General features: G+C 40.2%; 2 protein-coding genes across 3 annotated transcripts; both read left to right on the top strand.

The window, feature by feature from the left end:
- Positions 1–26,606: 26,606 nt before the first annotated feature.
- LOC311171815 (zinc finger MYM-type protein 5-like) lies at positions 26,607–37,520 on the top strand (the record flags this gene model as incomplete). Its single annotated transcript, XM_084234864.1, has 7 exons — positions 26,607–27,068; positions 27,295–27,388; positions 31,212–31,497; positions 32,360–32,537; positions 33,397–33,609; positions 36,180–36,315; positions 37,198–37,520. 7 exons carry the CDS (start codon positions 26,607–26,609, stop codon positions 37,518–37,520), a joined length of 1,692 nt encoding a protein of 563 aa, XP_084090990.1.
- Positions 37,521–80,618: 43,098 nt separating this feature from the next.
- Positions 80,619–143,677, top strand: PSPC1 (paraspeckle component 1; the record flags this gene model as incomplete). 2 transcript variants are annotated; one of them, XM_084235420.1, is made up of 9 exons in its annotated part: positions 80,619–80,984; positions 89,374–89,675; positions 100,974–101,069; positions 104,782–104,978; positions 112,573–112,657; positions 121,606–121,711; positions 138,181–138,238; positions 141,403–141,572; positions 143,492–143,677. In XM_084235420.1, 9 exons carry the CDS (start codon positions 80,619–80,621, stop codon positions 143,675–143,677), a joined length of 1,566 nt encoding a protein of 521 aa, XP_084091546.1. The 2 variants fall into 2 exon arrangements, with proteins under 2 accessions (XP_084091546.1, XP_084091547.1); XM_084235421.1 differs by lacking the exons at positions 138,181–138,238; positions 141,403–141,572; positions 143,492–143,677 and adding an exon at positions 130,022–130,054.
- Positions 143,678–144,179: the final 502 nt, after the last annotated feature.

The raw sequence follows: 144,179 nt of genomic DNA, 5'->3' as shown, positions 1-144,179 counted from the left end.
ACCGAGGGACTATAATGAAACTTTACTGTGTTTACTTGCCCTGGCTCTGACGGTGCTAGAGCTGACTCTGGGGACACAGATCTTGGTCCCCATTGAATCAGCTTCTACTCTCCTTATGTGCAAATTCTCCTGCGGAGTTGGCAAAACCCATAGTGCACATCCCATCAAGAATCAAGTAGATCCCTCTACATGTGTCCCAGAATCGATATCCTGTAAGGAAAGAAGAACTTCAAGGTGTAGAACCCATGGAGAAGAAGGGAAGACTCAGAGCCTTGGTATATCTTGCACTAGATCCTGTGGCACTCTTCTTAATTAAATGCATATTCTTACATTGTTGTTCATTTTGGGACAGTATCTGATTTCTCCCCTCAGGTGTAGTCACCGTGGTTCTCCCACCACCACCGCACCCGTGATCTGTCACCAGCGTCCCTTGTGCTCTTCCCTGCCCTGCATGACACCTCTCCCTCCCCACCCCTGCTGGATGCCTCAGGTCTGTGCAACTTTGGTCTTTTCCCAGACCCTTTGTCCGGCTGCAACACTTTTTTTACCTGCGAGGAAACCCAATGGCTGAGAGTAGAGGTTGTTCAGGACCGCCAAGCAACAAACAACATTGTCGTTTCTTGGCATCCGGTTGTCCCTAACACTCATCACTACTAACACCCATCCCACCTGAAAGCAAGGTCTTCCATGACGCAGTGCATGGCTTAGCATTCCACTGGAAGGGGTTAGTCAATATCTATTTGCCTTCACCTGGGAAGAAAAACAGATCACCTGGGTAGTCGTGCTCAGGGTTTTACTGAGATCCCTTCTGTCACACAAATCCTGAAGGCTGATCAGAACGACAGGTGGTTCCCCAGGGGCTCTCCCTTGCTGCAATATGTGGATGGTTGCTTCTTCCCTCTCCTTTCGAAGCCTCCTAGTAGGAAAACCATATCCACTTGCTAGTGTTTTCAGCCTTAAGGGGACGTCAGGTGGCCCGAGAATTTGCAGTTTGCGCAAGCCCAGGTTGGATACTTAGGGCATCCAATTTCAGAGAAAGGGCTACACCTAGATCCACATAGGCTTCATGGTGCCCGAACGTTCCCCAGACCCAAACCTAAACCTAACTTGAGGGTTTTTTTTTCAGACTAGCTGCTTATTGCTGAAACTGGGTTCGAATTTTCTCTCTTGTGATAAAACCTCTGTATGCTCTATTTAAAAACAACAACAGCCCTGACTCAAAGCTAGGGGAAGAACAGGATGACGTGGTCTATAAGTTGTAGAAAGAAAGTTTGATAAACCCACGTGCCCTTGGGTTTATCGGCCAATGATCAGATTCCTTCTTCCTTTTGTTAGAGGGCAGCCCCGCTCTCAAACGGGTTGCCTGACTGTGGGTCCTCACCCGCGCACTTAAAAGGGACTTACACTGCAGGCACACACAAAAGCTTAACACAAGGTTTATTTACAAGGGAAGGGGAATGAGGAAATGCACAACTCAGGGAGAAAAGAGGGAGATAAATTCTTAAGTGTGTCCTCCCCGTTCCGCTCACCTGGAATCCCAAATGACCTGCCCAGACCAAACCTGCCTCGCCAAGAGCTCGGAGCCAAGTGCCCCAGACACCAGTAACATGGCTGGTTTTTATTTACAAACAGAGAAAATGGCTACTTAACTCCGCCCTTAGGTCCTCGCAACTGCCCTTTGGGCATCATGGGATTTGTAATTCCCAGTGTCTTGATGGAGTGGGGGTGGCATCCACAAAGCCTGTATGGAGTTCGCTCAGGAAATCCTTTTCCCCTGCCACTTTGTGTATATAAAAAGAAGGGGAAAAGAAAGAAGAAGAAGGGCCTCCCTGGTGGTGCAAGGGGTTAAGCACAGCACTGTGAAGCTGTCCACAGCCTCTGCAGCATGAGTTCGATAGCCCGGGTCAGCCAGGGACCTACCCACATGGCGCAGCAGACCTCTCCTGTCTCGCCTGCTGCTACGCTCTGCAGTGTATTTCAGTCAATCTGCCTGTTCTGCTCCCCACTCTGTCTCTGGTGAATCTTCTCACCCTCCACACCTCTGGCCTGTACCCCAGTTCTTGTATGCATAGATAAATAAATAAATAAATCTTTGGGGGAAAAAAAAGAAAGAAGAAGAAGGTTATATGCCCTTCAGCTACTCACCCACAAACACGGAGGCCACTACTGAAACACAGGGCTGTATAGCTGGCAACTGGGCCTATGAGCCTCGCTGTCTTTGCCCTTTTAGGTAAGGCAACTGAGGAAATTGTTATGGCTCCTCTTTAACCACATTACATTTCATGCTAAGGTCTCATCACATTCAGCCTTTTTTTTTTTGTTTTGTTTTTTGTTAGCCTCCTCACCTCCTGTGAAATCCTTGTATTAACTGCTCCCCATATAAAACCCTTTCACACTGTAATAGCCTTAACCTTGTCATCCTCCTCCCCGCTATTTCCACCCAAGTCCCTCACGACTGCTTGACAGTGGCAAATCACCTCCTGACCACTGGTGAGTGCGCCTGTAAGAAACGCCTTTGGGTGGTGCTGACTTCTCATGGTTCACTCTTGGTTTGTGAACCACCATAGTGAAAAAATGGCAAATATTGCAGTGGATATGCCGTGTCACCACCATCCTTTGCTCTAACTGAAGCGGCACCTTTGCCTTTAGTACAGCCAATTAGCACATGCTCCTGCGGCCCTGCACCCAAAGCCTAGGACAAACTGCCAAAAATGTGTAGTGATCCTAGATATTCTTTTGGACTAGAGCATGATTTTGGAATGCTGCAGGAACAACATTGCTTACTTCCAGTGGAGACAAAATTTAAAACAGTCCTTATGTTCTTAGCTATTACTGAGATTCCAGGGCACTCTAAACTTGACTCTCTGGAAGTTAACTGGAAGGAAATCACCTTGCTGACATTTTCCACAAGGAGTGTTGCTCTTAAAGGAGCCAATAGCAGCTAAATCCCTACCATGGTTCAAAGGGCATTCGCCAGGGATGATACCGTAGAAAAACTGGCTAGAGAAGTCTTAAAATTGGCCTCAGAAAAAATTCTGGTTTGGGCCCAATCACAACCCAGTTCTGCTGGAAGCTTTAAAATCTTCTCTCCCGGGCCTCCCTGGTGGCGCAAGGGGTTAAGACGCAGCCTATGAAGCCATCCGCAACCACTGAAGCATGAGTTTGGTCCCCGGCCAGGGAGGAGACCCACATGGCGCAGCAGACCTCTCCTGACTCGCCCGCTGCTCCCCTCGGCAGTGTATTTCAGTCAATCTGCCTGTTCTGTTCCCCACTCTGTCTCTGGTGATCCTCTCACCCCAACACCTCTGGCCTGTACCCCAGTTCTTGTATGCATAAATAAATAAATCTTTAAAACAAAAAATCTTCACTCCCAACCACTGCACTTGCAGCAAACCGTTTGTTCATTCCACCAATAAAGTGAGAGCATTCATGGACCAGCATTGGTGGGGAGATATTAAAAAGGCTGAAAACACACATCCTACCTGTCCAAAATACAATCCAGAGAGGCCTGTTTGCACTGTTCCTGGACATTGCAATTGCCTAATGGGTCAGTCAAGTCTTGCCAAATGGATTTCATACAGTTGCTCCTGTCTCATGGGCGTTTAAGGATGTTTTAGTCATGGTCTGTGAGTTTTCTCACTGGACTGAAGCCTTCCCTTTGAAGCCAGCAAGTGCTTTTGGAAACATTTATTCCTGTCTGGGATGAATTTCGCAGTGACCAAGGAAGCCATTTTGCTGATTAAATGTTTCAACAAGTTTGGGCCATGTGGCTGGTTTTGCAACATTTTCACTTGCCTACAACCCTTGATCCTGTGATTTAGTTGAATGCACCAATGGTACTATTAACACTCAAATGGCCAAATATTTAGACAGCTTCCAAACACCTTGGCCAAAGGTGTTGCCGTTGGTCCTTCGAAATCTCAGATCCACGGCTTTTGGAACTCAGAAACTCTCAACCATCAAGATAATCACGGGATGCCCAATGCAGCTCGTCCCTGCCTCTTTGAGCTAAGTTAACTGAGGGAGATTTACCTCGGTGTTGGAAAGGCCTAATTACTTCTATCCAAAATAACCATGTTCCGTTGGAGCAATTTTTTCACAGAGCACTCCAGGGAGACAGAGACCTTAAACGACACACCCAGGAACCTGGTGATTGTGTCTCTTGGAAAAGACGCCTCCAGGATATGTCTCTTCAACCTCACTGGAAAGGCCCCTGATGATGACGTTCTGCTGACGGACCTTGTGCGACCAAACTTGAAGGCACAGACTCTTGCATTCACAGGACAACATCTGAAGAAAACACTAAATCCTGACTGGACCGAGTGACCTGGAAGGAAGATGTTCCAGGAATTTGAAGCAGGCCACCCCCGAGGAGATGACCTCCCTACAAACCAGGCCGGTGTGCCTTTCTTTGTTGCTTCTTGCCTCATTTGCTCACTCTCTTCCATGGAAGAGGTCTTGTATGCATCTCCCCGTCAGCTCCAAAACGGGGGAACATTTCTGGCAGTGGAATTCAGCATTAAAAAAAAAAAAAAAAAAGGAGAGAAACCTCTCTCAACTTCAGAAGAGCTGGCCAATTCTGTAGTCAAACTGTTTCAGATCAGCAGTAGTCACTTGACTCATAGGCTGAAGTAGTCTTCAAAAATCATAGAGCCCTTGAGCCCCTACTTGCTGAACAAGGAGATATCTGTGTGAAAGCAAACACCACCTGTTACACATAGATAAAAGCCTCTGGAAATGTAGAAATCAAATTACATAAAATTAAGGAACAAGTATGTTCATTACAGCAAGTTGCAACAAACGTCCCTCGGTCTTTTGATCTGCTTGGCTTCTGGTTTAGCACCATCTTACAAACGGGCCTAGTAATAGTATGTTAATTCTGCTTTGTGTCTTTATTGTTAAACTCTGTAGTCATTGTCTACCAAACGTTGGTAAAAATGACATGCCTGATGAGATAAAGCTGAATCAGCACTTCGACATATATCCAAAGCTTTCCATTTCAAGAAGACAAAATTGCCTGTAGTTAAGAAATGTCTGTGGCAGAGGGAGGGAGGGAAGGGGGGCAGGGAGAGGGGGCCTAGGGAGAGAGAGAGAGAGAGAGAGAGAGAGGGCTTCTCTCTCTTATGCCCTCTTTGTTACTCTAATGTGACCTGAATGGGTTTCCCATCTAAGCACTTTCTTCCCTCCAAGATGGGACATGACACCCAGACAAGCTCCTTCCTGGCAGTAAAAGACAAGAGGGCATTAAATCTCGGACTCCCCATCAGTGATGCTTTCAGAGAAAGATCTTGATCAAAAGGGGAAATGTGAAAATTAATATACAGGGGCCTCCTTGGTGGTGTAGGCTTTAAAGTCTCAGTGCCTTTCAGCTATCACCAGCCACTGGGGCATGAATTCGATCCCCGGCCAAGGAGCTAACCCACATGTCTCACCTGCTGCTCCCCTCAGCAGGGTATTTCAGTTGATCCGCCTGTTCTGCTCCCCACTCTGTCTCTGGTGAATCCACTCACCCACCCCCTGCACCTCTGGCCTACACCCCAGTTCTTGTAAGCATAAATAAATAAAAATAAATCTTTAACAAAAGAAAATTAATATGCGATCATGCATTGCTTGATGATGGGAATACTCTCTGAGAAAAGTGTGGCTCTCTAGATGTGGCAATTTTGTCATTGTTTGAATGCCACAGGGTGTCATTTCACAAACCGGTAGGTGGTAGAGCCTATTGGGACCTCCGTTGTATATGTCGCTCATTGTTGGCCCAAATGACGTCAAGCCACGCATGAATGTACAGACACTTTATTTAAGCGAGGTTAGGAGTCTCAAAGAGAGTACCCAAACACACACAATCAGCAAACCACAGGACCCAGCAGGCCTTGCATCTCTGGTGAGAAGTGATAGCCACAGCAGTGAAAGTAAGGGGGCATCTCCACCACGCAGCCCTCCAAAAGCTATAGAAGGGGCTGCTGGCCCTGGATTAAGGGGAAGCATGTGTGCATCTTGGCACAAGACAGCACTTACCACACTGCCATTTGTTTGTTTGTTTTTTTTAATAAACTCAGATTTGGGGGCCTCCCTGGTGGCGCAAGGGGTTAAGATGCAACCTATGAAGCTCTCCACAGCCACTGCAGCAAGAGTTCGATCCCCGGCCAGGGAGCTACCCATATGGCGCGGAAGACCTCTCCTGTTTCGCCCGCTGCAGTGTGTTTCGGTCAGTCTGCCTGTTCTGTTTCCCCACTCTGTCTCAGGTGAATCCTCTCACCCCCCACACCTCTAGCCTGTACCCCAGTTCTTGTATACATAAATAAATAAGTCTTTTAAAAAATAATAAAAAATAAAAATCAACTCAGATTTTGGCGGAAAAGCCACTATTGATTGCTTTTTGTTAATCGTGAACACTACTCTCCAGCCATTCCACACATTGGCATCATGTCCTATCACCTTTTCACTTAGAACCCCTCTATTTATGGCTTTCCTGTGCACTAGAGTAAAATTCAAACTCTTTGGCACTGTCCGCACGGCCCCCCATGAACCTGCTCCTACCCAGCTCTTTATCCTCGTCTGGCCATTGGTCTTTCCCTTGACTTTGTGTTCTCCACGTCATTAACCTTTCCATCTGAGGATAAATTTAATTCTTGCTTTTCTTGCTGCCTATAGCAATACCCTCCCAGTCCTCCCCACCCCCACCCTCATTGGCCTAATGGCTGTTCTGTTGGCAGATCTCAGTTTAAATGTTACTTCCTCAGCAAGATCTTCCATGATGGTTAGTAAAGGTCCTCATTGTTATTCTCTGTAAGGGAGTTCTGTTTATTCAGTTCTTTGAGCACTAATATACAGAAATTTCATTTTAACGCAGTCAAGGGCCTCCCTGGCGGTGCAGGGACGCCCCTGTGAGTTCCATCCCTGGCCAGGGTGCTAACCAACATGGCGCAGCAGACCTCTCCTCACTGGTCCCCTGTTCCCCTCAGCAGTGTATTTCAGTGGATCCACCTGTTCTGCTCCCCACTCTGTCTCTGGTGAATCCTCTCACTCCGTGCACCTCTGGCCTACACCCCCGTTCTTGTATGCATAGATGAAAAAAAATCTTTAAAAAATAAAAACAAAGAAACAAATGCGCTCATAAGCTAGAATAGAGCACCCACACACGTGCCCTCAGCACACACTGCAGAATCCAAGCAGAAGAGGCACGCCTTGCATGTGTAACGGGGACTGATGCTATGTCACTTCTCCAGTGGGAGTGAGGAGGAGGATCCCACTTGTCCAGTAATAGCTTGGCCAATGACAGAAAAGTCATTTACAACAGCCCCTCTATAATCTTGATGTTGGTAAGCGTGGCAAGTGCAGTCTTGGGCAAACTGTAATTGGGGGTGGTTACACTTTTGCTCTTCCATATGTGCACACGTTCCACTCGCCGTCTGCCAAACCACCTGTACCCGTGCCCCATCGGCCTCCCTCTCTCACCCCTCCTCCCTCCCCACTATTCCCTCTGATAACCATTATGTTCTTTCACTGAGTTCAAAAATTGTTTGCACTATACTTTGCCTGCGTATGTATTTTGGTTATTTATATTCCACAGATGAGTGAAACCACCCAATAGCTGCCTTTCACTTTTTGACTGATTCCACTTAACATAACTATCTTGAGGTCCACCTATTTTGCCCCAAATGCCACAATTTCATCTTTCCCACGGCTGTGTAGGACTCCATCAAGTGTCTATTCCTCAGTAGCTTTATCCAGTCATCTGTTGAAGGACACTTGGGTTGGCTCCATGACTTGGCAACTGTGGACAGGGGCTGCTATGCACATAGTCATAGATAAGTCTTGTATTGAATTTTCATATTATTTGTATAAATACCTAATAGAGGTATTGCCAGATCATACAGAATTTCCATTTTAATTTTCTTGAGCAATCTCCGTACTGTCTTCACAGGGGCTGTAGTAGCTTGCATTCCCAGCATCAGTACATTGAGTTTGTTTTTTTCGCCACAACGTCACCAACAGTTGTTGAGTCCATTTGTTTGTTTGTTTTTAATATGGGCCATTTTCTCGGGGTTGAGGGAGGCATCTCAATGCGGTTTTGATTTGCATTTCCATGATAATAAGTGATGTTGAATGATTTTTCATGTATCTGTGGGCCATCTGAATGTCTTCCTTAGAAAAGTGTCCATTTAAGTCCTTTGCACCATTTTTGATTGTTTCTTTGTTGCTGGATTGAATCAGTACTTTGTAAATTTGGAGATTAGCCCCTTGTCAGATGGTGGTGTGCAAATAATTTTTTGCCATTCTGTAGATTGCCATTTTGTTTGGGAGAGGGTTTCTTTTGAGCTACTGAAGCTTTTAATTTTGAGGTAGTCCCACTTGTTTCTTTGCACTTTCGTTTCCCTTGCTGCTGGGGTTGATTCCCCAGATATAAGCTTGTGGTAGATTTTCTGTAATGTGCCCTCTGTGTAGTCTTTCACAGATTTCAGAGCCAATCTTTATGGTTTTGGATCTTATATCCAGATCTTTAATCCACTTTGAATTAATTTTTGTTAATTATTATTATTATTATTATTTTTGTATGGAGTTAATGTGGGTCTTGTTTCAGTTTTTTTGCAAGTGGCTTCCATGTTTTCCAAAACCATTTATTAAAGAGGGTACTTTTCTGGGCCTCCCCTGGTGGCACAGCGGTTGAGCGCTGGGCTGCGAAGCCGCCCACAGCCTCTGCAGCGCCGGTTCACTCCCCCACCCAGGCCACTGGGGAGGGTCCCACGTGGTGCACAGACCTCTCCTGCCACACCCGCTGCCCCCCTCAGCAGTGTGCTTCATCAGTCTGCCTGTTCGGCTGCCCACTCTGGCTCTGGTGAATTCTCTCACCCTCCGGTGCTTCTGACTGTACCCAGTGCTTGTATAAATAAATAAATCTTAAAAAAAAAAAAAAGAGGGTACTTTTCTCCATTGTATGGCTATAGCTCCTTTGTCAAGGTTAAATGGCCACATCTCTGGGCTTTCAATTCCACTCCATCATCTGCGTTTCTGGTTTTGTTCCAGTACCACACTGTTGTGATTACTGTTGCTGTGTGATGCAGTTTGAAGTCAAGATATGTGATAACCTGTCCACACCACGGGATGGCTTGCACTGTGGCACCATTGGCAGAGAGGATCTTTAAAGGAGGTTTAGTAGCAGAACTTGCAGGTGTTCTTGCAGTGTACCTTTTGTTAAATAAGATGAACACAAGCCAAGATTTCAGGCAAACAATGGACAAAAAATTTCCCTTATCTTGGAAGTTTATTACAAGTCCATTGAGCAGTTGGGAATGTATGGAATTCTAGCGAGATCAAGAAAAATGGCTGAACGGTAAAATTAAGAATTTGGCCACTAATAAAAGTTTACCCTATTTCACAGAATCAGGCAAGATTAAAATCCCAAAGTTGACATGGATGGATTTTGGAATAATTTAGGGTAAAGTGTAAATTTCAGCGAAGTCAGAAGTTTTATCTTTTGGACTGTGAACAAATTGGTTGAATGTATGCTTGTTTTGTTACTAATGAGTTTATGTTTATGCTACTCGAAATAAAGTGTTTCTCCTTAAAAACTTATTTGTAATTCTGAATAAACATTTCAAATTAGGGGGAAAAAAAGAAATGGTTTAGCTATTCAGAGCCTTTAAATAGGCTCTGTAAATTTTATAATTGTCTGTTCTATTTCCTTGAAAAAAGTCTCTGGTACATATTGTATTGAATCTGTAAAAAGCCTTGGGTAATATCGCCATGTTAATGATTTTACCCCTACTAACCCAAGAACATGGATGTCTTTCCATTTCTTTATGGCTTCTTTTATTTCCTTCAACAGGTTTAATAGTTTTCAATATACAGGTGCTTCCCCTACTTTGTTCAGTTTACTCCCGGGTATTTCATTTTTTTGGAGTGACTGTAAACAGGACTGTATTCCATTGTTTGAATCGAAAAATGTCACTGATTTTTGTGTGCTGATTTCGTATCCTGCCACTTTAATATTTCCAGAAGAGCCTTTAGGTTTCTCAAAGTATATGAACATGTCTTCTGCAAACAGTGACAGTTTGACTTCTTCTTTCCCAATGTGTATTCCTTTTATGCCTTTTTCTTACCTGCTTGCTTCAGCTTGGACTTCCAGTGCTATGTTGAATAACAGCGGGTGACGATGGACTTCCCTGTCTTGTACCTGATCTTAGTGGGAATACATTCAACTTCTCACCATTGAGTATGATGTTGGCCGTGGGTCTGTCATGATGTGGTTTTTAGAATGTTAGGTAAGTTTGACTTATTCCCATTTTTTGAGTGTTTTTATCCTAAATGGATGATGGATCTTGTCAAATGTTTTTCTGGCGTCTACTGAAATGATCATGTGCTTTTTTTGGTCCCTTTTTGTTGATCTGGTGAATGACACTGACTTTTTGCATATGTTGAACCAGCTGTGCACCTCTGGGATGAAGCCTACTTGGTGGATGAGTCTCTTGATATGTTGCTGTGTTCAATTTGCTGGGACTATGTTGAGGATTTTTGCACCAAAGCTGATCAGGGATATGGGTCTGTAGTTTTCCTCTCTTCTACTGTCTTTCTTTGGGTTGGCAGAATCGTAGAATGTCTTGGAGATGTTTCCTCCCTCTTTGATTTCTTGGAAGAGTTTCAGTAGGATAGGTGTTGGACCGTCTTTGAAAGCTTGGTAGAATTCACTGGTGAAACCCTCTGGTGTAGGCTTTTGTTGTTTGGGAGACTTTTTACTACTCTTTCAATTAGCACTTGTGATTGGACTGTTTAATGCTCTCTATTTCATCCTGGTGAAATCTTGGGCGGTTGCATGGGTCTACAAATTTTTCCACTTCTTCTGGGTTGCCCATTTTGTTTGCATAGAGACTTTTGTAATAGGTTTTTATCGTTCCATGTACTTCTGCGATATATTTTGTATTTCAACTCTTTCATTTCTGTTTCCGTTACTTTGGATTTTCTTTCTTCTTTTCCTCGTAAGCCTAGCTAATGTCTTGCCGATCTTGTTTACTTTTTCAAAGAACCAGCTCTTTCTTGGTTTCACTGATCTTTTGGACTGCCTTTTTGTTTTCTATTTCATTTATTTCTGCTTGATGTTCTCTTGTCTCCTTCTACTGTTTTTTTTTTTGGGGGGGTGGTTTTGCTCAAGTTAGTTCCTTCAGCTACAGGGTTCGACTTTTGAGTTTTTTCTGTCTTTTTTTAATGTGTGCTCGTGTTACTATAAACTTCCCACGTAGTACCGCTTTTAGAGCATCCCATAGAGTCTGGTTGCTTGTCTCTCCACTTTCATCGGTCTCTAGATGCTCTTTGTTGTCTCCTTTGATTTCTTTTTTGGCATGGGAGAAACTCAGAAGTGTTTGGGTGTTCGCTTTTTTTCCCCATTCTCCACATGTTTTGGTTAATTCCAGGATTCCTTTTGGTTAATTTCTAGATTTATAAAGATGCTACATATCATTTGTCTTTTTGTGTATTTTCTGAGAAAATGTCCTAGTATTCTTGAGAATGTTCCATGTTCACCAGAAGAGTAGTGTGTTCATTTCTTTTAGGATGGAAAGCTCCTATAATAAATAAATAAATAAATAAATAAATAAATAAATAAATAAATAAAAACTGTGATTATGAAAATAATAAATAAATCCAACTGTTCTGAAAACTTCATTTAAGGTCTTTATTTCTTTGCTAATTTTCTGTCTGGATGATCCATCCCTTCGTGTCAGTGGCGCATTGAGTTCTCCAGCAATGATTGTATTTTTGTTGCTATGCTGTTTTAGTCTGTTAATTGTTGCTTTGTGTAACTAGGTGCTCTTTCATTAGGTGTGTAAATATTAATAACAGGTATGTCTTCTTGGTGAATCATTCCCTTGATCGTTCTACAGTGTCCATCTTTGTCCCTGACTACCTGTTTTAGTCAAAAGTCTGGTTTAGGGGCCTCTCTGGTGGCTCAGGGGTTAAGACGCAACCTATGAAGCTCACCACAGCCTCTGCAGCATGAGTTCGATCCCCAGCCTGCCAGGGGGCAACCCACATGGTACAGCAGACCTCTCCTGGCTTGCCTGCTGCTTCCCTCAGCAGTGGACTTCAGTCTATCTGCCTTTTCTGTTCCCCACTCTGTCTCTGGTGAATCCTCTCACCACCACCCCCCCCCCCACCTCTGGCCTTTACCCCAGCTCTTGTATGCATGGTTAAATAAATCTTTAAAAAAAATAAAAGTCTGGTTTACCTGATAGGAGAATAGCAGTTCCTCCTCTACTCTTTGAGTTATTAGCACATATGAGCTTATTCCAACTTGCTGTTTTTAGTTGGTTTTTGACTTTCCTTTTAAATGGGCCTTTTGTAAGCAAAGTATGGAAGGCTGAAAGTTTTCACCCACTTTGTGTCTTTTTATCGGTGAATTTAGATTAGTGAAGGGGATTGTTGATATGAACTGTTTACTATCAGTCATTATGGTTTTGATTTTTGATTGTTTTATTTCTCTGTGGGAGAAATAAAATATTTTCTTTTTCCATTTGTTTCTCCGCTCCTTCTGGATGACTTTCTTTAGTATTTCTATCAATTTCTTTGCTTTTTTTGGTCTGTGGATCTCCATTCTAGTTTTTGGTTAGTGGTTCTCTGTGGGGAGTGTGTTATTTAAATTTGTGCATCTTAAGTCCTTTATGAGCTGGTGTCTGCCCTCTGCGATTTGACTATGTACATTCTATCCATTTCTTTCTGCCCCTCAGAGTTTTATTGTTACTGCACAGTATTCTTTTTATTTCTTTTTTTTCCATATTCCTTTTTTATTATTTATTTACTTTTTAGCATTTATCTTTTTTTAATTTTTTTAAACAATATTTGCTTCCCCCCACCTCCTCAGATTGAGTCCCCATAGAATTTCCTTCCCCAAGGCACCCGTGCACCATCACTACAGTCCCCTGTGCTCCTCCCTCCCTTGCTCTCATCCCTCTCCCTCCTCCTCCCCTGCAGTATGTCTCTGATTTATAATTGCCTGTTTTTGCTTTGTTGTGCTTTGTCCTGTTTTTTTTTTTTTTTTTTTTCACACTGATGTCTTATTTGGTTCCCCTATATTCCTGTTATAAGTGAAATCATCCGATATTTTTCTTTCTCCTTCTGGCTTATTTCACTGAGCATAATTCCTTCTAGCTCCATCCACATTGCTTCTAATGGCATGAGTTTATCTTTTTTTTTTTTTTTAATAGAGGCATGTTTTACTTATTTATTTGTTTGTTTGTTTTGTTTATACATGCACTGGGAACAGTCAGAAGTGCGGGAGGGTGAGAAAATTCACCAGAGCCAGAGCAGGGAATAGAGCAGGCAGAAGGACCAAAGTACACTGCTGAGGGGAGTAGCGGGTGGCAGGAGAGGTCTGCGCACCATGTGGGATCCTCCTCTGGTGGCCGGGGAGCAGTCGGGGATCGAACCGGCGCCACAGAGGCTGCGGGCAGCTTCGCAACCCAGCGCTCAACCGCTGCGCCACCGGGGAGGCCCGAGTTTATCTTTTTTTGATTGCTGAATAATATTCCATTGTGCACATGTGCCACATCTTCTTGATCCAGTCATCTATTTTGGGGCATTTGGGTTGTTTCCAGGTTTTACCTATTGTAATTAGTGCTGCAATAAACATAGGTGTGCAGGTGCTCTTTGGAATCACTGTTTTTGTGTCCTTTGGGTAGATCCCTTGTAGTGGAATTGCCGGATCGTATGATATCTCCATTTGTAGTAGACCGAGGAACATCCAGACAGCTTTCCACAGTGGTTGGACCAGTTTGCATTCCCATCAGCTATGTAGGAGGGTTCCTTTTTCACTGCATCCTCGCCAATATTTGTTGTTGCTTGTTTTATTGATATGTGCCATTCTCACTGGTGTAAGGTGGTATCTCCGTGTGGTTTTGATTTGTATTCCCCTGATTATAAGAGATGTTGAACATTTTTTCATACGCCTGTTGGCCATTTGCATTTCCTCTTTGGAGACCGCATAGCATTCTAGCTCATAGTCCTGGTGCTACATTGCTATTGACATTTGCCTCAGGAATTTGCGTTTAACTTTTTCTTTTCTTGAGGAAGAATTTCCTTCCACATTTCATGATGAGCAGGTCTCTCTTAGCCTCTGATTCCCTGGGAAAACCTTTATTTCATCTTTACCCTTGAATGATAATTTTGCGGGATAGAGAAGCCTTGGCCAGCAGTTCTTGTCTTTTAGGATTGTGAACACTTCCCTCCACTCCCTTCTTGCCTGGAGAGTGTCTGGTCGAAAGTCCAGGCAATTCCTAATTAGGGAGCTTTGTAAGCTATTCCCTCCCTCCTCTTAATTCCTGCCATATTTTTGTTTATCTTTGATTTTTTTGATAGTTTGGCACGATGTGTTAGGTGTAGGTCTCTTTGCCTTTGAGAATTTGGGTGTTCTCCCTGCTTCCTGGACATCCATATTCAATTCATTCTTGAGGTTTGGGAAATCCTCAGAAATTATTCTTTTGAATAGGATGTCTGCTCCCATTTATTTCTCTTTGCCTCCTCAAATCTTCATTATTCTTTGGCTTCTCTTCTAATTGAGTCTGACAGTTCTCCCTGAGTTCCTTCATTTGTCTTTTATCTTGATTTTCTCTCCTTCTAAACAGGTGGTTTGTTCATTTGAGTCTTCCACATCTGAAATTGTTTCTTCGGCCAGTCTAATTCTATTTAAAGTGCTTTCTAAATTTGTCTGAATTTCACTCAGCGTCTTTTAGTGATGTTTTTATATATTCAATCTCTTGGGTGAAGACCTCTCTTTATTCCTAGATCTCTTTTCTAAGATCTTCCACCTGCTTATCTCCCTTTAACTGACCTTCCAAAAGTTCTTTCAGAATTTTGGATATTGTTGTTTTGAAGTCTTTGTCTGATAAGTCCTCTATTTCTGTATCCTTTATATTTGTCCCAGGACTTCTGGCCTTCTCACTTTTTGCTTTTCCATCTTGTGCTCCTTCAGATTTTCCTTCTTCATAGGCATGTATGCTGCCTTAGCGCCTCTGTCCCTCCCTCCCTCCCTCCCTCCCTCTCTCTCTCTCTCTCTCTCTCTCTCTCTCTCTTTGTGTTTGTGGGGCAGGGGTTGTAAGGTAAGGACAGGAGGGGAGTCTGGGCTTTAATACTCTATCACAGTTTGAGGAGTGAAGTTGGTTATCTTTAGCTCCTCTTCTTTCATGCCACAGCAAAGTGTAGTCTGTACCGAGGTTGTGTTAACTTCCCACCTGCCCCCCCCCCCCCCCCCCCCCCGCTGCTCTTTTCAGCTGAGGGTTGTGCTCTATGAAACGTGAGTCTCCCGGTGGGCGGGGCTCGGTGTGGCCGGGCCGGCTCCCGCTCTGGGACTGATTTGCACTTGGCCAGAAGGCGGCGTTGCACGTGCGGCTGGCTGGCGGGCGTGTGCCCACTTGTCGCTATGGCCGCCGCGATGGCCTTCGGCCCTGCCCCTGCCTCTGCTGCTGCTTTTGCAGATCTGCAATACCTGCTCACCATTTGTTTCCTTTCCCAGAGGATTTGTGAGTTATCTCCAAGTCTTTTTCTCTACCACAGGGCTTTTTATGGCGCCCAGCCTGGCTCTGCCTGGCTTCTCTTTGCTCTCCTCCCAGATTTGAGAGAGGAGGGAGCTGGCGTGTCCGCACTGACCTTGGAGTTCCCAACTTCCCGGATCTGAGCCCACCGAGTTCCCACTGCCCCACATAGGACCTTCGTCCATTCACGTCACGTATCAGCATAGCTCCTCCAGGGTATTTCACAACATTGCCTCCATCGTGGCTTGGGTGGTGACACCCCCTCCCCCCCCAAGCCCAGACATGCTCCCCTTCACTCCCTCCTGCTCCTTCTTCTTAGTGGCCACCAACATTAGTTCAGGAGCTCTGTGGGAAAGCCTTGGGACACTATAGAAGAGTCCCAGCATCTGGAGTCCCGATGAGCCATTGTTATTATTATTTTTTTTTTTTACTAGTTTTTTCCACCAGTGAGGGTGATCCCACCCTCTCTATAGCACCATGTTGCCAGTGGAGTCACTCCCTGTAAAATCCAAATAGGAAATCTTCTTTCTTTGTTTTGGGCCAGTGTGAGTGTGTTTTGGTGAAGCTAAGTAATCAAAAAAAGTTTTTTCCAAATTGCTTTTTGTTGCTGTTTCTGAATAACCCAACGTGCTGGTCAAATAACCGGTTACTTGTTTGTTGGAGGTCAACGCTTCCTAGCATTCAACCGCAATTATTTTATTCGCTTTGTCGATTCCCCACTTGCTGGCCCTGTCTAGTCTAATCCCTTATTCGCTGTTATATTCCTAGCAATTATCGTAATATCTGTCATAACAGAGACATTCAATATTTATGGGATGAATGAACAGAATCTTAATAAAACGTCTACACTATGCCAGTAACAATGGCTAATTTTTGTTACCACCTCTAAGCATTAGTTAATAAGATTTTTTGGTGTTATAAAGCTTGATAACTGAGCTAACTTGGATTACAAACCTTTGTTCTTTGTTACATTTAAGGGATGATGATTAGATGTAACAGCAGTTCCATCCCACTATAGACATTGCATCTCAAAAATATTTTCCACTTTTGGTGGTGTTGAATATAACTGCCTAGTATTTTTACCTCCGTATCTGTTATGAGTGTGATGCCACTTTTCCATGGGTGAATTCTTGGATTTGACTTCTCCCCATGTTCTAGGGGTAGAGGGAAGCCAAAGGTAATTCTTATTGGTAGCTACCTATTATCCTACAGTGCATGAGTCTCTTCTTAAATCCTTTATTTATTTATTTATTTGTTTGTTTATTTATACATCCAAAAAGGCAGGCTTATTGTAAAAGACAGAGAGAAGACTAATGGACGCTTGCATAGACAGAGGTTGGCAGAAAGAGCTGCCCCAAAAGAGACAAGTTGCTAAGAGTGATCTGCCTAGTCACAGGCGAGCCGCTTTGGCAGGTGAGCTGCCTCTGCCCCTTTGCAGAGGGGGAAGTTTGGTGAAGAGAAACGCCCGCATAGTCACAGGTAGGCAGGAGAGCTGCTGAAGGGAGAAGGATGGTGAAGAGGAACACCTGTATAGATACATTTGTACTTTCTGCTCAACGTGGCTGTGAGCGTAAAGTTGCTCTAAAATATAAAGTCTGTTAGAAAAGGCCAAGAACACTGATTATTGGCAATGTTCTAGCCTTTGCACTTTGCTGTCACACAGAAGGGCTGCTGTCTATTTATTTATCTTTCATTTCACTTATCCGACAAGAGCCAAACAAAGATGCAACCCTGTTCTCAATGACCATACTTCTAGATATCACCAGTCCTGTGCACAATCTCTTATTCACTTCTAGTCCACATAAATAAAACATTTTCAAGACATAGTCCTTGCAGGAGATAGAAGTGTTTGAAAAACATTGTGTGCAAACATAAGTGAGAAAACATTGATATTTTCTAAATGTTAATAACGAGATATTACTACCCACCATTAGAATGGTGAAAACCACAAATGACAAGTGCTGGTGAGGCTGTCGGAAAATCTCATTCTTTACCGGTGGAAACGCAAAATTTGACTCTGGAAGGCAATCTTGCAGTTTCTTACAAAACGAAATTCCGGCAATCGTGCTCCTTGGTGTCCAGCCAAATAAGTTGAAAATGTATGTCTGTACAGAAACCTGAACGTGGATACTTAGAGCAGTTTTATTCATAGTTGCCCAAATGTGGAAACAACCAAGATGTCCCTCACCAGATGAGTGGATAAGGCTGTGGTGCATCTAGACGATGAAAATTACCCAGCGCTCAGAAGCAACGATCTAGCAAATCAGTAAAGACATGGAGGAATGTTAAATGCACATGACTAAGTGAAAGAGGCCAATCTGAAAAGCCTATGCACTGTATGATGCCAACTATATGCCATTCTGGAAAAAGCAAAACCACAGACGGTTGCTAGGAGTGGGGGCGGGGAGGGCGGGGAAGGTGAGAGGAAGGGTAAAAAGGTGGAGCACAGAGGATTTTTAGGGCTTGAAAATGTTCTATATAACACTATACATTTGCCAAAAACTCAAGGCCTGTACACCAAGAATGACCTTGTTACCTATGGACTTGGGAAGGGTGTGAGGTGTCAGCGCAGGTTGGTGTATTGTAACAAATGTATCGCTCTGTGGGTGATGTTGCTGGTAGGGGAGGCTACGCTTGTATGGTAGTGGGGAGTATATAGGGGAAATCTTTGCACTTTTTGCTCAACATGGCTGTGAAGCTAAAATCGCTCTACAATACAAGGCCTGTTAGAAAAGGCCAAAACAGTCATCCTTGGGTACAATGATCACTGGTAAGATTTTAGCCTTTGTGCTTTTCCAGTGTGGTTTTTTGTTTGCTCGTTTTCTGTCACTGCATATGTATAATACCCATGGAAGTAGGAAAAAGTATTTTAAAATATAAATTCAAAACTGTTAAATCTGCTTAATTTTATGTTTTAATCTCTTAAAGAATAACTACCTTGCACAGAAACACCAACATCAATAGTTGAAAATATAAGGAACCCTTAACTTGGGAACCTTCAAATAATGCCTGGAATCATTGTTTCCGCTGTTGCCTTGCATAATATCCAGGCATTTAATTGTGGAAAAGACCTCCCTAATCATTTAGGATAATTTTCTTTTCGCAATTTTACTTCTATTTTCCAGTGAATACCTCTAACATCTAGAAGGTAGGTGCGCGGGCAATGCTGCTGGGAGAGAAAATGAGGAACATGATGAATCCCCTTTCTCCAGTGTGAACCAGGTCATGGGGAGTGAAGAGCAATCTGTGTTAGAGCGTAATGGCAGACATATTTTACTATTTAATAATAAAGCCTAGGAACTGAGCGGAAGTGAGTGTTCGCCATTAGCTGGAAACGTGAGAAAGGGTTGCTTGGAGGCTTCCGCATGAGATGACTGTAAGGTGAGAGAAGGGGGATTTTCCTTCCAGGGCACAGTACATAGTATTCCCTTGTTTTATGGAGGAAGAACCCGGGCTTAAAAAGGTGTAGAGTCACATAACTAACAAATGGTGGAATTAGTGTCAACTTCAACTCTACATTCTCTTCCAAATCATCAAAGGTTTTTCCAGAGACGTTATTAATCAGCTGCATTAGTTTCATAAAGTACAAAACATGCTGTTAGGAATGAGTAAGTGTTTCATATACTTTGGAAGAGGGGCAACTTAAATCTCCATTTTTAAATTGGGGTTTTCAACCTGTGATTCATTCTATACGACCCTCAGTTTCGATATCATCCCGTCTTTTTACTTACCCTTTAGATACTTATCCTTTTTTACTTATCCTTTAGATCATGTGAATTTATTCACATGACTTGTGGAGGAGATATCAATGTTTCTGTTCCTCTCAAACTTATAAAGAGTGTTTCTAATACTCTTTCCACTCGGTCAAGTATTAACAATAAAAACAACTAACAAGTTTTTGAGGTCTTGCCAAGTGTGGGGATTATCTTTTTCATTCCTATGAGCATTGACTCTCTGTCCAGCCCCCATCCCCCCCTCAAAAAAACCAAAAACCAAAAACCAAAAAACCTCTAGAGCCTGGAATTGTTATCTACAGAAGTTATTTGGTCCTTATAATAACGCCGATTACTTTTGTTTATAAATGATGAAACCGCAGCTCAGAGAGAAGGTAACCTGCTCAAGGTTTTGAGTGGCCAAACAAGTATTTGAAATGCAAGTCTTCTCTGTTCAAGTCTCCTTGCTACTTGCCGACAAACCTTAGTATGTATGCCTTTGCGACGAGTGCAGTGTAACTCCACACTCACATTTTTAGTAACAGCTTTATTGAGTTATAATTCCATGCCCTAAGGCTCACCCACACAGACTCAATGGTTACTAGTATATTCACAGTTGTCCACTACAATAGCACAATCCATTTCAACACAATACAAACTTCCTACACTTTTGGCTAGCACTCTCCACCTTGCTCAGACCTAAGCAACCACTAATTTCCATTCTGAGTCCACAGATTTGCCTGGCCTGGGCAACTCACAGAAATGGAATCTTACAATGTGTGTGTGGTTTCGCCTCGGCATGAGATGACTGCAAGGTGAGAGAAAGGGGGATTTTCCTTCCAGGGCATGGTATATAGAATTCTTTCACTTAATGTAATGTCTTCAAGGTCCATCCATGTTGTGGCATGTATCAGAACTTTATTCCTTGTGACAGCTGAGTAATATTCCATTGCATGGATATATCATGTTTTGTTTATGCAGTCATCAGTTGATGGCCATTTGGGTTGTTCCTACCTTCTGGGAATAATGAATGCCGTCACGAACATTCAGACATTTATTTTAAAGCTATTTCGTACAAAATTAAGTGTAAGTTTTGGGTGTCCCCGGTGGTGCAGCGGGTTGAGCGCAGCGCTGTGAAGCTGTCCGCAGCCTCCGCGGCGCTGGTTTGAATCCCGGCCAGCCAGGGAGATTCCCACAGGGCCGGCAGACCTCTCCTGTCTTGCCGGCTGCTCCTCTCAGCAGTGTACTTCTGTCCTTCTGCCTGTTCTGCTCCCCGCTCTGTCTCCGGTGAAGTGAATTCTCTCACCACCCCAACCTGCCCCCACGCCTCTGGCCTGTACCCCAGTGCTTGCATAAAGAAAGAAATCTTTTTAAAAAATAAAGTGCAATTTTTACTTAAATTATGACACGACCTCCCCTCCCCCTTCTAAACTCTCAATTCACATGATCCCTAATTATGAAGGGGCAATATACCAGGGAATGAGTAAACTATAGAACTTGCTCAAGTTGAAGAGCATGTGGCAATCCAAGCTATCATTTAAGTCTATGGAACAGTTCATTTGGAAGCATCTTACTCAAGCCTTCTAAGTATAAATGAACTACACAAGCTCAACGAATAGAAGCGATTGCTGTGGCACGAGGATACCTCGGTGCGTTGAAAGCTGAAAAATTGTACAATGATGAAATCAAAAGTTTGCTGAAAAGTAAAAGCGGTACTATTTTTAGGAAGCTGGATTAACTCCATGTTGGCCATGCCTCAATTTAAATAAATAGCCTATTTATTGCCTTAAGTGCTAGGTGGAAGAATGACGTGATTCTTTAATTTATAATGAATGAATGCCGATTTCTACTAGCTTATGCTCCGTAAGTGCCGTCTCTAATTAGTTTAACGTTGTTTTCAAGATGCGCTTCCTTAAGAACCTCACGTTCCTCATCGTCTCGTCTCGAACATTAAGGGGTAGCATCACTCGTGCACTCTTTAATAGGCAGTCGTGTTGGGCATCATGACCTTGAGCTCTAATTTATCCAAGCGATGGTCTCCCCACGCCATCCGTTGCCATCCCACTGACGGCCGCTGGGTGAGACGCGAGAGGCCTTTCTTTCATGTGGACGTGGAACCGGGGAAATCGCACAGTGCCCTGACGTCCGCCCCAGACGTAGGTGTGTGTAGACGAGGAACAAAAGAGAAGCCCCGGCGTCGATGCGGCTTCTGCGGCACGGCCCCCGGGCAGCGCGCCGCGGCAGTCTGAGCCGGGTCGCGCCCCCCGCGGCGGGACGGGCCCGGGTCGGGCGAAGCCATGGGGCCGACTGTGGAGTGGGAGCCGCAGCCACCGTTGAGGACCAGGAGATGGTGGAAGGCGGTGGGAGGCTGGGTAGAAGCCAGGGGAGCGCGGCGACGAGGCTGCGGAGGAGGATGACGGCAGCGCCGGGGGCACACCCCGGGGAGCCCCCAGCCCTTCCACAAGCGGGAGCCCAGCTCCAGGGGAGCCCGCAGCTTCCTCCATCTTGGCTGATGGAGGCGGGGGACGGCGTCCGGATCTGTCCACCGTCGCGCCTGTCCCCCGCGGCCCCTGGGACGCAGACGATGGGAGCAGGGAATGTCCCCTCGGCCGAATGGTGGAGCCCAGTGGGGGTGTCCCGTGGGCAAGGTCCCCAGCCCCCCAGCCCCCGCGGGGGTTTGGCTTTGAATTGGTCCCAAGTCCCCACAGCAGCCCCGACAAAATGGAGGACGTCGTCTCCTCCTGAGGCCATGACGGGAGGTGGGGGGAACGGGTCCCCACGGGGGCGAGGCGCGGGTGGCAAGGCCGCCGCCGCCCTCAGAACATTCGGGAACCCACTGCGCCGCGGCCCCGGCCTCCCGCTTCGCTCCGCGGCTGCCCCTGCCCGGCCCGGGCCCTCGCGGGGCCTTCAAGGCACAGGACAGCGAAGGCGTTGGGGGCATCGAGGTCGCGTCTCTCCTCGGGCGGGTCGTTTGGAGGCGCGGCGGCGGCGGCGGCCTAGACGCCCAGGCCCGAGCACGGCGGGCGGCCCCGGCCCCAGTCGCTCGGGCCATCGCGGGCCCCGGAGAGGCCCCGGCCCCCCGGGGACCCAGCCCCTGGCGGGCGCAGCCGGCAACGAAACTCGGGCCGCCTGACCCTGACGGGCCCCGGGGTGGCGGCGGGGGCGGGGCGGGAGGCGGGAGCGAGGTGGGGAGGGGCGGGGACTCGCCCGCCGGCCGAGCGGGGAGGGGAGTGGAGGCGCCGGGGGTGGGGCCGCGTCTGATGGACGGCCTGTCGGGCCGCCCCCCTCGGGGAGCGGAGGGTCTGACGGAAGGCGAGTGTGGCCAATGGCCGCGCCCGAGGCGCCCCGGCCCGCCCTCCCGCCGGCCAATGGGGGCTCGGAGGGCGGGGCCTCCCGGGGCTCGGCCGCGCCGCCGCCTCCGCCTCCCCCTGCTCACCAGCGCTAAAGCCGGGACTGGACCGAGCGGAGTTGTGCGCGCTGCAGAAGGGGGGTGGGTCGGGGGAGGGGAGGTTCGTTCCGCGGAGCCGCAGCCAGCACCGGGTGAGGCTTCTCCCCGCCGTCTTCCCCGTCCAGTCCGCCGAGAGTGGGGGTGGCTGGGAGCGGCGCAGCCTCCGGAGGAGGAGGCGGAGGCGGAGGCGACCGGGAGGCGGAGATGGGTGAGGGCAGCCTCCGGAGCCTCCCACCGGCCCGGGATTAGGGCTCCGCGCCGCGGCCGCCGTCGCCGCTGCGCGCCGGGGCCTCGGGGGCCGCTCTGGGCGCCGCGCATGTCGCGGGCGCCTTCGGGGGCGGCCCGCGGGGCCGCGAGAGCGAGGGCGCGTCCGGGCGGGCCGGGTGAGGCGGCGCGGCGGCGGCGGGGGTCGCGCGGGGCCGGGCGGCCGGGCCGGGCCGGCGGGAGGTCGCGGGGTCCCTTTCCTTTCTTCCCGCGGGGGGGTGCGCGGGGGGAGGGGCCCCTGGGGGTCTCCCGCTCCCGGGCTGCGCCTCCACCCCGGGCTGTGGCCCCCGCGCCCCCGCTCCTCGAGTCCGGGGTCTGTCCCTTGCGCTCCCGGCTCCTCCCCGCTCTCCCCCGCGGGCCTTGGTGGCTGCGGCTCTTCAGTACTGCGCGAGCGTCTAATGGCGGCCGAGGACCTGCTGGTCCCCCGCGCTGCGGGCGGGCGGGGGAGGCGCCGCTCCCGGGGCCCGGGGGGCGCTGCAGGCCGCGCGGCCCGACTCCCCTCGCCGCGGGCTGGCGCCCAGAGCTGTGGAGGACGCCGGGTGGAGATGTGGGAGGAATTTTTTTCTTTGGTGATTCTGAAGCAACGTTTCTCTCCCCACCCACCGTCCGGCGCGGTAGTAGACGCGGTCTGGACGCCCCAGCGCCCTTTACGTCGTTTGAGAAACATAGTTTTTCCCAGTGAATCCGTCGGGAGTTGTTTTCTAACTCGGTTTCCCTACTAAATTTGGGTGGGGAGGTTGGAAGTGTGTTGACTCCAGGACTTCTCCCTCGACTTCCTCCCTCTGGTGGTCACTACTCGGAGCTGTATCCACTTTGAGGATGACTATTTTCATCTCATTCTAGAACCAGGAGTCACTTTCAGGCCAGTGTGGTGGAGCTTTGGCAGCAACTAAGAGAAAAACGTTCCCTTTGTGAGTCATCTTACCCCACTTTTCTGTTTAATACAGTTAGTACAATGTAGAATGCCCTGGGATTTATCTGAGTGTCATGAAGGCCAGGAGCCAGTTGCTGGGAGCACCCAGAGCCAAACCAGTCATCCCTGGGAAAGTATTAGGAGTGGATGCTATTATTTAAAGCAGTGGTATTCTCTAGAGAGTTCAAAAATAGGACTTAAAGTTAATTCTGTTTTAAATTCTTTGTATTTAATATTCTTCCTTACAATAGATAGAATGTTTTTCTTTGCTGTTGATTATGAAAAGTTCACTGAATTTTCTATTGTTTTAAGGTTGATAGAGTAGTTTTTGTATATGTTTGCTCTATGTTTGAGGAAGTTTTATACTTACATGCCCTGAGAGGCCTCCATCTGGCATACAATAGTTGTTAAACTATTGATTGACCACAGAATTGTTAGTGACAGCATGATCCCTCCCTCTATTATGAGGTTATTGTGCTTTTTCCTTGTTAGCAGAAAATAATTTCAGAGATACTCATTTGGTACAATGAAATGCCCGTTTCTCTGTGAGCGCTTCGTTAATGATATAACACCAGTCCTTGCCTGAGTCAATAATTATATTGGAAGTCTCAAAATGAGTTTGTTTTTCTTTCGAATCTGATTCTACATTTATTGTTAGTCTTACACCATCCCTATTTTGTCCTATGGTCTAATTAAACAGTTTCCCACTAGTCATCAAAAAAATCTTGTGACTAGTTTATCTCTCATGGTATTCCTGCCATCGCATTGCCCTTCTTCCTCTTTCTTAAACTTAATTTTGCGCTTAAGCTGTTAAGCTTTACAGTATATGTCTTCAGTTGGACCTAGGACAATGTGTGAGGATTAGAGTACTATAACTAGCCATTAGGAATGGATATTATTTCAATTGGTTCATTTTCTTTTTTTAATTTAAAAACATTTTTTACATCATTGTTCATTTTTAAACAATATTTGCTTCCCCCACCCCCTCAGTGTAGCCCCCATGGAATTTTGTTCCCCATAGCATCTATATTATCTATTACATGACTATAACAATTATTTAAAATTGAAATTTTTACAATAGAAATGTTATATAACATTTCAACATGAGATTTTTTAGAGCAATATTATTTATTTTATTTTAACATCATTTAAAAAAATTTAGACTATTTAACATGAGGTTTTTTTTAAAGATTTATTTATTTATGCATACAAGAGCTGAGGTGCAGGTCAGAGGTGGGGGGGGTAAGAGGATTCACCAGAGATAGAGTGGGAAGCAGAACAGTTGGGTTGACTGAAATACACTGTTGAGGGGAACAGCGGGTGAGACAGAAGAGGTCTGCTACACCATGTGGGTCAGCTCACTGGCTGGGATGAACGCATGCTGCAGTGGCTGTAGATAGCTTCATAGTGTTGAGACTTAACTCTTTGCACCACTAGAGAGGCCCTCAACACGAGATGTTTAAAACACAAGTGAGTTTTCTTAATCATTCAAAACGCATATAATTCCCACATCCTTCACTCTCTTGAGTTTCCAAACAAAAAAGTGGAGTCCAACATGTATAAACTTACCTCAGCTTTTTATCTTGTCATTCTATATACTTATAAACATTCCAGTTGTACCCCTTTTACCTTTGAGATAGAGGTGATTTCTTATTCATGATTAGTTTTACTGCCACCTGTGCACATATCTTCTCTCAGCTTTTAAAGAGCCTTGCTCTAGTGACTATTCACTTCAGATTTTTCAATTATGTCTCTCTGCAGGATCCTTTTCTTTTGTCATACCCTACTGATAGTAGGTATACAAAAATGTTATGAGTTTGAGGGCTTAGTCTTAGAGCACTGAGTTTTAGTCCTGTTTGGGCTTATCTCGAGTATTTTACTTAGCTTCTTTTTCCTGATCTATAAAATGAGTTAAATTGTTACACCTCCCCAATTAGATTGTTTTCATGATTTTGCAGGCAAACCTATATGTCTGGCAAGTCCTGGACAGGGACATGAAACATTCAGAAAGATTTAGTAACATAGTTATGTTGAAATTAGAGAATTTGAAAAACAATGACAAAAGACACTGGGGGCATAGTAATTGTTATTATATATACTTCAGTAGATAAAAATATAGGGGTCTCCTTGGTGGTGCAAGGGGTTAAGTCTCAGCGGTATGAAGCTATCCCCAACCACTGCAGCAAGAGTTCTATCCTGGGCCAGGGAGCCAATGCACATATGCCTTACCTACTGCTCTCCTCAGCCGTGTATCTCAGTCATTTTGCCTGTTCTGCTCCCCACTCTGTCTCTGGAGAATCCTCTCACATTCATCCCCACCTTTGCCCTACACCCCCTACCAGCTCTTGTATGCATAAATACATAAATCTTTTAAAATATATATATATAGGGCATAATTACTGTATTTGCCTACTTGGTTACTAATACCAATAGAATTACTTTGTTTTTCTATTTCAAAGAATGACGTATTTTTTCATTATAAAGGGTGAATAGAATAGAGTGACACTATAAGTTGAGTAAATTTTTTAATATAACCACCCAAAATTGGGTAATCAATTTCCATCAAACTCTGAAGAAGTAGGCATTAGATGGTTAATGGAAAAGTAATGACAGAATGTTTGGCAATTCTTTTCCCCTAAAATTAAATAAAATTGCAAAGAATTTTAAATTTCAGTTGTATTAATTTCGTTATAGTAAAATGCAATAATAATAGAACTTTCTTCTTTTCTGTTTCTTACAGGTTCTTTGGCATGGATACATGTTCAGTGGGAGCATTAGAATTGACTGAACACACTCCTTTTTCATTAGGGAGTAGTCTCATGGATGTAGGAAATTCACTTGGTGACCCAACAAGTTCTTTAGTCAGTACATCTAGAAACTCATCTTTAGAAGAGGATGAGGATGATGATGTTGTATTTATTGAATCTATACAACCTCCTTCAACTTCTGCTCCAGCAGTAGCTGATCAAAGAAACTTTACATCATCAAAAAATGAAAAACTACAAGGAAGTTATTCCATAATATTTCCATCTTCAAGAGATTTGGCTTCTAAGAAAGGAAATATAAGTGAGACAATAGTTATTGATGATGAAGACATAGAAACAAATGGTGTGAATAAATATTGTTCTGGTTTTATTGAATGGGGACTTCCTGGAACTAAAAATAAAACCAAAGATTGGGATTTCTCCACTACCAGTCTTTCAAGAAGTAAGGTAAATGCAGAAATGGGTAATAGTGTTATCACTACAGAATTGACTCTGAAATTCATTTTACTAATTTTCCAACTTTAGAAACAGTTATAAGCTCTGAATGCTGAGTGAGATGTGAACTTAATGATTATCACTATAGAATACCAACTTGGGAGATATCACTAAAGGACTTCAGTCAAGTAATTTTGGTGTTAATATACAAACATACACCCCATCTTTAACTTCACAGACCAAGACTGGAGTAGAACCTTTTAATCCTGGTAGAATGAGTATGTCAGAAGATGTAATTCAGAATGGAGGATTTTCAGCTCATCATAGTCCTGGTAAGCAGTAAATAATATTAGATATTTTCCCTCTCGAGTAAGTAAACTTTTGACTGTTATTTCTAGTATCTATGTCTGCTTTGTTTACATCCTATGTATGGAATTCTCACACTGTTACAGTATTTTACTTAATAAAACTATGTAGTTCACTAGTCTCTGAAATTTCAAAAACTTAGTGTCTTATGTGATTTACATATGAAGTGTTTTTAATTAAAAACCTCCATAATTAATATCACTGTTGACTAGTGTGTTTATTTGAATGTAAAAAGATGGATTATAAACTGAAGGAACAAAGTACATACTAATTCATTTTTATTTAATTTTTTTTAACCTTTAATTTTTTTTTCTTTTTTTTTTTTATAGAGGCATTTTTTTTTTTTTTTATTTGTTTGTTCGTTTGTTTCGTTTATACATGCACTGGGTACAGTCAGAAGCGCGGGAGGGTGAGAGAATTCACCAGAGCCAGAGCAGGGAGCAGAGCAGGCAGAAGGACCGAAGTACACTGCTGAGGGGAGCAGCGGGCGGCAGGAGAGGTCTGCGCGCGATGTGGGACCCTCCTCTGGTGGCCGGGGAGCAGCCGGGAATCGAACCGGCGCTGCAGAGGCTGCGGGCAGCTTCGCAACCCAGCGCTCAACCGCTGCGCCACCAGGGAGGCCCTTAACCTTTAATTTTTAATTATGTAACTTGAATTGAAAATTTTTGCTGTTCAGCTGTTTACTTTTTTAAGTTTTTTTTTTTTTTTTTAAAGATTATTTATGCAAGCACTGGGTACAGTCAGAAGCATGGGAGGGTGAGAGAATTCATCAGAGCCAGAGTGGGGAGCGGAACAGGCAGAAGGACCGAAGTACACTGCTGAGGGGAGCAGTGGGCGCGGCAGGAGAGGTCTGCTTGCCATGTGGGCTGGGGATTGAGCCAGCACTGCAGAGGCTGCGGGCAGCTTCGCAGCCCAGCGCTCACCCACTGCGCCACCGGGGAGGCCCTTAAGTTACATTTTAAAAGGACAGATTTATTAGGAAAAAGAGAAAAAGAGGCACCTGCATAGTCACAGGCAGGCAGAGTAAACACACGCGCTCAGGTGTTTACTTTTGGGGTCATGGTGGGGGGGTTTGAACATTTTAAACCAACTTAGAATGTTGAGAAAGCAAAGTTATTGGAACTAAGAGTGTGATCACTATTAACTGCTTTAAGGGAACCAGCTAGTATTTTTTTTTTTAATTAACCTTTTTTCTTTTTATGAGAACACTATATGACTATTGCAGAATATTTGGAAAAAATCAGTTAGAAATAAGAAGAAATGTCCATCACTTTACCTCACTACCTAGGAGTGACCACTGATAAATTTTGTTTGAGTCATTTTAAAAATGGAAACTTTGGAGGCTATAACATACTCCTTTGTCTAAGTACATATTTATTTACTTTTTTAAAGTATATGGTTTTCCCTCTTATTAGTTTTGAGACTCTATACTAAAATCTTTATATTGTATATTATTTTCATCATACAGTTCTCAAACATTTTGGTCTCAGTTTCCCTATTAAAACTGAGGACCCCAAAGATATTACATTTTGCAAATCTCTTTACAATATGTATTAATAAAAGACAGCAAAGTATATATATTTTCATTAAAAGTTTTGGCAATGTGCTATTTCAGTTGAAGTATAAGAAAATCTGACCGCATGCATAAATGTGGGTGTAGAAGAGAGTGCTATTTCAATAGATTTTTAGATAATTATGGATAGTTTTTTGGCTAGCACCAGAATTTAATAAGTGGTATTTACTGTGTGGAATCTGAAACTATGTAATGAACATTTCATACTCTATTGCATTAAAAACTCATTGGTCTTTCAATGAGTCTTACTTTGTATAATTTGTTAACATTTTGCTTCGATTATTTCAAAAATATTAATCTCTCACTTATACAGATATTCTAAATATTGATACTTTAGGAAGCTGTCAATAACCAGAGGCAGATATGACAATTCAGCTTTTGATTTTTATGTTTATAATTCATTTTATAACCATATTGAGTTTGTGTCTAGTCTTGACAACTGTAAATAAGTTTTAATGAGTATTTTTCACCTTCTTTGTGTATTTAATGGTGAATGTGGATAAAGTGTTTTTCAATTGAAAAGCATTGCTTATACTGATACCTAACTATAAAAAAGGCATACTGTAATTAGGTGCTATACAATCATTCTACTAAAATTGTGGGCATAATTGAGACTTGCAGACATTGAAAGCAGATGTGATAATGCTTGAATTTATTTTTATTCTCATCCTGTTATCATTAATTCAAAACTAATTTGTATTTCTATGATATTTTCCCATATGAGATATCAATAATTTTAAAATAATAGAAAGACAAAAAGTACTATATTAACTAATTTGACACCCATATGAAACAGAGGTTCTTAACTACATTTAAGCTATTTTGTTAATGATACATGGTAGTAATTTCAATTAAGTTTGGCTACATTTAAAGTGTTCCTGAGCTTTCTAAAGTTCTGTTTTGGGAGACAAATATTACAGAAGTATGTCTTTTAAATTATAACACTTAATCTAGAATTCTTAAAAGAATGTTCGCCAACTTGTCAGGTTAAAATGTTTGAAGCTTTTTTAAAGGTTAAGTCTCTTGCCCAAAAGAAATTCTTTTTGTTGTTGCTATTTTTCACTCTTTATGTAACATAGTGGAAGCTGTCTAATTTTATTAACCCTAGAGTCATGGGCCTCTTACCAATGATAAAACCTGTTGATAAAGAGAGAGTATAGAATAATTCACTACTCCATGTCCTTATTTCTCAGTTTCACCATCACACAGGAGTTATTTAGAAATGCAGAATTTCAGCTCCCTCCCTAGACCTAATGATTTAGAATCTCTATCTTAAACAAAATTCTCAAGTGATACCATGCATGTTAAATTTGAGAACACTATTATCTATCCATAATGTGCCATTTTAAAACTAACAATATATGATAGAGGGGTTCATGAATTAAGGCAGATTGAGTCTTTACTGAGTAATCACCATGTACATTGATTATTGTGAAATAATACATTAGAAGAGTGGGAAATAACTGTAGAGTTAAAATGATTTAAAATAGGATATCTAGATTATGTATATTTCAAAATGTATGTCTACAATTTACTTAAAATACGTAAAAAAGAATTGTTTAAAGGGGTGAGTAAATAAAAGAGAAGACAAAGCAAAAATAGTAAAATAGTGAAACACTTGTTGTATACATAGGTGGTATTAGCTGTAAAATTAAACTTCTCTACATGCTTGACGTTTTTCATAATAAAATGTCAAGGGAAAACAGATTATGAAATTGGATTGTTATGAAAATGGATGTATAGTCCAGATTCTATAATTATCTTTGTATTTGCATCTGTATTCTTAGAGAAGGAAAAAAAATGGCTGATGTTCTTTCCAGATGCCCTGTATACCAGACAGTATCTCATGTAGTCTTCATTACACTCTGATAGGTTTGGTGTCATTGCCAGTTTATCGATGAGAAAACCAAGACATACTATTCTCGTACAATCTAGTAAGTTCAGGAAACGCATTTTGAACATGAGGAGTCTGACTTAAGAACTAATGACAATAGCACTGCACAACAGGGCAGGGCCTCCATTTATTTACATTTTGGCATGATAGTGTACTAGTCACTTAGAATACAGATAGTTCCCCTGGGTCTTCCTGGCCTTAACCACGTGCTTATATAGCTGCCTTACATGTCTCTTAAATTTGTGCAAAATGAAAATTTTAAATATTTTTCTAATGTGAATTTTGAATTGTTCCATGACTTTTTCTTGTGTTTATTTTTAAGATTCTTGGATCTCCCAGTCAGCATCATTTCCCCGTAATCAGAAACAACCAAGGGTGGATTCTTTATCACCTGTGGCCTCCCTTCCTAAACAGATTTTCGAGCCTTCTACCCAACAGCGACTTAATAAAACAGCTAAAATCACTTGTGCACACTGCAAAAAACCTTTACAGAAGGGACAAACAGCTTATCAACGAAAAGGATCAGTTCACCTCTTTTGTTCTACTACCTGCCTTTCTTCCTTCTCTCATAAGCGTACTCCAAAGAAACAAAATGTAATATGTAAAAAGTAAGCTGTACCTTTCAACATGACTCCATGTGGTTGAATACTGGGCAGTAAAAATGTATCTTCTAAATGTAATCAGAGAACTGTGAGATTGATAGGAAGAATTACTGAAGTAGTGTCTTCAACTTTTTGAGATTGAGTTATCCTAGAGTAAATCACAACTGTGCATTCATTTGTACTGGTCTTTTGGCAGAAAAATGGAAGATAGGTATAGAAATAAAATGATCCTTACCCTGCTACAGCCTTTACCTAGCTCCCTTCCCCCTCTTCTACCTTCATTCTGAGAAGTTGCTAGCAGACTTTTTGAATGTTTCCCTTTTTTTTTTTTAAGATTTATTTTTATTTATGCATACAAGAACTGGGGTACAGGCCAGAGGTGCAGGGGGTGAGAGGATCCACCAGAGACAGAGTGGAGAGCAGAACAGGCAGGTTGACTAAAATAGACTGCTGAGGGGAGCAGCGGGTGAGACAGGAGAGGTCTGCTGCGCCATGTGGGTTAACACCCTGGCTGGGGATTGAACTCGTGCATGTAGCTGGGGATTGCTTCATAGTTCTGACACTTAACCCCTTGCGCCACCCGGGAGGCTCCTTTTTGAATGTTTCTAAGAATCCTAAGAACCTGTGGCAAAGTTCTTGTGCTTCAAAATAGTTTAACCTCCAAATCTCTTACCAAATTATTCAGAAACTCTTGAGAATGAAACCAAACAGCAGATTTTGCTAGATCCAAAGCTTATCATAAAGCTTATAAAATAATAATTGATACCTAGAATTAAAAGCTGAAAAAAAATAGTGTTCATGATTTATATATTTGAGTTTTATTAAAATATCTTGTTCTTAAGTTGTTTGTCTATCTCTTGTGTTTCAGAGATGCACCCACCAAAAAGGGTACTATTGTTCCTCAAGTGGAATTCAACGAACCCTTCCAAGAATTTTCTAGTGTATCTTGTTTGTCTCCCTACGAAGGCAATCAGAATCTCAGAAAAAGAGTTCTAAATAAATCAAGATGTACAATCTGTAGCAAACTAACAGAGGTCTGGATTTTTGTATCTTACTAAAATTATTTAAGTCCTTTTATAGCCACTGCTGTCTATGACTACATTCATATAATCTACACAATGAAGTTAAAGAGAAGAATGCATATGTAAAAGTACACATCTATTTCTGTAGGGTTGGATGTACTTATAAACAAAGCATTATGCTGGATTTTGTTTTTGCTAGCAACACTAAGTGTAGTCTTAGGACCTGAAAAGAAGCAACTGATTTTAGTACAAGATCTTGTAGAACAAGTGGAATGAAAGTATATTGAAAACTGCTGCTTTCAATATATCAAAAAAGATGCTTTCCAGTATCTCAAAAAAAAAAAAAACCCCTGTATATAGGCAGTCCTCATTTAACAGTCAGTGGTAACTGAATTTGATATTGCTTACTCTAGAGCCATGCATGATTTTAACTGTTACTAGAGAACTGAGCAAAGCAAGAACCAACTTACATATGGATACGCCAAATATATTATCCTGAATATGGGTAATATTTATTCCTTTAGCCCCTTCCACTAATTTTCTAGTTTAAAAATTAAGAATTTGCAATCCAGTACTTCTTTTCAATGGGTCATATCAAAATCTTTCAAACAAGTTCATTTTCTGTAATTCTTAAATGTTTCTGGGGATGTTAGTACTTTCTGTTCTGAGGTTTTTTTTTTGTAAAGTCAGTGATTTTACCAAGAAATCAAAGGTAAAATGATAGGATAACAAAGTGTGCTTTTTTAATATTTTCCTTGAATATTCCATTGAGAAACTACTAGAGGTTCTTGGTTTCTGTAGAAGAACTCATTGCTCATTGCTATACTTATCTGCTTGTATTTTTAATAATGGGTCCTTGTTTTTTTGGTTGTTTTTCTTTTAGATTCGCCATGAAGTCAGCGTTAATAATGTAACACATAAACTGTGCAGTAACCAGTGCTTTAATAAGTACAGGTTAGCCAATGGTCTTATAATGAATTGCTGTGAACAGTGTGGAGAGTACTTACCCAGTAAAAGTGCTGGAAACAATGTCCTGATAATTGAAGGTCAGCAGACAAGATTTTGCTGCCAAAGTTGTGTTAATGAATATAAACAGGTAATTTTTCTTAGTGAGTTTTAAATGATTAAGTTTACTGTAGCTTTTCACTCTTTTATTACATTAACCAGATTTATCTTAGAATCTCATTTAGTTCTGTTTCTGTCATTTTATTTTACTGAGTTGTCCCAGCTCAAATGAGTATTGAAATCAATTTATTGTTATATGTTTATTTTTACTATTTACAGACATTCATTGATGAGTAAATCTTTTCTCTACCATTTCATACTTCCACAGACTTCATACTTCAATTAACTCCATATTCTCACCAAAATTTGTCAGTTTTGATTTAAACTAGGGTAATGGATTTGAAATGATTACCTCACTGTGATTTTAATTTGCATTTCTTTTTTTTTTTAAAGATTTATTCATACAAGAACCGGGGTACCGGCCAAAGGTGTGGGGGGTGAGAGGATTCACCAGAGACAGAATGGGGAACAGAACAGGCAGATTGACTGAAATACACTGCTGAAGGGAGCAGTGGACAAGTCAGGAGAGGTCTGCTGCACCGTATGGGTAGCTCCCTGGCTGGGGATCAAATTCATGCTGCAGTGGCTGCAGATAGCTTCATATGTTACATCTTAACCTCTTGTGCCACCAGGGAGGCCCTTAATTTGCATTTCTTTGATAACATTATTTTTTCATTACTCATTTATCTTTAATTTTAAAGTGCTTATTCATTTAAGCTTTTTTTTTTTTTTTTTTTTTTTTTTTTTTTTGGCTTTCCATTATTGAGCTGTAGGATTTCTTTTTATATTCTGGATAAATATCTTCCATAAAATAAATGTATTTGGAAGATGTTCTCCTGGACTCTGTTTTGTCTTTTCATTTTCTTACTGTTGTTTTGAAGAAGCTTAGGTTTTAAATGTTGATTAAGTCCAACGTACTGTTTGCTTTTTTGTTTAATGCTTTTTGTGTCTTGTTTAAAGACTCTTTGCCTACCAAAGTTCTGAACATGTTTGCACATCTTTAATTTCAGAAGCTTTTTAATTTTAGATTTTATGTTTATATTTGTGATCTCTCTCAAACTAGTTTTGTGTATGGTGTGAAGTAAAGATTCACCTGATTTCAAGACATTAAAAACCTCAAAACATCACCTTGTACTCTAAATATGTACAATTTTAATTTATCAATTATGTCTCAATAAAGCTGAAAAAAAAAAGACTTTAAAAAGCTATTATAGGGGCCTCTCGGGTGGCGCAGCAGTTGAGCACTGGGTTGTGAAGCTGCCCGCAGCCTCTGCGGTGCCGGTTCAATCCCCAGCCACTCCCTGGCCACCAGAGGAGGGTCCCGCATGGCGCGCAGACCTCTCCTGCCGCCCGCTGCTCCCTTCAGCAGTGTACTTTGGTCCTTCTGCCTGCTCTGCTCCCCGCTCTGGCTCTGGTGAATTCTCTCACCCTCCCGCGCTTCTGACTGTACCCAGTGCTTGTATAAATAAATAAATAAATCTTTAAAAAAAAAAAGCTATTATAATCAAGGTTGTTTGGTATTGGCATAGAAAGATCAATGAAATAGTTCAGAAATAGAACCACATATATCGCCAATTGATTTTAGCAAAAGGCATCAATCATTTTGATGGGTAAAATAAGATTTTTTTAATAGATCGTACTGGGAAAACTTATGTTTATATGGAATAAAGAAAGAGACTTGACTCCATTCTATTATATACGCAAAATTTAATTTGAGGTGAATCATAAATGGAAAACCAGAAACATTCTTGATCGCCATTTTATTAGATAATTATTTAAGTGGTTGACTTTTAGGGGAAAGTAGCCCTGAACATCTAGGTTTATCTTTATTATTGCCTCTATTTATGGTGCACCTCATATTTAACAAAATTTTCAGATGTGACTTATAGAAAAGCACAATGAACAAAGAATATGCAAAACAACTTAGAATAGATTATCTTTTCCGAAAGATAAATGGCAAAAATAACCTACTGAACCTCTGATTCATTAATAAACAAGTATGTTAAGTCTTAAAATTGTTCACAGCTTTTTTTTAATCCATTTTTTAATTATATTTGCTTACACCTTCAGATTTTGCTAAGGGCAATGAGCTCATAAACTGCACTTTTCCTCTAAAGAACATAAGGGTTGTACACAGGTTATAATTTTTTTTACTCCTAAATGAACACCAGAGATAGAAATGGGAAAATATGCAGTCAAAAGAGACAGTAACCAGATAGCCAAATTTTTTGGAATAACTCTCATGTCTGCCCCTGTAATCCCCTGAAGGATGTCTATTCATTCTACTATACATGTATCAGTAATGCAAAATAGCTCATAATAGTTGGCAAATATAGGGATGCTATTTCTGTATAACAGAAGTTTTATAAATGTGCTCCCCATCACTACATGAATATTTTTAAGTAATTAGTGCAGGCTGTCTCACAATAGAAAGCTGCATAATGTCATGTAGACTGCGTATATAACAGTAGTCCTGTTGCCTAAGGACATAATATAGGATATTACACTGGCAGCTGCCTCATACATCGTATGTTTACCACATCTTGATTGCATCATTTTCTGTTGTGCTTGATTTAATCTCATGTTGTTTTGTTCATCAAGGCCCCTCAACATACAAAATCCACAACTAATTTTTCCAGTAAGAGACCACGTCGAGTGATTGACCTAGAAACAAAATTAAAAGTGATTAAGGACTATGAAAGTGGAAAATCAGTGACAGGTATTGCTCTCCAGTCAGGTATGTCCCATTCCACCATAGCTACAATCTTGAACAAGAACAAAGTCACAGATGCTGTTAAAGGATCTGCTTCATTGAAAGCAACAAGACTTACAAAAGTTCGAGAAAGGCCTATATCTGATATGAAGAAACTTCTAATGACCTGGATTGAAGACAAGACACAAAAATGTATTCTGCTCAGCACCATGATGGTCACTACCAAAGCAAAGAGTTTATTGGCAATGTTGAAAGAAAAGGCTACAATGTTGAATTTATTGCTAGCTCTGGGTGGTTTAAAGGTTTCAAGAATCGTTACTCATTACATAATGTGAAAGTTAGTGGAGAGTCTACAAGTGATCTTACAAAGGCAGCTGAAATTTTTTTGAATGTGCTAGATATATGTGGAGGAAAGTTACTTACCAGAGCAAATATTCGAATTGAATGAAACAGAGGCCTAAAAGGACCTTCATCCATAAGGAGGCCAAGTCAGTACAAGGTTTCAAGTCTTTTAAAGACGGGATAACAGTCTTGCTCGGAGGCAATGTTGTAGGCTACAAATTAAAACCCTTTGTGATCTGGCACAGTGAGAATGCCAAAGCCTTCAAGCATATCAGTAAGCCCACTCTGCCAGTACACTACCTTAGCATTTAGAAGTAATGGATGACACAGCTACTCTTTCAAGATGCACTCCTGAATTGCTGTACCTGCGAATTGGAGAAGTATTGTTTGAAAAATTATCTACCTTTCAAGATTTTACTTATTGTTGATAATGCTCCCGGACATCCTTTTATTGGTGGTCTTCATCCCAATATCAGAATGGTGTTTCTCCCACCAAATACTGCCTTTTTGATCCAACCAATGGATCAAGGAGTTATAGCAGCTTTTAAAGCCAACTGCCTGAAGAGAAGAGGTTCATTCATAACATAAGAGAATTTGCCAAGGATGAAGAAGTTGCAAAAATCAACAAGGCTGTGGCTGAGATGGCAAGCAACTTTAACCTGGGTGTGGATGAGGATGACATTGAGGACCTCCTAAAGGCAGTTCCTGAGGAACTGAGTAATGAAGAGATGTTGAAACTGGAACAAGAATGCATAGCTGAAGAAGAGGGGAGAGAAAAGGAAACTGCAGAAGAAAAAGAACCACAAAGAAAATTCACAGTGACTGGATTAGTAAAAGCTTACAAGCTGATCTATGAGAGGGGAAAAAAGCCAAGCAAACCACCATGAACATATTTCAGAAGAGAACTCAGGAAAAACCTCAGACAGGTCCTTCAGGATGTATTCCAGAAAAAAACATTGTTTACATAGGAGACAGCAGACCCGTTATTACTCCTGAAGACCCTCCAGTGGGATGAGATATGGAGGTGCAAGACAGAGATGATGATGATCTCAACCTTCTAGAGCCCTAGGCTAATGTATGTCTTAGTATTCAACAAAAATGCTGCTTTAATTTTTTATCTTTTTTAAAGATTTATTTTATTTTTATACAAGAGCTGGGGGTCAGGCCAAAGGCGTGGGAGGGTGAGAGGATTCACCAGAGACACAGCAGGGAGCAGAAAAGGCAGAGGACCGAAATACACTGCTGAGGGGAGCAGCGGGCACGACAGGAGAGGTCTGCTGCACCATGTGGGAATCTTCCAGGCTGGAGGGAATCGAACCTGCACTGCAGAGGCTGCAGACAGCTTCACAGCGCTGCACTCAACTTGCTACGCTGCTGGGGAGGCCCCCACAAAAACATTTTTAAAAAGTAAAATAATAAGTTGTTTTAATAGAAAAAAGTTTATAGAATAAGAATACAAAGAAAAATTTGTACAGCTAAATAATGTTTGAGTCAAAATAAAAAACTTTAAAGTTTATAAATTATAATAAACTAAGGTTAATTTATTGTAGAAAATTTTTTTATGGATTTAGTATTACCTAAGTGTACAGTACTTACAAAGTCCACGGTAGTATACAATAATGTGCTATACCTTCCCATTCACTTAACCACTCATTGACTCACCCAGAACTACTTCAGTACTATAAGCTCCCTGGTAAGTACACTATACAGGTGTACCTTTTATCTTTTATGCTTTATTTACTTTACTTTTCCTATGTATAGATAAGTTTATTTTTTTAAAAAAGATTTATTTATGCATACAAGAGCTGGGGTGTAGTCCGAAGATGTGGGGTGGTGAGAGGATTCACAAGAGATAGAGTGGGAAGCAGAACAGGCAGATCTCCTGAAATACACTGTTGAGGGGAGCAGCAGGCTAGACAGGAGAGGTCTGCTGGCTGCCGATAGCTTCATAGTGCTGAGACAAACCCTTGCACTACCAGGGAGACCCTGGATATGTTTAGATACACAAATACCATTGTGTTACAATTGCCTACAGCTATATAGGTTTGTAGCCTAGAAACAATAGGCCATACCTTATAATCTAGGTGTGTAGTAGGCACCTAGAAAAAAGCATACTATCTACCTTTGTGTAAAAATACTTCGATGTTTATTCAATAGTGATATCCTAGCAATGCATTTCTCAAAACATAGTCTATTATTAAGTGATGCTTTGCTGTGTATGAAGACCTTAGGAAAAACTGACTTAGCATAGCATATAGAGTCATAAAATGTAAAAGCTAAACATTGATCGAACACAATGGTTTAACCCGTGGTGTATTTCAACATTATTACAACTGGGGGAGTACTACTGACATCTAGTGGATGGGGGCCAGGTATGCTGAAAACATCCTGTAATGTGCAGGACAGCCCCCACAGCAAAGAAAATCTATCACCAAAAGATAAATAATAGCTGGATGTTGTGTGGGAAGCCTAGTGAGAAGACAACTAAATTTCCATCTTCCTCATTAACAAATCAGTAGAGGGGCCTCCCTGGTGGCACAAGGGGTTAAGACACAACCTGTGAAGCTGTCTCCAGCCAGTGCAGCACGAGTTTGATGGAGATGACCCACATGGTGCGGCAGGCCTCTCCTGGCTCTCCCGCTGCTTCCCTCTGCAGTGTACTTTAGTCGGTCTGCCTGTTCTGTCCCCACTCTGTCTCTGGTGAATCCTCTCACCCTCCGCATCTCTGGCCTGCACCTTAAGCATAAAAGAACTGGGGTACAGGCCAGAGGTGTGGGGGTTGAAAGGATTCACCAGAGACAGAGTGGGGAACAGAACAGGCAGACCGACTGAAATACACTGCTGAGGGGAGCAGCGGGCAAGATGAGAGGTCTGCTTCACCATGTGGGTTGCCCTCTGGCTGGCCAGGGATTTGAACTCGTGCTGCAGAGGCTGCGGGTTGTTTCACAGTGCGGTGCTTAACCTCTTGTTCCACCAGGGAGGCTTTAAATAAATAAGAAAAAAAAAATCAGTTGATGATTTCCTAAACCTGGGACGAAAAATCGGTGAATAGCAGTATAAACATGTTACTTGGTAATACCAAAAGAATCAACTAAAAATGTTGAAAGTGACTGACTACTGGGAAAGGGGGAAGAGGTGATTGTGGTATAGGACCACTGTTTCTTATTTACTAGGTATAACTGGTTGCTTTATATTAAATATTCAATTTTGATTAAGTCTTCTTAAAATACATTAAAGATACCAATTTTCTGGAGCCTCTCCGGTGACCTAGGGGTTGAGTTGCTGTGCTATCACCTCTCTGGCCTGACTTCTGTCCCCGGCCACGGAAATGGCCTACATATGGCACAGCAGACTTTTCCTGTCTTGCCCTACTGCTCCTTTGGCAGTATATTTCAGGTCTGCCTACTCTGCTTCCCACTTTGTCTCTAGTGAGTCCTCTCACCACCCACAGCTCTGGCCTACATCGCAGTTCTACACAAAAATAAATAAAAATTTTTTTAAATAGAATTTTAAAAAGATACCAATTGTTCTAGAAACAATCTTACCCAAAGTCATACAGCTACATTTGACCTCACTTCTGAAACCTTGATTATTAGTCTGTTGCCTCTGATACAAATATTTAATTCTGCATGTTATTAATCCCCTAATAAAATAAATTCCCTGAGGCCAGAATGACTATCTGATTTATTCTGTAATCTCCAGAATAAGTAGCCTAATATATATGGGACAATTTCGCAATCTAACTGGGATACTTCTGAGAGTGAAGTGAGATTCTGTTCCTAATGTCTCCATCTTGGTACCTTTCTTTCCCATGGTTTTCTCCCTCTTGTTTTAGGGTTTGATGGATGCCTACCGTACCTGCCTTGTATTTGGCTTCGGTTTTCATCCAATCATCAGTAAAAATGTTAGTATAATGTAATATGCACTAAAATTTGAACTTCATTTTCAGACAATCTCTTATGAATGTCTTTGGAGAGAGTGCTTGAATGACATCGATAAAGACATAAGCAGTTTACCTTTGAAACCTAGAGTATAAGTCAGAAACCCATGAGTCTTTGCACCAAGGAGTGGCTAGAGCAAACACTTTTTTCAACGGCTCTTTGTTATTAGACCATTTTCAGTTTGTCAAATAATTGCAGGTATCCTGGTTAGAGTATACACCAATAACAGCTAATGTGTTATAGAGCCTGATACAGCTTTACATGTTTCTCAGTCATCTAAACAAGCTCGTTAGTGCAAGTAATATTATATTCAGGAAACGGAAGCTTATGTTATGTAAGCTTTACTTTTTTTTTTTACTTTGAAAGATCATATAGTCAGGAAGTTGCCCATTTATTGAAAATTACAATTATAACAACTTGACTACTTATTCATTAACAAGAAACAGGCAAAAAAGTAGTAAGTTTGAGTTTGATCGTGTTAAAAATAACACTAATTGCAGTTCTTGGCTTTTTGTTTCTTTATATGCACTTCCAGTATAATCTTGCCCAATCCCATAGTTTCAATTAATACATACTTGATGACTTTCAACGTATTTCTTCAATTTCAGATCACTGTGCCCATCTGCAGTTTCCATTGAATGTTTCACAAGTAGCTCAAACTGTCCAAAACAAACATCAAGTCCACTTTCCTTTATTTTCATATCACTAAAAGACAATACCATTCAGGCAGGTGTCCAGCAGAATGTAGTCATTTTTTACTCTTCCCTTTGCCCCTAGAGGGATTTAATTACTAATAATACAAATTATGTCAACTGTCCTAGATCTGCTCCTGTAATCCTAGAGATAGCCACCATTATCTCTTGCCCAAGTACAGGTCTGATCATGTCACTTTTTTTTTCATTTCAGCCCAAAACAAAGCTTTTAGTTTCTTAAACTCCATGGTTTCAAGCTGTACCATGTGCACATATATTACAATTAACAGGATACCATTCACACTGTATATATTTTTGTTATTTTGAATCTATCGTTGCATTTTTATTGACTCCAGAATAGGTAATGTGTCTTTTTATTAAGTGGAATACAGTATATGTTGTGACTGCCTTTAGTGTGAAAGTTATATAACTGTTTTCAAGGTTCATCCATATCATAGCATATATCTTTGACTGTTTTTATTGCTGAAGAATATTTCATTGTATGGATAATATCACCTTTTACCCATCTGTAGTGGACATTTTTTAAAGATTTATTTATGCATACAAGTACTGGGGTACAGGCCAGAGGTGTGGAGGGTGAGAGGATTCACCAGAGACAGAGTGGGGAACAGAACAGGAAAATGTACTGAAATACACTGCTGAGGGGAGCAGTGGGCACGTCAGGAGAAGTCTGCTGTGCCATGTCAGTAGCTCCCTGGCCAGGGATCGAACTCGTGTTGCAGTGGCTCCGTATAGCTTCATAGGTTGCGTCTTAACCCCTTGCACCACCAGGGAGGCCACTCTTTTCATATTCTTATTGGGCATTGTATATACTTTTAATTTTTTTAATGTTAATTCTAAGATACAATTGTAATCTATTTCTCCCCAGATTATGGAAACAAAGTCAAAATTATCAGCATCAGAAAACAGAAAAAGAAATGCTGTTAGAGAAGAAAATGGAAGAAAATCATGTTTATCATTGAATACATGCTTGGAAAAAATAGAGGGGATACCACAAAAAAAGGAAAAAACTTCAGAGCTGCAGGTTTCAGTAGAATGTAGCAAAGATATATCACTGATAAAACAGGATGTGAGTTTACCTTCTGTGTTAACTATACCTGATAAATTGCAAGAGAAAAACTCAGAAGATTCCATTATACCCATTGAACTTTCTGCAGATCCAGGTACATGGCCCCGGATTTTGAATATTAAACAACGAGAGACACTTGTTGAAAATGATCTCCCTCAAGTAAGAAATTTTGACTTTCCAAAAGACAATACAGGGAGGAAATTTTCAGAAACGTATTATACACGAGTTTTTCCAGATGGTGAGAAATATACTCGATGCTGGTTGCTTTATTCAACCTCAAAAGATTCTGTGTTTTGTCTGTATTGCAGACTCTTTGGGCAAGGGAAAAATCAACTGAAGAATGAGAATGGGTGCAAAGATTGGCAGCATTTATCTCATATTCTTAGTAAACATGAAGAAAGTGACACGCATATTAACAATGGTGTTAAGTATTCAAAATTACAATCTGATTTGAGGAGGAAAAAAACTGTTGAAACTGCAGAACACAGATTACATGATAATGAGAAAAATGGTATGCTTTTATACACATAATACACCAGATTTTGATTTTTGACATGAGAGGGTCAAATATTTACACGGAAAAGATGTACACTAACAATACTATTGGTTTTGTGAGGCTATTGTACAGAGTAATTGGCAATAATTTGTTAGCAATAAGTATTAGCAAATCAATAATGAAGTATGCTTCTATTCCAGATTCTGAAGCTAATTGGATTCAATAGTCAATACAGGTTTCAATAAAGGCAATTGTTAATTTTCTCAATCTGTCACCTTTTTCTCAATTCTCAGCTTTTAAATTGGTTTTTGAGGACTGGCATTTGATAAGTTGGATTAATTTTCTATTCTGATTGAAAGACTTAAGTTTATCAGTATCAGCTTAAATGATGCCAATGTGAACGAGAGGTGTTACTAAGGTAAAAAAACATTCAGAAAAAGCTGCAGCTTTTTGCTATTAAACCAAATACTTGTTACTTACTTCTTTTCAGCCAAATAGTACCACTTGTTACATTAAATAAACTAAGGTAGTTTTAATTGCATTTTGTTGGTTTGGTTTCAGTTTGTAAATGCCTTGACTTTTATTGGTAGGCAATAACTATAGAGTGTATGCTATTTTTATGTTGTTACAAATATAAGAAATATTAAAATAAAAATATATTGAGTTAACTTATAAGTATTGTGAATTTTCTTCCCCTATGAAGACTCCATGTTTAAAATTTGAGGAATGGGTCTCCCTGGTGGCGCAAGGGGTTTGGTCTCAGCACAATAAAGGTAGCTGCAGTCACTGCAGCATGAGTTCCATCCCCAGCCAGGGAGCTGACCCACATGTTGCAAAGAGACCTCTCCTGTCTCGCCCGCTGCTCCCCTCAGCAGTGTATTTCAGTCAGCCTGCCTGTTCTTCTCCCCACTCTGTGGTGAATCTTCTCACCCACCCACCCCGCTCCACCCGCATACATCTGTCTTCTACCCCAGTTCTTGTATGCATACATAAAATAAATCTTGAAAAAAAAATTTAAGGACTACCCTAATGAAAATTAAGGATCTCCATTTTTTCAGCTAGTCAGTGTTACTGTCACTATGTGTTTAGTAATTTTCCCTTTTGTTTGATTCCTGGTGCCAATTTTAGCATAAATTCTTGTGTACCTTGAGTTTGATTGAAGACTTTTCCTGTGAAACAATGACATGAGAGTTGTGACTAGGGGCCTCCCTGGTGGCACAGCACTATAAAACTATCTCTAGCCACTGCTGCAGGAGTTTGATCCCCAGCCAGACAGATAACCCACATGGCACAGCAGACCTCTCTTGTCTCGCCTGCTGCTCCCCTCAGCAGTATATTTCAGGGGATCTGCCTGTTCTGATCCCCACTCTGTCTCTGGTGAATCCTCTAAACCCCTGCATCTCTGGCTCCGCACTATGAAGCAATCCGGAGCAGCACGAGTTCGATTCCTGGCCGGCCAGGGTGCAACCCACAGGCGCAGCAGACCACTCCTGACTCACTCACCTGCTGCTCCCCTCAGCAGTGTACTTCAGTCAATCTGCCTGTTCTGTTCCCCACTCTGGTAAATCATTTGTAGAGGCAGGACAGGCCCCTGGGCAGTTTTTCTATGATCCAGCAGACCAGGTAAAGGAGGAGTCAGAGTCCTCAAGCCCTCAGTGGCTTTTCAGGTTTTTATTGGGATTTACCCAGTACACAGCAGGCAAGGGTGCTGGGGGGCCACGAGGCTGGCAGGCCTCCCAGCCCCCAGCAAGTCTTCACTCTTTGTGGGCTCTCCGGCGTTCTCTCCACTTCTCTGCTCTCAGCTTCTGTTCTTCTTCTCAGCTTCTGCTTGCATCCCCGTGACGCCGCCCTTAAAAACCCAGTCTTAGCCCAGGTGAATCCCATCTACCTATACCCACATGCTATTCCAGGTGCCCCCCCCCCCCATCAGGCATGCATTCAGGACTGCAGGGTTCTGTCATCTGTCCTAATGGCGGGAGGGCAGAAAAGCCTGATACTTTTTTCCTTACCCTATACCTCTCACCCACCACATCTCTGGCCTGTACCCCAGCTCTTGTATGCATAAATAAATAAATCTTTTTTAAAAAAAAATTAAAAATCTTGAAAAAAGAAAAAGTTGTGGCTAGGACAGAAAAAGGCACATTCTTGATTGGACTGATACTTGTAAAACTTCCAAGCTTTGTCAGTGATGCCAGTGATTAACACTTTTTGGAACACCCAAGAAAGTCATTCTCATTAATTTGTAACTTTTTTTTTGACAGTTATGTTACTTTGGTATTTCAGACTTGGATCTGTGAGACTGAGGTGTTTTGCAATTTACTCTCACAGGCCTTAGAGAATATTTTAAAGAATATAGCATAGGTTCTGAAGTTCCTTTGCAAATGGTTAATGTGCCATTATTTCATTAAAGCTTACTAGTTAATTGAATGACAGATTTGTTACATAACTTGGTAAGAAAAGAAATCAGATTCATTGAGCAGCAAAATTAGATTCTCAACGTTAAATACTTTCATTTTCTCAAAATATTATACAGCTGTCAGGCAGCACAAGCTCTTCAAGTAGCAATGAGTTAAATGTTAAAAATGTAAAGGATGTAGGGCCTCCCTGGTGACCCAAGGGGTTAAGACACAAACTATGAAGCTGTCCATAGCCACTGTAGCATGAATTTGATCTCTGGCCAGGGAGTAACCCACATGGCACAGACGACCTCTCCTGACTCGCCTGCTGCTCCCCTCAGCAGTGTATTTTGGTCAATCTGCCTGTTCTGTTCCACACTGTCTCTAGTGAATCCTCTCACTCCCCACACCTCTGGCCTGTACCCCAGTTCTTATATGCATAAATAAACAAATCTTTAAAAAAATTTAAAAGATGTAGATGCTGGTTTTATCTGTGTTCAACTTTTTGATATAAGGAAATTTTTACTTTTATTTATTTTCCTATATTATTGTTTTTGGACAATATTTGTTTTTGTTTTTTTAATTTATACATAGCTAGGGTGTAGGCCAGATGTGCAGGAGGTGAGAGGATTCACCAGAGACAGAGTGGGGAGCAGAACAGGCAAATCTACTGGAATACACTGCTAAGGGCAGTAGCAGGCAAGACAGGAGAGGTCTACTACACCATCTGGGTTAGCTCCCTGGCTGGGAGTTGAACTCATGTCACAGTGGCTGGTGATAATTTGATAGCACTGAGTCTTTAACCCCTGTGCCACCAGGGAGGCCCAGTTTTTGAACAATATTTGATTTGTCCCCTCAGGTGTAGTCCCCATAGTCCTCTCACACCGTCGCACCCATGATCCATCTTCCCTGTCTCTTATGTTCTTCTGTGCCATTTTGACCCCTCATTCTCCCTGCTGTAAGCCTCAGATCTATGGTCAGCTTGCAAGTTTTGTCATTTTTCTAACCCACTGTTCAGTTTCTGTATGCTCTTCATATAAGTGAAACCATCAATATTTGTTTCCTTCTGACTTACCTCGCTTAGCATAATCCTTTCCAGCTCTATCCCTGTTGCCACAAATAGCATGAATATTTTTGAGGGCCTCCCTGGTGGCGCGGGGGTTAAAGTCAGCGCTATCAAGCTATCACCAGCCACTGCAGCATGAGTTTGATTCCTGGCCAGGGAGCTAACTCATATGGTGCAGGAGACCCCTCAAGTCTTGCCCACTGCTTCCCTCAGCAGTGTATTTCAGTAGATCCAACTTTCTGTGCCCCATTCTGTCTCTGGTGAATCCTCTCAACCCTGCACCTCTGGTGTATACCTCAGTTCTTTTTTTTTTTTTTTTTTTTAAAGATTTATTTATTTATTTATACAAGCAATGGGTACAGTCAGAAGTGTGGGAGGGTGAGAGAATTCACCAGAGCCAGAGCTGGGAACAAAACAGGCAGACTGGCGAAACACACTGCTGAGGGGAGCAGTGGGACCCTCCTCCGGTGGCCGGGGAGCAGCCGGGGATCAACCCGCGGGCAGCTTCGCAACCCAGCGCTCAACCGCTGCGCCACCGGGGAGGCCCTCTCAGTGTATTTTTTAATTTCTTCCTTGATTTCCTCATTAACCCAGTGGTCTTTTAGTAGCACGTTTTTCAGTCTTCATGTAATAGGAGATCTTGCTTTCTTTTTGTTATTGACTTCTAGTTTGATGTCTGTATGGTCAGAGAAGTTACTTGGTATGATTTTGATCTTCATGTACTTGTTGATATTTGTCGTGTGACCCAGTATGTGTTGATCCTGGAGAATGATCTTTGTGTAATTGAGAAAAGTATGTATTTTATTTGTTGGGGGGTAGTGTCCTATATATCTCTGTTGGTCCCATTTGGTCTAGATTGTTATTTCGGGCTACTTTTATTTGTTTACTTTCTGACTTGTTTATTTTTGTATTGGAGAGAGTGGAATGTTGAAGTCTCCTACCATATATGCATTTTCTCCAATAAATGTTTTCAGAGATGATAGTAATTGTCTAATGTATTTTGTTGCACCCTCACTTAGCAAATATACATTGATGGTTTTATGTCTTCCTTGTGTATTATCTCCTTGATATTATATTGTGTCCATCCATGTCTTTTTATTTTTTAAAGAATTATTTTTTATTTATGTGTACAAAAACTGTGGTGTAGGCCAGAGGTGCAGGGGGTGAGAAGATTTACCAGAGACAGAGTGGGGAGCAAAACAGGAAGATTGACTGAAATACACTGCTGAGGGGAGCAGAGAGCAAGTCAGGAGAGGTTTGCTCACCAGGTGGGTTAGCTCCCTGGCTGGAGATCAAACTCATGCTGCAGTGGCTGCTGATAGCTTGATAGTGCTAAGGCTTAACCCCTTGCGGCACCAGGGAGGCCCTCCATCCATGTCTTTTGTCTTCTTATTAGCTTGAAGTCTAAAAGGATGGCTGGGTGCCCCTGCCTGCTTTTGGGTGGCAAAAGAAGAATTGTAGAATTACTTGTGGAATTGTTTTTTAACCCTTTACTCTTGGTTTATGTTTATCTTTGGAACTTAGGTGTGATTCCTGGAAGAAGCAGAAAGTTGAATTCTGTTTTCTGGTCCAACATGCTGCTGTCTGTCTTTTTGTTGGTAAATTTAGTCCATTAACCTTTAGAGTGATTATTGATACATGGAAATCTGTTATTGCCATTTGTTCATTGTTTTGTGGTTCTACTCAACACCTTTTTCAGTTCTTTTTGTTCATTCCTCTGTAGTTTAAGTATTAAGGGCTCCTTGCAATGGGAGTTTGGTAGTAGCAAATTTCTGAAAATTTTGTTTGTCTAAGTAGGTCTGTATTTTTTTCTCATATAGGAAAGAAAGCTTTGCCCAGTAAATTATTCTTGGTTGGCATTTTTTGCCTTGGGTTTTTTTTAATATGTCACTCCATTCTTTTCTTGCCCATCATGTTTTTTCAGAGAAGTGTGATTTAGTCAAATCGGTTTACCTTTATAGGTTACCTGTTTCTTCCCCCTTAAAAGCTTCATTATTTTTTCTTTCTTTTGTGCTCTTGGAAGCTTTACTACTATGTGTCTTGCTATAATTTTCATTTAGTTATGATAGTTTGGCATCCTTCTAGTGTCCTATATGTCTGTTTTCATTTCCTTCTTAAAGTTAGGGAAGTATTCTTCCATTTCCTTGAATAGCTTTTCAGCTCTATTCTTTCTCTCTTCTCCTTTTTGGGTTCCTATGACTATTATATTTCCTTTCCTCATAATATCAGATCATTCTTGAAATGTTTCTTCATTTTTTTCCTTTGTATCTCTTTCCTTTTTGGTTCTTTTCCTATCTGTATGAAGTATTCAAGAATACTTATTCAGGGGCCTCCCTGGTGACACAGGGGTTAAAGTCTCAGTGCAATCAGCTATCTTCAGCCACTGCAGCATGAGTTTGATCCCCGGCTAGGGACCTAACCCACAAAGTGCAGAACTCTCCTCTCTGGCCTCCTGCTCCCCTCAGCAGTGTATTTTAGTAGACCTACTGTTCTGCTCTCCTCTGTCTCTGGTGAATCCTCTCACCACCATCCCGCCCCTGTACCTCTGGCCTACACTCCAATTCTTGTATGCACAAATAAATAAAATAAATCTTTTTTTTTTTAAAAGAATACTTATTTGTTCTTCCATATTACCCTATTTTCATGGCTTTTTCCAGAATTTTTTACCTCCTGTATTAATCTTTTCACATCCTGCCGTTCCTTTATTTTCTTATTTGAAGTTTCTATTTTGATCTTCTCTTCATCTATTGTTTCTTATAGTACTCTTTTCCTTCTCTGCTTCTTCTTGTATTTCTCTGATTTGTTTTTCTGAGTTTTGTTTATGTGTTTGAGATCTTTAATTTTCTTAATTATGACAATTTTGAAATTCTTCATCTGACAAAAATAAGAAATCTTCTGGGTCTCCCTGGTGGCACAAGGGGTTAAGACAACCTATGAAGCTGTCAGCAGCCACTGCAACAGTTTGACCCCCAGCCGGGGAGCTACCTACATGGTGCAGCAGACCTCTCCTGACTCGCCTGCTGCTCTCCTCAGCAGTGTATTTCAGTCAGTCTGCCTGTTCTGTTCCCCACTCTCTCTGGTGAATCCTCTCATCCCCTGCATCTCTGGCCCACCAGCAAATTGGATAGGGCCAGAACAGAATGTGGTAAAAGAAGCATCTTGCTGGGCTTCCCTGTTGGGTGCAAGGGGTTAAGATGCAACCTATGAAGCAATCCGCAGCCACTGCAACACAAGTTCGATCCCCAGCTGGCCAGGGAGCAACCCACATGGTGCAGCAGACCTCTCCTGTCTTGCCTGCTGCTCCCATCAACACTGTATTTCAGTCAGTCTGCCTGTTCTGTTCCCCACTCTGTCTCTGGTGAATCCTCTCACCCCCCACACCTGTGGCCTGTACCCCAGTTCTTGTATGCATAAATAAATCTTTAAAAAAAAAGATTAAGAAATCTGTCAGTTTCATTGGGTTCTGGAGTTTGATTTTCTATGGTGTATTGTTCACTGAGGGCTTCTTTGGTCATTTGTGTCTTTTCCTTCTCCCCATTGTTTGCTTTGGATTTGCTCTGTTGTAGCTGGGGCTTTGGTTGTGTATGTGTCCTCCTCCACTGTTCTGGGTGTTTACTTGTTGGATACAGCTACTGGGGTCTTAAAGCTACTGGGGTCTTACTGGGGTGGTACTAGAGCCTTCCCCAAACACTAGGCCTTGTTCTGGTGGTTGGGAGGACAGGGGGGATATTGAGTCGAGAGGCTGAATTGTTGGGACCTCACCTCACCCCGGAGTGGTAGCATTAGTATGATCCCCAGCCAGGCCCTCAGCATTCAGTAGATCTGCCTGTTCTGCTCCCCACTCTATCTCTGGTGAATCCTCTGAGCCCCCTCTGACCTGCATCCCAGTTCTTCTACACAAAAATAAATAAAATCTTTTAAATTTTTTTTAAAATGTGAATGATTGAAGAGCTAAATCAAGAAAGAATGCCATATCATTTTAGATCATATTGTTAGGGGGAAAGGATGTCCTGAGCTAATTACATACAGGCTTTGTGGACTCCACCTGCATTCCAGACCAAAGCCATCAAGACATTGGGAATGACAAATCCCATCATTACCAAAGGGAGGGTTGCTGGGACCTGAGGGTGGAGTTAAGCAGTCAGGTTTGGTATAAAACCAGACATGTGGGTCTTGGGTTGCTCTCTTGGCCTCATGGCTCTTGGCTCTTTGCCAGCTCTCAGCGTGCCATGGGGATTCCAGGTCAGCAGAACAGGTAGGACGCATTCATGAGTTTATCTCCCTCTTTTTCTCCCTAGTTATTCATTTCTTCATTTTCTCTTTCTTTTGTAAATAAATCTTTTTATTAACCTTTCATGTGTACCTGCAGTTGAGTATTAGTAAGTCCCATTTAAGCACGCAGGTGAGGACCCACAATCAGGCAACCTATTTTATATCGGGGTTGCTCTGTAACAATATCACTATTCTGTTTCAAAGCTTCAAAGTTCTCCATTGCTGTTTAGTTAAAAACTCCAATTCCTGGGCCTCCTTGGTGGTGCAAGGGGTTAAGACACAACCTATGAAGCAATCCACAGCCACTGCAGCATGAGTTCGATCCCTGGGCAGGGAGCTACCCACATGGAGCAGCAGACCTCTCCTGACTTGCCCGCTGCTCCCCTCGGCAGTGAATTTCAATCAGTCTGCCTGTTCTGTTCCCGACTCTGCCCACTCTGTCTCTGGTGAATCCTCTCTCACACACACACACACACCCGCCTCTGGCCTGTAACGTAGTTCTTGTATGCATAAATAAATAAATCTTTTAAAAAAAAATCCAATTCCCGAGCCTCCCTGGTGGCGCAGGGGTTAAAGGCTCAGGCTATCAAGCTATTACCAATCATTGCAGCATGAGTTCCATTGCTGGCCAGGGAGCTAACCCACATGGCACAGCAGTATACTTGAATAAATCCCCCTCTTGTATTCTCCACTCTGTCTCTGGTGAATTATTACACCTCCGCACCTCCGGCCTCACTCTAACCTTCTTCCCACAGCAACTGTTGCATTTCAGGGAAGAAAAGATGTCTTGTCAATAAATGGTTCTAGTGTTACTGACCTCTATAAATCAGGTTTATGGACCTGATGCCTTGTTAAGATCAAAATTGCTAAAACATCAGTGCTTGAAGCAAAGAAAGATTTATTGCAAATTGGACAAGCAAGAAGACAGGAGAAAGAAGAAAAGCACTTGAACTTGTTTCCCCAATTAAAAAAGGAAATCAGGTTACATAGGCATTGGGGTCAGAGTTGAGAACAAAGGAATTAAATTTTATTGACTGAAAAATGGGTTAAGGATAAAAATGTGGAATTGATTGAAGTTTAGTTCAATTGATTGAACTAAACTATTGTTTAGTTCCAAGGCACGTCATACATAAAGTGCAAAGAGGCTTTTCTTTAGATAACTGGCATTTTGAATTTCTGTTGCTGAGTAGCCTCTTCCTGTCCTGTGAGCTCAGTGTCCAGGTAGCCTTGGAATTCAGCTCAGGGTGTCAGATAAATTGTGTCTGTAAGTACTAACCTCAAAAATTACAGTTTACCTAAGTTTTTTCTTTTGTACTCTCAAGATGTACAAGCAATTTAAACTAACCCTTTAGATTTGGTTTTACTAGGTAAATTGGCTATCCATATGAAAACATGAACCTTATTCCCTATATCATACCACAGCCAAAAATGTACTTCAAATTGATCATAGACAAATATGAAGTGTAAAACAATTAAACTACTAATACCGAAATTTCAGGTTTTCAGACCTAGTCTCCCATCCAGGAACGGACCCCAGGCTGCAGTGGCAGCGCTGAGTCCCAGCCACTAGACCACCACGGGTTGGTGTCAGGAGGAACTTTGCAGACGCTCAGGCAAGCAAGCGAGAAAAGGCAGATTTGTTTAGAGAAAGAAAAAGTTTATTGAGGAGAAAAGGAACGGAAATAAAGTGGGACTCCCAGGCCGGTGGAACCAGGCCAGGGAGGGGCAGGGAAGCCCAAAAGGAGCCGAGCCTCAGGGTATATATACCCTTTTTCCCTGATTATTCTAAAGCTTCACCAGTCTCTTTGTGATTGAATCAGATATCGGTGGTCTCACTCACTGCCTAAATGTATCTGTGCCCAGAACTAAGCCTCTGTGTCCCAGCCCTTAATTGTCCTTGTCCAGGAATGTCCTGTTGCTCCTAGTCCTAGATTGTTTAATTATTCCCCTTTGGAATTTGTTGCCCTTATCTCTGGAGCCTTCCTTAACTCTCCTGAAGTTCCTGCACTGTCCTTGAGGATGCCTAATTATCCCTAACTTGCCCTAGGACTCACTACCATAAGAAAACAAAGGGAAATATTTTCATGACTTTGGGAGAAGTAAAAATTTCTTTTTTTAAAGATTTATTTATTTATGCATACAAGAGCTAGGGTTCAGGCCAGAGGTGTGGGGGGTGAGAGGATTCACCAGAGACAGAGTGGGGAACAGAACAAGCAGATTGACCAAAATACACTGCTGAGGGGAGCAGCGGGCAAGTCAGGAGAGGTCTCTGCAACATGTGGGTCAGCTCCCTGGCTGGGAATCGAACTCATGCTGCAGTGGCTGCAGATAGCTTCATAGGTTGTGTCTTAACCCTTTGCGCCACCAGGGAGGCCCAGAAGTAAAAATTTCTTAAGGAAGACCCAAAATGTAGTAAGCATAAAAATTAAAAATGGCTTATTAAATTGGCCTTCATTAAGAATTTCTGGGAGATGACAGCAGCAATAGCAACATATTTCCCTGATTACCAGGAAAAACAAAGCAAATAGAAAAACCAAAACCCATGAAAAACATTTCTACAACAATAATTGGCAGTGTTTTTAAACTCCAAAATACAAGTGGATAAGAATAATTGGCACAAATTCTAAGTGTTATCAGTCCTCTGTGTGAAAGACAGCAAACCAAGGGGGTACCAGCAGGTGTTCCCTGAAAGATAGAACAAGTCAATCTGAAAATAGCTGAAATTGGAATGGGGTTTCCTAATTCAATAACTGATGAGTGTAAGGGGCCCATTGGAATACCCTACAAACTCCTGAATTGGAACTGGCCCCTTCTAGGTCAAGCCTACCTCTCCTCACCCTTCCTCAAGAAATCAAAATTAAAAAGTTTAGGGACAAAAGATCAAGTGAAAAGAAGTCTGGATAAAAGTGTTAAAGGGGGACAGAGCCAGCTTATCTCAGAAAGAAGGTGACATTGTTCAACACTACAAAAAGACAACAATTAAAGAGCTCTCTGAAGGACAAGCACTTCCTTAAATTACAGTTCCTAAGTATTTGGGAAAACTAAGCTCACCTACAAAAAGCATCAGAAAAATCAAGGCCAAATTCCATAGAAAATTATTATAAGAAAGGGCCGCCCTGGTGGTGCAAAGGTGGTCTCAGCACTATCAAGCTATCTCCAGCCACTGCAGCATGAGTTAGATCCCAGGCCAAGGAGCTAACCCCATGGTTCAATAGACCTCTCCTATCTTGCCCACTGCTTCCCCTCAGCAGTGTATTTCTGTCACTCCGCCTGTTCTGCTCCCCACTCTGTCTCTGGTAAATCCTCTCACCTCCTGCACCCCTGGCCTACACCCCAGTTCTTATATGCATAAATAAATAAAATAAATCTTTAAAAAGAAAAAAAAAACTAAGGTGTGACATTGTGGTTTATAGGAAATACACTCTTGTCATTCTGTGATAGGGTGGTCTCCAGGAATGGTGGAGGTTCCAGGTTTCCTGTCCCACCCAAAAGGTGGGTGGAGCTGAGCAGGGAGAGAAAAAGCTGCAGAGGAGACAGAGAGAGGAAGGAAGCAGGATGGAGAGCCAGAAGGAGACCTGGAGGAGACACATGGTGCAAAGAGACACATGAAGAAACTATGACTGCCTTTTGGTCATGGACCGGTTGAAATAGATGTGGGTGAGAGACCCATGGGGAGTATAACAATGGCAACTTTTATCTTGATTTTGATTTTTCTCTTTTCCTCCCAGACTTGTCTGGTTGTTTCTGATCCTTTTCTGTGGGTTCTCACTGGAAGGTGCTTTAGACTTGTGGCAGGCTTTCGGGCCTTGCTCTGGGTCAATCCCATTTATGTGGACTTTCAGCCACAAGTGGTAACTTTGGGTACTTGATTTAGAAACTATATTCTTTGCCTTTCCTGTATTGTTTACTAATTGTATTAAAGCATACCCACTGGCTTAAAGGTTTCTCCTCTAATATTGTCATGTTAATGAAGGTAACTGTTGGAAAACTCAGGAAGATGGTTACCCTGGATACCAACTGAATGGAGCTTTAGAACTTCCAGGCCTGTCCCTCTGACTTCTGAGGAGGGAAAGGAGCTAAGGTTGAGTTCAATTGCCTATGATGAGTAAGTTAACCAGTTGTGCCTACTTAATGAAACCTCCATAAAAGACCAAAAAGTTAACCAGTTGTGCCTAGTTAATGAAACCTCCATAAATGACCAAAAAGGAGGGTTCATTGAGCTTCCAAGTAGGTGAACATGCAATTAGGAGGAGAATGGCGTGCCTGGAGAGGTCATGGAAGCATTGCACCTTTTCCCCATGTTTGCCCTATCCATCTTTTCTTTTTTTTTTTTTTAAGATTTATTTTATTTATACAAGAGCTGGGGCTACAGGCCAGATGCACAGGAGGGTGAGAGGATTCACCAGAGACAGAGCAGGGAACAGAACAGGCAGACTAACAAAATACACTGCTGAGGGGAGCAGCGGGCATGACAGGAGAGGTCTGCCCCACCATGTGGGTTGTTCTGAGGCCAGCGGGCATCGAACTTGCTCAGGCTCTGAGACCAGAGACACCAAAAAGCCCCAAAAGACCAAAAACCAAAAACCAGGAGCTATAACTTAACAAAGGATAGTGCCTGCTGTGAAGTTATCTGCAGCATGAGTTCAATCCCCGGGCAGCCAGGGAGCAACCCACATGGTGCAACAGACCTCTCCTGATTTGCCCGTTGCTCCCCTCAGCAGTGTAACTACATTCTGCCTGTTCTGTTCCCCACTCTGTCTCTGGTGAATCCTCTACCCCTCACCACACACACACATCTGACCTTTACTCCAGTTCTTCTATGCATAAATAAATAACTCTTTTTTAAAAAAAAGGATAGTGCCCCATAAGAGGACCAGTTATTGTCTGTGGGTTCTCACCCACACACACAATTGCAAGAGACCTTAGACTCCAGGAGCAACAACCATGGGGTTTATTTTACAAACAGGCGAAACAAAGAGCTTACTGTATCCACAAGTGGCCGGCTATCTGACCCCAGGTACCATCAGTGATGGTCACCACTGGTCACCAGGAATATTGGTCAGCACTGGCCAGTAGTGATGGCCACAACAGAGGTGGTATCAGAGACACCCAGTGTTAACAGCTCTTTGTGAGTTGTTGGGCTGTACCAACAATAAACAGCTCTTTGAGACACGAGGCCCAGGGCCTTTGGTGCTCCTTTCAGGCAATGTCAGAGACTGAGGCCCAGTCCGTGATAGAATCCTTCCACTTCTCTTCCCTCCTCGGAGGTCAGCTACTTGATGTGTCTTTTCTTCTTTTGTCAGAGGCTGTAACTGTCTTCTTTTCTTCAGGGGCTGGCAGCATTGTCTCTGGGCTGGCATCTTCTTTCCTTCCCAGGGGGCTGGTGTCATCTCTCTCAGCTCTCCCCCACCCTGCCTTATATCCTCTTTCAGGGTGCCCCATCCACAAGTCTGATAGGACCATTTTTCAATCCTGTGGCTGATTGGACCATTTACCAATCAGCCCAGACCACCTGTATAGTTCATTCAACAACCCAGGAAGTGCCCTTTACATAAAAGGGTTCTGAGGAGCAACTGCCACAACTGACCTGTGGTGAGAGGCTGGGTCCTGGTAACAAAAGTCTGATTGGACCATTTAGCACCAACGAGCTCATAGCTCGCACCTGATTGGTCCATTCCACAATCCAGGAAGTACACCGTTACGTCAAAGTTCTCTGAGGAGCAACTGCCACAACAGACTCATGATGGAGTAGCAGGTTGAAAGAACCCCACTGCTCCTGCTGGCTCCCAAGGCTGAGGCAGCTGGGTTCCAGTAACACTCATTTGTACCCTTTGTTATCCTCTGTAATATATTAGTGATCTAGTAAATGCATTGGTTTCCTGAGTTCTGTGTACTGCTCTAGCAAATTAATTAAACCTGAGGTGGGTATCCTGGGAAACTCTGATTTATAGCCTGTTGGTCAGATGTAGTGATAATAATCTGGTTTGAGATGGGTACCTGAAGACTGGGGATGGGTTCATGGGGAACTCTGATCTATATACGGATTGGTCAGAAGCATGGGGTATCTGGGGTATGCCACCACCACCTAAAGTAGAGGACAGCCTTGAAAGAGTGAGCCCTTAAACTGTGTTAGAATTGAATTGTATTCTCAGACACCCTGTTAGAGTCTGAAGAATTGCTTGTTAGAGTTGGAAAGTCTCAGTACTCACATACTAGTTGGAAATTAAACTGCAGGACTCCACCAAATATGAACTAAGAAACAGAAATCCAAAGACATAATGAATGGGCCTCCCTGGTGATGTAGTTAAGTCTCAGCTGTCTCATGATATCACCAGTGTGGCATATGTTCATTCTCAGGCCAGGGAGCTACCCACACACGGAGCAGCAGACTTTTCCTGTTTCACCTGCTGCTCCCCTCAGCAGTGTATTTCAGTAGACCTGCCTGTTCTGCTTCCCACTCTGTCTCTGGTAAATCCTCTCACCCCGCACACCTCTGGCCTGGACCATAGTTTTTGTATTCATAAATAAAAATAGGACCTCCCTGGTGGGGCAGGGGGTTGAGTGCAGCACTGTGAGGCTATCCATGGCCTTTGCAGTGTAAGTTAGATCCCCCACCTGGCTGGGAGCAACCCACATGGTGTGGCAGACCTCTCCTCTCTCGCCCGCTGCTCCCCTCAGCAGCATATTTCAGTGCATCTGCCTGTTCTGTTCCCTGCTATGTCTGGTGAATCTTCTCACCCCCCTGAGACTCTGGCCTGTACTCCACTTCAAAAAAAAAAATAAAAATAAATCTTAGGGCCTCCTCGGTGGAGCAGGGACCTAACCCACTTGGCACAGCAGACCTCTCCTGTCTTGCTACTTGTTCCCCTCAGCAGTGTATTTCAGTTGATCCACCTGTTCTGCTCCCCAATCTGTCTCTGGTGAATCTTTTCACCCCCGCATCTCTGTCCTATACCCCAGTTCTTGAATGCATAAATAAAATTTAAAAAAATAGTGCTGCAATATTCATTTTACTATAGTTCTTTTTGAGTTAGTCTTTTTGTGTCCTTTGGGTAGATTCCTAGGAGTTAAATCCTTGGGTCATTATGGTATGTCCATTTTTAGTGTTTTGAGAAATCTTCATGCAACTTTCTGTAGTGGCCAGCCATTAGCACCAATAGTGTAGAAGTGTTTCTTTTTCTTCACATCCTCCCCACCACTTGTTTTTTCTGGTATTGGATAATTGTGGGCCATTGCCACAAATGTAAGGTGGTATCTCTTTGTGGTTTTGATTTGCATTTCCCTGGCAATAAGTGATGATGAACATTTTCTCATATACCTCTTGGCTTCTTTGGAAAAGTGCTTATTTAGCTCTGATTGGGTGAAAAATAACATGGCACTCTTAGGCTGTAATCCCAGAAATTCAAATACAGGTTTCTTGTGGGTTTTGAGCCACCACAGTCAGAAATATTACCAATGGCTTTCTGAGAAAGAATACTTATTTCAAAGAGTTGGAGAAGTGTCCTTAAACATTAGAAAATGTTAGAAAGGGGGCATGTTTAAACTTCAGATTTCTGATATGTGGCCCTGAAATCTGCTTATAACATATTCCAGAAAATTTTGATGTAAGCTGCTGACAGATCACACTTTGAAAAACACTGGGTCAGAGGAACAGTTTCATTAACATGTATTTACATGGTATACATCAAGTACATGACAGATCTTCAGGGAGAAATAGATGAATCCACTATTATAATTGGCTTCTTAAAAATTTTTTATCAGTAATGGGCAGTTCTACATGCAGAAAATGACTAAAGACATAGGTGAACTCAGTAGCACCATTACTCAATGTATGTAATTAACATCTGCAGAGTACTTCATCCAGCACCAGAACACACATTCTTCTCAAGATTACAAGGAACATTCAAGATAGATCACATTCTGGGTCTTCAAATATAACTTAACAAATTTAGAAGAATAGAAGTTATACAATGTTTCCTCTCAGACCATAGTGGGAATAACCTAGAAATTAATAACAGAAGATAACCAGAAAACCAAAATGAAGAGAGATTAAACAACATATTTCTAAATAACCCACAGGCCAAATAAGAAATATCAAGGCAAATGGAAAAATATTTTGAACTAGTGATGATACAAATACACCTTATCAAAATTTGGCTGATGCAATGAAAATAGTGCTTAGAAGAAAATTTATAACATCAATTTCATATATTATAAAAGAAGAAAGATCTAAAATCAATTATCTAAGTTTCTGTTTTAGGAAACTAGGGGAAAAAAAGCAAGTTGAAGCCAAAGTAAGAAGAATCATTAATAATCAGAAATGAAAGAGGAGACATACATCACTGCAGATCCTATGGATATTAAAAAGGTAATGGAAAGACTATGAGGAACCACTATGCCCTCAAATGTGATAACCTACATGAAATGGACCAATTCCTGCAAAGGCACAATTTGCCCGAAAGTATGCAAAAACAATTTTTTTTAAAGTTTTATTTATTTATGCATACAAGAATTGGGGTACTAGGCCAGAGGTGTGGGAGGTGAGAGGATTTACCAGAGACAGAGCAGGGAACAGAACAGACAGATCAACTGAAATCCACTTCTGAGGGGAGCACCAGGCCAGTCAGGAGAGGTCTGCTGCACCATGTGGGTTGCTCCCAGGTCGGGATCGAACTTGTGCTGCAGTGGCTGCAGATGGTTTCATAGGGACGTCTTAACCCCATGCGCCACCAGGGAGGCCCTAACAGACAATCTTAATAGGTCTATATCTGTTTTAAAAATAAAGCAATAATTGGGCCTCCCTGGTGGCACAGGGGTTGTCTCAGCCCCATCAAGCTATTGCTCCATCCCCAGCCAGGGAGCCAAACCACATGGCACAGCAGACCTCCCCTGTATAGCCTGCTGCTCCTCTCAGCAGTGTATTTCAATAGATCTGCCTGTTCTGCTCCCCACTATGTCTCTGGTGAATCTTCTCACTCCTCTTACTTCTGGCCTACACCTCAGTTCTTGTATGCAAATAAATAAATTTAGGGCCTCCCGGTGGCGCAGCGGTTGAGTGCTAGGTTGCGAAGCTGCCCTCCGCCTCTGCAGCGCCGGTTCGTTCCCCGGCAGCCCCGTGAGGGTCCCACATGGCGCGCAGAACTCTCCTGCCGCTCGCTGCTCCCCTCAGCAGTGTATTTCGTCTGTCTGCCTGTTCTGCTCCCCGCTCTGGCTCTGGTGGATTCTTTCACCCTCCCGCGCTTCTGACTGTACCCAGTGCTTGTATAAATAAATCAATCAATCTTTAATAAATAAATTTAAATCTCAAAAAAAAGAGCAATAATTGAAAGCTTTCAAAAACAAGGCGGGGGTATAATGCAACCATCCCAAACCAGGTAGGTTCATCACCAGTTCAAGAAGCCATGTTGGTGTTTTATCTGTTTGCATGTTTGCCACTGTACTTCGCCACACTCCGCGATACTCCGCAGTACTCCACACCACACCGTCCTCTACTGCCCTGGCCTTACATGCTCAGTCTCTTGTCTCAAGTGAGCCCACGTACCCATGTCCACACCCTACTCCAGGTGCCCCCCATCAGGCATGCATCTAGGAACCCAGGGATCCATCATTAATCCTAATGGCAGGAGAGCGAAAGCCTGACAATAATTTACCCTACAATCTACCCTCTCAGGGTTTTCTGCTATAGTCTATATATAAGTTATACGCAATTTTCCCTTAGCAAATATAAATACTGCATCCATGGCCCACAAAAGTAAACAGTATACATCACAATATAACTAAGTTCAATTCTCCTAAGTCCAGAAAGATAAAGTTATTGGTACCACCAATGGGAGATCCCTCCCATCTGGCAATATACACACCAATTTTGTGTCCGAGGATAATATTGTAGCTGGCATTAGTGGCTTCCCAGGTCGTGAGTACCACACTGTGCAGAAAGACCACAGTGCAGGTTTTCTGATCCCATGCAGACCGGGTAAAGGAGGAGTCAGAGTACTCAGTGGTTTTGCAGGTTTTTTATTGGGGTTCACCAGGCATATGGCAGGCAGGGGTGCTGGCTGGGGGGCTGGGAGGCTGGCAGGCCTCCCAGCCCCCAGCAAGTCTTTATCTGGGCTCTCTGGCGTTCGTTCTGTTTCTGCTTCTCGGCTTCTCTTTCGGCTTCTGCTGCTGCTGCTGGCGTCCCCATGACGCCACCCTTAAAAGCCCAGTCTTCGCCCAGGTGAATCACATCTACCTATGCCCACACCCTATTCCAGGTGCCTGCCATCAGGCATGCATTCAGAACCTCAAGGATCCATCATCTATCCTGATGGCGGGAGGGCAGAAAAGCCTGATATTTTTCCTTACCCTACACACACTCACTTTGCCAGTGAAGAGGCATCAGAGGGCTCTACATGTAACTAGAGTGGCGAGCTCATAATAGCCCACAGAGTCATGATCTGCCACCCCAGGGAGGGTAACACGCACCCGTGGCAGCCACTGTGCAGTCACCCATGGTGTTACTTGTAAATCGGCCTCCAGGCTGTGACTCCAAGGGGATATCAGAGTGTAGGGACAGGAAGGACCACTGAGCAGGTTTTCTGATCCCATGCAGACCAGATAAAGGAGTCAGAGTCCTCAGTGGTTTTTTGCAGGTCTTTTATCTTTTATTTTTTGCAGGTCTTTTGCAGGTTCACCAGGCACATGGCAGACAGGGGTGCTGGGGGGTTGGGAGGCTTGGCAGGCCTCCCAGCCCCCAGCAAGTCTTCACTCTATCTGGGCTCTCCAGCTCTCTCTGCTTCTCTCTCGGCTTCTGCTGCTTCTTTCTTGGCTTCTCTTTTGGCTTTCTGCTGCTTCTTTCTTGCTTCTACTTCGGCTTCTGCTCTTCTCGGCTTCTACTGACGTCGCCATAATGCCGCCCTTAAAAGCACAGATTAGCCCAGGTGAATCCCATCTACCTATGCCCACACCCTATTCCAGGTGCCCGCTATCAGGCATGCATACAGGACCACAAGGATCCATCATCTCTCCTGATGGTGGGAGGGCAGAAAAGCCTGACATTTTTCCTTACCCTACACAGAGCCACCCAGCACATGTGGGGAGCCTTCACAGTCCGGGGCCATTCCCAGTCCACAGTCTGCCCTGGGTCCACTCCAGTTGGGGCTGGCAATAAAATGTTGCCCTGCTGTCCAAATCCAGGCTTTTACATAATATCTGAAGTTTGTATCTGTAATTGGATGGGATGCAGCAACGCCTCCACTGGAGCTAAGCCGACTTTCCTGCCCCTCTCATAGCGTGTCACACAGATGTCAGCTTTACCCGGCCAGCGTCAGAGTCCGGACAGTAGCTCTCAGTCCTTGCTTTAGCAGGCCATTATAACACTCTATGATCCCTGCAGCTTTGGGATTATAGGGAGTGTGACACTTCCATTCAACACTGTAGTGGCAGGAATGGGCACAGTGCAGGTTTTCTATGATTCCAGCAGACGGGTGAAGGAGGAATGAGAGAGTCCTGAAGCCCTCAGTGGCTTTTCAGGCTTTTATTGGGATTTACCAGGTACATGACAGGCAGAGGTGCTGGGAGTGCCAGGAGGCTGGCAGGCCTCCCAGCCCCCAGCAAGCCTTCACTCTTTCTGGGCTCTCCGGCCTTCTCTCACGTTCTCTCTGCTTCTCTCATAGCTCTGCTCTCTGCTCTCTTTTCTTCTCATGGTACTGCTGGCATCCCCATGATGCCACCCTTATAAGCCCAGTCTTAGTCCAGGTGTACCAACTTACGCATGCCGACACCCTACTCCAGGTGCCTGCCATCAGGCATGTATTCAGGACCGCATAGATCCATCATCAATCCTAAAGGCAGGAGGGCAGAAAAGCCTGATACTTTACTTACCCTACAAACACCCACGTTCTTGGTCCACTGCTGCACCGGGGCTCCTGTAAAATGAGTCCCTTGGTTGCTCTCCACCTCCAGCGGATGTCCATATGCAGCACATAGGCGTGCCAGTGCTGCCAAAACTGCCTTTTGGTCCCCATGTGGAACAGGATAAGCTGCCAATAACCCAGTAGCAGTGTCCACACAGGTGACCGCATACTGCTGTCCATCCGAGCGAGGTACATATACCAGCTCAGCATGCATCTGCCATCTGCTCACTGTCTCCAGCACATCTCCTGCATCAGTCCATACTGTTCATATGGCAGCCATTATCCATTCCAGCAGGGTATGATCGCTCTGGCCATACATCTGGATGTTCTGTAGCCTCTGTCTCAAGGATGGGTGTAAAGTCCACCAGTTCCACCTGGGTGTATGGTCGGCATGTAGTAAATTCTGTCATTTTTGGTGCCAGCACCTCACCCCCTGGGGCTGTCGCTTCATTTTCTGAGTTGCCACCAGGCAAGCCCAGAGCATGGGACCAGCCTCCTCCTCTTCTCCCGAGGAGTCTGGCATCTCCGGAGTCGCAGGTTGGTTTGCCACTACTGGATGAGACTCAGGCAAAGGGCCAGTCTCCCTCTCTGCCTCTCCTGAGAAGGAGTCTGGCATCTCCAGAATGGTGGGTTGGTTTCTCTGAACTTCTTCCTACAGAATCCTCAAACGCTATTGCAGTTCTCATGTCTCATCCTGCAGTTGCTGGATTCTGGATTGCTCTTTCTGCCTAGACTTTCGCAGAGCTGTGAGAAACACCCATCCCATAACCCCTGCCACCTCACAGGTGCTGTGTCTATTATCCAGGTTCTCTTCTATTTCACATAGGATCTGTTCCAACTGTAACGGGGATCCACCTACCTCAAGCCATTTCTGGGAGGTGATCACTGGGAGAGGAGGCTGGCCACCGAGTACCATCTGCTCATGGCCAGCCACCCCTCAATCCCTCCCCAGGTTTCAAAGCATTCCATACCTGTCTGCATTGAAGCGTCCTGCTTTGAACCATCCTGCTGATTATGCCAAATATAATGCAACCATCCCAAACCAGGTAGGTTCATCACCAGTTCAAGCAGCCTTGTTGGAGTTTTATCGGTTTTCATCCTAATGGCGGGAGGGCAGAAAAGCCTAGCAATCATTTACCCCACAGGGGGCCTCCCTGGTGGAACAGCGGTTAAAGACAGCTCTATCAAGTTATTACCATCCTCTGCAGCACCAGTTTGATCCCAGATGGCCAGGGAGCAACCGACATGGCATAGCGGACTTCTCATGACTCACCTGCAGCTCCCCTCAGCAGTGTATTTCAGTAGATCTGCCTGTTCTGTTCCCCACTCTGTCTCTGGTGAATTCTCTCAACCCCCACACCTCTGGCCTGCACCCCAGCTCTTGTATGCATAAATAAATAAAACATTAAAAAAAAAACACCGATATGCCTCCCTGGTGATGCAAGGGGTTAAGACGCAAACTATGAAGCTGTCCGCAGCCTCTGCAGCACGAGTTCGATCCTCTGGCCTGCCAAAGAGCAACCCACATGGCACAGCAGACTTCTCATGACTTGCCCGCTGCTTCCCTCAGCAGTGTATTTCAGTAGATCTGCCTGTTCTGCTCCCCACTCTGTCTCTGGTGAATCCTCTCACCTCCCCCCCACACCTCTGGCCTGTACCCCAGCTCTTGTATGCATAAATAAATAAATCTTTAAAAAAAGATACGAAAGCACTGGGGCTCAGATGGATTCACTGTTAAATTCTACCAGCCATTTAAAAAATTAATTATAGGGGCCTCCCTTGTGGCGCAAGGGGTTAACATGCAGCACTATGAAGCTATCCTCAGCCACTGCAGCACAAGTTCGATCCCCATCCAGGGAGGTGACCCACATAGTGCAGCAGACCTTTTCTGACTTGCCCACTGCTCTCCCTCAGCAGTGTATTTCAGTCAACCCACCTGTTTTGTTTATTTTTTTAAGATTTATTTATTTATGCATACAAGAACTGGGGTAAAGGCCAGAAATGCAGGGGATGAGAGGATTCACCAGAGACAGGGTGGGGAGCAGAACAGGTGCTCAACCCCTTGTGCCACCAGAGAGGCCCCCAAATTCTTTTAAAAAGGAGCAAATCAAATCCAACAATGTATAAATAGCAAAATACATCAGGTATGCAAAGCTGGTTCAACATTCAAAAATCAATTAATATAACCCATCACATCAACAAGCTAAAGAAGAATAATCATGGCCTCTCTAGTGGTGCAAGGGGTTAAAATACAACCTATGAAGCAGTCCACAGTCACTGCAGCACGAGTTATATCGCTGGCTGGCCAGGGAGCAACCAACATGGCACAGCACACCTCTCCTGCCTTGCCTGCTGCTCCACTCAGCAGTGTCCTTCAGTTGATCTGCCTGTTCTGTTCCCCACTTTGTCTCTGGTGAATCTTCTCACCCCCCACCTCTGGCCTGTACCCCAGCTCCTGTATGCATAATAAATAAATAAATGCATAAATAAATAAATAAATGCATAAATTTATTTATGCATAAATAAATAAATCTTTAAAAAAAAGAATAATCATATGAACTTATCAGCAGGTACAGAAAAAAAACTATCTGGCAAACTCAACCGTGATAAACCCAATACCCATTTCTGATAAAAACTCTCAATAAAGTAGAAATAGATGGTAATTCCTCAATTTGATACTAAGTGTCCAAGATACCTGCAACTCATATCACACTTAATAGTGAAAAGTTAAAATCTTTTCTGCTAGGAATCTAGAAAGCCTAAATAAGGGGCCAGGAAAAAGAATAACTATAAGAAAGAAAAAATCGAAATCAACAAACAGCTATGAACCAGAGACACACTATGGGGGCGGGGCGGGGAAAGGAGGGATTGGGTTCAAAATAAGGGGGTTGCAATTTTATGGGGAATATAAAAATAAAATAAAATAAAATAAATAAGTAAAATAAAAATCTTTCCTGCTAAGTTCTGGAACAAGGTTAAGATACTCCCTCTTCATTGTTATTTAGCATAGTTGTATAAGTCTTAGCCAATGCAATTAGAATAAAAAAGGAAAAGAATGAAGAAATGAAATTCTCTTTGTTAGCAGATAACATGATTGTGTATGTAGAAAATCTGAAAAATTTTACAAAGAAAACTACTGCAACTAAAAATTAATTCTAGCCTCTGACTGCAGGATAAGGTTAATTTTCAAAAGTAAATCAATTTTTTTACAAACAAATGGAATTTGAAATTAAAACCAAAATACCATTTTAATTAACACACACAAAAAGTACTTAGAGTTATTACTACTGACAAATTAATAAAAAAAAGAAATACTTAAAGATAAACGTAGCAAATTACCTATAAGACTTATGTGAAGAAAACAAATCTCTGATGAATGAAAATACCCTTACTGGATATGGACAGATCTTGCAAGAAAACCACTTAGAATGTATTGAACTCAACAACAGCATTATTCAACTGGATGTAATTGACATTTACAGACTATTTCAAGAGCAACAGAGTAAAATCTGGCAAAATCAAAGAAGAAGGAAATAAAGGAGAGATGTTTTGTGTTCGTGGATAGAAAGTATCAATGTTGTTAAGATGAAAGGATCAATGTTGTTAAGATGTCACTTCTTCCCAACTTGACTTTAGAGTCAATGTAATGTCAGTCAAAATCCCAGCAAGTTGTTTTGACATGGACAAATTGTTTCTTAAATGTATATGAAGAGAAAAAAGACCCAGAAGACCAAACAAAATACTGAGGGAGAAGAACAAACTTTGAAGGCTGACACTAGTCAACTTTAAGACTTACTACAGTGCTGCAGAAATATCACACTGTGGTACTGGCAAAAGAATAGACAAATAAGGAGAAGCTGAAGAAGTCTCGGGGAAGTGACTTGGAGAAGCACATGGAGCAAAGAGACATGTGAAGAAGTCCCACTTGCTTTCTTCAGTTTTGTACTTGCACCAGGGACTTGAAGGATATGGAAAGAGACACATGTAATTGAGATATATAGAGACTCTTGGAAGAGACATGGGTGAGAGATCCACGGGGAGGCTGACAATGGCAACTGTTATTTTGATTTTGATCTTTTCATCCCAGACTTGCCTAGTCCCTTCTACTCCTTTCCAGTGATTTCCCTGCTAGAAGATGCCTTAGACTAGTGGCAAGCTTTTGGGCCTCAGAGGCACCACCACTTGGGCTGGGCATTTACCCACAGCATGGTGAATAACTTTGGGTATTTCATTAGAAAATGATTATCCTTTCTATTCTCTTTATGCACACTATCCTATTAAAGTTTTTTCACAGTAAAAAAAAAAAAAATAGGCAAGTAGAACAGTGGAACAGAACAGAGTCCAGAAATAGATGGTCATAAATATAGAGCAACTAATATGATAAGGACAAAGGAAATATAATAGAGCAGAAATTCCTTTCTCAACAAATGGCATTGCAACAATTGGACATTTACATGCAAAATATGTATCTTGACAGATCTTATACCCTTCATAAAAATTAAATCAAATTGGATCACAGACCTAGATGTAAAAGGAAAAACTGCTTAGAAAAAAAATTGGAGAAAATTCAGATGACTTTTTGGTTTATGATGACTTTTTAGCTATGACACCAAAAGCATGAACCTTTCAATTCTTTGAAAGCAAGAACTGATACACTGAACTGCATTAATATTAATAATTTCTGCTTGCTAAGAAAATAAAATGGGCTGTGAGTTTATGAAAAGATGCTGAACATGAAATGTCATCAGGCAAATGTAACTAAACAAAAATGAGCTACTACTATATTTGTATTAGAATGGTCAAAATCTGGAATGCTGACAACATCAAATGCTGGTGAGGATGTGGAGCAATAGGAACTCTCATTCATTGTTGTTGTGAATGCAAATGGTACAACCACTTTGAAAGAGTGTGTGGGGGCCTCCCTAGTGGCACAAGGGGTTAAGATGCAAACTATGAAGCTATGTGCAACCACTGCAGCACTAGTTCGATCCCCTGCCAGGGAGCTACCCACATGGCACAGCAGATCTCTCCTGACTTGCCCGCTGCTCCCCTCAGCAGTGTATTTCAGTCAGTCTGCCTGTTCTGTTGCCCATCTATCTCTGGTGAATCCTCTCATCCCCCACACACACACCTCTGGCCTGTACCCCAGTTCTTGTATGCATAAATAAATAAATCTTTAAAAAAAAAAAAAGAAACATAGTGTGGCAGTTTTTACCCTTCCCAGATGATCCAGGAATCACACTTTTCCATATTTACTGAATGGTCCTGGAAACTTATGTCCATACAAAAACCTACACACAGAGATGTTTATAGTAGCTTCTCTCATAACTGTCAAACTTGGAAACAAGCAGATATCCTTTAGTAAGTGAGTGGATAAATAAACATCATTGAGCACTAAAAAGTAATGCACTTGTTATAGAGACATGGGGTAACTTAAATGTATATTGAAGAAGATAGTCAGAAAATGCAACATATATTATTCCAACTATATGACATTCTGGAAAAGTCAAAACTACGGAGACTGTGAAACTATCAGTGGTTGCTAGAAGTTGGATATGGAGAGGCATAGATAGCCTGAGCACAGAGGAATGTTAGGACAGTGAAAATACTCTGACACTACCGTGGTGGATACATGACATTATAAAATTTCTGGAACCATATAGTGTGCAAGAGTGAACCTTAATGTAAGTATTGGACTCTGGGGGATCATGATGTATAAATGTTACAACTGGGCAAGTGTAGCACTCTAATGGGAGGTGTTCATAATGGAAGAGGCTGTGCATGTGCATATTGGAAGAGGGTGTTCATAATGAAAGAGGGTGTGTGTGGGAGTTTTGTGTACTTTCAATTTTTTTGTGAACCTTAAACTGCTCTAAAAAATAGTCTAAAAAGTGGCAATAATATTACCTATATTAAAAGATTATTATGGCGACTAGTGAGACTATATATATATGTATATATATATATATATATATATATATATATATACACACACACACAATGCAATTAGAATAGTGCCTGGTAGATTTTTGGTTTTCACAACTGGTGCTACTAGGTAGAAGCCAATGATGCTGCTATATATATATATCCTCACAAAAAATAATTATTTGGTCAAAAATGTCAACAGTGGCAAGATTTAGACTTGCACTTATGTTTCTGAGGCACCCAGATATAGATGGCCTGACTGAGGGGAAATGTAGTTAAGGAAGTAAGGAGGACTTAGACCTGTGCTTGTCCAACCTACTGAAGTAAATGTATCTAAAGAAAGACATAACTTAATGTAATAAAGGCCATATATGACAAGCCCATAGCCAATATCATTCTCATTGGTAAAATGCTGAAAGCCTTTCCCTTAAGATCTGGAACAAGGCAAGATGTCCTCTCTACCACTACTTTTTAATGTAATTCTGGAAATCCTAGCCAGAGCAATAAGATAAGAGAAAGACATATACAAGTAATATAAAGAGGGAAAGAAGAAGTAAAACTCATTATTCACAGATGATATGATAATATATATAGAGAACCCCTAAAACTCCACAGTAAAACTAATCAAAACAATCAACCAGTTTAGCAAAGTACCAGGATACAAAATCAACATGCAAAAATCAGTAAATTTCCTATATGCAAACAATAAATCTGAAAAAGAAGAAATCAAGAGATCCATGCCTTTTATAATTGAAACAAAAAAATCAAATACTTGGGAATAAACCTAACAAAAGAGGTAAAGGACCTATACAAAGAAAACTATAAAACATTGTTAAATGAAAGAAGACACAAAGAAATGGAAAGACATCTACTGCTCATGGATTGGAAAAATGAACATTATCAAAATGGCCATCCTACCAAGAGCAATTTACAGATTCAATTCTATTCCAATAAAAATTTCAATAATATTCTTCAAAGAAATAGAACAAATACTGATAAAATTCATATGGAGCCACAAAAAAATGTGACTAGCCAAAGTTCTCATGACTAAAAAGGAAGGGAATGGACATATCACACTCCCAGACTTTGAATTATACTATAAAGCAATAATAATCAAAACTGCATGGTACTGGTAGAAGAACAGACATACAGACCAATGGAATCAAATAGAAAATCCAGAAATAGGGCCTTCCTGTTGGCACAAGTGGTTAAGCACAGCACTTTGAAGCTATCTGTAGCCTCTGCAGCATGAGTTCTCTCTCTGGCTGGCCAGGGAGCTACTCACATGGCACAGCAGACCACTCCTATCTCGCCTACTGCTCCCCTCAGCAGTGTATTTCAGTCAGTCTGCCTGTTCTGTTCCCCATTTTGTCTCTGGTGAATCCTCTCACCCCACTACCCCATGCATCTCTGGCCTGTACCCCAGATCTTTTATGCATAAAAGAAATAAATCTTAAAAGAAAAAAGAAAACCCAGAAATAAACCAACAGATTTATGGACAAATAATCTGATAAAGGAGCAAAGAATATGGAATAGAACAAAGAAAGTTTGTTCAATAAATGGTGCTTGGAGGGCCTTTCCTGGTGGCGCAGTTGTTGAGCTCTGGGCTGCGAGTCTGCCCGCAGCCTCTGCAGTGCCTGTTTGATCCCCAGCCGCCAGCAAGGGTCCCACATGGCACACAGACCTCTCCTGCCATGCCTGCTGCTCCCCTCAGCAGTGTATTTCATAAGTCTGCTTGTTCTGTTCCCTGCTCTGGCTCTGGTGAATTCTCTCACCCTCCTGCACTTCTGACTGTACCCAGTGCTTGTATAAATAAATACATAGCTCTTAAAAAAAAAAAAAAAAAAACGGTGCTTGGAAAACTGGGATGCTACATGCAAAAATTGAAGCTCAACTACTGACGTCATTTTTTGGGAATGGATTTGGAGTGCAGGGTCCTTGGGTTCACTCTGGGAAAGGTTTCACCAGAGCTCCCCTCTCAGCGGCACACAGCGAGTTTCCAAGGCAAGTTTCTTCACGAGACAGACACATTAGTTATATTTAAAGAGCTGGTTTATCAGGGAAAGGGACAGAAGAGTAAAAGACAGTTGCATAGACACAAGTGGGCAGGAAGAGCTGCACCGAAAGGGACAGGTTTGCTGAGAGAGGCCCGCATGGTTGCAGGCAGGCGGCCTTGAGGAGAGCTGCCTCTGCTGAGGAAGGTCAGTGAGAAGAAGCCCCAGCAGGTACAGGTCACAGGCAGGCAGGAAGTCGCTGCTCTGCGGTGGGAAAGAGTTGGTGAAAAGAAGCACCTGCATAGTCACAGGTGGGCAAACGGAGTGCTGCCCTGAGCCAGTGCAGAGACTGCACTGATATAGTCCTTTTCTCTTTGGGATGGGCTCACCCCTTTGTGGAATGGCCTGTTTGTTGTTGATTTTGGATAATTAGCCTAAACTAGAAAGGGACCAGAGATTCCAGGACGGGCCCAATCTCCATATCTTTATTCTCAGGTTTGTGTTCCACTCCCTATAGCAGTCTGATCCTTCCTGGGTCTAATGCCTTGTGATAAGGCACTGGAGCCTAAGGGTCTTGGTTTCTATAGCTGGGCTAATGGTCACATTAATCCCCTCTGCCCCCACCTCCTTGTGTGAGTCAGGTTCTGGTCTTGCAGCACCTCCTTTCAAGTTTTTTCACTCTTGTCCTCCATCACTACTACCATACACCATGCACAAAAACCAACTCAAAATGGATTAAAGAACAAGACATAATACCTGAAACCCTAAAATATATAGAAGAAAAAGTAGGCAAAACACTATATAACATAACCTCAGTAACATCTTTAAAGACACATTACCCTAAGCAAAGATAGTAAAGGAAAGGATAAACAGCTGGGACTATATCAAATTAAAGAGCTTCTGTACAGCAAAAGAGACATTAATCAGGCCTCCCTGGTGGCACTAAGGGTTAAGACGCAACCTATGAAGCAATCCGCAGCCACTGCAGCATGAGTTAGATCCCCGGCCAGGGAGATACCCACATAGCACAGCAGACCTCTCCTGTCTTGCCCACTGTTCCCCTCAGCAGTGTATTTCACTCAATCTGCCTGTTATGTTCTCCATTCTCTCTCTCGTGAATCTTCTGACCGCCCCCCCACACTTCTGGCCTGTACCCCAGTTCTTGTATGCATAAATAAAAATTAAAAACTTTAAAAAATTTTTATTTTTTTTTAAATTTTTAAAGAAAAAAATCTAATGATTGTTTTAAAAAAAAAAAGAGCGACATTAACCAAAAGAGACACCCCACTGATTGTGAGAAAATTTTTGCACACAAAGATCTACAAAGATCTACAACAAAGTAAATAACTCATCAAAAATGGGCAGAATAGCTAAAAAGACACTTCTCCAAAGAGCAAATGCAAAATGGCCAACAGGCATATGAAAAAATGTTCAACATCACTCATAATCAGGGAAATGCAAATCAAAATTACAATGAGATACCACCTTACACCAGTGAGAATGGCACATATCAAAAAAACTAGCAACAACAAATGTTGCCAAGGATGTGTTGAAAAAGGAACTCTCCTACACTGCTGGTGGAATACAAACTGATCCAACCACTATGGAAAGCTGTGAAGGTTATGTTGTTTCTTGGAGTTAATGGATTTGGAGTGCAGAGTCCTTGGTTTCATTCAGGGTAAGGTTTCACCAGAACGCCCCTTTTAGTGGCACGTTCAGAGTTTCCCAGGTGAGTTTCTCCACGAGACAGAGACATTAGTTATATTTAAAGAGCAGGTTTATTAGGGAAAGGGACAGAGAGTAAAAGACACTTGCATAGATACAAACAGGCAGGAAGAGTAACCCTCAAAGGGGCAGGCTTGCTAAGAGAGGCCTGCATGGTTGCAGGTGGACGGCCTTGGGGAGAGCTGCCTCTGCTGAGGGAGGTCAGTGAAGAGAAGTCCCAGCATGGAACAGGTCACAGCCAGGCAGAAAGCTGCTGCCCTGCAGAGGGAGAGAGTTGGTGAAAAGGAGCACCTGCATAGTCACACATGGCAGAAGGATTACTGCCCTGTGCCATGGAGAGACTACACTGATAGTCTTCTTTTCTTTGGGAGGGGTTTGTGGCAGATTTTGGATAACTGCAGAATCTGAAAGAGAAAGGAGATTCAACAGTGGGCTCAATCTCTATATCTTTACCTTTGGGTCTGCGCAACAGACACCACCTATTGCAGTCTGGTAACTGCTTGTATCTTATGCTTTGTAACATAGGCATTGGCTCCTAAGGATCCTGGTTTCTACAGCTGGGTCAATGGCTATGCTAATCTCTTCTACCCCCACCTCCAGCTCTTGGCATTGTGTGAACCAGGTTTCTGGTCTTGTGGCCCCTCCTTTTCAGCTTTTCTATTTTTTTTAATAAGATTTATTTATTTATTTATACAAACACTGGGTATAGTCAGAAGTGTGGGAGGGTGAGAGAATTCACCAGAGCCAGAGCAGGGAACAGAACAGGCTGACTGACGAAGTACACTGATGAGGGGAGCAGTGGGCACGGCAGGAGAGATCTGCATGCCACGTGGGACCCTTGCCCAGCGCCCGGGGATCGAACTGGCACTGCAGAGCCTGTGGGCAGCTTTGCAACCCAGCGCTCAACCGCTGCGCCACTGGGGAGGCCCTCAGTTTTTCTATTCTTGTCCTCCATCAGAGGTACCTCAAACTGCCAAAAATGGAGCTTCCATATGATCCATAAGTTCCCTTCCTAGGTATATACCCAAAGGACACAAAAACATTAATTCAAAAGGACACCTGCCCCCTGAAACGTGGATGCAGGGGCCAGGAATGAGGAAGCCCACATAGACAAAACACAAGATGGCCCTGACACCAGTACCACTGATATGATCAAACCAAAACTGAAGCAATAAACAGGAGAAAAACAACTTGGCTCCCCGAAAAACAACTTTGTTCCACCTAAACCTGTTTCTAGCCCTGCCAACCCAGTTCTCCCACCTAACCTCTCCTCACGCTATAAGAACGACCCTCCCCCTGACAACAGGCGCCACTTCACTGACCCCTACTTTGAGTCAGTGAATCTCACCTGGGGGCACAATAGTTTCTGCCTGTTAGAAACTGGCCTAGGTCTCCTTCTCTTTACCGCGCCAAACTTTTCACCGCCTCCCCCCCATGTTTCTTGCAGCACTATTTACAATGGGTAAGCTATGGAAACAACCCAAATGCCCAAAAATAGATGACTGGATCAAGAAGATGTGGTATGTATACACAATGGAATATTACTCAGCAATCAAAAAGGATAAACTCATGCCATTTGCAGCAACATGGATGGAGCTGGAAGGGATCATGCCCAGTGAAATAAGCCAGAAAGAAAAGGAAACATGCCAGATGATTTCACTTATAGAAATAATGTAGAGGATCCAAACAAGGGATCAGGAAAATTAAAGTAATTATAATAAAGTCAAAATCAAAGTCAACAGGCAACTATAAACCACAGACATTCTGCAGGTGGGGAGAAGAGAGTAGGATCAAAACAGGGGTGGGAAGAGCACAAGGGACTATGGTGATGGTCACGGGTGAATCAGTGGTGGGAATTTCACAGGGACTATAACTGAGATGAGAAAGCATACATTGTACAAAAATGAAGAATGATGGAAAAATGTATAAAATAAAATAAAATAAGCAACACCAAGAGAGGAGAATAGTATAGAAGACAAAAAGGAGGTGGGAAGTGACCGATAATAACAGTAACATTTATGGTGCCTGTATGCACATATTTAATATTAATTTAGTATGCTCATACCTGAAAAGTAGGTATTATTTCCATATTATATATTGTGAAACTCTTGCACAGACCAACAATGTCAAATGCTACTGAAAGTTGATTGTTGTAGCTGAAAATGTGAAGGTTGTCACCCACTGTGACAAGAGAGGTTTCAGAGAAATGGCAGCAGTGAAGCCTCCCTACTGGCACAGGGAATAAAGTCTCAGCGCTTTCAAACTATCGCCAGGCACTGAGGTATGAGTTCAATTCCCAGCCAGGGACCCAACCCACAGGTGCAGCAGACCTCTCCTGTTTTGCCCACTGCTCCCCTCAGCAGTGTATTTCAGAGATCTGTCTGTTCTGCTCCCCACTCTGTCTCTGGTGAATGTTCTCACCCTCTTTCCTGGCCCTGCGCATCTGGCCTACACCCCAGTTCTTGTATACATAAATAATTCTTAAAAAAAAAAAAGAAATGGGGGCCTGCCTGGTGGCGCAAGGGGTAGCACCGCACTATGAAGCAATCCCCAGCCTCTGCAGCATGAATTCCATCCCCGGAAGGCCAAACCCACATGGCGCAGCAGACCTCTTCTGTCTCCCCTGCTGCTCCTCTCAGCAGGTATTTCAGCCAGTCTGTCTGTTCTATTCCCCATTCTGTCTTGGGTGAATCCTCTCACCCTCTGCTTCTCTGGCCTGTGCCCTAGCTGTTGCATGCCTAAATAAATAAATCTAAAAAAAAAAAAAAAGAAATGGCAGCAATGAACATGTGATTAGTGTGACTAAAGAAGAAATCAAGTGATGAGCAAATGGAGACAGAAAACTCTTAGAGATAGCTCTTGTTTTCTTCCCTTACTTTTTTTTTTAAAGATTTATTTATTTATGCATACAACAGCTGGGGCACAGGCCAGAGGTGCAGGGGATGAGAGGATTCACCAGAGACAGAGTGGGGAACAAGAGCAACGGGCGAGCCAGGAGAGGTGTGCTGGGCCATGTGGGTTGCTCCCTGACCAGCCTGGGATTGAACTTGTGCTAAGGTAGCTGCGACAGCTCCACAGGCTGCGTCTTATCCCCTTGCACTACCAGGGAGGCCCCTCTTCCCTTACTTTTGAGAGGAAAGAAATTGTAGTTAATGGGTGTGTGACTTAGGATGATTTTTAAATTTTCTTTCCTTTTATATATTTATTTTTAAAAAGATTTTATTTATTTATTTTTGCATAAAACTGGGGTGCAGGCCAGAGGTGCAGGGGGTGAAAGGATTCACCAGAGACAGAGTGGGCAGTAAAAGAGGTAGTTTTACTGAAATACACTACTAAAGGGAATAGCTAACTTCCTGGCCCAGAATGGAACTCATGCCAATGCAGTGGTAGCACTGAGATTTAACAGGTAGGCTACCAGGGAGACCCCTCCTTTTTTAGAAAAAGATGGAAGGTATATTAGCTGTTTGTTTTGCAGACAAGAACAGTTCAGTACATATCAAGAAATATTCATCCCTTAGTAGTATACTTTGATTTAGTCTTAGAGGGGATTATTGGCAATTCATTCATTGTGATGGGAGGGAAGATAGTGTCCATGGCTATTTATGTTAATTTTTTATAAAGGTTTACTTATACATACAAGAACTGCGGTACAGGCCAGAGGTGTGGGCGGAGAGAGGACTCACCAGAGACAGAATGGGGAACAGGGGACTGAAATCCACTGAAATCCACTGCTGAGGGGAGCAGAGGGCGAATCAGGAGAGGTCTGCTGTGTCATATGGATTGTTCCCTGGCCGGCTGGGGATCGAACTGGTGCTGCAGAGACTGGGGATAGCTTCACAGTGCAGTGCCTAACCCCTTGAGCCACCCAGGAGGCCCTGGGTGATTAGAATTTGAATGGTAATTGAGGTAAACAAGGTTTAGTCCTGAGACAATTAAGCAAAATTAAACTTTTTTTGAAGTTATAATTTGAATAACAGAATATTTGACTCTTTTAGTGCAGTTCTCCCTACTTAGTAGTTTTATTTTTATTTATTTAAAAGATTTATTTTTATTTATTTATGTATGCAAGAGCTGGGGTGTAGCCTAGAGTGGGTGAGATGATTCATCAGAGACAGAGTGAGGAGCAGAATAGGCAGATCTATGAAATGCACTGCTGAGGGGAGGAGCAGGCTAGGCAAGACAGGAGAGGTCTGCTGAGGCCCTGTGGATTAGCTTCATAGTTCTGAGACTTAACCCCTTGTGCCATCAGGGAGGCCCCTACTTAGTTTTAACAAATACATACAATTGTGTAGCTACCACTGATGGAGGATAAGAATAGAAAAACTGGAAAGAAGATTCAAGGTCAAAAATCTAACTCACACAAGGAGGTAGGGGTAGAAGGGATTAGCTTAATCCCTTAACCCAGTTATGTTAGGGGGAAAGGATGTCCTGAGAAAACTCCATAAAGGCTTTGTGGACTCCACCTCCACTTTATCAAGACACTGGGAACTACAAATCCCATGATCACCAAAGGGAGGGTTGTGAGGACCTGAGGGCAGAGTTAAGCAACTGTGTTCTCTATTTGTGTATTTAACTGGCCCTTTGGCCAGGGGTTGCTCTCTTGGCCCCGTGGCTCGCTCAGTTTTTCACCAGCTTGGTGGGTCATTGGGATTCCGGTCAGCAGAACAGGTAGAACGCACTTACAAACTTATCTCCCTCTTTTTCTCCCTGAGTTATTCATTTCCCCATTTCCCCTTCCCTTGTAAATAAACCTTTTATCAACCTTTTTTGTGTGTCTGCAGTTTAACATTAATAAGTCCCCTTTAAGTGCGCGGGTGAGGACCCACAGTTAGGCAACCCGTTTTATATTGGGGTTGCTCTGCAACAGCTATAAAAACCAAGACTCTTAGCCAACAACATCTAGATCAGGAGGCGCAACATCCAGAAACTATCAGACTGCTACAGGGGCACAAACCATCCACCCACAAAGATGAGCCCTCCCTGAAGATAATAAAACCTAACGCTGCGCCCACAATGGGGCAGCACTCCGTCTGCCCACCTGTGACTATGCAGGTGCTTCTTTTTACCAACTCTCTCCCTCCACAGAGCAGCAGCTTCCTGCCTGCCCATGACCTGTACTGGCTGGGCCTTCTCTTCACTGACCTCCCTCAGCAGAGGTAGCTCTCCTCAAGGCCGCCAGCCTGTAACCATGCGGGCCTCTCTCAGCAAACCTGTCCCTTTCAGGGCAGCTCTTCCTGCCCTCTTGTGTCTATGCAAGTTTCCTTTATTCCTCTGTCTCTTTCCCTAATTAACCTGCTCTTTAAATATAGCTAATGTCTCTGACTTGTGGAAAAACTTGCCTGGGGAACTCAGTGCGTGTCGCTGAAATGAGAGTTCTGGTGACACCTTTCCCAGAGTAAACCCAAGGAACCTGCACTCCAAATCCACTAACTCCAACCACCTCTTCACCACCATGATCCAGATATATTCTATCATTCCAGAAATTTTTATGTAGTCAAGTCCCTTCCTATCTTCCTACCCTTTCAGCTCCTGGCAACCACTGATCTATGTTCTATACTTGTAGTTAATCTTCTTCTAGAAGGTTATATATACAGCATGTAGCCTTTTGAGTCAAGTTGTTAAGTCATAGTTTATTCCTTTTTATTGCGGAGTAAGTTCTTTTATATGAACATACCACTGTTGTTTTTTCCCCAAAGATTTTATTTATTTATGCATACAAGAACTGGGGTATATGCCCGAGATGTGAGGGTGGGTGAGTGAGCGGATTCACGAGACAGTGGGGAACAGAACAGGTGGATTGACTGAAATACACTGCTGAGGGGAGCAGCGGGCAAGTCAGGAGAAGTCTGCTGAGTCATGTGAGTAGCTCCCTGGCCAGCCTGGGGATTGAACTCATGCTGCAGAGGCTGTGGATAGGTTCATAGTGCTGTGCTTAACCCCTTGTGCCACCAGGGAGGCCCCTAAATGTACCATTGTTCATCCATTCACTAGTTGAACATGGTGGGGGACAGGTGTCTTTTTCCTTGACAAATCCTTTACAAATCAAAGGACATGAGAAACTGCTCATTTTTTTTAAAAGATTATTTATTCATATAAGAACTGGGGTACAGGCCAGAGGTCCGGGAGGTTAGAGGATTCACCAGAGACAGAGTGGAGAACAGAACAGGCAGAATGACTGAAATATATTGCTGAGGGGAGCAGCAGGTGAGTCAGGAGAGGTCTGCTGTGCTATGTGGGTTGCTTCCTGGCCGGGGATCGAACTCCTGCTGCAGTAGCTGCAGATAGCTTCGTAGGTTGCGTCTTAACCCCTTGTGCCACCAGGGAGGCCTGAAACTGCTGATTTTTTTTTGCAGTGTGATTTAATTTCATTTTGCACTCATGCACACCCATTTTGTTCAAGGAACCTGGGCAAAATTGAGTAATTTGGTAGATACCCTATGGCTTGCAAATCTTAAAATATTTGGACCTTTAGAAAAAATTGTTTATTGACCCTTGTCATAAACTATGGTTCCTGGGAATCGTGGTCAGGTTGTAATGTTGTTAGGGGGAAAGGATGTCCTGAGCAAACTCCATAGAGGTTTTGTAGACTCCACCCCTAATCTAGACCAAAGCCATCAAGACACTGGGAACTACAAATTCCATCATGACCAACGGGAGGGTTGCTGGGACCTGAAGGTGGAGTTAAGTAAGCAGCCAGGTTTGGTATAAAACCAGACATGTAGGGCTTGGGGGTCTCTCTCTCTCTCTCTCTCTCTGCCTCAGAGCTCTTGGCTTTTTTGCCAGCTCTCAGGGTGCTATTGGGATTCCAGGTCAGCGAAACTGGTAGGATGCATTTACAAATTTATCTCCCTCTTTTTCTCCCTGAGTTACTCATTTCTTCATTTCCCCTTCTTTTGTAAATAAACCCTTTATTAGCCTTTTGTGTGTGCCTGCAGTTGAATATTAATAAGTCCCTTTTAAGCATGCGGGTGAGGATCCATAGTCAGACAACCCATTTCATATCAGGGTTGCTCAGTAACAATACTACTTTCATAAGGAATTTCATGGAGTCCTTCTCTGAGGTCAACAGTACATTTTATATAATTGGATTATTTCATTAGGAAATATAATAAACACCTTGCTCTTGAGAATAATGGAGGACAGGAATAGAAAAAAACTGAAAAGGAGGTGCAACAAGACCAGAAACCTAGCTCACACAAGGAGGTGGGGGTAGAAGAGATTAGCATAGCCATTGACACAGCTATGGAACCCAAGATCCTTAGGTGCCAATGCCTAGATTACAAAGCATAAGATCCAAGCAGGTATCAGAGTGCTGTAGGGAGTGTCTAGAGCATAGGCCCAATGGTAAAGATGTGGAGATTGTGCCCAACAGACCCCAAAGGTAAAGATATGGAGATTGAGTCCATGGTCCCTTTCAGATTCTGCATAGTTACCCAAAATCAGCAACTAACCTGAAGGCTCACTAGGAGTGAGGCCCTCCCAAAGAGAAGACTGTATTAGTGTAGTCTTTGCATTGGCTGGGGACAGCATTCCCTCTGTCCATCTGTGACTATGCAGGTGCTTCTTTTCACCAACTCTCTCCCTCTGCAGGGCACCAGCCTTCCTGCCTGGCCGTGACCTGTTCCATGCTGGAACTTCTCTTCACTGACCTCCCTCAGCAGAGGCAGCTCTCCTCAAGGTCGCCCGCCTGCAACCATGCAGGCCTCTCTTAGCAAGCCTGTCCCTTTCAGGACAGCTCTTCCTGCCCACTTGTGTCTATGCAAGTGTCCTTTATTCTTCTGTCCCTTTCCCTAATAAACCTGCTCTTTAAATGTAAGGTCTCTGCTTGGTGGAGAAACTTGCCTGGGAAACTCTCTGCGTGCCCCTGAAAGGGGAGCTCTGGTGAAACCTTTCCCAGAGTGAACCTAAGGACCCCTCACTCCAAACTCCAAAAACCACATCAAAACGAGCAAAAACAAATGCTTTAATTATTTCAGTTACTGGGAAATATCTTGTCATTAAACGCTATGGATAAAATTTTCAAGTTTCCACTTTTCCATAGTCATTGAAAATTGAGCTATTTAACTGTCTGAATGTTCCTCCAAATCATGAACCTTCACACGCTGCTACATACATCACACAATTTTCTCCATAAGCACAACCAAGCGGCTCCTGTTTTAGATGCTTGGGAAACTAAGCAGATAGGACGGTAACGCTTTTTACCTTGTGCGCATGCGCTGGCTAGGAAGGGGTGGGCCGTTGGCGCCGCAAATGCGCACGCGCGTTACTCCCAGCCGGGCCTTTTCGGAGGGGCGGGGCTTACATGCGGCTTCTCGGCGTCTAACTGCGGCTGGCGGCGGCGCCATTTTGAACGTGCAGCCGCCGCGGGCGTGAGTGTGGTGTGGCGGCGCTGCTGGCTCGGGACCTAGCTATCCTCATTTCCTTTCAAGAGGTGTAGCTCGGGATATAGACCCAGGCTTAGGGGCCCGTTAGTTATCGAAGCGAATTCGGTAAGATGATGCTGAGAGGAAACCTGAAGCAAGTACGCATTGAGAAAAACCCGGCCCGCCTTCGCGCTCTCGAGTCCGCGGTGGGCGACAGCGAGCCGGCAGGCGCCATGGCGCTCGCGCTGGCCGGTGAGTCTGCGCCCGCCGGCCCCGCGCCCCCGGAGGACCACCCGGACGAGGAGATGGGCTTTACTATAGACATCAAGAGCTTCCTCAAGCCGGGCGAGAAGACGTACACCCAGCGCTGCCGCCTCTTTGTGGGGAACCTGCCCACGGACATCACCGAGGAGGACTTCAAAAGGCTCTTCGAGCGCTATGGCGAGCCCAGCGAGGTCTTCATCAACCGGGACCGCGGCTTCGGCTTCATTCGCTTGGTGAGTGCGGGGCTCCGTGTGTGGGCTGGGGCGGGCGCAGCGTCGCGGGAGGGAGCGCCGGTCCCGGCCGCCTCTCTGGCCTGTGATGTGAGGGTCGCAGCGGCTCCGGCCCGCCTTCCCGCGGAGCTGGTCGTCTCCCCCCTGGCGGCGGCGCGGCGCCCGGGAAGTGGGCGTCCCGGACCCGGGCTCTGGTCGGCGCGTTGGGCTCTGCCGGGAAGGCGGTCGCTGCCGGCGCCGGGAAGGGTCTGGGTGCGCTGCCGCGTTTCGGGAGAGGTCCCCCCATCGTGTAGTGAGGAAAGCTGACGGATTGAAACGGAGACGTGGGTCCTGCCAGAATTCCCCTAGGCGGATACAAGTATCCGGATCGTGTCCGTAGCTTCCTGCCCTCGCGCCTTTGGCTTGAACCGCGGCCCCGCTCCTCTCTGCCCTGCTTCCTCTGCCAGGCAGTGGGGGACGACGTTGAATTGTGTGTCTGCTGTGTTCTCGCCTCCCAGGCGTGCTTCTGGAGGGTTCCTCGTCTTTTTTAGAGGGAAAGATGAATTATGGACTATTACATTCCGGAATAGTACATGTTTCCCCATAACACGCAAACCTTGGTCTTTGTTTTTATTTTTTTAAGGATTTATTTATGCATACAAGAACTGGGGCACAGGACAGAGGGGTGTGTGTGCGTGGGGGTTGTGAGAGGATTCACCAGAGACAGTGGGGAGCATAACAGTCAGATATACTGAAATACACTGCTGAGGCGAGCAGTGGGCAAGACAGGAGCGGTCTGCTGCGCCATGTGGTAGCTCCCTGGCCGGCGCCGGGGATCGAATTCGTGCTGCAGAGTTGCGCTATGCTTAACCCCCTTGTGCTACCTAGGAGGCCTTTGGTCTTTGTTTTTAAAAGAACTTGAAAATGAACGTTTACATTGAAGGCCAAAACACCTGTTTCCTTAGGCTTTCCTGCTTGCTGGGGGGCAGTGGGGGAAGTGGGGAACCCGTCAGCAGTGCCAGTCACACTGCATTGTTGTGATTTTTGCTCGGATAATGGGTTTTGTTTTTTAAAACCAAGAAGATAGATACCTTTTTTCAAGGGGACGTTTTTACGAAACAGTTGGGTTTTTGTGTGTGTGTGTGTTTGTTGTTTTTCTAGTTTGACCCGCAGTTTTTACCTTTGTTGCAGTTTTCAGGAGCGTTTATTGGAATTTTAGCTTTCAAAATTCGGTTCCCTACGTGAGTGGGCAAGGCAAAATTTTAATATGAAGAGAAAACTGATTTTAATTTAAATGACGCTATGACAGTATTTCAGCATCTGAATGACTTCAAGAAAAGAGAAAAGCTTTACAGATTAATGAGATACAAGTTTTATTCAAACGCCCCATAAGTAATAGGGGCATTTTGAACCTAGCAAACATTTAACTATTTTTGGGACATTAGCAAAACAGCCTGTTATTTGATAGTCATTTTTAATATAAACCCAAAAGTTATCGTAAAGGAAGTTAGATATCTACAATTAAGTATTATAGGTAACTTTTAGTAAATTTTGCAAAAAGAGACTACCATTTTTATCATTAGCTACTTAGATTATCTTAGTTATTCTGAAATTCAATTGATGAAGGAAGAATAGTTGGGCTGTGTATCTCTTCTGTTTTAGACGCCTTAATGCTTAAAAAGATGCCAATAAAATACTGACACAGAAAAATCCTTTGCCCTTCTTTCCCCCTTCCTAGTGTCAAAGCCCCAATAATAGTTAACTCTTTAGTGTACTATTAGTGCTCTCCAGTGTACTGCATTGCTGAAAATGTGTGTATGTGTCCCAAATGGTAGGCACTAGTCCCTTAAATCACTGTTGGAACTTGAAATGTTGACGAGTGTGACTGAGGAGTTGAATTTTGTTTTATTTTTAAATGTTTCTTGTTTTTGTGGTTTGCGTGTTTTTTGTTTTAAGATTTATCTATTTATGTAAGCACTGGGGTACAGGCCAGAGGCACTGGAGGGTGAGAGAATTCATTAGAGACAGAGCAGGGAGCAGAACAGGCAGAAGGACTGCAATACACTGCTGAGGGGAGCTGCAGGCGAGACAATGGCGCCATGTGGGAATCTCCCCAGGCTGGACGGGAATCGAACTGGCAAACCAGCGCTGCAGACAACGGACAACTAAACAGCCCTGCGCCACTGGGGAGGCCTTACATGTTTTATTTTTTAAGATTTATTTTTATTTGCATGCAAGAGCTGGGGTGTAGGCCAAAAGTGTGGGTGGTGAGAGGAGTTGCCCGAAACAGAGTGGGGAGCAGAACAGGCAGACTGACTGAAATACACTGCTGAAGGCAACAGTGGGCGAGACAGGAGAGGTCTGCTGCACCATGTGCGTAGCTCCCTGGCTGCCAGGGGAATGAACACTTGCTGCAGTGGCTGCTGATAGCTTCAGTGCTGACGCTTAACCCCTTGGGCCACCAGGGAGGTCCCTTAAAGAATTTTTCAAAAAATTATTTATTCTTAAAGATTTATTTATTTATACAAGAACCGGGGTACAGGCCAGATGTGCAGGCGGGTGAGAGGATTCACCAGAGACAGAGCAGGGAATAGAACAGGCAGACTAACGAAATACACTGCTGAGGGGAGGAGCAGCAGCAGGAGAGGTCTGCTTCGCCATGTGGGATTCTCGCCGGTCAGTGGGAATCAAACCCCTGCTGCAGAGGCTGCAGACAGCTTCACAGTGCGGCGCTCAACCACCTGCGCCACCAGGGAGGCTCTAAAATTTATTTTTTTGGAAGAAGAATTGGGGTGTAGGCCAGAGGTGTGGGTGGTGAGAGTCTTCGTTGGAGTAGGGAGCAGAATAGGTGGATTTAGTGAAATACACTGCTAAGGGGAGCAATGATCAAGAGAGGAGAGGTCTGCTGTGCCATGTGTGGGTTAGCTCCCCAATAGGATTTGAGCTCAGGCACTCCAGGTAATAAGTGCTGAAACTTAACCCTTAGGCCATCAGGGAGATCCACAATCTGGTTTTTAACCAGCCCTTTTTGTTATCTTAATACTTGGCTAAAGTTTGAGAACTTCTGTTCTAATTAAAGAATTAAAAGTGAAATGAATTTACTTTTATTTATCATTAGAGACTAAGGCTCTTCCCCTTGCTCTTTTGTAGAAGGCTGAAGTAATGGAGAAGACATTGCGGAATGTATCCTGGACTTGTCCAACATATAGTTTGAAGTTGTCTTTTATTTCAGGATTCTTTTAAGTTATAATTTAAACATTATCAAAAGATCTTCATCCCTTTATACTCTTACTAATAAACATGATCACCATTTAACCTTTACGTAATTTTCTTCAAAAATAAAACCATACTTTGGGCCTCCCTGATAGTATATGGTTTAAAGACACAGTGCTACTGCCAGCTACTGCAGTAAGAGTTCGATCCTGGGCAGACCAGGGAGCTAACCCACAAGGCACAGCAGACCTCTCCTGTCTTGCCCACTGCTCCCCTCAGCAGTGTATTTCAGTAGATATGCCTGTTGTGCTCCCCACTGGTGAATCCTCTCACCTCCCACACCTCTGGCTTACACTCCAGTACTTGTATGTATAAATAAATAAATCTTTAATTAAACCATACTTTTTTAAAAATTTTTTTATAGAGGCATGTTTATTTATTTGTTTGTTTTGTTTATACATGCACTGGGTACAGTCAGAAAGTGCGGGAGGGTGAGAGAGTTCACCAGAGCCAGAGCGGGGAGCAGAGCAGGCAGAAGGACCGAAGTACACTGCCGAGGGGAGCAGCGGGCGGCAGGAGAGGTCTGCGCGCCATGCGGGACCCTCCTCTGGTGGCTGGGGAGCAGCCGGGGATCGAACCAGCACCACAGAGGCTGCGGGCAGGTTCGCAACCCAGCGCTCAACCGCTGTGCCACCGGGGAGGCCCTAAACCATACTTTATAACTATTGTGATTTGAGTTTTTCACTTAATATATCTTTAACATGTTTTTATGTCATTAGATTCTCCATAATGACCATACTGTATTTCATAGTATGAAGCTAGGTGTTAAACAACTTTCTTTTCATTGACTTGAAGGCAATTTCCATTTCTAATCAGTGGATTTCCTTTTCTTTATTAACTTAGTACTCATCAGTGGGAAATTATAAACTATTAACTAACAATGAAAGAAAAGCTGTGCTCATTTGGAAAGGGCTCAATGGAAATCATTAAATCCTAGTTACAGCAGTTTCTATCTGGGCTACTCATTTTTCTTCTTTTTTTTTTAAAATTCTTTTCAGTTCAGAACATACAGTTTTACTCTCTTGTGTGCCCAATAATGCAGGGATACTAGTTGGGAAGCAGGATTATGGTGTATTGGGAAGAGATTGTGAAATATGTATAGATTCGTATCAGCAATTGTGTTGTGACTTTGGGCAAGTTATTCAACCTCTCCAGAACATTTCTCTGTTCAACCTCACCAGAACATTTCTCTTCTGAGGTGAAGATAGTGGCATAACTGACCATGAGATAGGTGGTGAAGAAAATGAAAGATAATGCATATGATATGGTAATGAATGGCTGGCATATAGCAATTCATTTTTTAAAAAGATTTATTTATTTATTTATACAAGCACTGGGTACAGTCAGAAGTGCGGGAGGGTGAGACAATTCACCAGATCCAGAGCAGGGAAAGAACAGGCAGACTGATGAAGTACACTGCCCAGGGGAGCAGCGGGCACAGCAGGAGAGGTCTTTGCGCCATGTGGGACCCTCGCTGGCGGCCGGGGATCAAACCGGTGCTGCAGAGGCCGTGGGCAGCTTCGCAGCCCAGCATTCAACCACTGCACCACCAGGGGAGGCCCTGGCATATAGCAATTTCTTGGTAACAAAGTTATATTATTCTGAGGTATGAAGTAAAGAAATCTTCGGTTTCATGTCAAATACATAATTTTAACTGATTTTAAAAATTGAAGTACAGACACACTTCTGTATGTATATCTATAGCAGTGATTCTCAAATGAGGTGATTTTGCTTTCCAGGGCAATTTAATAATGTCTGGAGATATTTTTTGTTGTCAAAAATGCAGGATTTTTTTCCTACTTCTATACAAACTACAGTGCACAGAACAACCTCCTCCCCCCAAACAATCTTACTCATAATAGCAGTAGTGCTGTGATTCACACACCCTGATTTAGAACTCTTAAAAACCATGAAGAGTATAAGCTTTGAAAAAGGATTATGACACTAAAATATAATGTTAGCATTATATTTGGCCAAAAAAAGGTAGTAAAAATTAAATTCATTGCCATCAGTTTAAAAAAATTGCTGATTTAACAACAAAAAAATTGAGATTTCTTGTTTTGGGGGGGTGGCAGTATGTGATGTGACTGTTTCTCACTGAATGGAAGATGTACTTTAGAAATAATCTTAACTTTTACAAAGTCCTGATCAAGCTTATCTGTCTCCATCCTCCCAAGCATTTTATTATGGCACCCATATTATATAATTAAATTTTGCTCCGTATGTTTTTTTCACATATCTGTTCATCCCTGTTTATCAGTCCATGACAAACATTTTGACATTTTTTTTTTTAAAGAGATATTTATTTATTTATACAAGAACCAGGGTACAGGCCAGATTCGTGGGAGGGTGAGAGGATTCACCAGAGACAGAGTGGGAAACAGAACAGGCAGACCAATGAAATACACAACTGAGGGGAGCAGCGGGCGCTACAGGAGAGGTCTGCTGAGCCATGTGGGACCCTCGCCAGGATTGAACTGGCGCTGCAGAGGCTGTGGACAGCTTCACAGCACTGCGCTCAACCGCCTGCGCCACCAGGGGAGGCCCCATTCTGGTGTTCTTACAGTAACTAGAGTACAAATTTTTTTAGGTTATTTGTAATCTATATACATATTAAAAGTGTAGTGCTTGATGATTTCAGACAAATGCATACATCTGTTAATCTAAAAATCATACCAAGATACAGAATATTATTGTCCCTTCTTGAAGGTTTCTCAAATCCTTTCTCATTCCTCATCATACTGAACAGTATTTGAATTCAAAACTCCATTCCTAAAATTTGTATCTCAGTGTTGGAGTATGGGAACAATTAGGTACAAAGTATCTGTTCATTGTTAGATATTCATTTAATATTAAATGTTTTCTGGTACAGTTAAGAGTAATAAAACACACATTTTGTGTATACTTAAGGTTCATTTGTCTTTGTAAAATTAGTTCTGTAAATATTTACCTAAGGCAGTAATTCAAAGTTTTTTTTTTTTTTAAAGATTTATGCATAAAGAACTGGGGTACAGGCCAGAGGTGTGGGGGGGTTAGAGGATTCACCAGAGACAGTGGGGAACAGAACAGGCGGATTGACTGAAATACACTGCTGAGGGGAGCAGCAGACTAGGCAGCAGAGGTTTGCTGCGCCTTGTGGTCACCTCCCTGGCAGTAAATTGAACTCTTACTGCAGTGGCTGTGGATATCTTCAAGGTGCCACCAGGGAGGCCCCTAAAGTTGTGGGTTTTTTTTTTTTTTTTAAGATTTATTATGCATGCAAGAACTGGAGTACAGGCCAAAAGTATCCCCATGAGAAGATTCACCAGAGGCAGTGGGGAACAGAACAGGCAGATTGAAGTATACTGATGAGGGGAGTAGCTGGCAAGTCAGGAGAGGTCTGCTGCGCCATTTCGGTAGCTCCCTGGCAGGATCTCAAACTGGTGTTGCAGAGGCTGCAGATAGCTTCATAATGATGTGCCACCAGGGAGGTCCATATGTTGAAGATTTAAGATTTTAAGTCCATATGTTGACGATTTTAAAGATGCTGCTGCTGTGAATATTTCATAGGTGGTAATTGGTTAATGAACAGGTATCTTTGTGATGACTTTTTGTTTCAGAGATTTAGTTATGCATGCAAGAAGTGGGATACAGGCCAGAGGTGTGAGGTGGGGTAAGAGGATTCACCTGAGACAGAGTGGGGAACAGAACAGGCAGACTGACTGAAGTACACTGCTGAGGGGAGCAGTGGGCAAGTCAGGAGAGGTCTGCTGAGGTAGCGGGTAGCGCCCTGGCTAGCTTGGGATTGAATGTGCTACAGTCACAGCGGTTAGCTTCATAGTGCTGTGCTTAACTCCTTGCGCCACCAGGGAGGCCCCCATGTCATGACTTTTATTTATTTTTTATTTTTTTTTTTAAGATTTATTTATTTATTTATATAAGCACTGGGCACAGTCAGAAGTGCAGGAGGGTGAGAGAATTCACCAGATCCAGAGCGGGGAGCAGAGCAGGCAGAAGGACCGAAGTACACTGCTGAGGGGAGCAGCGGGTGGCAGGAGAGGTCTGCGCACCATGTGGGACCCTCCTCCGGTGGCCGGGGAGCAGCCAGGGATTGAACCGGCGCTGCAGAGGCTGCGGGCAGCTTCGCAACCCAGCGCTCAACCGCTGCACCACCGGGGAGGCCTGTCATGACTTTTAATAGGACAGTGGGCTTAGGACTTTCTACTTAAAATGTTTAAACTTATTTATCGCTGAACAATTAATAAAATGCAGTTTTGCTAACAAAACTGAAAGACACAAAATGACCCTGTCAGCCATTTCCTAAAGTTAGCCAACTCTGCTCCTTAGAAACATAGCACTGTTGGGCCTCCCCGGTGGTGCAGAGGGTTAAACGCTGCCCTTTGAAGCTGTCCGCAGCCTCTGCAGTGCAGGTTCGATTCCCAGCCTGCCAGGGAGAAACCAACATGGCATGCAGACCTCTCCTGCCTTGCCTGCTGCTAGCCTCAGTAGCGTTAAAAAAAAAAAAGAAACATAATACTGTTTTAAGTGTTTTTTTTGTTACTATTATTTATTTTTTTGTTAAAGATTTACTTATTTATACAAGAACTGGGGTACAGGCCAGATGCGCGGGAGGGTGAGAGGATTCACCAGAGACAGAGCGGGGAACAGAACAGGCAGACTGATGAAATACACTGCTGAGGGGAGCAGCGGGCAAGACAGGAGAGGTCTGCCACACTATGTGGGTCCCTCCCCGGGGGGCCAGGATTGATCCTGTGCTGCAGAGGCTGTGGACAACTTCACTGCGCGGCGCTCAACCACCAGCGCCACCAGGGGAGGCCCTAGTATGTTTTTTAAAAAGATTTATTTATTTACCCATATAAGAGCTGGGGTGCAGGCCAGAGGTGGGGGCGGGGGAGGATTCACTAGAGACAGAGTGGGGAACAGAACAAGCAGACTCGCTGAAGTACACTGCTGAGGGGAGCAGCAGGTGAGACAGGAGAGGTCAGCTGCCCCATGTGGGTTGCTCCCTGGCCAAGCCGGGGATCAAACTTGTGCTGCAGAGGCTGCGGACTACTTCATAGGTTGTGTCTTACCTCCTTGCACCACCAGGGAGAGGGCCTGTTACTATTATGTTTTAAAATTTATTTTTCCTCCTAAAAAGGAATCCAGAACACTGGCTGAAATTGCAAAAGCAGAGCTGGATGGCACCATTTTGAAGAGCAGACCTCTCCGAATTCGTTTTGCTACACATGGAGCAGCCCTTACTGTCAAGAACCTTTCTCCGGTTGTTTCCAATGAGCTTCTGGAGCAAGCATTTTCCCAGTTTGGTCCTGTAGAGAAAGCTGTTGTGGTTGTGGATGATCGTGGTAGAGCCACAGGAAAAGGTTTTGTAGAATTTGCAGCAAAACCTCCTGCAAGAAAGGCTCTGGAAAGATGTGGTGATGGGGCATTCTTGTTAACAACGTAAGTTTTAAACATCTTGTCATTCTATCATTTACATATTTCTGTTTTGGAATTCTGTCTTTCCTTGTAGTTCGTACTGTTGACATATGGTAAGTAGATGTTGAGTAAATACTGAGTGACTATAAATGACAAATTTTTGTGTACCTCTAGGAATCAGAAGTCAGGTTTCCAAACTTGAGTATATTGATTCATTCTTGAATTTTAGGGATGTTTCTTACTGTGATTTTCATTCAACTTACCATCTTTTATTTGCAAAGCATAATTTTGTATTGAGCGGTATTTTAATCATCTCTGCTGAGGTATAATATATACATTAAAATAACACCCAACTTTAAATACTGAGCTCGGTGTTGTGAGCTTTAATGAATATAGTCATCTAACTTTTCACCATAGTCAAGATAGACAACATTTGCATCATCCCAAAGATATCCCAGAGATATTCCTCATCCTTTGTCCCTGTCCTAGATCGCTCTTGTTCTTTCTGTTGGTATAAAGTAGTTTAGTTTTGTTTTTTCAGTTTTTCATATGAATAAAATTATGTTTCTTTTGCATAATGTTCATGAGATTTCATCTATCATATCAGTATTTTGTTCCATTTAATGGCTGAGTTGTATTCTTTTTTTTTTTTAACTAATTTATTTATTTATACAAGCACTGGGTACAGTCAGAAGCGCGGGAGGGTGAGAGAATTCACCAGAGCCAGAGCAGGGAGCAGAGCAGGCAGAAGGACTGAAGTACACTGCTGAGGGGAGCAGCGGGCGGCAGGAGAGGTCTGTGCGCCATGTGGGACCCTCCTCCAATGGCCGGGGAGCAGTCGGGGATCGAACCGGCGCTGCAGAGGCTGTGGGCAGCTTCGCAACCCAGTGCTCATCTGCTGTGCCACCGGGGAGGCCCCTGAGTTGTATTCTTTTACATGGATTTAACCAGTTTGTCTAGTGGTTTATCGATGGGACTTAGAGTTGCCTCTAGTGACCTACTGAATAATACCATTATGAAATTTTGTGTATAAAGCTTCTTGTGAACATTGTACTTTCATGTGGCTTGGGTAATTTTTAGTAGTAAGTGGCTATATGTTCAACTATATAAGAAATCGCCGAACTTTATTTTTCAGTGATTATACCATCGTACCTTCCTATCAGCGGTGAATGAGATTTCTGATTGCTCCATATCCTCACCAACATTTGGTATTTTCAGTTTTTAAGATACTCATGGGTTAAATTTTGTCTCGTAGGTTAAATTTTGTTTTCTTAGGGACTAAAGATGAGCATCTTTTCTTGTGCCAATATTTTTTATATCTTTTGTGAAATACCTATTGAACTTCTCTGCCAGGTTTGTAATTGAATGGTTTGTCTTGATGAATCAATGAAGTTTCAGATCTGTATTAACTCATACTGTTCCTAATCTGGGACTTTTAAATTTCCTTAATAGTGTTCTTCTAATTTTTCTTTGTTTTGTGTTTTTGGTATCCTTGTATGCAATACTGGCCTTTCCTAAGGTTGCAAACTCTCATGTTTTCTTGAGTTTCACATCTTTTTTATTTATAGCTGTATCACATTTTGAGTTTGATGTGAAGTAACAATTTTTTATGCAGTTACCATTTATTCTAGCATAATTAGTTGGAGGTTATCATTTCTCCATTATATCTTTGCACCTTTATAAAAACCCTGAAAAAAAACTACACTCTTTTCATTGATCAGTATATTGACACTGCACTGCACTTTTTTTTTTGTAGTTTATCAACATAAGTCTCCCTCCACATTACCCAGGAACCAGCACCATAGTCCCTTGTGCTCTTCCCTACCCTTCTCCTCCTCCTCCCATGCTGTATGCCTCAGATCTGTAACTCTGCATTTTCTTCATTTGCCTTAAGCATTGAGATTGTGTGGTACCAATTTGTATTCTTTTTTCATATTTGTTTTGGCTAAATTAGCAATTTGTGGATCCTTAATTTTAATTAGAAGTTCTGCTGGGCTTCCCTCTCTCTCCTGTCCTCAATTTCTTTTTCTTTCTTTCTTTTTTTTTTTTTAAAGATTTATTTTATTTATGCCTACAAGAACTGGGGTATAGACCAGAGGTGTTGGGGGGAGGGAATGAGAAGATTCACCAGAGAGAGTGGGGAGCAGAACAGGCAGATTGACTGAAATACACTGTTGAGGGGAGCAGCGGGCAAGAGAGGAGAGAGGTCTGCTGATAAGAGAGGAAAGGTCTGCTGTGCCATGAACTCCAGTGCTGCAGTGGCTGAGACTTAACAGACTTAACAGACCTAGTGCTGAGTCTTAACCCCTTACGCCACCTGGGAGGTCCTGCCCTCACATTTCTAAATATAACTGACATGCAGTCTGTGGAGCTTTTGATTGGAAGTGTGTGTAGTCTATAGGTCTTTTAATAGTTATTACACCTGTTGCTGTTATTGATGTGACTTTCCTTTGCTAGTTTGGAATTTTATAATAAATTTATAATATCCATTTTTAGTCTCAAACTAGATTTGATATACAAGTTCCTTAGTTGACTGTTGCATTGATTTCCTTTTCTGATAATTGGCCACCTCTGGCATTTAATTGTGTGGTATTATTAGCTATTGGTAGGGTCCTTCAAATATTTTAGGGTTTGGGGAATTGAATACAAAGATAATGCAAAAAAATTGTTTCCTGGTCCCATGGAGCTTAGTTTGGGGATTGATAAAGCATTTATCACTTTATTTTGACTGTTAATAATTAATGCTAAAGCTGTAGTTCATGTTGTATCTGCTATTTTACAGAGTAGTCAAGTTGGTTTTCTCTCTCAGACTTCAGTCTTGTTCCTTTTGCTTAGAGAATGCCTCTCTAGATTGTCACAGGACTAACTCTTCACTTTGTTCACATTTTGCTAAGATGTGATCTCAGAAAACATGACTATTTTATCTTAAAATAGCCATTCTCTGTGCCCATCACCGATGCTTTACTTTATTTACATTTTTATTCATAGCTCTTATTGTTTTAATTTGTATGGCCTTCTCTGTAGTGGAATGTTACCTCCATAAGGGTTTGTTCAACATTATAATCCCAGGACCTGTATTCTAGTAATTCCTGGCCACATAATAAATTTATATTATTTAATGAATGGGTAGAATGGGTAAAGGAACTAGAATGACAAGCAAGGCATGTATGTGATTAGAATTTTTTTCTACTGCAAGCTTTGATTAACTAATGTTTTTTAAAGTTACAGCCAGGAACCAGCCACAGTGAGGAACTAGGCAAACACTGGCATACATGGACAAATGGAAGATCAAGAAGGATTCTTAACACATTTGGCAAAGTTAGAGGATTTCCCAGGATAGCTAAGAATGAGTCTTCTGATGTAGGATGCATCAAACACTTTGAAAGCAGTGCAAAGTTCATGTTAAATGGCCAGTGGAATGTGAAGTTCAAAAAGGTCACCCCTGGGCTAGTATTCTTGTGTTTCATGACTATAGACCTTCATCATGTTTTCAGGGGATGGTAGTTCCTAGAAAGGACAGTAGTAAGGATCTTCAAGGAAGGAAACCCAAAGATAATTGTTACCAGACCTTATGTCATTCCATCCTAAAAACAACTGCCTGAGTTTACAGTTGCAGAAATTGCATCAATTTATCGTGTTGCATGTGGTATCCTGATTGGAGTTGTTGGATCAAAGGAAAATAAAAGCAAGTGTGAAACTGAGAATCAACATTTTTATGATGTCAGTTAATGAACAAGACCATAAAGCTACTGCATCTGTCCTCTTTGAATATCCCTTAGGGGCTATAATTGGCTCAGCTCTCAACCAACTCTTCAGTATCTCAGCCCAATTTTCTGAGAAAGACCTCATGGACCAAATCCGAATAGTTGCTAAAAGACCTCAGATGATAACATACAGCACCTCCATGTGTAACCGCAATCATTGTGTGGATAGAACAATCCTAATTAGGTCTGTGGTTTGTAGATCATCATTATGAGGAAGTAGACCAAGTTAGAACCACACTGGAGATACGGTTTGATTATGCTGGTGCTATAAAATAACAGGATTTTACCAGGCTTACACCCAGGTAATACCGAAACCTCACAAAAGCTATAAACTACTGTACCAAATGAAGCATACCTTCATTTTCGGAATTTGCAGCTCCAGGATGCATTCCCAACTCTGGTGATAATACCTCTCTTAGGAACCACCTTAGCCTCGTTGAGAGGACTCAGTGAGATTCCCAGGGGTGTCATGGCTGCGGTTTCTCTTATGGGTGTTACTGGCTGTGACTGAAATGAACTTGTCCTAAAAATAGTCATAACCAGGCATAAGGATTTATTCTCCTGGATAGACAGAAAGAGAGAGAGAGAGACCAACAGACTGGCAGACCGACAAACAATTTCTATAGATGGCTTTTAAGGTAATTTAAAAACAATTGTGAAGCATAGGCAAGGCGTTGAATGTTACCTCTAATGTATTTCATAATCACAGTTTCTTTGATTTCTGTGGCAAAATTTGGTTAGTAGTCCATTTTTAATTGGGAAAATTGGTCCCATGATGTTAATTTCCTGATTGACCAATAGTAAATGATGGGATTACTTTGATGCCAAATCCCTTGCTTTTTATATTGATCTACATGTGGAGTGGCTTGTTATTTTCTGTGCACTTCTTGCTTAGGAAGTTTGTTGTTAAACCTTCTCTTGGAATTCAAGATGCTCTTCTTGCTGCTGTTTGAATAGTTCATCTCAGCTGATATTTCACTTCGTGGAGAGGATTTTCCTGTCTTACCTGAAGTGGGCTCCCTGATGTTACTTTCTAACAGCATTGTTGTTTTTCTTGTTATCTCTTAAAATGATTATTTTATTTGTTTGCTTTTTTTTGTCTCTTGAAGATTTTGGTGATTGTTTTGTTAAAACTTGCTTCCCTAATCCCAGCTATAATCTTGGTATATAGTTGGATAATGAAATGACTGAGAATCTTGCTAACTGAATCTTGGTTATCTAAGAATATTAACTGATTGATATATGGTATCATAGGTATGAAATTCTAAATCTTGTATAGTTAAAATTTGTCTTGGAAATGTCTTTAAATTGTGATAAAATGCTGTATGTAGCATTCAGTAACTGATCTTGTTCACTGTATAATGATTAACACATATTATGCAAAAGCATGTAATTCACATATTTCTGCTGTTCTGAAGTGACAAAAGAGGCATGAAAGTTGAGGGGAAAGGAAAATTAAAAACTTCCACCTATAATAATAGTGTGTTCGCATTTTCAAACTCGATGATCTGAACTTATGTAGAAATTCAGTAGGCATAATGATAGATGCTAACAGTTAAATTATTCTCTCTAAGCTTTCTTTTTTAAAAGCTCATTACAGGTTAAGTTAAATGAAGGTATAGTGGTCTGGTTTTGCCATTTTCCACCTGATAACCCTAAAAATGATGTTGGTTGTAGAAGCAGAAAAATGTGTGTTTCCATTTCATTTAGAATTAGGTCCTTTTCATGTTAATGCAGATGATATCTTTTTACTTGTTTTTGTTCAGTGTAGTATTCAATGACCATACACTGCATTCAATTATGTCTTTAATTTCCTGTTATTTGGAGTAATTCCCCAAATGACAAAATGGTATCTCGACCTTTTGAAGAGCTTATTTTGTATTATTTTTTTAAAGATTGATTTATTTATGCATGCAAGAACTGGACCAGAGGTGTGGCGGGTGAGAGGATTCACCAGAGACAGAGTGGGGGAACAGAACAGGCAGACACTGCCGAGAGGAGCATTGGGTGAGTCAGGAGAGGTCTGCTGTGCCATGTGGGTAGCTCCTTGGCCAGGGATCGATCTTGTGCTGCAGTGGCTGCAGACAGCTTCATAGGTTGCGTCTTAACCCCTGTGCCTCCAGGGAGCCCCCCATTTTAAAGAGTTTAGCATAATTTTTCAGAATGTGCTTCAGATTGGGTTTGTTTCCTTGTAGGCTTTTGCGGTTTATACCATTAATTGTTTTTTAGCTTTGTAGGAGAGAAGACTCAAAGACATTTCTTTATTTTTCTTATACATAACTGTTTTATTTCTTATACATAACTGTTTTATTTCCTTTGGGATTTATTTGTTATTTTCTTACAAAATTTTCCGTACAGTAGTGTGAATTTTTGCTCCCATCAATAAAAATGCTACATCATATTTCATTGCAGTTATGCCAATGTAACTTCCTTTATTGGACATTAGACATTACTAGATGTTTAGTTGTTTTCCCCTTTTTTTGCTAGGTGATTAACCTTGTGACAAACATGGTACATAAATGTTTGGTCAGTCCCTTTCCTGGGTACAGATTTTTTGTGGGGCAAATTTATTCCACAGTTACCTTGAGAAAAGCATAAATAGTATCTAAACTAATTGAACTTTGGTAACCCAGAATATATTTGGAAGTCAAGGATTCAGAAATGCTAGATTAATTGTTAAATCCTTAAATTAACATTTTTTCTGTTTGTTTTATGTTTCTCAAATCCTTCATTTGTGCAGAATTAGTTTATTTGCTAATTATTTGTCCCTTTAATTTTTTCTTTTTGGGGGGAAAATAAGTAATTTATTGTTTCCATTAGCCAGGTTTCCTCTGACTCTTAAGTTGTATTTCTTTAACTCAAAACTGAACGTTTGTGGCTTTGATAATTTTGAAGAGTGACAGGTACTTAGGTTTTTTTTTTAATGGTAATTAAAGACAAACTAAAACTTAAAAAAAATTGTGTTGAAAGATGTAAAAACTCCCAATAAAAGTAAAGCCATGTGAACTTCTTTTTTTAAAAAGATTTAACTATTTATTTTATACAAGAACGAGGGGACAGGCCAGATGCATGGGAGGGTGAGAGGATTCACCAGAGACAGAGCGGGGAACAGAATAGGTAGACTGACGAAATACACTGCTGAGGGGAGCAGCGGGCGCTACAAGAGAGGTCTGCGCGCCATGTGGGACCCTCGCCACCTGGCCGGGATCGAACCGGTGCTGCAGGCTGTGGACAGCTTCACAGTGCTGTGCTCAACGGCCTGTGCCACCAGGGGAGGACCTTTATAAATCATTAATTTAACAAGTTAAAAAAATAACTAGATATGCTGTAACCCAACTATTGTGTTAAAGAATTGATGAGGGAAAAAAGACTGGAAATAGGGCCTCCCTGGTGGTGCAAGGGGTTATGACGCAACCTATGAAGCGGTTCGCAGCCACTGCAGCATGAGTTTGATTTGCGGCCAGGGTGCTACCCACATGGTGCAGCAGACCTCTCCTGACTCACCCGCTGCTCCCCTCAGCAGTGTATTTCGGTCAATCTACCTGTTCTGTTCCCCACTCTCTCTGGTGAATCCTGCTCCCCCAATCTCTGGCCTGTACCCCAGTTCTTGTATATATAAATACATTTTTAAAAAAGATTTATATATTTATACATGCAAGAGCTGGGGCACAGGCCAGAGATATGTATGTGTGTGTGTGGGGGAGGGCCCTTGGTGGTGAGAGGATCCACCAGAGAAAGAGTGGGGAACAGAACAGGCAGACTGACTGAAATACACTGCTGAGGGGAGCAGCGAGCAAGACAGGCAAGGTCTGCCTACCCATGTGGGTTTCTCCCTGGCTGGTCAGGGATCGAACTCATGCTGCAGAGGCTGCAGACTGCTTCATAACACGGTGCTCAACCCCTTGCACCAACAGGGAGGCCCAATAAATAAATCTCCCCCCCCCAAAAAAAAAAAGATTGGAAATAAAAATGAATGTCAGCAGAAGTTTTATTTGATTAGTGCATTTATTGGTTGTCACAGGGGGCTCCATGATTACTCCTGTATTTGGGGGTTCACTGGAAGGATTCAAATCCCACAGTTAAGATTTATTACAATGAAGGAAAAATGCACTTGGGTTGGTGAATTAAGTGTAATCTTCTGAAAGTCCTTATCAGAGTCAGGTAGGACTTGATTAATTCTTCCAGAAACTCATTGAGACAACACAGTGTTTACCAGGGAAATTAATTCAACCATAGGAGAAAGAGACAGACACAGAAAGATAGGCTGATGGATTTTTAAAATCAAAGATAACAATAAGATCCTAGTGATTTTTTTTTTTCTTAAGATTTATTTATGCAAAGACGAACTGGGTTACAGGCCAGAGGTGTGAGGGGGTGAGAGGATTCACCAGAGACAGAGTGGGGAGCAGAACAGGCCGACTGACCGAAATACACTGCTGAGGGGAGCAGCACGCGAGTCAGGAGAGGTCTGCTGCGCCATGTGGGTAGCTCCCTGGCCGGATATTGAACTTGTGCTGCAGTGGCTGCAGACAGCCTCATAGGTTGTGTCTTATAACCCCTGTGCCACCGGGGAGGCCTCTGATTTTTATTTTCTAAAGAGCTATTTGAATGAGTGAGGAAAGGTCAGTCATAAATACCTTAATTACTGTATCATTATAGAAGTTGTGGAAGCCTTAAATGCATACCAATTGGCAAGGTTAACACTTATGGTAAATATATAAATCTAAAATATTTTGTGCCATTATATATCGAGTGACATTTTTTAAGTTTCCAGGGAATTATCCCTCTTCTCCCCCCCCCCCAACGTATAGGAGTCTAGTGACCTGTATTCATTTGTTGAAAATTGAAAAATTATAGTTGTAATCCTTGGCATTATTTGACAGTATACAGAGGCGTCATATTCTCTAATTTTGTTCATCTTCCTTTATGTCATAAAATTAATCTTGTTAATTCCAAGTAATTCTGTCATCTTCTGAGTGATAAATTATCTACTTAGTACATTTTCCTTCCTGGGTCTCCTGATTTTTCTCTTTGGTTAGGTAGACTTGTGATATTGAATGGGATTTTGAGTTTCTGTCTTTGTTCTCTGCTCAGATTCAGTTCTTATCTGGCCCTATTACAATTTTAAGATTTGTGGTCCGGCCATGGCTTCCAGTGGTGAACCATGCAGTGTATCTCCTTCATTTTTCATGCTGGGCACCTTTGGTTCTTCCTTTTAGAATTACCACAACTCAAGCTGCTTCCTTGTACCTCATTGGGTTGCATGTACCCCTTGAGAGTCTGTGTTTACTCATTCTTTGTTACACTTCTGTTGTTACATATTAGATATGAGATCTCACCCTGGACATTGAATCTGTAAGTCCATTTTCTTTTGGGCTCTCTCTCAGTTTATCTGATGAGGTTTCTTATTCTCTCTTACTCCAGGAAATTCTATACCTGCTTTTAATTGTTTTTTCTTTCTTTCTTTTTTTTTTTAAAAAAAAAACTTCTTTTGTTTATTAATGCATACTAGAGCTGGGGTATAGGCCAGAGGTGCCAGAGGGTGAGAGGATTCACCAGAGACAGAGTGGGGAGCAGAACAAGCAGATTGATTAAAATACACTGCTGAGGGGAGCAGCAAGACAGGAGAGGTCTGCTGGGCCATGTGGGTTAGCTCCCTGGCTGAGGATTGCTAATAGCTTCACAGTGCTTACACTTAACTCCTTGTGCCACTAGGGAGGCCCCTATTTTCCTCTTAAATGTCTCCAGTAGCCTAGGAATCACTTTAAAATTAAATATTTATTGAAGTAACTTCAGTTTACAACACTGTATGATTACACCTCTACAGATGTATCTTAACATACCATATCCACTAGCAAAGCACCAATAATCCTCCAACATAGCCCACTGGGCGACCACTTCTTTCTTGCTTTCATATGCCCCATCCTCTCTTTTTGGTTACCTCACTTTTGCAGTCAGGTTTCAAGGGTTTGTTTTGGTTTTCTTTCTGCAGGAATCCTTTTTTTTTAAATTTTTTTATTTTTTTAAAGATGATTTTGTGAGTTTCGCTTCCTCCAGGGATTACAGCCATTTGTTTATTTAGCTATTTATTTAGCTGTGTGTTTGTTTGTTTGTTTATTTATACAAGCACTGGGTACAGTCAGAAGCGAGGGAGGGTGAGAGAATTCACCAGAGCCAGAGCAAGGAACAGAACAGGCAGACTGACAAAATACACTGCTGAGGGGAGCAGGGCGCGGCAGGAGAGGTCTGTCGCACCTCGTGGGACCCTCACCAGCGGCCGGGGATCTAACCGGCACTGCAACGGCTGTGGGCAGCTTTGCAGCCCAGCGCTCAACCGCTGCGCCACCAGGGGAGGCCCTGCGGAAATCACTTTTAAATTATCATATTTTCTTTCCTGCCTCTGCAATTTAGGATTTAAAGTCTGTTGATCTCTGGAGGTTCATTTATTTGTTGTAAAGGGAAGTTTCTGGAATCTAGGAAGCCTCTTCATCTCTTCTGTTAACACCTCAAAAGTTAATAGTGTGTGTTGTTTCTCTCTGAAGCATCTGTGTTCAGAAGGCAACATAAATAGATTTTATCTTGTGCCTGTTGAGAGACTGAAAACAAGGATAATTTTAACATAGTATATTTTCTACTTACTTAATTTCTTTGTCTTTTCCCAATGAGCTCCACTTCCTCTTTTACTAGGGAAAAGATTAAAGCAAGCAATATGGATTGGCAGGTCATATCTTTCATCACCCACTCTTCTTGTCTCACCCCTTCTCCCCCAACTTCCTCCTCAAATGTGTTGTCTTCTCCTGCTCCTTTCCTTTTGCTTGGCTGGTTGGTATCATTTTAGGTGGTAGAAAGACTTCTGAACAAGATTAGAAGTCTTGTTAGAAACTCTGTTAGAAAATAAGTGGGTTAAAGTTAGAAAGGCTGCTAGGTAAGCAAGGATGTGAGGGATGGGAGGTTAAGGTGTGGGACATGGGATGATGATCCCACATACATAAAACATAAGTTACATACTCCTTTTGAGCATACTTTGTAAAACTTAACTACAATGGTTATGGAGTTCAGAGTTGATTTACTTTTCCATCGTCTTAAATAAACTTGTCTAAATAAGTGTCCAGGGCCTCTCTGGTGGTGCAGGCGTTGAAGTCTATTGCCACCCACTGCAGCATGAGTTCGATCCCTTGTCAGGGAGCTAATCCCATGGCTCAGCAAACCTCTCCTGTCTTGCCTATTCTGCTCCCCACACTGTCTCTGGTGAATCCTCTCACCCCCACCACCTCTGGCCTACATCCCAGTTCTTATATGTATAAATAAATCTTGACTTTGATTTTGTTCACCTGTGTCTGTTACAGCAAAAAATGATGGAATTTATGAATAATGATACCTTCTTAGGCATTTTTGTGGAGAGAAAATTTGCAATTATATACCACGGAATTATAATTATAAAACTATTCAAATATATACCTTGGCAGGGGTGTATTTATTATAAGTGAATACCTAAAAAACTTCTAGGAGGATGTTAATTCACCTATACTAATTCTTACTAACCTTTTTCCATATCTAGAACGCCTCGTCCAGTTATTGTGGAGCCTATGGAGCAGTTTGATGATGAAGATGGCTTGCCAGAGAAGCTAATGCAGAAAACTCAACAATATCATAAGTAAGATTTTATTAATTAAAGGCAGTTATGTTCTGTGAAGGGTATTACTTCATATGTTATCAAATACTGGGATTATAAAGTGTTCCTTTTTGTGTAGTCCTGGTTAATGAGAGTGGACTGGTCTACACAAACGGCTAGTTTCCTTTTTTGCATGGGGAAACAATTTTGCTTAGGAGAGTCTATGCCTGGGGCAGGGTGGGCATATAGGAGGAGGTCAGTAATATGTTAGAGAAGCAATAAAGTCTAGTTATGTTTAGGGGTATTATAAGTTAACAGGAGGCTTTGGGGAATAGAGTAAGGAAAGTCCTAGTTAAATAAACTGGCACAAGATAAGAACTCCTTAGAGAAAAAAGAAGAAAATGGTCTATTAAAGTGGTCTATTTTCAAGATGTTGTTTATTAGTAGCTTTTTCACTTGCCTTTTCACTGTGTTTCAAATGCTTTTTTTTTGAAGACTTATTTATTTATGCATACAAGAACTGGGGTACAGTCCAGAGGTGGGGGGGTGAGAGGATTCACCTTAGAGACAGAGTAGGGAACAGAACAGGCAGACTGATTGAAATACACTGCTGAGGGGAACAGCGGGTGAGACAGGAGAGGTCTGCCGTGCCATGTGGGTAGCGGCTGGGCATTGACCTCATGCTGCAGAGGCTGTGGATAGCTTCATAGTGCTGTGCTTAACCCCTTGCTTTTTTTTATTTAACCAATCACTATAATAAATAAAATATTTAAAAATATTGGCGTAGCTTTGTCCAGACACTGTTCAAGGTGCTGGCAGTGCAACTTCAAACTGTCTTTGCTTTCAGGATGCTTAATTTTATAATAGTGGAGATAGCTAAACAATGAGACAAAGACTATAAAACATTATTAATTAGTGAGAGACACTATTGTTAAGAAACCTACTCAAGTGTGGTATAAAGGCTTAGATCAAAGGGTGTGCATATTAAAATTGATTAATACTAGTAATGGCTCTATAGAAATATACTAGTTTATACTTACAGCATGTATAAAAATTTATTTTTTTAATCATTCTGATCAAATAATGGATGTTAGGATTTGAAGATTTGATCGTTGGGCCTCTCTGGTGGCGCAGCAGGTTGAGCTCAGTGAAGCTGTCCGCAGCCTCTGCAGTGCGGGTTCGATTCCCAGCCAGCCAGGGAGATTCCCACATGGTGCGGCAGACCTCTCCTGTCTCGCCTGCTGCTTCCCTCAGCAGAGCCTTCGGTCCATCTGCCTGTTTTGCTCACCTCTCTGTCTCTGGTGAATCCTCTCACCCTCCCTAGTTCTTGTATAAAAATAAATAAATCTTCAAAAAAAAAAAAAACCCTTCCATTTAAAAAAAAAGATTTGATCGTCTGTTCACAATGGTATTTTATGCAAGTTATTTTAATTAGCATTCTTTGATTTTAGTGCAGTTGAATATTTTTCTTTGTAGTTGATTTAAATGACAAATATGAGTGCTTGTTGTATGCCTAGAGATGTATTGATGAACAAAATTGACCAGAAATTCATGACACATGTAGATAGGAAGGGTAAAAAAACTAAAATAAGTAAAACAATTATGGTGAAAGACAGCTAAAAGTGGGTGTTGGGGAGCAGAGGAGTGAGGCTCTTTTATACAGATAGTTAGGGGAGCTTACCTAAGAAGGTCACATGTGATTAATATCTCGAAGAAGGGGGGAGGAAAAATGCAGCCCTCAGAGGTGGAATAGAGAATAGTGATCTCAGCAAAGGGAGGAGTAGTATAAATAAAAGCACGCTGAAGGAGGTCTCTTGTCTGGCATGTACTCACAACAGTAAATCCAGTTTAGCTGGAGCATAGTGAGTAAGGTTGGAAAGTGTAATAGTAGGGATGAGACAGAGATAGGACCTGCTAGAAGTGAAAATTATTGGATCTTGTAGGCTGCTGAGAGGAAGTACCTGAATGTTGACTGAAGTTTAAAAGGAACATTCTTGCTGCAGTTTTTCCAGTAGTTTGTAAAGAGCCACTGGTATTATTGGGAAGATAAGTTAGGACCACTGACATAGAGTAGTCATAGTGGTGAGATGAGAAGTGGACAGATGCCGGATATAGTTTGAAAATAGACTGGATTTTGCTGATGGATATGAGGATATAGAAGAGAATGTGAAAAGGATAATTGCAAGATTTTTGACCTAAGCGTATGGAAGTATAGAAATTGCCTAGTGACTGATGTGGGAATGCAGTAGGAGGAATATATTTGGGGAAGGAAAATCAGGACCCCTATTCTGCATGTGTTTAGTTTGAGATGACTTTTGAACATCTGGGTAGAGATGTCAATTAAGCAGTTGGATTTGCACCTGGGATTCAGATGAGCTGTCTGGTCTAGAGTTAATGTCAAAGAGAACTAGGTCGAGGGACTGAACCTTGGGATATTCCAATATATAGAAGAAGTTGGGAAGATCAGGGGAATCAGCAAAGACTGAGAGTGTGAGCGATTATTAGAGTAAGTGGAACAACCAGCAGAGTGTGTCCTGGAAGCAAGGGAAGAAAGAAGTACAATTTGTAGGCAATATTTGTTTATGTAGTGATTTAGCTGTCCCACGAAGTCTTAAAAAGATCTGGCTATATTCCCAGTTTTATTCAAATTCATTTTCTAATTTCCAAATCCATATTGATTCAATAGTGTTTCCCCTGGAGAAAATTTAAAATTAAAAAAAAATCATGATTACAGTCAATGTCTGACTTAGGTACTACTGACTGATAATTTTTTTCAGGAAAATTAGTGAGTCCTCTTTTGCCCAGTCAGTGAGTTAAAAAGAAAAAAAAAAAAATCAAACTTGATTTTTAGATATGGAATAACTAGGTCATGACTGATTTTCCTCATATAATTTGAAGCTGCTACTTGTTACTACAGCTTTCCTTTTGTGACAAACTACCCCATTATTTCACAGCTTTGTATTACCCACTGATTTCCGCCCCACTTCAAATTAGTTTATGATTGTAAGGCATCTCTGCTTTTATTGGTGAATTAGGGGTTGTATTCCTACCAATACTGTTTATAGAAGCTGTGATAGGCAACCATAATTGAATTTCTTTTAATTTCAGGTATATTCATAGGCATTTATTTAAAAAAACATTGTTCATCATGTAGTCATTAATCCAAACAATAAATGTATACAATGTGCCAATACAATAGATAACTTGAGGTGTAGCAATTAACATTTCATGTCCTCCTTGAGTTTATGATCTAGTAAAGGAAGTGGTCCAGTTATAGTAAGTTAGACCTTTACTTTTTGGTCTAGCCAATTATCCTGGCACACAGCATTCGATAAACTCTAATTGCTTTTAGTACTTTCTCTAAAAGTTCATTTTAGAGGGCGGAAAATACTTGATTCTATGCTATTTACTTAGGGCACATTTGATTAATATGTTCCAGGCTGCTTTTCATAAATTTGTTGAGTAAAAATCAGAACCTTTTTAAGTGATAATTAGGGATGTGTGGGTTGTAGCATCAGATTGTCTAGGTTTGACTCCATTCCATTACTTAGTAGGTGGGCATCCTTGGGCAGTTTCTTAAACTCAGGCTTGTTAAAACTTGCATCATAATTTTGTCATGAGATCATTCACATACTTGCCTGACATAGTACCATGAACATTGTAAGTACTCACTAAAGCGTAATTATTGTTTTTTTTCCTTCTTGTTACTATTTTTTAAACACACATTCCTGTATGTTTTAAAATGTAAACTTAGGGAAAGAGAACAGCCGCCACGTTTTGCTCAGCCTGGGACATTTGAATTTGAGTATGCATCTCGATGGAAGGCTCTTGATGAAATGGAAAAGCAGCAACGTGAGCAGGTTGATAGAAACATCAGAGAAGCCAAAGAGAAACTGGAGGCAGAAATGGAAGCAGCTAGACATGAACACCAATTAATGCTAATGAGGCAAGGTAAAAATGAGTTTTCATGTAGATTTATCCCCCTCATTGTTTCATTTTAATTTTCCATCGATACTGTTTAACTTGCCAGCTAAGAGTTTAGAGACAGAATTTGGTATATTAGAAGCAAACTTCTCCTTACCTAAGTAGTATTGTTGGAGGTAATTAAGTTTGTTAAAATTTTACCAGTAGCAAATACATTATTTTGTTGGCATAAAGAAAAGCACGTTGGAGAAGTATTGGTAGATACAGCATAAAGTCACATAACAGATTTTGTTTGGTGGAAAGAAGAATTAGGACAAATGCTGGCTATAAAAGATGATTATTACATGTTGAAATATTACACATTATGGCTAGTAAGAGCCATCATCACAGGTGCTAATTTACTGTTGTATTCTCTGGTCAAACAAGTAGCCACATGACAAGATGCTTAAATGTATTTCAAAAGCTCACTTCTGAGCCCTTTCCCTTAGCCTAGGTTTCTTTTTATATCCATCTGTATACTTTATCATTTTTTCTCTTGTATTAATTCTCCAGGTAATTTTTCATGGTTCTTATTACTCATCTTTCTCACTATCTGCAGATAGTTTTACCTTTCTTTCTTTCTTTTTTTTTTTTTAAAGATTGATTTATGCATGCAAGAACTGGGATACAGGCCAGAGGTGTGGGGATGAGAGGATTCACCAGAGACAGAGTGGGGAATAGAACAGGCAGATTGACTGAAGTACACTGCTGAGGGGAGCAGTGGGTGAGTCAGGAGAGGTCTGCTGCACCATGTGGGTAGCTCCCCTGGCCAGGGATCGAACTTGTGCTGCGGTGGCTGCGGATAGCTTCATAGGTTGCGTCTTAACCCCTTGTGCCATCAGAGAGGTCCCTTTTTTAAGATTTGTTTTTATGCATATAAGAACTGGGGTGTAGGCCAAAGGTGCTAGAGGTGAGAGGCTTCATCAGAGACAGTGTGGGGAGTAGAACAGGCGGATCTACTGAAATCTACTGTTGTGGTAGTGGCAGGATGAGACAGAAAAGGTCTGCTGTGTCATGTGGATTAGGTCCCTGGTGGGGGATGGGGAGTAGCTTGATAGAACTGAGACTTTAATCCCTGCACCACCAGGGAGGCCCTTGTTGTTTTTTTTGTTTTGTTTCGTTTTGTTTTTTGTTTCACTTCTGAAAAAATATTTATTTATTTATTTATACAAGCACTGGGTACAGTTCGAAGTGTGGGAGGGTGAGAGAATTCACCAGAGCCAGTGGGGAGAGCAGAGCAGGCAGACTGAAGAAGTACACTGTTGAGGGGAGTAGCGAGCGGCAGGAGAGGTCTGCGCGCCATGTAGGACCCTTGCCCATGGCCGGGGATCGAACCGGCGCTGCAGAGGCTCTGGGCAGCTTCGCAACCCAGTGCTCAACCGCTGCGCCACCAGGGAGGCCCTGTTTTTGTTTTTTAGAGACGTTTGTTCACCTTCTCTTGACTGGCCTCATTGATTAAGGCACCACTGATGCAGCTCTTGGTTTCTGTAGTGACCTCTTTTCTGGACCTGACATCTAACCATGGCCTCCTCTAAACCGTGCTTTATATTTATGCTAGAGTCAGTAGTTCTTTAAAGTGAACTTTTAAAAAACTTAGCCTCACCACAAGAACATTTTGATTTTTGAAGCAAAGTGATTTTGCACTACAAGCTTTACGTTTGTGTTTATTTATAACCCTTATTAAAAACATATTGCTTGGCCTCCCTGGTGTTACAGGGGTTAAAGTAGCTCCACCTGTTCTGCTCCCCACTGTCTATGGCAAATCCTCTTCACCCCCACACCTCAGGCCTACATCCCAGTTCTTGTATGCATAAATAAGATAAATCTTTAAAAAAAACAAAAAACCACTTCACTTAGTGATTTCTATTCCTAAGCAAAAATTTAAAGGTGGTAAATTTGTTCAAGCGTTAGTTTGTTAAAATTGAAAAAAGAATTACAACTTTATTTCTTTTCTACAATTCTATATTTCATCCAGATTTTCTAAGGGTGTGTTTAGATGGGGGAAAGACTTAGTAATCTCAGTTCTGTGGCTCAGAGAAACACAGGGGTTGCTCTAATGGATGTGTGAAAGTAGGTTAAATATCAAATAGTATAGAAATAGTGTGTCCTCACCTGACCCAACTTTGTGTTTTCTTAGAAGAATCAGTTTCTTCTGTATTTTTAGTTTTTTGTATCTTTTAAAGCAAAAAAAAAAAATTGTAGCTTATATCAGTAGATGAGTGTGTGTATTTAAAACTTTAGAAAATCCTATTTATTTTTGCACCTTACTGTTGTACAGTAAACCTCTCCCTTATTCTGTTAAATGGGTATAACTAGTATAGTTCCTCTACACTAATGAGTGCAGTGAATATTTTTGCCATACATCTTTACAGATTTTTGTAAATACTGATTCTTATTAGACTCAAAAGGATTTTTTAAAAAGTTGTTTAATTTATACTTTGCTTAAATTTGTTTAGTCCTTACTAGTTCTATTGCATTTATAGGTTGTTTCCTTCTCCATCTGTTTTTGATCATTAGTCTAGGAAAGAGTTCCTGAATTTTCTTCATGTTTGTTTTTGTTACCTTTGTTACAGTAACTTGTATATAATTCTCATTAAATATTAACTGCCTTGCATTTTGCTATTACTCTGTCCTATTCCATTACGGGATTTTTAATTTTTTTATTATGTATGTATCAAGTAATAGAAGTATATTTCTTTTAAATGATATCTTTTGTGTTATGATTAACCAAGAAAAAAAACAAGGAAATAAGGGTATCAGTTCATCCTCCTTTGCTTTCCTCTCAGTGAATTATTTATTTTGCTTCTGATTTGTCTCGATTGATGACATTGACTTAATGTTTCTTCTTTTAAGTTTAAACATCTTTCTTGTAAGATCATTTAAGATGTACTCGGCAAATTCAGTTATATGAAAGTGTTTGCAACTGTTGTCACTATGTTGTACATTAGCTTAGCCTCTCAGATCTTATTCTTGCAGTAGAAAATTTGTGCTCCTTTATTAAGCTTATTTCCTCTATGTCTACTTTTCCACTCCTTTTTTGTGAGGTTATTATTTTTTTTTTTTTAGATTCCACATAGAAGTGATAGTATTCAGCTTATGTTTTTCTCTGACCTGTTTCACTGAGCATAATGCCCTCAAGGCCCATCCAGTGTCACAAACAACAGTATTTTCTGCTTTTCATGATACTGAATAATATTCCATTGTATTATTTGACCATCTCTGTCCCTCCATTGATGGACACTTAGGTTGTTTCCATATCTTTGCTATTATGAATATGGAAATGCAAATATCTTTGATACTCTGTTGTTATTTCTTTAACCAAAATCCTCCTATGTGCTTAAATCTTAACCCTATTGTAAATAGGTTGTCATAACTTTTCTGTTCATCATTTGATTATTGGATGTACCTCATGATGTCTTTATTTTTTTTTGAAGATTTATTTATGCATACAAGAACTGGGGTACAGGCCAGAGATGTGGGGGGTGAGAGGATCCACCAGAGACAGAGTGGGGAACAGAACAGGCAGACTGACTGAAATACACTGCTGAGGGGAGCAGCGGGCAAGACAGGAGAGGTCTGCCTCGCCATGTGGGTTTCTCCCTGTCCGGGGATTGAACTCATGCTGCAGAGGCTGTGGATTGCTTCACAGTGCGGTGCTTAACCCCTTGTGCCATCAGGGATACCCTCCTCATGATTTCTTTAAAGAGTTCACAGAAACATTTGTTGCATTCTTTTTTTAAAAATTTTTGAAAAGGATTTATTTATACATAAAAGAACTGGGGTACAGGCCAGAGTTGTGGGGGTTGAGAGGATTCACCAGAGACAGAGTGGGGAAGAGAACACATCGATCGACCGAAATACACTGCTGAGGGGAGCAGCGGGCAAGTCAGGAGAGGTCTGCTGCGCTATGTGGGTATCTCCCTGGTTGGGGATTGAACTCGTGCTGCAGTGGCTGTGGTGAGCTTCATAGGTTGCGTCTTAACCCCTTGGGCCACCAGGGAGCCCCCCCAACATTTGTTACATTCTTATGTGTTCTAAAATATTTGTGATCCTTGTACTTTAAACTGTCAGTTGAATAGTATAAGCTTCATGTTCTTCCTCTCCCATCTTGTTTTAAAATTGGAGTGTATTAGACACACAACCTTATATTAATTTTTGTATACATTGCAAAATAATCACCATGATGTGTATTTATAAATTTTTCCTAGTATATTTTAATTTGCAGTTTTATTGACTTGTCCCTCTGTTGGACATTAATCTTATTGTTTGCTCACCCTTTCCTTTCTTAAGTATTTGATAGCATGTTTCATTGTCTTCTAGCTTTGAATTTTTTTTAAAGATTCATTTATTTATGTGTACAAAAACTGGGGTACAGATCTGAGTGAGAGGATTCACTAGAGACAGTGGGGAGCAGAACAGACAGTTTGACTGAAATACACTGCTGAGGGGATAAGGGTTGAGCCAGGGGAGGTCTGCTACGCCATGTAGGTCAGCTTCCTGGCTGGGGATTGAACTCGGGCTGCAGTGGCTGCAGATAGGTTCATACTTGAGACTTATCCCCTTCAGCAGCCCCCAGGGAGGCCCCAAATAAATTTAAAAAAATAAAGTTGAGAGAATTTTCAGATATTTATTATATCTTTCCATCTGTCCATTCTTGTTTCCAAGATTGATCTTGTACACCATAATACTTCAGCTTTTCCTTGGGACTAGATAAACTCTTTCATTCTGTAGATTCCATTGTACATCTAGAAAGTAGACTTGTTAGATCAGAGAATATTCTGTTTTCAGACTTGAAGGATATAGAGAAAACACTTTCTTACAGCCTCTCAAGTCAAATTTTAAATTTATCTATATTGTTCTCTTTTGCTGTGTAACCCATCCTTTTAATGGTGTATTGAAATTGTAGTATAAAGTTTCATTTTTATCATTAACTTTGATACGTAAGCATTTTAAAATGTTTCTTGGTCTACTAATAATTGGTAATGGAGTTAATATCTCCATGGCTATAGTACCTTTGGGTTATTTTTTAAGAAAAATCCCTACGAGAATAACTATAAGAAAGTGAAAATCAAAATCAACAAAAAACTATGAACCAGAGACACTTTTTGGGGGGTGGGGGGCGGGAGGGGAGGGATTGGGGTCAGAATGGGGGGTTTGCAATTGTATGGGGGAATACAAAAATAAAATTTATTATTTAAAAAAAAAAAGAAAAAAAAAGAAAAATCCCTACGAGTGTGATACTATGGAGTCAAAGGATAACAGTACCTCTATATATATTTGGTAATTTTTCCCTCAAAAGGATACTACCATAGAAATGTATAAATTTATAATCTTTAGTGAAATTTCAGGAACTTTGGCAATTTAAAAAGAGATGATCTAGTGAACATACAATGACAGTTTTGTTAGCACTCCCGAACAGCACATTTACTGCTTATCTGATAATGTGATTGTCAGATCTCTTGTACTGATTATATCAGTGTTAGAGGTGAGGAAATAGGTGAGGTTTAAAGAGCTTTCTCAACTGGCAATGGTTAAAAGGGGGAAATACAATTCTCAGGAAATAAAAATTCATGTTCTCTTCATGGAAAAAAATAATATACATCTTCACGTTATTATATATGGTAATTCCCGTTTACCTACAAAACCATGATAAAATTAAGATACACTGGATTGATTTTTCTTGAATAATAAGTGAAAGGACACTTTGCATAATTTGTCTTACAGAAGCATTTTCTCTTAGGAATGTAAGTAACATTAGGTTGCTGAAAAAGTCATAACTTTTTTCCTATATTTTTCAAGCAAAAATGCATCATGACTTTCTGACAAAATATATTTTTGGTCTTTACTGGGTTTCTCTAGCTACATTACTTATATGACAGTTGAGTTTTTATTAATATTGGTTGCACAATGGATTCATTTTAGGGGAGCTTCAAAAAAATATGTTGATGTTCTCTCTGCATCCCAAGAGATTTTAATTTAATTGGTCTGTGGTGAAAAGATACTTAATTCTGAGTAGTTAAGGCTTACAATTTATTGTTATAAAGATTGAAATCACTGTAGTCATGTTTGATTGTTTTTAATTAAGAGAAGTATGGTATGTATAGTAGGGACCGGGTGATTTGGATAACATTCCAGTTGAGAAAACTCAGCCCCATTTACCAAAACAGAGTTTACTGAGCAGAGTTCCAAAATATGTTTTTTTTGTTTGTTTGTTTTCCCTTAAGTTTCCTAGGTGAAACTTCCTAGGGATACTGGCACTTTGGAAAGAACTTGAGATTTGGCTGTGTATCCCACTTGAACTGTGTAGTAGCTGGATGACTAGAGCCCATTTATAATTTATCTGTTTTTTCTTTGATTTAATTAGATATAATTCTTTTCAGTATGTCAAATGGGAAGGTTAAATATACCTTGTTAGGGTTATGATGTCTGCCTTGTTAGGATTTATTAAGATCATTGGGATATAAAATGTTAACCATAGCTGTTTATTAAGAAACATTTGAGATAATTTTTGTTCATCTTGGAACTTTCAGATAATATGGTGAAAGAAAAATAAAAGCAAATAATTGTAGTTCCCAGAATATTCCAGTGTTTTTAAATAAATCTATTCTTACATGCTCACATAATTTGGAAAAATACAAAGACTTTCAACTCCCGGGAAGTTTTTACTGACTTCTCAAATGTGCAAAGCAAATATACTGTTCATTATTTTAATCTCTCCTATTCCGGAAACCCTGTTCTTGATGACAGTTACAAGGATTTGCAGGAATGTTCTTGTTTAAAATGACTTTCTAAACAAGACCATTAAGTACTAAGTCTAGCTCTGTTTCCTTAGAGGTTCATACAGTAGGTGTTTCAAGTATTTTACTTACATTTTTAACATCCATGCTCTTTTTTTTTTTTTCTCTCCACTGACTCATTTATGTTTTATGTAGTATCCTTTTTATAAGCCACTTAAATAATTTGGAACAAAGTAGAGTGTTTAACTTATGTAGAATGCTTTATTTATTGGGGTAAGCAGAAATTATTCAATTTATTCAGCTTTTTCCCCTTTTCAAGAATTCTGGCTGCTTTCTAGAGTACATTGACAGTGTTGAAGGAATCCTGTACATATTGTGTTGGGAGGGACAATCGTAGGGTTTTAATTCAGTGCTCTCTCATTACTCCTATTATTTGTCTATTTTGATTCTTAAGTGCCCTTTCTTTGCTGATGTCTCCCTTCTGCTTTGTGCTTGCTGGTGAAACAAATGCAGATTTGTTTTAAAGGAATAGAAAAGAAAATGAGTTCATATAGCACCATTCTGTTTTCACTGTATTCCAGAGCTGATGTTAAAACAGTTTCTATCCACGTTAATTTTTAAAATAAGATTATTATTATTCTCTTCATGACATGGAGAAACAGGCTACAAAAGATGTTAACTTGATTACAGTTTATAGTCTTTCATCATAAAATAAGACAAAATGAGAAGCTAGGTAAATGAGTATAAGTTACTAACTATGTGTGTAGCAATGGAGAATCTGCTTATTGGTTTAAAAATACAAAAAAAGGAAGCTAAAATATTAATGTGTAATTAATACTTCATAGATCTAATGAGGCGTCAGGAAGAACTCAGACGCTTAGAAGAACTCAGAAACCAAGAGCTGCAAAAACGGAAGCAAATACAGTTGAGGTAAAATACTGTAACATGAATATATGTGCTTTTCATTGTGTGTGTCTTTAATTCCCCACTGTGTTATAAAAAAGTTATGGAAGTTGGAAAATACAGGAAAAAAAGCCACAAAACTATCCATTTTTGTCTACATATAGGGAATAACTCCACAGTTGTAATTTTTTCATGATTTTCCAGCTGGTTATGGACACATTGTATATATTGAACTTATTATGATATGAAGGGGTAAGCATTATTGCACATAAATTATAAGAATGCACTATAATTTGCTGGACAGTTTTTTCAGAGATGGAGAAATTTAAATTGCTTAGTTAACTCTTCACGTGTGTAACACTACTGTGAATGGCTATGCATCTTTGTGCTTCTGATATTTTGTTTAAAAAAGATTTCTGACAGAATCAATCCATACTAAAAGGGGAGCATATAGGGACAGAAATTCTCAGTACATATAAATAGCACTGTGTTAGTCAACTGAAAATCTTTTAGGTTAAGTAAGGGAGTTTGGGCGATTGGTTGGTTCAAGATATATAAGCAATATTTGTGAACTATAATGGGATAAAGTTACTTTTGAAAATTTTAAAACTCAAATTAATTAGGATACGTTATAAACAAATCTGTGGGTAAGCAGACTTAGAAGCAAAGTGCTCATGGGAAATAAGCTGAGAAAGTAAAGTTTCTTCACATTCTGGGGATAGATAGTATTCCATAAAATTTGGTGTATTTTTTCCAACTTTGTCTTTATATCTGATTTGTATCAGTGTCTGCATATATTTGTTTCTTGGATTTAAACTCTGATTTTACACTAACCTACTTATTCTCAAATTAGGGTCCTTGGACAGGCATCATTAACATAACCTGGAGAACTGTTAGAAACTATCAAATCTCCCTCTGGAGCTTCTCACTGAATCAGAAACTGGAGAAGTAGGGCCCAGTCACCTGTGCTTTAATAAATCTTCCAGGTTATTCTTTTGCATCCTATATTTTGAGAATCACATTGTACACAACTCTCCACATGAATTGCTATATTAGGGATCTTATTTTCGCCCCCCTCATTTTACAAAGAAAAGAAAACCTCCTCTGTCCTAACATAAAACCCTATCTGAGCTCTAGCTTTCTCCTCCTGTATTTCTGTTTGATAGCCAGGATTTTAAGAATTGCACCCATGCTTTACTCTCACCTGGTGGTGCAAGGGGTTAAGCACCTCACTGTGAAGCAGTCTGCAGCCTCTGCACCACAAGTTTGATCCCTGACCTGCCAGAGAGCAACCCACATGGTGAAGCAGACCTCTCCTATCTCGGCCGCTGCTCCCCTCAGCAGTGTATTTCATTCAGTCTGCCTGTTCTGTTTCCGCTCTTTCTCTGATGAGTCCTCTCACCTCCCACATCTCTGGCCTGTACCCCAGCACTTGCATGCATAAACGAACAAATCTTTAAAAAAGTATATATATAACATCACACCAAAAGAAATGAGAAAGAAGTAAGGAACTTAAGGGTCTCCATGGTGGTGCAGGGGGTTAAGTCTCAGCACTATGAAGCTATACGCAGCCACTGCAGTACCAGTTCTATCCCTGGCCAGGGAGGTGACCCACATGGTGCAGCACACCGCCCCTGCCTTGCCCGCTGCTTCCCTCAGCAGTATATTTCAGTAGATCTGCCTGTTCTGCTCCCCACTCTGTCTCTGGTGAATCCTCTCACCTTCCTTACCTCTGGCCTGCACCCCAGCTCTTGTATGCATAACTAAACAAATCTTTTTTTTAAAAAGGAAGGAATCTAAATTACTGGAAAACAGTATATTTATTGACTGAATGACAAGTTAATGAGAAAGAAGTATATATAAATTCTGTAAAATTGTTAGTAATTGTGTTTCTCACAATGATATTATGTATATACTTTTCTCCTTTCCTCTTTGAGCTGATTTTTATGGAAAATAATGTATAAAATTAATTTTAGGTGAGCAGCTTTTTATTTATTTATGCATACAAGAGCTGGGGTTTATGCCAGAGGTGCAGGGGGTTGAGAGGATTCACCAGAGACAGAGTGGGAGCAGAACAGGCAGATTGACTGCAATACACTGCTGAGGGGAGCAGCAGAGCAAGACAGGAGAGGTCTGCTGGGCCATGGGAGTTAGCTCCCTGGAGGATCAAACTCTTGCTGCAGTGGCTGCCCATAGCTTCATATTGCTGAGACTTACCCTACACCACCAGGGTTGCCCCTAGGCGAGCAGTTTAAATTAGTACATGTAGGTAAGGAGACCCAATATTATCATTGTAGGAGAAAGGCTAAAATTAAAATGAATCCTAAGGCATTGAATTGGGGTTGGAGGTATCAATGTATTTAATTTAGGTAGATAGAGAATATAGATAGGTATATATGTGAGGGTTAATATGTATATTTATATTGCATAGTCCTAACCACCAAGGAGGCTTCAGTAATAATGAGCACATCTAGTATTCAGATTTTGGTTGCTTGTTAAATATTCTGTGTACATGATAATTTTTCATTATATGTTTTTTCACTAATATTTAATACCCAGGGACTAAGTAAAACTATCTCAACAATTTGGTGGTAATTTGACTGGTAATATGCTTAATGTATTCTAATGGAACTAGGCAGTGATGAAAATTTTTACAATCTTAACCTGTGCCTCATGCCTAAGAAGTTTCATTTGAAAGTAACTTTAAGAATCTTGACTGGGAGGGCCTCCCTGGTGGCACAGGCAGTTGAGCGCTGCACCGTGAAGCTGTCTGCAGCCTCTGCAGCATGGGGTTCGATCTCGGCCGGCTGGCAAGAATCCCACACGGCACAGCAGACCTCTCCTATCTGGCCCACTGTTCCCCTCAGTAGTATTTCAGTTGTCTGCCTGTTTTGCTCCCCGCTCTGTCTGGTGAATCCTCTCACCCTCCCACGCCTCTGGCCTGTACCCCAGCTCTTGTATTTAAAAAAAAAAAGAATCTTGACTTAGAAAATGTGAACAACTTGTCTTAAAATTGAGTAGTTTTCCAGCATGTTATGGAGAAAGGGGGTGTGTGTGTGTGAATGTTGTGTCTAAGACCTTACTAACAATTGTCAATTATACTCTACTTACATGACAAAGCAAATAAAGCTATAGCAGTAAAACTGAAGAGTCTGCTACCATCTAAGCTTTTAAGCCAGATAGTTTAGATTTTGCCTTTCTGTTTGTTTTTTTTTTTAGATTTTTTTTTTAAAGATTTATTTATGCATACAAAAACTGGGGTATAGGCCTGAGGTTCAGGAGGGTGAGAGGATTCACCACAGACAGCGGGGAGTAGAACAGGCAGATCTACTGAAATACACTGCTGAGGGGAGCAGTAGGCAAGCTAGGAGAGGTCTGCTGCACCATGTGGGTAGCTCCCTGGCCAGGGATCAAACTCGTGCTGCAGTGGCAGCTGAGAGCTTCCTAGGGCTGAGTCTTAACCCCTTGTGCCACCAGGGAGGCCCTGCCTGTTTGTTTTTATTTTATTTTATTTTATTTTTTTTTAATTTTTTTTTAATAGAGGCATGTTTTATTTATTTATTTGTTTGTTTGTTTTGTTTATACATGCACTGGGTACAGTCAGAAGCGCGGGAGGGTGAGAGAATTCACCAGAGCCAGAGCAGGGAGCAGAGCAGGCAGAAGGACCAAAGTACACTGCTGAGGGGAGCAGCGGGCGGCAGGAGAGGTCTGCGCACCATGTGGGACCCTCCTCCAGTGGCCGGGGAGCAGCCGGGGATCGAACCAGCGCCGCAGAGGCCACAGGCAGCTTCGCAACCCAGCGCTCAACCGCTGCGCCACCGGGGAGGCCCTGTTTGTTTTTATTTTAGTGGGAAAATAGAAAAAACTGTCTTTGGAAGCTATATTTTGAGAGAAATTTAATCATTTACTTAGAGCACACACTTTCTGATTTTCCTTTCAGTGCTACAAATAAATTAGTTTTTTAAAAAAAGATTTAGTTATTTATGCATACAAGAATTAGGATACAGGCCAGAGGTGTGGGGGCAAGAGGATTCATCAGAGACAGAGTGGGGAACAGAACAGGCAGATCTACTGAAATACACTGTTGAGGTAAGCAGCGGGCAAGCCAGGAGAGGTCTGCGCTGTGTGGGTAGCTCCTTGGCTGGGCATCAAACTCCTGTTGCAGTAGCTGCGTATTGCCTCATAAGGCTGCATCTTAACTCCTTGCCCCCACCAGGGAGGCCCAACTTACTTAGTTTTTCATGAGTTACTTAAATCTTCAGAGACTGGAGTTGTGCAGAAGGAAGACCAGGATGAGGGGCGATGAACTGGTTCAAGCTGTAACTTGTTCATTTGTTTTGTTTGGTCATTTATTTTTACGTTCCTTTCACTACTCTCCTACTCACACTCCTATCCTTTCACCCATTCTTTCCCTCTTTTTGTCATTTGACAAATTATTCTATAGATGTTATGAAATAAGAACAAAGTACAGCAGGACATTTTGTTTTTGATTAAAATATATGTTAAAATTTTAGTTCTTTTTTTTACTTAGTTTATCTGGTTTTTCTATATACCAGAATGAGTGAAATCATACAGTGTTTTTCTTTCTCTGCTGGTTTATTTCACTAAGCATAATATTCTAGGTCTATGTTGTTGTAATTGGCAGAGCTGCATTGTATCAGTACACCACATTTTCTTTATCCATCTGTCAATTGATGGACTTTTTAATCTACTAGTCATAGTGTTGCTTAGTGCTTCAAATCTCAGTTTTTCAGAGTTCTGCAAATGATGTTAAATAAATTCCTATATGCTGTTCATAAATTTAGTGTATGGGATTGTTGGTTTGGTTTAATCAGAACTTAATTTAAAGCAAAGTAGAAAGTATGGAATTTATAAAGCAATGGAAGGGGGAAAAGAATTTAAAGTTATCTTACCATTTTACTATCTTTTTCCCTATTGATTTGTAAATCCATTCACATTTTATCACCAAAAAGCTTTTAATAGCTCTTGTAGTTCATAGAAGTTCACTTTAGATTTTGTGTAAAGTGCTTGATAAAATGTGATAGTATGTTTAAAATGAACTCACATGACACATATATAAAATGTAAAGGGCAGTGTTCCTGTTCCTTAAATTATTCCCAGTGTGATATAAACTTTATACCTTCTTCTCTGCTTATATAAATGATGTTTAAAAGCAGTAATGGGAACACCATTCTTTTGCTTTTTTGATAGCTGTACCTTAGACAGTCTTTCATATATCTACCTTTTGTAACATCTGTATTGTGTTCATTGGCATCAGTGAACCACAGTTGTTCCTCTTTATAGTTGATTAAAAGATCTTCAACAATTAATACCATAGTGTGTACATACACCTTGCACACTTGTGTAGATATTTCTTTTTTTTAAAGATTTATTTATTTATTTATTTGTTTATTTATATAAGCACCGGGTACAATCAGAAGTGCGGGAGGGTGAGAGAATTCACCAGAGCCAGAGCAGGGAACAGAACAGGCAGACTGACGAAATACACTAGTGAGGGGAGCAGCGGGCGAGACAGGAGAGGTCTGTCGTGCCATGTGGGACCCTTGCCGGCAATAGAACTGGTGCTGCAGAGTCTGCAGGCAGCTTCGCAGCCCAGCGCTCAACTGCTGTGCCACTAGGGGAGGCCCGCTTGTGTAGATATTTCTGTTTAGTTTATTGAAAATAGATTTGCACATTTAAAATTATAGTACGTGCTCTAAGTTGACCCCCAAGCAAGTCATTGTTACATTTCTGAAAACCAAAAAATGCTGAAAATCATTAAAGCTTTTTCTTATAGCATTTAGCATCAGAATCATGTGAGTCTGTTGTATGGCAAAGTTTGATCTTCACTTAAGTTGTTGTCATACCAAATCTTCATTTCCACAGATGTGAATGTTTATCTTACTGCAGGAATACTAATGAGGTTGAATTTGGGGTCACGCCCCAGATCCTACTTGGGATATAATAATAATGCAGTGATCCTTTTTAAAATTACAAAAACTCACTTTAAAGGTATATTTGGCCTTAGAGCATTTAAAATAAATGAACTTTTGGGCCTCCCCGGTGGTGCAGCAGTTGAGCGCTGGGCTGTGACGCTGCCCGCAGCCTCTGCAGCACCAGTTAGATCCCTGGCCGCCGGCGAGGGTCCCACATGGCGCACAGACCTCTCCTGCCGCACCCGCTGCTCCCCTCAGCAGTGTACTTCGTCAGTCTGCCTGTTCTGCTCCCCGCTCTGGCTCTGGTGAATCCTCTCATCCTCCCGCGCTTCTGACTGTACCCAGTGCTTGTATAAATAAATAAATAAATAAATCTTTTAAAAAAAATGAACTTTAATCTGTACCTATGTATATTTTCAGCAATATGTGAATGTAAATTTTTCTTAAATGTAATATATATATTTTTAAAGATTTATTTATGCATACAAGAGCTGGGGTACAGGCCAGAGATGGTGGGGGGCGAGAGGATTCATTAGAGACAGTGGGGAGCAGAACAGATAGACTGACTGAAACACTGCTGAGGGGAGGAGAGGGTGAGACAGTCTCGAGAGGTGTGCTTTTGCCAGGTGGGTTTCTCTCTCAGGCCGGGAATCAAACTCATGCTGCGAATCAAACTCATGCTGCAGAGGCTGTGGATTGCTTCATAGTGCGGTGCTTAACCCCTTGCGCCACTAGGGAGGCCCATAAATGTAATATTTTTGAGTGTATTAATGTACAAGAATTGGATTAATTTACTCGAATATTCAATTTACTTGAATGTAAATAGAGTTGTATTGTGAGGACTTACACAGAACTCCCACAATAGTCCAGATTTGGGTTGCAGCCCCTTAGGAATGTTGTCTTATTTGCCTGTGGTCTGACATGAAGTCCTTACAACCAGGTAATTTTTTTTGAAGATTTATTCATGCATACAAGAACTGGGATACAGGCCAGAGGTGTGGAGGGTGAGAGGATTCACCAGAGACAGAGTGGGGAACAGAACAGGCAGATTGACCGAAATACACTGGTGAAGGGAGCAGCGGGCGAGGCATGTGGGTTACCATGTGGGTTACTCCTGGCTGGGGTTCAAACTCATGCTACAGTGGCTGCAGACAGCTTCAAGGGCCACATCCCAAACCCTTGCGCCACCAGGGAGGCCCTCAACCAGTTCTTTTTTTGCTGGCTGTACAAGAAGTCATGTATCTTGTAATTTGTGAAATTGTGTTGAGGGGGACTGTTGTCTAATAAACTACAACAAAATATCTTGAAATTCCAGTATTATGCATCTCTCCTACTGGCCTGTAATATTTTTATAAATTTTCCCTTTGCAAAGGAGCAAGAGCTTCTCTCTGCCCACTGTTTTCTAGGCAGCTGTCTCTCTTCTTCCTTTTTTCCCCCTAATAAACCTGTCTTTTAAAATGTAAAACAACAGCAACAACAACAAAACAAAAATCATGGAAATTTCTGCATTGCATTTACTGTAGAAAGATGTTTTGAGAGTAACCTGGAAAAGATGAATTTCAAAATAATTTCATTAAATGAAAAGTTAGATAAACAAAGGAGTAGATATTGTGTAATTCATTATATAACATAAATGCAAATCTGTAGTGATACAAGCCATCATTGGTTGCCTGGGGGAAGGGCAGGGATGGGAGAAAGATCATAAGGAACCCTGAGGAAACTCTTGGTGATCAATATATTCACCAGTTGGTGGTGATTGTTGCAAGATAATGGACATAACTCAATAAAGCTGTTGGAAAACTTGAAAAATAAGAGAGAATAATCTGGAAAATGAGACACTGATGGGACAGCAACTTTATATAGTCTTAACTATTTAAATTTTTTCTTCGGGTGGAGAGCGTATATATTTGAAATTGCATTGGTTTAAATGCCAATATAATTGTGATTCTATTACTTCAATTTTTTTTAACAGCTAAACTGAATGAAATTTATTTATGAATTATTGTTTCATATCTTTGTTACTATTTTGACAGTTTAGGATGTCTCCCCTCAGGTGAGGTCACTGTAGCTCTCCCACCACCAAAGCCCCTGTTGTCCTCCACCACAGTCCATTGTGCCCTCCCTGCCTACCTCCCCTCCTCCCTCTTCACCCCCCCGCCTCCCTTTCTCTCACTGGATGCCTCAGATCTATGAAATTTTGTTAATGAAGAACTAATTACAAAATATACACATTTCTATTTCAATATTATTTTATAGGTTTACTTGAACTATCACTACTAATTTAATAGTAACCCTTTAATAGAAAGGTAATGTTTGCTTTGTGTGTGTGCAGGTGCGGGTGTTTCCTTTTTTTTTTATTTCCTTGAATGTACCTCTAGGGCAGAGCTTGGTAAACTTTTCCTGGGAAAGAGCTAAATAGTAACTAAACTTCGCACGTCTTAAGTTCTGTCCTAATTACTCAACACTGCTCAAGCCTGAAGGTAGCCACAGACAATAAGTGATTGTCCTCTAAGACTTAATTTACAAAAAATAAGTGCTACTTATTACACCTGCTCCAGGGGATGTCCTCTGGTTTGCTGAAATGGGAGACAAAGGGCTTGTTAAAACTTCTTTCCAACATTGTAGAATTGTCTAAGCAGCATGGTTCTATGGACTGGTTTATCTTGGGATGGTTTTGCATGTGTTTAACCACTTTGCTCTACCAGTGATATGTCCTAGGCTTTTCTCTTTCTGTACTAATAGGAATTGAGATTTGGATTCTCAGTTTCTTGGCTATAACCACATAACTACCGTAGTCATAATATGTTGTTACTTTGTTTGAATCACCCTAGTTAATTTACTTTGATTTTTGATTATTTGTTAAAAGGTTAGAGCAAAATAGAAGCGATAGAAGAGTGGAGATAATCTAGTAAGCTTATCATTGTTTCTATATTTGTCATAATGTAACTTGTATAAATCATTTTGTTTTGCCTGAAATAAAATAACAGATTATAGCTTACTTATCAGCCACATTGAAATTTTTATTACAAAATCTTTCAGGCATGAGGAAGAGCATCGTCGTCGTGAGGAAGAAATGATCCGACACAGAGAACAGGAGGAACTGAGGAGACAACAAGAGGGCTTTAAGCCAAACTATATGGAAAATGTAAGTAAAATGCTGGTGAACTAAAATAATTTTATATTGTCAGCAAGAAGATACATATTTATAATTCTTTAGATTTCACTTTATGCAGAAGTAATTTTGTAATTTTCTGAATTTGTGATGTTTGTTAAACTATTACTCTGCTTTACCTCTTACAGGTGATTAAATGTAGTTATTGAAGATAATACTTATATTTTAAGAAATGAATGTTAAGTTTTTGTTAGTTATTTTACTTTATCTCTTTAAAATATATGCTACCAAATTAAAATCTTGATAAACCCATCATTTCCACTTGACAGATTTTTACCATTTACTGATAGTGAAAAGTCTTTATTTTGGAAGGTTCTAAACATGCAAAAGTGCACTACTATGTGCTCATCACCAAAGTGTAACAATTATAAACACACAGCTTTTTTAAATAAACTTTCTGTTATTATTTTGTATCAATCTCTAACTTCATATGATTTTCAAAACATATTTCAGTTTTTATCTCTAAAATATAAGGACTTTACCAAAATACCTTTGCCATACATTAAAATTATTAATATTTTAACATTAACTAGTTTAAGCCCAAACTCACTCAGGTCTTTTTTTTTTTTTTTTAAATAAACATTTTTGCACTTTAAAAAAAAAAAGATTTATTTATTTATATAAGCACTGGGTACAGTTAGAAGTGCGGTAGGGTAAGAGAGTTCACCAGAGCCAAAGCGGGGAGCAGAGCAGGCAGAAGACCGAAGTACACTGCTGAGGGGAGCAGCGGGCAGCAGGAGAGGTCTGCGCACCATGCGGGACCCTCCTGCGGTGGCCAGGGAGCAGCCAGGGATCGAACCGGCGCTGCAGAGGCTGCGGGCAGTTTTGCAACCCAGTGCTCAACCGCTGCACCACTGGGGAGGCCCTCGCTCAGGTCTTTTTAAAGGTGTTTTAAAAATTATTTTTATAATTGTTGTCTTGGACTGTCTTTGATTTTATTTATTTTTAAAGATTTATTTATGCATACAAGAGCTGGGGCGCAGGCTAGAGATGTGGGGTGGTGGTGAGAGGATTCACTAGAGACAGACTGGGGAGCAGAACAGGCAGATCCACAGAGGGGAGCAGCAGGTGAGACAGGAGAGTTCTGCTGGGCCAGGTGGGTCACCTCCCTGGCCAGGAATGGAACTCTTGCTGTAGTGGCTGTGGGCAGCTTCATAGTTTCATCTTAACCCCTTGTACCACCAAGGAGGCCCTTTTCTTTGATTTTAAATCCAGAATTTAAAAAACATTTTTGTTTTAATTTTATTTTTTGGCATAGAAGAATTGGGGTGTAGGCCAGAAGTGTGGGGGTGGTTTAGAGGATTCACCAGAGATAATGGGGTGCAGCACAGGTGGATTTACTGAAATATACTCCTAAGGGAGCAGCAGTACTGTGGATCAAACCCAGGCCATCGATGTGGTAGCGATGAGACTTAATTTGTAGGACACCAGGGATGCCCAATACAGAATTTTTAATCCGTTGGTTTTCTTTCACTTTTTAATTTTTTTATTTTTTAAAAATGCATTCTTTTGTATACAGTGTCTCACCTCATGGATTTTGCTGAATGTGTGCTTGAAATGATGTTTAACATTTCCGCAACATATTTTATCCCAGAATTCTCATGAACTGGCATTAGTTCCAGATAGTTGATCTGACTTAGGTTTTTGTATTGGTGAGGTGAGTAGTGGGGCACAACAATATTTTAAATATGCTTAAGTATGCACATTCACAGTGACTTGTTTATGATTCAGCAAGTTCTCATTTACCTTATATTAAATGCCTTAGATTATTAAAGTTTAATAACCTATTATTCTGAAAGATAATTACTGGTATTTTCTCCCTCTAACTGTTGAAAAGCCACAATTCTTTAAAAAGTTTCTTAGGCTAAAATAATACTTCTGAAGTAAAAAAGCAGTGGTGCCATTTTTTTCTGACCTCTGTCCCTAGAGAAATTTGAAATGTTTTTATTTAAAGGATACACAGTAAAATAAATCCTGATTTGGTATAGCAATAGGACATTTTTATCGTGGCATTCAGTAGCTTTTGAATGAACATTACAAGGTATTTAAATTGTTTATTTTTATTATTTATGTCTTAATAGGTTTAGTTTACTGCATCAAATCAGTTGAAGAGGTTTTTTTAACGTAAATTTTTCTGAGCAATTTGTACATTTTGCAATTCTTTTTTCTCCCATACAGATCTTACTTGGTGAAATATTTTTAAAGTATGGCCTTAGGGTTCTGGTTGTTATACTTAGTAAAATATTTTTGTTGTTACATAAACAATTATGTATCTTTTTGTTTTTACGTTTGTTCTTTACATAAATCTGTTGCATTTATCAATGTGAGGATATTTTGTGATGTTAGAAAAGAATGGAATTAAAAAAGAATTTCATATTTTGAAAACAGATGATTAGTGTTTAAAGCAAACGCGATAAATTTCTTAAGGACACTTAATTTTCTCTGAGGATTAGGAAAATTTTCCTAGTCCTTTTTTCTGTCTGAACATTTCCTTTAGTAAAAGTTTCTTGGTTATAATAAAATCAGTGGACTTAGCTTGTTTTACTGGCATAAATTTTACATTCTTTGAGCAAATGTGTAGCTATTTGTAATAGTGTCATGTGTAAACATTTAGGAAATTCAAAGGAAATCATTACGTAAAATGCTTTCTGCTACTGGCTGTACCTTAAACTCAATTGTAGACCCTATTCTTTAAATCATTACACAATTTTTTAAATACTTCCCAGTGTTTTTCACATGGCTCAACTGGTATTTAGAACCCTATCGTTGATGGACAGTTTAATTTTTACCTTTTATTTAAAATCTATTTAAAATAAAAATACTGCAAATTTTTGTTTTAATTTAAAAACATTTCTATGGTTATAATTCATTTTAATGGTCGCTAAAATATTCAGATATCCCAGTGAACTTCGAGAATAAGTGGATTTATAAAATACACATAGTGGATTTATTGGCACTCCAAAAATCAATCAGTACTATGCTCTTAAATAATGATTAGACGATTTTAACATTAAGATAATTTGTTTTCATGTTAGTTACTTAAAATTTGAGCTTTGTATTTAAAGTATAAGGTTAATTTGGCTAGAACAGAGGTTTGCAAAGATAGCCCAGGACCACCTCCCGTTTTCTTAGCATCTATATAGAGCTCGAATGGTGTTTGTATTTTCATTCGGCTGATGAATAAGAAAAGACAATAATAGATGGAGACTGTTAACCACAAAACCTAAGATACTTAACTCTTGGGCCTTTACAGAAAATGTTTGCTGGAATATTTGTGATTTTTTTTTTTAATTTGTACTTAGGTTAGATAGGCTACAAAATTACTCTAATAAAATTCTGAGGCACACTAATCACACTTAACATAGTTTATTTAAAAAAATAGTTTGTAGGGCCTCCCCTGGTGGCTCAGAGGTTGAGCGCTGGGCTGCTAGGCTGCCCGCAGCCTCTGCAGCGCTGGTTCGTTCCCTGGCCACCTGCGAGGGGCCCACCAAAAAAAGGGAAAAAATTGTAACAATGGAATTCAATCTTTAGGGGGAAATAGAGCCTTTATTTTCAGAGTCTTTTTTTTTTTTTTTAAAGATTTATTTATTTATTTATACAAGCACTGGGTACAGTCAGAAGCGCGGGAGGGTGAGAGAATTCACCAGAGCCAGAGCGGGGAGCAGAGCAGGTAGAAGGACCGAAGCACACTGCTGAGGGGAGCAGCGGGCGGCAGGAGAGGTCTGCGCGCCATGCGGGACCCTCCTCCAGTGACCAGTAGTAGCCGGGAATTGAACCAGCGTTGCCGAGGCTGCGGGCAGCTTCGCAACCCAGCGCTCGACCGCTGCGCCACCAGGGAGGCCCTATTTTCAGAGTCTTTTGATAGTAAAAATTATGAATAGTTACAACCTTTTCATTGTTTTAGTGTCATATTTTTTTGGTTCCTACCTTCATAATGTTTGTTTAATATAAACTAATCACGAACTAAGACGTATTAACAGAAGCTTTTTACAGGTCTTGACTATTTTGTGTTAACAAAAAAATTGAGGCAATTATTGTTATCAATTATTCACTTACTTTGAAAACTGTCTTCGAAAAAAATATTGAACATTTTTAATGTTTGTCTCATTTTAGAATCTTTGAAATTAGGCCCTCTTACATATTTTCTTTTTTTTCTTATTATTGTTCAGTTTAAAGGGAGGAATCAAATGGTAAGTGTTCAGCTTGCCCAAACAATAAGAGTAAAGTAAATCTTGGCTTATTCTAAGATGCCATCTCTCATTCCTTTTTAATATTCTTCTTAGTAATGGTCAATGTAATTAATAGTATGGCCTTTAAAGTATTAAGTACGGACTTCCATATTTTGTCTTGAATAAACTTTTTTAATGTAGCAAAAGATGAGGGAAAACATTATGTATGGTCAGGTCTTAAGAGTTTTAAGGCTATGACAGCACTTCATCGATGAGAAGTTCTCATTTTTATTTCATACTGTAATTTTCCAATTATATTTAGATTTATCTTTATCATAGGGTAAAGTGTATTTAAACCTTTTTTCAAATAGTATTTACCAGGGTGAAATTTTCTACTTACAGCATCACGCCTTTCATAGCAGAAGAGTTTATTCTGGAAACAATAAGAATTTACAAGATTGTCTGTTATGATTGTCCTCTAATTGTTTTCGTATTGTTTGTCTACTTACTGTGCATTCAGTAGCTTAAACACTTAAGTACTGCAGTGTGGATTTATTTGTGGATAGACATTGGGTTCGAGGTTTCATTTAAAATAATTTCAATTGCAGTTTCCTAAAGTAAATTTTACTTTCTTGAGAAAATGCTAATATAACTTAAATGTCAATCTAGCTTTAGTGTTTGTATTATGTAGTCATAACAATGTTATTTAAAGTTGGCAGTTTAGATTGAATGGTACTTTATTTTAAAAATTGAGAAATCTTTGTGCTTTTTTTTTAGTTAAAAAGACATAGTTCACATTTGTTTGAAAATAAGTATATGACTTGATATTGAAGATTTTTTATTCCCACTTATGTAGGTGGAACTAGCCTGGATCATTGGAATATGTGTTCATAGTAACCTTGAAAATGAAAGTAGATTACATAGTAAGGTTTTGGTTTGACCCGATTATGTTCCTTCATCAGAGCTGTTCCATTGTAGTTCCCCAGGATTTTTAAATAGCAAGACCGAAAGCATCCAGGAGATGTAGGCAGAGGCTCAAAGGGTATGATCCTTCTTCCAAGGTAATGTTTTTTGAATAATTAGGGAACTTGTTTAAAATGTGGGTTTTTAGTTTTCCAACCTAGAAATTCATTCATGTTATGATCCCAGTAGAATCTGATGTGTTGTCTACTAATCACTTTTTGGGGGTGTGTGGGTTGGTTAAATTTGATAGTGTTCAACTCTTGCCACTCATCGTTGGGAGTTTAAAAAAGAAAAATGCACCAGATATTTTGATACTGTGGGTCTTGGCTGGACCCATGAGGTCTGCATTTTATAAGAGCTCTTCAGCTTGCAATGGTTGAGAAAAACCAGTGGTCATACATTGAAGAGACATGTCAAAATAAGAATAGTGACAGTTGATATTTTTATGGGACCTGGGGAGTTTGAGTGAATGGAGGACTCAGTCATTTCAAATGGATTACAAAATTCATACTTTTACCAGTATAAATATAACATTCTATGCCAGTAGTATGCTCTGTGGAGTTTTTGTGTGACAGGCTTTATAAAAAAAATACTTGGTCTGGGCTGGGTCGACAAACTAGGTAGGCCAGACACAGACCACATTTGAATGTTTTGCAATAGTTTCATTAGAACATAAACACATTTGTATCTTGTTTATGATTTCTTTGCCAAAAAGTGGCAGAGTTGATGAGTTGCAAAATAATCCCATGAGACTACTTCCATATTATATGGCCTGGAAAGCCTGAGATATTTACTGTCTAGCCCTTTAACCAAAAAAATTTGCCAACTGGGCTAATCTGAGGGGGGGGATCTATAAAAAGTGACTGTTAATCAAAGTCAAAAAGAGTTTTTGAAATAAAATGCAAGTTTATTAATTTATATGTTCTTTTACAGTGTTTTTAGCAGGCTCACTGAACAGAGCTCCTCATACAGTAGAATCAAGGTTCCTGAAGAATCCAAATTAGTATCCAGAAGGTTCATTTGTAGTCATAGTTTTAAATAAAAAATAAGTTATGGGAAGAAGTGATACAGCATTACTGCCCCACAGCTAATTATCTTGGATTTTCAATTCTTTTTTTGTTTTAGTCAGTAGAGACAAAACATTCTTTCAGATGTTACCTACTCTTGATCTATTTGCCAAATTTGACCTTTTATTTATTTATCAGCCACTGACATCTGTTTTCCAGCTACTTGAATGGGCATTATTTCTCCTATATACCCCATCGATTTACTTATATAAATTGAAGTGCCTTGTATAAAACTCAAAATAGAAACTCTTGTCAGTAATAAAATTTCATTAATAGGTGCTGCAGATAAAAATGCTGCTTACTGTTACTTACCAATTAGTTAGGTACAAGTATGTTTTCTAAAATAGCTTGTGATTTTTTTTTTTGAGGGAAGTTTCCATTTTGTGGTCTCCACATAACTGCCACAATCTCTCTTTCTACACATTATTAAGCTCTTAACAAGTGATTTGATTATGTTGATACAGATTTTTTTTTGTAAAGTTCAATACTTGAAGCATTCAGACAGAATGTATTTCACAAGGGATTCTTATGGCTTTTTCATTATCCTATGTAAATAACTAGAGATTAGTTTATAGTATGATGTTGTGTCAGTTTAGGTGTGATCTGCTGGTTATTACATGTTGCTTGTGTAATGGCATTCTAGGCCCAACACTTTGTACATGATGGTCAAAATACGAATGGAAAATAGCAGTTACATGGTACTGTGACTAGTTATTCCTGGATTTCCTTTATTAATTCACTAAAATAATTTCTAATGAACCAAGAACTTCATTGAATATTTGGGATGGCATATAATTGGAAGTTGACAGATAAATGTTTACTTTTACTTTTGGAAATGACACTAGGATATTGAGGATGGAGTTCTTGAGTTGAAGATAATGTGTCAAATTTAATTAGCTATGGAAAGTTTTCATCACATCTCACTAATAGTTCTAATATCTAATAATATTGAGGGAAGATTTAAAATGTTTCATTTAAACTGGGATAGGTGAATATGAGTACTATTTAAATTTACTTTTTATACAGCAGACATAAAGTGAACTCTGTCAAGTAAACCAAGTGACCTACCCATGTCATATAAGTAGTGTTTTTCTTTTTGTTTTATGATTTCTATTTTACTCTCTTCTGAATTAATCTAGATGGACATAATTAACTAAATTATTTTGCATATTTCATCAGAGGACACTGTGTTATACTTATGTCATGTGAGATGACTCTAGTGTCTTTTACCTTCCATTAGAGTTTCAGAGAGAGGCTCGTAATCCTGAAAAAATTTATTCCTTCTTGACTATTCACTCCAGCTATGATCCTGTATCATTGTTTTTTGTTTTTTTTTTTGATGATCCTGTTTCATTGTTAATGTAATTATTTTTAAATTCTTATCACGTAACTTTGTTTATTTTCTGACTTTGTTGTCCACTACTGAGGTCAGTAATCTAACATTTGACATGTAAGTACTTAGATGTAAGCTGAGAGATTTAACTGGTTATTTGAGATCTTGTTTTTTTCACCCCAAATATTAATGCAGCTCAGTCGCATGGTTTTCAGTGTTCTTTTGATCTACTGTCTGTTGTATTTATCTGATTTATCTTAGTGTTTATCTAATACTAATGTCTCAGGAGTTAAACATCAGTTTTTGAAGTAGTACTACACTGATGCATTTTTGTAGACTTCAAATGAAGTAACATAATGAATTTAAGGTTAATGAATAACAATTCTTTGTGGTTTGTTTTTAGTCCATCTAACTTTTCAATATGCAATTCCCACTTGAATATTCCTTGAATATTCGACTCACAGGAAGGCTCCTGGTTTTCTAGTTAATAAGAAAAATTTGTTCACTTTTGCCTATGTTCAAAACAGTGCTTAGTACATAGAGGAAAGAGGTGGATCAGAGCCAGGGTCTTGTCTTTGAGGATTTTTGAATGTTTTAGATACAGAGTATCTATGAAGAAACGGTTAATAAGTTCTGTGTTGCCAGAAAGATCCTCTGTTACGGAATGCCAGGAATACTTATCATTGAGTAGTCTTAGCACTGTTGTAGAACTTTTTAAATTGATGTTTGGCTTGTTATTCCATGGATATAGGTATTCCTCATTTCTTTTCATTTGAAATGGTAAGTTTATCTAATCTTACTTGGTTCAGAATGCATAATATCTTAGTTTTAGGTAACATTTACTGCTTATTTTGAATGGTTAGAGAACAAGAGAATCATATTGACAAATAGTATCTTTTTTTGAAATGTCTGATGTAATTTATCAAAAAAAGAATTCTATTTAATTAAAAAATTGTTGCAATTAATAACAGATTCTGTCAGGACACATTACTTCTTATTGTAAATTTAGAGTCCTCTTATAAGGTGATTATATTTTTAAAAATTTTCATTAGCCCAATTTGTATTTATAACTTCTGTAACTTCATATAAAGGGCATGAAGGTTTTTAGTATCACTTGATGTTAGAATTTTATACCAAATCAAACTAGATAAATGTTACTGTCAATGTCCATATGTAACTATTAGCTACCTATTAAATGGTAAGGAGTAGGAATTTGGGTTGTAATCATGCTCTGCTGGTAACATGTATTTTTTTAAACTTAAACTGTTAATAAGTCACAAATTTTCAAAGACTTTTTACAACTTCAAATAATTGAACGTGTAAGGGTAAGATTGCTTCTTTGTCTTACCACATCTTCCACTATATTGTACACCACGTTCAAACCCCTGGCTCTTTGGGTCATAAGTCTGCCATATTTTTCACAAGATAATGTCTTCATTTGGCACATTACTGGTTTTTCTAAACCCTTATTTTTAAATAATTGACATCATTGTAGTAGTTTCTCTTAAAATTGTAAATTTTAAATAATTACTTAAATTGTATGTAGTTACCACTTAAATGTTTTAAAACACTATTATATACTGAATTTTTCTTTTGAGTTAGCAATTTAGGAAAAATATGTAATTTGTCAAAATTTCAAAGCCTTTGGTAGATCGTTAAAATACTTTTTTTTTTAAAGGTTCGTATCTCAAACATAAATATATGCCTTATTGTATATATATTTAATTCCTTGTATTTTGGACCACATATACTTTGTTTCTTTCACTGCTTTCTTATGTTCATGGAATTACTCGTGCAGTTTATTTATTTTTTTTTGTTTTATCTTTTAAACATTCATCTGAACAGTTTATGATAGTTATTTTGACTTTGTTAAGGAAATATACTGAATAAGAGATTACATATAAAGAAAACAAACCAGTCACCAGAATTATATCAACTTTGGTAAAATACTATTAAAAATACTGTGTGTTGTAGCTGATAACATTGCTGTTTTCCCTTAAGTTTGGGATAAAACAGCTCAATTTGAGGAATAAATATTCTTAATCACTTTCAGTTTTTAAAAGCACCACTTCACAGAAAATTTGCCATGGCAATTGAAAATGATGATCTTGAAATTTTCCCTCAGGTATATAGATTAAAAGAAATACTCTTAGCTGAAAAGAAATTACTTTCAAAAATTAATGTTTAAAATACTCATTTTCTTCTGTCTCTTGATGCATTGTGAATTATGTGTAATGGCATTTACCTTCACTTATAAAGCCACCCTATGATTAAAAAACAAGTTAATTTTGCTGCATTGTCAGTAGAATTTAATAGTGGCATCAGAACATTCTGTTTACTAAGTTACTGGAAATAGACCTTGAAAATATAATTATGAGTCAGTGTATTGATAGTTTACTAGGTACTTGTCTAGGTTAATGAATAGTGAGCTAAGAATGAGTCGGCCTACTTCTATTTGTCCCTCTATTTTTGATTTCAGAATTTAACAAGTAACATATTTATAATTTCATGACTTAAATCAGTGACAAAAACAATTCATTATTCATAAAGCAACATTTTAAAAGATTCTTTTAAGACTAAATTTAGTTTTAGATTCACAGCAAATTTAGAAAGGGGACAGAGATAACCCATATACTTTTTTCTACCACTTACATTGCAGACTTCCCCACTATCAAAATTCCGTACCACAGAGTAGTAGCAGGTTTGTTCAAATTGATGAACCTGCATTCATATATTCTTATCACCATTAGGTTTCTACAGTTTACATTAGGATTCACTCTTGGTGTTGCACATTATGTGGTTTTGACAAATGTTTTTGATGTACTTACCATTACAGTGTACAGAATAGTTTCACTGCCCTAAAAATCCTGTGTTCTGCCTCTTCACCCCTCCCACCTTCCTATCCTACCTGGCAATCACTGATTAACTGTCTCCTTTTGTTTTTCCTTTTCCAGAATGTCTTATAGCTGGAGTCTCATATTATGTAGCCTTTTCATATTGGCTTCTTAGTAATACATATTTGTTTCCTGTATATCTTTTCATGTGATAGTTCATTTCTTTTTAGTGCTGAGCAATGTTCCATTGTTTGGACATCTGCAGTTTGTTTATCCATTCACTTACGGAAGGACATCTTGGTTGCTTCCAAGTTTTGGCAATTAATAAAGGTGCTGTAAACATCGATGTGTACGGGTTTTTGTGTGGACATAAGTTCTCAACTCCTTTGGGTAAATACCAAGGAGCAAGATAGCTGGATCTCATGGTAAGAACATGTTTAATTTTGTAAGAAATTATTGCACTGTCTTCTAAAGAACATATACCTTTTGCATTCCTACTAGCAATGAATGAGAATTCCTGTTTCTTTTACATCCTTGATAGTATTTTGTTTCTTATTCATATTTAGAATTTTGACCATTTTAATAGGTGTGTTGTTTCTCATCTTTATTTGCTATTCCCTATTGATATATACTGTAAAGTTCGTTTTAGCAATCATAAAAGTGAGGAACATTTCTCCAATATTCATGGGTATAGATATTTTGGGCTGCATCTGTTCAAATTGGGGGAGGAGGGAGGGAGTCACCATAAATTGTATGATTATCTTTTGTTACTAAGAATATTTTCCCTCCCCCATCTCTAGCAGTGAGTGACAATGTTTTGGAAATTGCTGTTTTTAATTGCCTGAATTAAAAATATTAAGTCTTATGGACGTTCTGTTATGTTGAAAAGTTTGCATGCTATTGTTTTATCAATGGGAACATGTCTTATTTTCCTTTTTAGTTTAAAATTATTTATATCTATTAGGAAAAGATGGATGATGTACACTTCAATATCTTAGTATTTAAGCAACTGAATGCTTTATTGACAATGATGTTTTTTCTTTTTAATTTTATAACTTACTTTTTCATATAATTGATTTTTGTTCCAATCTAAATATGTTGCAATGTTACTTTGTATTTTTGCATACTAACAGCTTCTGTTTAATTTTTCCCATGAAAGTTTAACTGACTACAAATACTCATTCTTTTGACTACAAATACTCATTCTTTTATGGAAACTTTTCTAGTGACATAAAAGATGTATTTCCAGGTATTAAATATAATTTATTCTTAGGAAGTATTTTCGGTATATTTAATAATAAAAAGAGTGAGTCTTGTTACTTTTCAGAACTTGTATATTACTTCTCTAGATTTGTATTTTCTTTAGTGGATTTAGATGTTTTATGTCCGTATTATATGAAGACTTAGCATTTTCTTTATTAAGTTAGGAAATTTAAATGGTACATGGTGACTTGTAGACAAACTTCAGGTTTTCTTTAGAGACAGGAGTCTTTCCAAAAAAAGAATTATGATTATGGCCATTTAAGATTGTGTTCACTCAAACAAGAATTTAGATTGATCAAGTGTTGGCTGAACCCATCTTGTCATTGGTTGAAAATGTTCTTGAAAAATGATATGTGTTAAGTCAGTATTTATTCAGTTTCCTAAACCTTAAGCATTCAAATTATCCTTAATTTTTACCTTATATTTGTATGAAGTACTTCCCTTTAAATTAGGTGACATGAAAAAAAATTTTTTTTAAGATTTATTTATGCATACAAGAGCTGGGGAACAGGTCAGAGATGTAGGGGGTGAGAGGATCCACCAGAGACAGAGCAGGGAACAGAACAGGCAGATTGACTGAAATACACTGCTGAGGGGAGCAGCGGGCGAGACAGGAGAGGTCTGCCTCGCCATGTGGGTTTTCTCCCTGGCCGGGCAGTGGCTGCGGATTGCTTCACAGCGCGGTGCTTAACCCCTTGCGCCACCAGGGAGGCCCCATAATGAAATATTTTTAAAATCATAGTTTGATACTGAAGTAGAAATATTGGAGGGGGGGAAATTCATATTCTATGTAATGTCAAGTTCTACACTTTGGGAAATAATGGTGTAATTAATTTACATTAGTGTGAATTTTCTTTTTCTCTACGTTTTCATGAAAGAATAGTGACTTAACAGTGGTTTCAATTGATGCTTTAGTTTCAAAATCCCTTACATTATTAAAAATTAAAGAAAAGATCATGATCTTTAGTTTATTTTTGTGTTTACCATATTAGAAATTGAAAAGTCTGTAAGATAATGTGTGGAAAGAATGGCTGACTTTTACATTTTTGCCTATCTCCTTAGTTTTTAATTTTAGTGGTTGAATCAGAGGTTATTCCTTTGCTGTTTGGTAAATTAGTTTTAATATTTGACTTCTTCGAAAGTGACTATCTTCCCATACTTGTTTGCATTCCAACTGTTGCAAAATGCTCTTTTGGTTAATGTGCAAGAAGAAAACCTGGCTTTACTCAGATAAGTAATGAGTAAATGAATACAAATATGTTTTAACCTTTTCAGATAATTGTGGATATTCTTTGATACTGTAGTAAAACTTGAGAAACTGTAGATTTTTTGAAAGTACTTTAGCCCTTAAAATCCTTTAGTCTTTCTTGAATCTTGAAACGTGATTTTATAATGTCATAGCATCCATCTTTAGAATAGCTTGGTCCATATAGTTATAAATGTATTCCAAATTTTAATGTGTTATACAAAATTAAAAACAGGTATCAATAGTATCAGTCACTAATCTCATCAGAAATATCTTCCAAATCACACGTAAGTAATCACAGTTTGTCAAATGATGTTTTAAATAAAGATTATCTTCTAAGAAAAAAAATCATTCACTTTGCAACTTATAGCAGTGTTTTTTCCTGGAAATAACAATCGTACTTTAGAATGCAGTAGTAGCACTTTATGTATTCATTCTGTTTTGTGCATAAAATATTAGAAAAGATGTATCCAAGGTTAGCAGTTTTCAAAATTATTTTTATTCCATGTGGATATTCATAATTAAATTTTAAACTGCAGTTGTATGCATGAGAAAAATATCATGCTAATAGCAAAAATTTGATGCAAATGCCTTGATAATGTGCTAATAAACACCAGGTGTTTTGCCCTCCATTGCTTTTGCACCATTCATAGAAATGTTGATAGAGTGAAAACCCTAATTAGTTCATATTATAAATAACTATACTTTAGTGTTAATAGTAATAACAGTTTTGATTTTGTGTACTTCCTGAACAGGTTTTGGGGACTCCCCAAATGTGGTTTTATGAACCACATTTGAGTACTACTGTTTCAATGCAATGCTGATTTGAACCGCAATGTGGTTCTATAATTTGCTTACCTTTTGGTTATCTGAATTTAAGCATATTTCAGTGACAAGCTTTCAGTAACACACATGCATAATTGCTCTAATGGAAAGGCACACCTTAAATCATTGTAACAATAAATAAAAAATCTTGTCCTTTTTTTAGTTTGTTGGAATTCTTGAAAAATGAAAGTGCTTTGTGAAGATGAAAATTTTATATGAACTCTGTTGTCAGAATTCTATGGATCAGTTCAGCCTGTATGTTTACTTAATAGCTTTATGCCTCAATTTTATGATCTCTAAAATAGAATAACACACTCCATAAGACAGGTATGGAGATTAATTGAATTAAATTAAGTTTTCATCACAACTCATTAGACTGCAGTGTTTTGAGATATTGTTCACTGTTACTTCCTTTTAAACCACAGCTCTTAATTTTGATAAAGTATAAAACAACATTAAATTTTGTATGATAGAAGTATCACATTAGGTACCAGTTTTAATTGAAAATATATTAGAGGTAATTCATAGCAAGGGCCTTGTGCTTTCTTTTTGAATGGGGACAAAGTTATAATGAACTTCAAGTAATTCTCCTTTTTGATAGTTGGTCAAGATGTAACGAGGTATTGTTCCTCAGATATAATCTTCTCTGAAAGTATGAAACATTCTTATAGCAAATAACAGCCTCAAGACATGACTACAAAGCTAAAACTCCTTTTGCTCTTAAAATAGTTAGAAAATGATGTGTCAGTCTTAATTATGTTATCCCTTTTTCTTAATCTTACGAATGAAACTATATAAAATTGTACTGAGTAATTTCCTTTAAGGAGGTATTAGTAGAGTACATGTATATTCAGTGAAAAATGTTGTAACATATAGCATGAATTTGTGATTTAGCATAGTGATAATGCTGCATTAATTATCGTAAGACATCTCATTTAAAAGAGAAATTTTAGAATTGAAACCAATTTATACAGCATCAGAAAGAATTTTGATGAAGTTTTAGATCTCTTTAGTACACTTTTCCATAAAATTCCGTTGCTGAGGAATGTAGATTTAAGAATAATTTTTAGAAGTACTTAAGTTCAAAAAAGTACTAAATATTACTCCAGAAAGTGATAAGTAAACTGAAATTATAAGCGACAATAATTGATTGTTTCTCCTGTTGCTCCTCCCAAATGAATGGATCGATCATAGGCATCCTCTTTGGGTATATGAAAATTGAAGACTTGAACAGTAAGACTGTCACAGTTACTCATTTAGTAGTTAGATGTCACAGTACTAATTTTAGTGAAGGGAAATCCAAAAGTAAAAATAATTATAAATTAAACTTTCAACCCCTCCAAAATGTCATGATCATAAAACTCATGTGTTTTGTTCTATAGTACTGGAATACAGTCATCTTTTCACAAATACCTGCTGTAAATAACACCTGGAAGATTTGCATATACGGAAGTACTATATACTATAATAAAAGTTCTGGTGATAAGGAAATGACAACTTGGTTTGGATTTTTTACGGTAGTGCTAGATGTGTTCACAAAATAGTATTTTCTATATAAGTGGAAAATTATGGCTTGAGCCAATTTTATAAAAGTGAGTTTTTTGTTGGTATCAATCAAAAGAAGAGACATTTTTCATTAGACATAACTGTGAGAATGATTTGGCATTTATGTTTTCTAAGTAATAGGACAAAATATTTCTTTATGAAGCTTTGCAAACAGTTTTTCTTGTATCATAGCTTCACTAAATGTTACCTTTTTAGGAATTGCCATTAGGTTAGGTGGGCATTTGACTTACTGTCTCTACCATCGGTTTCTAATTCCTTTCTAACTTTATAAGGGCCTTTCACCGGTAATTTTGTTGTTAAATGGAAATTTAAGCATTTTTATTAATTGTTTTTAAAAGTAATTATGCTTTCTTTAAATTTAAACATTTTTTCCTCAGAATACATGTAAGACTGGAAAAGATCCAAGAACAGTGGAAATTTCTATTATAATGTTGAATATTTTCACTTGAGATTTCATTGAGGCTATTTCTGTGTAACTATTGTTAGTAAATGAGTTTTCAGAAAGCAGCTTCTGTGTGGAAATTTAAAACATTTTGAACATTTGTGTTGCCTTTTCTATCAGTTAACCTCAAGAGCATTTTGTTTCAGAAGCTGTTATCCTTGCAATAATATTTTTATTTAGATTTCTAAGTAAAATCCTCATTCAAATAGAGGAAGGGAGTGTTAATGTTAAACTTTCAATAATTGCTTGTATGTTTATGGTAATAGGTCCTGGATGAAATATAGTATTTCAAAAATGAAAATATGTTATGACTTTATTTTTAGATTAGTGTCCCACCACTGTTTGTGTAGTGTATTTGAATATATAAGAGATAATAGTCATTTCTGTTTGAAGATTTTAGTGACCTTAGAGGAAAAATACAGTTACTCATGGTGGTTACTATTACTAGAATTTTCCTTGTTTGGAATCTAAGTATATTTCTTTTTGATCTATTGGAATAAAATCTGGCTCATTGGTCATTTAGCATATAAACTGGGTGTTCTTAAACACTTGTGTTTAAACTAGGAAAATGACATTTCTTTTCAGTGTTCTTAGTAAGTAAATGACATTGGAAATTTAAAATTTCTTTAATGGAAAGTGATGTCCCAATTTATTCTTTTCTTTTTGATTTTAGATGGGAATTGTTAAAGTCATAAGATCGATAGGTTGACTGTGACAACTATGTTTACTTACAGAGAGAACAGGAAATGAGAATGGGTGATATGGGTCCCCGTGGAGCAATAAACATGGGAGGTAGGGATTTTTGAAGCAAAAGGCTTCTGTAACTTACTTGTAATTCTTGGGAAATTGTACATGCTATTTGTGGTATCTACGTTTCAGTAACTAAAATAGAACCAACATTTGTAATAGTGAAATCTCGTACATTTATTAAGTTGAAAAAATATGTGGTTTATTAAAACATGCCTATGAAGAACATTTTCATTTTGTTTATTTAAAGGCTAAGATGTATTATGTGTTAATGGTCTTAATGAATTAAACCTGTAACCAGGTTTTGATACAACCTGAAATCTGTTCAGTGATTGCATAGTTATGTTGTCATATTAAAAGAAAATCAAATCTCATGCCTTCATACTGGCTTTTTTACCTGGGAATTGTTATAGTTTCTGAGCTGTAGTGTTTTAAAACTTTTTAAGAGTATTTCATAAATTTCTATTTTAAGGTAACCTGTTACGTAACTTTGAAGCTATTTTTTTAATTAATTCTCACTGAATATTTAACGTATTTTTCTTTAACCTACAGTGTTGTACAGAGAAATGCAATGTTTTGGAACATGTGTTAACTATCAAGGAAATGATATGAGCCTTGCACATTTAGGCTAATGCGTATCTTTAAGATTGATACAAAGTTTTTAAGAAAGTGCCCAATATTAGTACTTCAGTATTGACTGACTGCACAACCAGATTGTCAGGGATATATAGTAGATTAGTCAATAAACAGGGAAAAATAAGTGTGGGGTATTAACATAGGTCTTTTTAAAATATTATGCATTTAAAAATCAAGCATTTAAATTTTATATATTTTACATTTCCCACAAAAATTATGAAGTTGAAATCTTTACATGACTTGTGTGTGTATTGTTGTAAAGATTGCATTATCTTGATATTTTGATATGTGTAACTTGTACATTCACCAAGAAAACCCAGATCGTACTTAGAATATTCAGTGTATGGACTAAAAGAATCTAAAATGTAGAACATTTTCCACAATCAGACTCTCTGTGTGCCCCATGACAGTTACTGCCAACAAGTTTCCTTGTTACTGCCAATCAGATAATCTAGAGTCTTCTATTGGTGAAGCATAGTTGAGTATAATATTGTGAAGTAGGTCAGTATTTGTCTTTTTCAGAGAAAATTGTGGGGTGGTGTATAATATAATTGAAGTGGTTTTAAAGACTAAGTGTTAGGTGATGGATTATAGGTAGTTTGAAATGCCAGTTATAATTATTAGGTTGTCATTAATGTTAGAACCAAACTTGAAATGTTTTTAATGTTGCATAACCTCAAAAAATCGTCTAATTGCTTGATTAGCAGTTTTATCAGAAGAAAAATTAAGAATATGCCTTTAGATTCCTTATTTAGTTAGGAATTTAAGAGAATTAAAAATATTTTATGACATCTTATTCACCAGAGAGCACTTAATTCCCCCAAAATTTAGCACTTAATTTAGCACTTACATTTAGCACTTAATTCCCCCAAAATCCAAGCTTTTTTATCTGTTTACAATTTATTCAATGTGAGACTTCATTTTAATGGCTAGCTGGATTTATGAAGCATTACCATACAGTTGAATGTCTGTTCAGTTGGTAAACTGGCATATCTTACCAAGTTAACAGTGATGAAATGTGACAGATTTTCTGGTATATTATCATTGTATATACACGTGAAACATAGGTTATAAGACTGCCATTCAGGGAACTAGAGAATGCTTACATTTCTTAGATTTAAATTTAGTTTAATTGCAGCTGTTTGGTAGAAGTTATAATTACTAAAAATAGGATTCTTCAACTACTGACAGTTGGAAATGTATTTTTTAATTTAATATTCTTAATATATCCATAGTTATATTCCTAGGGATTATCTCCTAAATACTGTTTCCACCTTGGCTTAATTTCCATTGTGGAAGATGTTGAATCTAGTAAAAAAATGTTATTTATAACTATGCTAAGGGAAATTGAAATATTCTTGGATAATTAAAGAGTGGGTCTATCAGCAGGAACATTTTGGTATTAAGGAAATAATTCTTTCCCTATGAAGTTGCTGAGTTATAGGGGAGTGGGTTCAGAAAGACCAGTAGTAAGTAGTATGTGGCTTAGGAAGGGAGACTTCTCCTTCTCTACATCTCCCTGGACTGAGACATGTATGGAGTTCATCTGAATTAGATCCTGTATGAGTTATGGGTTTGGATGAATCTTCAGCTCCTGATGTAATGTGTTTTTTGAGAAATATATTTCAAGACTATAATAAAATTAACCTACACAATGAAATACTATAAAAAATTAAACTGGAATCAGTTTTTGATAAGAATTATTAATGAAAAACAAGTACAAGTACTTAGAAGTGAAAAAAATTCAATGAAGAGATCTGAAAAATGTACTTGAGGCCATTTGTAATTGTAGTGTTACAGCTCAAACACTATTGCAATTAGTTTTAGGCAGGTAGATGTCCTTTTCATGAAAAAAAATTTTTTTGATGAAAAAATTTGACCAATAAAACTGATTGTTACAATTTCCGTAATTTCAGCATGTCAGAAATTCAGATAGCTATATTAATATTTTATGTATTTGGTTGTAGTTGCTTTTAAAAGTTTCATGAGTCATTTTAGTTTTTGTTTGGTTTGCTTTTTTCTATATAAAGTTTTAAAATGTTTACCTCCTATAATTTTGTGAGGTATTCAGTAACTATGAAAGCTGAAAGTTTAGTTACAGTGAATTTTATATATATATATATTTTTTAACTATATATATGTGAGATGCTTCCCCACTCACAGCTTAGTGCAATTTATATGCTGCTATTTTTAGTCATAACTTTAAGAAACAAGTGCTAATTTTTGCTGTTGAATTAAGTAATGTCACCCTTGTTAGGAACTATTTGGTTTAAAATCACACTCACAAATAATAGTGATTTTTCAGGACGCTCTCAAACTTTTATTAAAGTCTAAGATCCTTAAATATCAATAATTGATAGTTGTCTCATTTATTTTATGTTTGTTTTGAGGATGAAAAGTCTATAGGGTTGGTAATGCTCTGTTACAGCACAGATAATTTGGGTGTCCCATTCTCAAGAAAGGAAAAATGACTTGATAATAATTTTGCTATATAGATTGCATAAGTATTGTTAAATTTTTAATATGTACTCAACTAAGATAGGACAGCTCTAAGTATAGATTGTTTTGCATAGATGCGTTTAGCCCAGCACCTGCTGGTAACCAAGGTCCTCCTCCAATGATGGGTATGAATATGAACAACAGAGGAACTATACCTGGCCCACCAATGGGTCCTGGTCCTGCCATGGGACCAGAAGGAGCTGCAAATATGGGAACTCCAATGATACCAGATAATGGAGCAGTGGTAATGTATCATAAACATTATTTTGATTACATATAATACATCCTTCTGCCCCAAAGATAACTTCACACTTATAATTTGGTATCATTTGTGTTGTCAGTAAAGATTAATGTCCATTAAAGAAATAGTAATTTTGTAAAGTTATATGTTGATTTATGAAAGGCAGGTTTTAAGTATCCCAAGAGTTAAGAGACTGTAATATCTACCATCCATGGCATGCTTTTGGATTAAAATATATAGCAAATATGTTAATTTCATGTTTCAGTGCTTATCTGTTTCAGTGGTCAAGTATTTTACAATTACGTTCTTACCCTGTGCGTACTCCTTATCTTTTGTGGGAAATAAAACTTCCATATGTGTGAAAGCAGAGTTTTTGGTAAACATTTTAATAAAAAGAGTAGTTATGATTAATTTCAGGGAATTGTTTTAATAGTAAAATTATTTAAAATATGAAATGTTTTAAACTTACATTGCTGCATTCACATTACAGAATTAATTACTAATTACATTTGTTACTAAATTTAATGTAGGCAATTTTACTGGTTTGAGAGTGTGAAGATATCTTTGTGTGGTTTAAATACTATAAAAAGTTGCAGTTACAATTTTCTTTATATTGGAGTATCAGTGGCAAGATTGGTGTCTATATCATTTCCCTTAAAGTTTATTACTATTTAAATGGTAGAACATTTTATTATTTGGTTTTTGTTAATAGTTGTTCTAGGTGGTAACATTTAGAAAAAGATGATTGATTATATTTTTAGAAAAGGCAGTTTAGTTTTAAAACAACTACATTAAATCTTAAGGTGCCATTGCTGCTAAGAAAGAAAAAGCACTGCCAATTAAACTCATACATATCATCAGTTATGAGTCAATCCTGATTACAGAAATGTTAAAAGTGAATGTGCATCTCAAACTTGATGAATGCAATGCTTTATTATGTTAAGATTTATTTACTTTAAATGCAGTATTTTAAGAATTTGGAAAATTTGGATATGCCAGCAATTTATTTTTTTAAATGAATGTGTACAGTGAGATAAAGAGGCAGTGTCATAATAGCTACTGTAATTGGGTAGTGCATAGTATAGTATTTTATTCAGTATACGCTTTATTTTATAGTTAGATGGCTAAAATCTAGTAAAAACTTACACTGTTGTAAGTTTTTGTTTAGCATATAATGAAAAATAATTCAGTAAAATTAACAGACTTTTTCTACTTCTCCTTTGAAATTGTAAACTATTTAAACATTATTTTTCGTTTGCTTAGCTCTGAAAATTTACTTAGGTGGTTCTATTCAATTTTTAAGATTAGCATATAGTTATTTTGATGTTTTCCAAATGCATTTTTTTCAGATGTTTAATTGTGCTATTAGTATATGTTAGTAAGTTATCAATTTTTAAAAACTGAATCTATTTTCCCAATAAGTCATTCCAGATAAAAACCTCGAAGTTTGCACGTTGAAATTATAATTGTGTGTGTACTAGTACTTTCTATGTTAAAAGCATTGCTGTTGAAATTTAGGAATGTAAAACAGTGAATGTGATACTGTTCTCCAGTTTTATCTGATTTTTTTCAAAAAGCATTTTTTATATATAGCAGTTATATGTAGTATAAACCAAAAAAAGAGATTGGAATAGTATCATAATACTGATTAGGTTTAAGAAGGCTTTCACTTCATAAAATTAGTTCTTTTTCCATGAAATTGCGGCTTAGCATTAGAAATATGTAGTTCTTCAGATGCTTTTTTTTTTTTTTTTTGAACATAGTAACTAATTAAATTGCTCCTTTCTTCCTTCTATGTATGATCCTGATTCTGCTGGACTTTCTGCTGAACTTCATGACACCACCACTTGGGATTTTGCCAATTTTTCTTGTCACTTATATTTGGCGTGTTCCAAATGGACTTCATATTATGTGTATTATAGCACAATGATAGATTTCCACAAGGACCACCATCTCAGATGGGCTCACCTATGGGGAGTAGAACAGGTTCTGAAACCCCTCAAGCACCAATGAGTGGTGTAGGTCCTGTTAGTGGTGGTCCTGGTGGTTTTGGTAGAGGAAGCCAAGGGGGCAACTTTGAAGGCCCTAATAAGCGTCGTAGATATTAAACATTCTTTCATTTCTCACTTATTTAGAGGGGAAAAAAATTCAGTGGTAATGCCTTTACACTTTAACCTGTTACCTGGAAGTAATGGTTTTATTGTTGATGTATGTAGACTTTAAAGTTTTTCTTTTGTAAAATTTTAGGTTTTTGTATTTTTTCTTTATTCATAAGCTTTGTAGATTAGAATGATAATGATGATGCTCATCATTGTGAATGTTAAAATGTTTGTGACTTTAGCTTTTAATATAAGTATGCCATAGTACTGTGAAATCTGTGTAGTCAATTTCAATAAAGAAATCATTTTGGATAATTTAAAAATGTTACTAGTGGTATTCTATAATTTTACTTAACTTTGCTGTTACAGTAGTACTTTGGTTGCTTTGATCCAGTCCATTTAAAAAGGAAATTTTCTGCTTTTTAGTTTGTGCAAGTAGCACTTAAGATAGCAGCTCACTGAAAGCAATGTCAATAAGGGGTAGATAGAGTAGTACATTGGGGAGGGGTGG

Source organism: Talpa europaea (genome assembly GCF_964194135.1).
Source record: "Talpa europaea genome assembly, chromosome: 6".
Classification (NCBI taxonomy): domain Eukaryota; kingdom Metazoa; phylum Chordata; class Mammalia; order Eulipotyphla; family Talpidae; genus Talpa; species Talpa europaea.
Note: the sequence above shows the minus strand (reverse complement) of the source record. Positions and strands in the feature narration are given on the sequence as shown.